The following is a 138538-nucleotide window of genomic DNA, read 5'->3' on the forward strand; positions in this document are numbered from 1 at the left end:
CGCCGCCTCCTGCCCGCCCCATCCCAGATGCCCTTCAGGTCCCGTTCTCTGAACACAGGTAAGCTCAAGTTGGCAATCGATTAAAGTAAGCCCAGCCCGTCAGAGCAAACCCAGGGGGTGACTGTGTGCTGGGGGAAGGATCCTCGCTGGAAAGGGCCGTAGGGAGTGTCCTCAAAGGTCCAGGGGAGCTGGTGTCACCCGTGCTCAGTCCCGACCGGCCCTGGCCTGGTCGTGGAGGAGGGAAGTCCTCCCCTGGTTCTCGAGTCTGCCCTGCAGCAGGCGCAGCCACGCCTCTCCCTGGCCTGGGCGGTGAGACCTTCGATAATCTGGGTGGAATTCTGTACCCCAAACACAACCCCACCAAAACCAGATGGCAAACAGGAAATCAGATCTGGAAGTGAGCCTCTTCATCTAAACCGAGAAGTGAGACACATTCCACGTTAAGTTTAGACAGCGGATGGTCACCACGCAGAGGAGCCCGCCTGGCCTCGGCTCTCGCCGGCCGCTGGTGGGTTTCCGAGTTCTTTTCTTCCTCCCGTCCCGGCCCTGGCTCTCCGAAGGCTGACCACGCTGCCCTGGCCGCTCCGCCACGCAGCCTCACGGGGCGGCCAGCGCGTAGCTCCCGCCACGCCGCCCTCGGCCAAACGTCCCCAGCACCAGATGCGGCGACCTTTGCTCGGTGCTCAGGCCCCGAGCGCTGGTGAAGCCACAGACGCTCGCTGGGAACCACACGTCTGCAAACTTCTAGTCACCCGGCCACGCGGCCGTCGCCATGTCTCCAGCCCTCACCCCGTGTGTATCTCCCTGTCCTCAGTTTCACTTCCTCCTTCCCTCGCCAGACCGAGGAAAAGCCACGCTCCGGCCTCAGCCGCCTGCTCCTGCCCCAGGATCGCGGACTCTCTGCCTCTCAATGCTTTGAACATCCGTCTCCTAAAGGTGTGGCTACTGGTCCCGCCATCTGTCCCGTGTGCAGTCCCGCCGTCTGTCCTGTGTGCAGTCCTGCCAGTTGAATACCTCTACATGAAAGCCCCCTCGGCCCCCAGGACCTCGACCTCAGCACCCTCAAAACCAGACGCGTCGCATGAATTCTCACGCCGCCGACCTCACGAGTTAACAGACTCAACAGAACCAACATTAAATCTTTCGCCGTCCTCCGTAACTGGCTGTCCACATGACTTGCCTCTCTTCTGCGCAAGGCTTGGTCTAAGTAACGATCTCAGCCTAGGCAGCGACGCCGCGCTCCGTCTGTCTTCTCGGCAGAAGCTGTTCTTTTGAGAGCAGGAAGTATCTCTGAAGGGCTGAGGGGAAAAGCGCAAGCCCCTGGGTGAGGCTTCTTTAACTTCAGCCGCGTCTGTCTCCATCTGGACTTGGAGCAGGGGCTCTAGGCCCCATCCAGATCGCTGGATCCGGCAGCCAACGAGAGCTATAGCATTTAAAAGGACGATGACTGTTTTGTTACTAAGAAAGGAAAGGAGGAAGGAGGAAGGAAGGGAGGGAGGGAGGGAGGGAGGGAATGAAGGAAAGAAGAGGAGGGAAGAAGGAGAGGAGGGAGGGAAAGAAGGAAGAGAAGGAAAGAAGAGGCCTCTACAGCTGTGGAGCTGGGCGTGGTGACACATCTCTGTAATCTCATCGGTTAGAAATGAGGTAGGAAGATCATGTGTTGGGGGCTAGCCTGGGCTAAATAAACAAAAACGAAGAAAAAAAGTATGGACAAACAGCGTGATTTTTCCCATCTCTTAGGAAGAATGGTATTACATCATTTGCAAAGAAATGGGTGGGCCTGGAAACAGCTACGTTAAAGGGAAGTCGGTCAGAGCCAGGCAAAGGGGGCGTTTTTCTTATATGTAGAGCTAGCAATGACTTATAAATATGCAAATAAAAAGGTACACGGGTTTGTATGGAAGTGCACACAAGGGTATTAACCAAAGTATGGTGTCTGCAGGGGAGAATTCAAATGGTCTAATTCCTTTGAAAAACTCACAGTCCAATCACATGGATACCAGTGAGCGGACACTTGGAAAGTATAGGGTGGTTAAACAAAGACGGTATTTGAAAGAAGCAGGAAGGAGTGGGAAGAATCATAATATCCAATGCACACCCTACTCAAGTAAGAAAACTGAAGGGAAGGGGTAGGAAATGGGGAGAAGGTACTGTACTCTTCAACGGATTTGTGAATGGTAGCTCCTTCCTACAGCTGCTTAAATAACTGAAGGAAGAGTCAGTCCAATCATAAAAGAGCAAAAGAGAAGAATCAGATCCAAGCATTAAGGGAAGCCTAACTTAAAGTGCTATCATGTCAAATCAATGACAAATAAAACGACAGTGTTGTTTTGTTATATGTTTTGAAAATATTTAAGGTTACAACTTATCTCTCATTGTTATAGATTTCTAAAGACATTGTGGAGTTAAAACAGGAAAAATTATATTCAAACAGAAAGCACAGAAGAAACTATACATAGAGAATGAAACGAATCTCAGAATGAGAAGAGAGTCTAAGGAAAGAATAGATCTGTTTAAAAAAATTCAGCTTGGAAGTGGCGCTGTGGCTCAAGTGGTAGAGTGCTCGCCTTGAGCTGAAGAGCTGAGGGACAGCGCCCAGGCCCAGAGTTCAGGCCTCATGACCAACAAAAAAAAAAATTTTTTTTAAAGAAAAAAAATTCAGCTTGTCTGAATGGAAAAAGTTGACACACTAGAAGGAAACATTTGCCCCATGCATGTAACTAACAAAGAATTACATTAATACCATATAAAGAGCTCCCATAAACCACGAAAAAGGAAAACAGCTTCATTTTTAGAAAGAACATATTCTCTCAGACATTCACAGAAGAATGGCCAGTGGAAAAAAATAAAATTAATATTAAATGAACATTTAAACTTCTCCACTATTTTAAAGTGCAATAAGAGAGGAAGAAAGAGATTATTCTTGCCTGCTGGGGTTATAAGAAAAACTTTATAACTGATAGTACTGAATAGTGTTTACAGTTTAGAAAAAAATACTCTCATATGGTGTGGGGGGTAAACTGGTCCCCAGGTTTTCAGGAAGCCATTAGACAAAACACAAGAACAGCCATAATGAACTGCTCATGGCTTGTCTTCCAATTATATATATATATATATTTTGGGGGGGTCAGTTGTGGGGCCTGAACTCTGGGCCTGGGCGCTGTCCCTCAGCTCTTCAGCTCAAGGTTAGCACTTTACCACTTGAGCCACAGCGCCACTTCCGGCTTTTTCTGCTTATGTGGTGCTGAAGAATCGAACCCAGGGCCTCATGCATGTGAGGCAAGCACTCTACCACTGAGCCACCTTCCCAGCCCCCAATTATACTTTTTGATCCTAGAGAAATACTGGCAGAAATACAGATCAGACATGTATATAAACATAATCACTGAAGCATTCTGAGGGCAAAAATGTAAGAATGACAATAATATCTTTTAGAAGAGAAATGACTATCTGGCCCCAGAGCCATTGAAAAGAATAGGCTCAGAGCTCTCACTCGCATTTACTGAATGGGAGGCAGAAAGTGTTCCTCCTTTTTCTCATCCTTCCATACTTTATTTGATGATGCTAAAATACATCCTTATTAAAACTTGACTCTCAAAGAGAATGAGGTGTTTTTCCATGTACAAAGCAAGAGATACCCATTGTGTTCTGTACAATTATCCGTTCAATATATTTAATGTGAGCACTAAAAGTAGAGATGGATCTCACTGGAAAAACAGACAATTTTTTTAAAAAAGAAGTCTAGGAAATAATTATGGTATGTGCGGTAAAGGAAACAGAGAGATAGTGGGCGTAATTCTTGATTCATCTCTTTCTCATGTAACCAAAATCCAATCAGCAACCCTGAAAACTCTTCTACCAAAATGTGTATCAAATTTTTCCACTTCCCTTCAGTTTCCCTTCTATGATGCATTCCAGCGGCTTCCCTGAATAGTAGCGATAAGACCTAAACGCACCCCAGCTTCCCGAGTCCCAGCAGTGGGACGCAGCTTGCTTTCCCACCATTGTCTCTCATCCCCAGACCAGCCGCATACCTCTTTGTTCTAATCCTGCCCTGCTTTGGAATCACTATCTCTTGGTTTTCAACCAAAAGGGAAGAGATGCTCTCTCTGGAGGAGAGTCTGGAAATGACTGGGGAGAAGCTGGTATCATTCAGGCCTTCCGAAGACTCAGAGTACTGCCCAGAGTCCTCTATGGTAACACAGTAGCCCAAAGCAGCTGTTTCTTCTGTCTAGAATGTTCTTTTGCCTAAGAATTACATCACCATTTTTAATTTACTTAATCACCACTGTTTAGTTAATCATCATTGCCTGTTGGTTGATTAATTGGACTGGGGATGAACCCAGGGCTGCTTGACTGCTCATGTTTACAAGTGATCTACCACCAAGCTAACTCCTCCGTTCCTATTACTTTATTTTATTGTATTTTTATTTAGAGAATATTTTATTAGTTTCTGTATTCAAGCCCATGCCTTCCTATTAGTTTAAAAGGCAAAAGATGGATATGATCTGAGGAAAAACCAGAGTATGCTGTTAATTCAAACGAGAAGTTCTCAGAGAGGCCTCCCTCTAACCTCTCCCTTTAACCTTTTTTCAACTCTCTAAAAAGCATATTCATCACTATCTCATAATTTCCTGATTGTTTCTTCGTCCCACCCATCTCCCCATCCTCAACTAGGATTACATTCAAAAGGACTAATGTACATGACCTGGTTTGTACACCATTTAAACAATGTGTGGCTCCTGGTACGTGATTAATAAATGTTTATTGAATGCTAGTGTTATTATGGTCTGCATCACGGGTGATAGTCAGCTAACATTCCTCAGATCAGATAAGCCTGGTCTAAATTCGCTCTGCTACACTGGGGCCCTGAGAGTGTTCCTTTAACCCCTCTAAATCCCCATCATCTTTTTCACGTATGAAGTTAAGAGTCTATAACAGGTCGCTTAGGGGATGAGAAAATTAGTAGACATAAATGTGGGACAGTTTGCATAATGTGTACCCAACAAAATGAATCAATCAGTTGACTCCTATTGCTAATACATGCCTGATAACTGGGCTGGGAACAGGAAATGTGGACTGCTCCTCATTGCCAAACGCTCAGGAGTTTTTGCCCACCTAGTGTGCCACCATGCAAGCTTGCAGCAGGGCAGAAAAAGCACACACTACTAAACACGGGGCCCACCGCACAGCGCCGCACCCCACAACAGAACCACGAGTCTGTTCTTTTGGAAAGCCAGGGAGGAAGTCACCAACATCGCGGACCCCAAAACCAGCACCGAAGGAGGTCGGAACCGTCTGCAGCTTCTGCCGGCTTCCTTTCTTCTCCTTCCCTCCCAGACCCCCGGCGAGGCTGGCACCGTTTCTTAGAAACCAGAGCACAATTCGCCCAAACACCGTGGAAGGATGCTGAGGTTGTGGTAGACCTTCCAGCAGCTCACACTTCAGAGGGCTGTTTGACACCTTGCGTCTCTTTCCCACAGTTGAGTCAATGAAGCTGAGGGGAAGGGGTAAACACACTGCTACCAACATCTCCAGCCTCCAGCCTCTTCAATATAGACTTTATTCTTTTTTGTATTTAGAATTTTTTTTGTCAGTCATGGGGCTTGAGCTCAGGGCCAGGGCTCTGTCTCTGAGTTTTGTCCTCAAGGCAAGCTCTCTTCCACTCTGAGCCACAACTCCACGTCTGGTTTTCTGGTGGTTCATTGGTCTCATTGACTCTCCTGCCCGGGCTGGCTTTGAACCTCAATCCTAAGATCTCCGCCTCCTGAGCAGTGAGGATGACAGCCGTGAGCCACCTTGCCCACCCTCCCAATTCATTTCTTTAAGGTCAGAACCTTTCATCTATCTTCTTTCTACTCAGAAGCAACTTCTGGAATTCTCCCTTCCAGAAAATAGGCACCAGGTTCCTTTGCACAGACTAGAAGTGGCTCAGCACCGGTGTTAGGATAGAACAGATAGAACATGAGCTCTAGAACAAAGGAACCTAAACTATCGTGGTCCAGAAGACCACGCGCAATACCAAGCGATGCCTTTCTCATGCGCTATCCCCCTGCCTTGCCTCTGACGTCTTCTTACATGTGTGGTCACCTTTAAGAGCCGAGAGCATCAGGGGTGTCTCCTCCCTGAACGCGCCCTGTGTTTGAAGTGGTTCACCCACAGAAAGCTGACTCCTGAGAGCACAGAAGTTCCATCCGTCAGGCCCGCTGGGCTGGAGGAGGGGGACTTCCTCGGCACTTGGGTTCAGTGATGGTTTGCTACAAATAAGAATAACCGGCGTTTAAGTTGGTGTGTGTGTCAGGAAGGGCGCCTGGACTCCCTCTGCCGCGTGGCTCCTCGCTGGAGGCTTGAGGCGCGTGAGTGTCAGCAAGCCTGCTGGCACTCATGCCAAGAGCGCGCGCCCTCGAACCCCCTCCCAAAAAACCCTCAGGGGGAGGAGTGACTTCGCAGGGGAAGGCAGGTGGAGGCTGGCCGGAGAACCCGAGAACGGAAGGCAGCCTGGAGGAGGCGCCCCGTGGCGGTGCGCGGCTCTGCTCGGCTCCTGTGCTGCAGAACCGTCTCCCAGGAGCCGAGCAGGCTGCCCGGCACGGAGGGTCCTTCCCACCTTGATGGAGAAAAACACCCACCCAGCTCCCTAGTGCGCCCAGGCCATTGGCTTACAAGCGGACCCCAAAGTCTCCCTGGCATGAGCAGGGGCTGTATCGTTTCTAGGTAAGGTTCACTTCTGAGACCCGGAGGACCGAAGTCCTGGCCTGCTTTTCTCTAGACTGCCTCTGGATGACCCAGCGTAGTGTGCCAAAGAAGGAGGAACTGGAACTCCATCTATGCTAATAGCAGATCGTCCCCAAACCTCCTGAAAACCGTCACTTAACCGATGCCCCACGTCCTTAGACAAGACCTGGGGGATGCCTGGAGCTCAGTCCACGAAGGAGAACTTAGACCCTGGCTTTAGGGGCTAGGTTTCGTGCACGGTTTGCTCTCTGTTTCCCAATGGTAGCCGCAGCAGCGTCTTTCCGGTTAAGCTGTGGTAGGTCAAACCAACTTCAGTGAATACAGAGTTACCACCCCAGGGGCTTAAAAATATACACGAGTGTGGTGTGCTTTTAGGCATCTGAAAGGAAAGAAGGTAAACCTCAAGTGACTGAACTAGAAGCAATCTTTTATGTGGGTCTGTGTTCTGCTTTCCACAAAGGAACAATGGAAGAGCCCATTTTCACATTTTGGGTTTTTGATATTCCTTTTGCTCTAAAGGAAAAATAACTCATGAGTTTTAGAGGAATCGTGAATCTCTCTTCTCTGGAACTATTAAAGCACAAATAAGCTATCACTCCGTCTTCAGAAAATCCGAGTGCAGCTCAGAGTTGGACTGAAAGAAATAGAAATACAATTATGAGAAAAGAGGAAGCTTTTGGTAGGTTAGTATGAAGAGATGCCACGTGAACTCCGCATGCTGACTACAGGGAGGAGAGTCCTAGTAAAAATAAAATGGAGCCTTGTGGGGAGAGGCTCAGGCTTTGCCTCTGTCCGGGAAGTGCACTGCAGCTGGAACTGAAGAAGGCGAAGGGAAGGAAAGTCTTGTGTGGGGGAAGGGTTGGTGTGGCGTGGGTTGGGTTCGGTTTTTTTCTTGAAAGGGGTCCTTGTTGGAAATAAGTTTATAGATGAGAATAGTTTGCCGATAGAACAGGGGAGGGAAGATGTTCAGAAGGAAAACGTTGCTTAGATGGAACGTGGGTCTCTAGGACGGACGGGACTGCTCTTCCTCCACTGAGCCGCACTGAAGGAAGAGCCGGTACTGTCTTTTTCTGTGGAAGGAAGGTTACGTGGTAGAAGGAAGAATGTGACTTGTTTTCAAAAGGGAAAACTATGATACACGTGGCTGAGGGAAAAAGCATGCTAACTCAGGAGCTGAGGTAAGAGGCTGGGCAGTGTTGGGTGCCATTTGGGATCTGTGATTATTAGTGGAAGCCGTAGCTTTGTCTTACTCCCCGCCCCCAGGGAGATCTGACTGTGCCTGAAGCTAATGTTTGTTTGTCACGAGTGTCTGGGGAGAGGGGGAGATACTACTGGTGTCTAGAGGGCAGAAATACTTTGAACTACAAGATCACACACAGGACAGCCCTTAGGGCAGAGATACCTGGCTCAGAATAAGGACAACAGTAACCCCTTTTGAGCTGGACGCCGGTGGCTCACACCTGTCATCTTAGCTACTCAGGAGGCTGAGATCTGAGGATCACAGTTCAAAGCCAGCCCGGGCAGGAAAGTCTGTGAGACTCTTATCTCCATTAAAACACTAGAAAACCGGAAGTGGTGCTGTGGCTCAAGCAGTAGAGCACTTGCCTTGAGCTGAAGAGCATAGGGACAGCGCCCAGGCCCAGAGTTCAAGGCCCACGACTGACCAAAAAAAAAAAAAAAAAAAGAACGAAGTAACCCCTTTGCACATCATCAGCTTTATAACAATAAAAAATTAAAAAATTGCTAGCATGATCAGACAAAAAATGAACTCATTCCATCATTTATGTATGCTCAGCATGCCAAAGAAGTGTCATCGAGAAGCCCTCTAGTTTGCAAGGAAAAATGGGAAATGGGAGCATATCTGAGTAATGACAGTGGAGAAATCCAGATGTCAGATAACGGCATACGTGTGTGTAAGAACATCTCTGAAGGCTAAGAAGGCAGTGGTTCCTTGAAACTAGACTGGGAAGCACGGGACAGGTGGGGAGAGGACTTATTTCCATTCTTGTGTGTTAAATTTGTATGTATCTTACCCATCCACATCAATGAAAAGATAGAAATAGCCCACCAATCCATCAATCATTGACTTGCTGAATTCCATACATGCTAGACAAAAATAGATCTTTCTGTAATTTTCCTCCAGCCACACCTGGGTGTGGAAATGCCAGTCTCAAATGTCAAATGTCGTGCTGCAGTCTCGGGTGATATCGAACTCCCGGGAGCTGGCCGTGAACGCAAGTAGTTGAAGAGAACAAGAAGAGGTCATAGTGAGTGACAGGGTAAGGAGGCTGTCTGGGGCTGGGTGCTGGAGGGGTTCCACGTACCACAGCGTGCTCTGCAGAGTGAAGTGCTGGCTAATATGATGCTAGGCATGTGTCCGTTCTCTTTTTCATTTTTATTTTTTGTGCCAGTCCTGGGGCTTGAAGTCCGGGCCTGGGTGCTGTCATTGAGCTGCTTCTGCTCAAGGCTAACACTCAACCATTTTGAGCCACAGTTCCATTTCTAGCTCTTTTAGTAGTTTATTGGAGATAAATGTCTCACAGGCTTTCTTGTCTGGACTGGCTTCAAAGTCCAATCCTCAGCTCTCAGCCTCCTGACTAGCTGGGAATACAAGTGTGAACAACCAGCTCCTGGTCATGTCAGTTCTTTTTGCCCAAGAAAGTGCAAGTATCTGCCTAGAAACTGCAAAGTTAGTAAGTAGAAGAAAAGAGATTCTGATTCAGGTGCTTCAGTCCCAAATCTGTGCATCGGCCCCGGGGAGGAGACAGCTGCTGTCAAAGACAGGGGAAATTGGGTTGGCGGCCACATGACAGAGGAGTAAGAATAGGAAAACAGAAAGAAAAGCCCAGGATAGACAGAATAACTGACTACATAGACCTCAACTCATGTTAAAGTGGTCTGAAGTCATTATGAATGAAAAACCGGGACAAAAGAAATAATGAGCAAAACAAATCAAATCTAAAGATTACACTCAGAATATTTTTATATTCTGAAAATTACAGCTTTTATTACATGTCTTCTCTTCCTTAAAATGCACAAAATTGATATAAATATCTCTAAAGCTATGGTCACTGACCAGTCAAAGAGGTCTGAGGACTAGCAGAGCTGATGATAAAGAAGAATTCAAAATCTACCCTACCTACTGTGTGCGTCACAAAAATAATCCGCATTCTCTCCACTTCTGTTACCAGGATCTCTGTCTCCCTCTTTGCTTCTCTCTCACACTCAAAAATTGCTCTGGCAGTACACACTATAGGTGGAAAATGGGCTTGAATTCCCCCAAAGGTCCTTCCCGCTGCTCGCGCTCTATCATTAGCAGCCCGGGATGGTCTACGTAGAAGCAAAGACGCTGCCAAAGGACAGCCACCTCTTTAGCTTATCACTGAAGACGCGCCTTCCTTTCCCCTGCTTAGACTTCCGCGCGTCACCCAAGCCTCTGAAGGCCAGCCCCCCGAGGTAGCGGGGACACCCACCCTGGCCGGCGGGTTACGACCCCTGCGGCGTGTGCCAGTGCCCTGGGGCGTTCGTGCTGTGTCTACTCCTGCGGCGTGTGCCAGTGCCCTGGGGCGTTCGTGCTGTGTCTACACTGCCGGAGGCCTCCCACTCCCGGGAGTATTCCTCCTCGTTTGGCCCATCAACCTCGGGCGGCATGGTGCGCCCCAGACCTGCTGGGTCTTGTGGTCTCAAGGTCTTTGTGGTTCGTATTCTTCTCACCTGACCTCAATCAGGTTCAAGAAGACCCTCACGACACTATTCCCAGTACCTGTAACAAGGAGTCACAATGGAGACCATCCTAAAGGGCTTTCCTTAGAGCTTATATAAGCCAAAGTATGTCTTAGATTCCTCAAAGTTGACCAGGGAGAGTTCCGACACATTGACGTATAGGTGGTCTGCGGCGGTGAGGCTGAACACGGCCCCCAGGTAGCTGCTGCGCGCCCACATCTGGCCACTGGTGCAGTAGTTCATCATCTTCCCCTCCATCAGTACCAGATCCTGGAGGTAGTTAGAGTTCCTTGTGTAGACCTTGTGGCTCAGTGGCTGATTAGTACAGGATTGGCCCCGGAAGTATACTTTGGAATAGACAAAGTATAGCCCGGTATCATTGATTACAAGGCTGCCCTTCATGTACTTCATTCCAGAAACCAAGGAAACGCCATAGGTATCTTCCCATTCCAGGGGGGTGGATTTGGAGTTGGGATTGCCTGAAACAAATCAAGAGAGAATGCTCACCAGGAGTGCATCAGTACCTAGCCGGCTAAGCGTCCTTTTGATCCAGAGCAACATAGACGGCAAAGTACTGTTTGAGGGCTTGGAACTGTATCTGTCATTGAGTTCAATATCTTTGTCAAATTGCCGGCATCAGCTTTATCATCTTCACTAGGGAAACAAGTAACTCACAATGAAAATTAATAGGATCATTTCAGCTCTCTGGAACAAAGATTTGATGATCTTCAGGACCAGTGCCCAGATTGCTAGGCTTTGAGATCCCTTTATAAAGGGAAAGGGAAATCCAAGGACGTAAAGGTTGGAAGGGATATCACAGGCCACTGGCTTCAGCCTCTCACTGAAGTGAGTCTTTGGCTCCTCAACTTAAAAGAAAATCCACATCCCTTTCCCCCGTGGCTTGATATGCAGAACTTAAAGAATTATCCCCGTTAGGGACACTGTTGCCATGGACCTCTCTTGATCTACTAGATTTCAAGGTTCTGAGAGGCAGGGACCATGCTTTATACAAAACCTCACAAACAGCAGATGCCCAATTAGTGTTGACTGACTAAACTGGATTTTCCCTTCCTTCCCTCCTTCCTCTTTCTTTCTTTCTTTCTGCCTGCCTCCTTCCCTCCCTCTCTCCCTTCCTTCCTTCCTTCTTTCCTTCCATTTTCCCTCCTTCCATCCCCTCCCCTTTCCTCCTCTTTGGAAGGATTAGAGCTTGAACTCAGGGCAGGTATGTCAGCAAGTCCTTCTGCTCTTAGTTTATCTTTCAGTTAGGGTCTCATGATTCTGCCTGGGAGAGTCGTGGACCATGATGAACTTCCTGCTTCATCTCCGGAGCAGCCGTGAATACAGGCATCACCACAGACCAGGCTTGACTGGATTTTTCTCTCGTCTCTGCCCAGGTAATTATTACAGGAGCAGAAGTCGTGATATACCAATTTTTGTAATATTTATCTACTTTTCAGGTTTTGGTGGTAGACAGTAGGAGAGCCATACTCGAGTCCCACCACACCGTTTCTCTTCATCCTCACAGGTTGAAAGACAAGAGCGGGAACTGCATGTCTCCTCCTCAGCTTACCATTCACCCTCTCCCCACTCCTCTTGGGCCTGAGCACCTTTGTAATGGCAGACAGGGGGAGCTCAGCGTGGAGAGGGAGACACAGCTCTGCGGCTCCGCTTGCGCACTTGCCCACACGAGGGGCTGACGTCCACCTGACTAGCAGGTCTCGGTGGTCTCGGGTTCTGAGGGCTGTCCCCTCAGAGAGCAGCGACCTCCCCAGCCGTGATGGGAAGAAGCCAAGCGGCCCTTCGCCTTTTGCCCGAGGTTTTCCCAACTCCCCCCGTACCTTCTAGACACAGACCTGTTAGATGGGCAGCTTTCCTTGGTTCCTTCTTCTCGGAAGGTGGGCTGGGGTGGCCTGTATCACCGGGAGAAAGAACACAGGGAAAAATGAGGTGCTCGTGTCCTTGAAAGTTTATTTTGAAAGCATGCGCACATGTGAATCTACACGCCAACTCTAGTACTCGGAGGCAGCTGAACTTCAGGAGCAGAGAGCGTTTAAAAAAATAAGCCCAAGTGAGGCTGATCGTTGCACACATTATACTGTCACAAGATAACGCGATGAACGCAAGCACGGACGCCTGCAGAGCTGTCACATCCGCGACGCTGGGTGGAACCCGCTGTGGCCCTTTGGGGCAGGAATTGCTGGCACCTTCGGGTTCCAAGCTGATCTTGGGAGGTGGGTGGCCAGTGGCAGAGATGGCGGGCACCCACCTCCCAGCCTTAGATCTGGACGGCCAGTGACTGTGAACTCGGCTCAGAGCCACACGCGTCTTCCCCTGACGCTCTACTCATCTCACTGAGACCAGAGACTCTGGCCGGCGCCTCACTGAGCGTGCCAACTGACCCCACCACGTGACCCGGCTTATTTTCTCTCCCACACTCGCACTGTACACTCGTACACTCCAGGAATCCTAGGCCCTGGACACACCCCTTCCCCCGTGCCTCCTGGCCTTGGCTCATGCTCTGGCTTTTGCCTGGGAAGAAGTCTCTCACAGAGAGATCTCTGTGTCAAACTTCAATCAGTAAGGACCATCCAAAATTCCTTCATTTTTTTAGCCTAATATTATCTTTCTTATAAACCTAACGCTCCTCTGCGATCGCCCATTATGTCACTCCTAACTCCCTTTTTGTGTGTCATTTTTGTAAAAAACGGTCAGACTCCTGCTCTCCTAAATGACATGTATGTTCCTTACCATGTGTAGAATTTTCTAGAGTATTTGGCCCTAGGTTGTGCACAGAGCATGCCTTTAGTAAAGGTGCTTATCAAATGAAACAGAAAGAGTGAATGTCCACAGGGCTTTTCTTCCTTCAAAACAGACACTATTTCTCTGACTTCCAATATTTCATCCCAGGTAGAAAACTTACGACTTAGCCATGAATTTAACGAAGACTTTCTAGACTGATCCTAGGAAGGTGCCTGTTGCTCTCAGGGCTGTGGTTGGACTTATCAACTCACAGCAGGTCTGCAAGCTGTCTGGTCTCCCGCCAACATCACCCCAAGCAGAGCCATGCTGGACTCGAGCCACAGAACCGGCATCTGTTCCCAGGCACGGTCCCTGGCAAGCTAAGCTTTCTTCTGGACAAGGATGGCAGGCTGAGTCTCCTTCAGATTCCCGTACTGCAAACCACAGCTGCCCATCAGCCACACACAAGCAGGAGATGGATCTCAGCCCCGAGGGTACCTTCACAGCCCACACCGAGCCCACGGTAACATGATTCGGATAAAAGACACCCTTATCAATATCGGCCGCATATACAGCAGAAATGTACTCTAGACTTTGGTTTCCTGACCCAACATTACCCCAGTGTGGAAGGTTCTCTCTCCATTTCACGGCACACACAAAGCTTTCATTTGGGGGGACTCCCATCCCTGGGAGGAGAATTTCTGGACTATTCTGCTTTGCCGCCCCCCTGCTAGGATAATTTGAAATTCTATTGGCTTGCTTCACTTTCGTTTCCCCACTCCCCTGAAAGGTTCACGAGAAGGGGTCAGAGGTCTCCTCCTCTTCCTGTCACTCTCAACACCCAGCCTGACCGATGGAAAGCATTCTAAGAACACCTAAGAAACATTCAGTTAACTAACTGTGGAAAAAAAGAAATGAAGAAAGTCAATCACCCATCACAGCATTTTCCAAGATAAATTCACTGTGTAAACTGTGATAGTTCTTGTCTAAGAACATAGGATCAGAACACACAGTCAATTCTGGGCCAAGCAGAGCCTTCGGTAAAAGGCACAGCCCTCGTGGCGTTCCGTGTCCATCTGCTGTGTGGGTTCCAGTTGGCAAAAGCTGTGTTTGTCTGAACACACCCTCATGTATTTAATGAGCTCCTGTTCTCAGACCATGGGGGTTCTTCTGAATTATTATGAAGGACCGATGGAAATACTTATATTCAATCCTTGGCCATGTCTCTCCTTCTTTTACAAGGTAAATTTATGGTGATAGGGTTATAAAATAAACCAACAGTTTCAAGCCTTTAGTACATGCTTTTTCTTTTTCTTTCTTTCTTTTTTCTTTTTAGTGGCTATATTAGCTGTTGGGGAGGGAACTGCACTGTTACATCTGCAAACACATTACCTGCACTCCAGCCACCCAGCCCAACAGCCTTCCTTCTAAGAAGTGCACTCACAAATTGACATGTTGAATTAAAACCTCCTTTGTACAACTACTTAAAGATAACCTCTAACATTCTTTTAAAAAATTAGTAAGTGAAGTGGGAGGGTGGCCAGAGGCTCCCCCCTGTCATCCCAGCCCCTCAGGAGGCTGAGATCTGAGGATCGCAGCTCGAAGCCAGCCAGGGCAGGAAAGTCCTTAAGAGTCTTATCTCCACTAAACTGCAGAAAGAAAGAAAGAAAGAAAGAAAGAAAGAAAGAAAGAAAGAAAGGAAGGAAGGAAGGAAGGAAGGAAGGAAGGAAGGAAGGAAGGAAGGAAGGAAGGAAGGAAGGGCGAGTGAGAGAGAGAGGGGAAGGAAGGAAGGAAGGAAGGAAGGAAAAGAAAAAGAAAGAGGGAGGGAGGGAGGAAGGAAGGAAAGAAAGAAGGGAAGAAAGGAAGGAAGGGAGAGAGAGAGAGAGAGAGAGAGAAAGAAAGAAAGAAAGAAAGAAAGAAAGAAAGAAAGAAAGAAAGGAAGGAAGGAAGGAAGGAAGGAAGGAAGGAAGGAAGGGCGAGTGAGAGAGAGAGGGGAAGGAAGGAAGGAAGGAAGGAAGGAAAAGAAAAAGAAAGAGGGAGGGAGGAAGGAAGGAAAGAAAGAAGGGAAGAAAGGAAGGAAGGGAGAGAGAGAGAGAGAGAGAGAAAGAAAGAAAGAAAGAAAGAAAGAAAGAAAGAAAGAAAGAAAGAAAGAAAGGAAGGAAGGAAGGAAGGAAGCAAGCAAGCAAGCAAGCAAGCAAGCAAGCAAGCTGTGGCTCAAGTGGTAGAGCACTTGCCTTGAGCACCAAAAGCTCAAGGACAGTGTCCAGGCCCAGAGTTCAAGCTCCAGGATTGGAAAAAATAATAAGTGATCAACTAGTGTGGAAAAAAGGTGAAAGAAATGAAATAGCATCCCCTTGATCTGTGTTTTCAAACGGGTCTTTGGAAAAGTAATAGCCCTCTTCACACCTACTGGCTGAGACACAGTTTGAGGAGACTTTCTCTGACGTCCCTGGCAGTCTCTTCTTGTTGTAAATCTGATGGTTTTTTTCTGTTGTTTGTGAACGTGTGAATTTGAAAAGCCACTGGCTTGGCTTGGGTGGGGTAACTCATCGGACTGTGGTCCGTCCAGGGCGGCTGGGGGGGACCTGACTCATCCGTTCGCCGCCTCTTATCACCAGATGCTCAGAGTGGGTGAAGGGTGAGTAATTAGGCACTGGCTTCACCAACCTCCCTCCTCCACAGACTTCCTTTTCTAGCAAATAGTTCCACTCTCCCCGGGCTCATGCCGTCCACGTGGCTTGGAGCCAGCACTAGGCTCAGGGAGCCCCGTGGTACCTCTTCTAGGCGCCCACACTCCTGGGCAGGAGCGGACAGGGAACGGCAGCAGGCCTTTCTGAGCCTAGAACCCGCTCTACTGGTAGACAGCCAACGGTGTCCATGGTCTTTTGATGCCTTGCGGGTTTACAAGCGTACGACCTATTTCCCCTGTAGAGGGATCTTGCATCTATTTCTCTTTGCACAGCTGTTGTAGAGAAGCAGGAAGTCCTCTCGTTCAAGAGGCAGCCGGTGGCCTGTGTGTGGGCAAGCCCCACAGGTAACAAAGGATCGGGGACTGTCTTCTAACCCCCCTGCGATGCCAGATCTCGGGCTGTCCCCAAATTTGCCTCATCGACAAATGAGATGGTTAGACCAGATATGCTTTACGCTCCCATCTCAAACCAAACCCGTCAGTTCAGTGAATCTGAGTTAAAAGCAATGAGGAATACACTAAAATATATCTGCCCATGGCTTCCCAAAGAACACCCTGAAATTCTGTAAAGTCAGCTGTCCACACCTGTGCCGGCATCTCCATTATCACCCAAGAAAGCCTGAGCCTCTGCAACAGAAGCCGGGCAGAGCGCCGGAGGACGGCGAGGACTCCCCAGCCGCGCTCTCCTTGCAGAAGTCTGATACTAAGGTGGGCAACTGATGGCTTGCTTTAAGAAAAAGTAACAGTCCTATCAGATAAAATGTTTCTAAATAAAGGTTAATCATTGGTTTCAAAACAGAGAAGCATTTCTCAGAAACTCCCTACGAGTTTACAGCCATCGCCACGGGTTCCGGCACTCAGATGCCCTAGGAAGGCCGGGCTGGTGCCAGGTAGCCCACATCCAGGTTGGAGTGTGACCCTCACGCAAGCCACAGGAGCGTCTCTGAATGTATGTGCAGCGCTCGGTGACACCAATTTCACGGAAATGTTAAAGCAGTTTCAGGAACTGAGCCAGCGGTCACACTTCGCACCGTTTCCAAGTAAGCCTGGGCCCAACCCTGGGAACGCACTCAAAATGTTCCATGGCTCAGTGCTGAGGACTGGCTCTGGGAACTCAATGCTCACGCATAAAAGGACTCACCTATTTGCTTCTCCAAAGGTGATTCTGTGTGCCTTTGGCTGACAGACTAGCAAAAGAGAAAAAGTTGTGTCACAAATTGGAAGATACTCAAGCAAAGGAGGCAGAAATGCCGCATCACCCAGCCCCAGCAATTCAAATGTCCCAAATTCTCGCCTCCCTGGACCTCTTCCTCGCCGACCCTCAGCACTGTGACTGGAGCAGCACCCGCTTTTGCGGCTTTTCAAGGAGAGCCAATAGGGTCACGAGCAAACTGACTGCTAAGCAACCCTCCACACGCCTTTCCTTCCTGTCTCTAGATGGAATGGCTGAGCAGGGAGACCTGACAACTGCAGGAGGAAGAGATGTTGCTCTGGGTTCCTGACAAGGCAGAAAGCACCTCACTACTCAGGACCATTTCTCCACCTATAAAACAGAGTGACCAGAACAATCCATTCCTAATACAGCAGGTGTGTGTGTGGGGGGGAGGGGGGGTGCTGAAACCTCTCTGCAACAGTCCTGCCCAGCTCCCACTGCAGCGAAGCCGTCGGATGCCACAGCGCCAGCCGGCTGCCCGCTTACCTCACGCAGGTCTGCCAGCTCCTTCTGGAGATAGAAGAGCTGGTACAAGCCCATCCCCAATCCAACCAGGGCCACCAGGATCATGAAAAACATCATCAGGAGCCATAGGCCGGAGTTGCTGTCTCTCCCCTTCTGCAGCGGTGGCGGTGGTGGCGGCGGTGGCGGTGGTGGCGGCAGCGGCGGTGGTGGCGGTGGCAGCGGCGGCGGCGGCAGTAGCCGCGGTGGCTGCGGGAGTGGTCTCCTCTGGCCAGTCCTTGAAGCCACAGAAGACGGAGAAGGGAAAACGGCCCCCGGCGGGCCCCAGGGAGAGCTTGCAGCGCTGTCCACCCAGTAGATCTGGGGGTGTGGGTAATTCAAGGGCTGCTGCATGGCTCCGGCGGCAGGGACAGCCCCAGCACCAACGCGCCCTCTTTGCTAGGCCACGGAGGCCCGAGTGCTGGGGACGGGACTCGGGCTGCTGACTGCTGGGGAGAAGGGAAGCCGACTTTCTCTTTATAGAGTTTCCACAGTCACGGGAAACACCACCCGAAGCGGAGCCTCTCTCTGCTTCTCGAGAGAGAGATGCCCCACCCCCGCTGAAGCTGAGAAGCCTCAAGAAGCAACGCGCGAACCCCAGGTTTCCACCCACAACTTTCTGATGCAAGCCTTCAAAGCTCCCACTGCCGTGGCCTAGGCCAGCCTCCCTTCCTGCCCTCCGCCCCAGGGCGGCCTGGGGCCAGCGGCTGCTGCCCGCCTGTGAGGGCTGAGGACAGGGCCCGCAGGGCTCGTGCAAGGGTCCTGCAGCCCCAGCTACTCCCGGTCACCTCCCCCTCCCCCCGGGTGAGGACATCACCCCCCTTCCTGCTCATTTACAGATACGATGCCCATCCTTTCGCTGGGCTGCTGATCTCCTCTATCCCGATTTGTTGGAGATCCTTGAGCCTCATACCACAGGGCTGCTCCCAGACACGGGAAGTATCATCTACACCAGAGTGGGGTTCATACGAGGCTTTCATTTACCTGGAGTTCCATCATGCTTCTGATTTGAGATACAAGCCTATTTCCCCCCGATGTTTTGGTTAGTCCTCTTGGTGTCCCTGTGACAAAATACCTGAGAGAAATCAATCTAAAGTAGGAAGGGCTGCCTTTGGCACGTGGATTCACAGGTTTTGTTTCGGTGAATTTGCTCAGCGCTGTGCTGTCACCTTGGGCCTGTAGCGAGACAGAACACCGCAGCCCGGCATGTGGAGCAAGCAACAGCCACTCACCACAGTGATCAGCCAGCAGGAAGAGAGGCCTCCCTTGCCTGACTCGGCGATGAATCCATGGAAGTGGATCAATGTATTCACAGGGACACAGCCCTCCAGATCCCATCACAGACCAGTCTCCATCCCTGAGTGCTGCTACACACGGACCACGCCTTCCAACAGGAGCTTCTGTGGGCAGAAAACATTTAATCATATTCCTAAAATGTTCTACTGGCCTGTAATTATAGTAATGCAGGGGAGCTGTCATCTTTAGTGTCATCATCATTAGTAGTAATAAGTATAACGATCCCGTGGAAATGAGCTGATTGTCTTTGTGAATGAGTAATCGGGTGGGGGTGGGGGTGGGGGAGGGAATAACCCTGGCTATAACAGAGGAGAGGGAGTAACCCCGGTAATGGACTTATTCACGCCCAGTGCATCACCTCAACAGGCTGGGCTCTTCTGAGTATCTCTCTCTCTCTCCTCCAACCCCCCCCCCCCCCACAGTCCCAATCGGCTCAAGAAAGCTTGTGAGACACTGAAAGCTGTTTGTTGCGCTTTCTGTGCACTTCAGCAGACAGAGGTCCACAACCTGCTTCTATCTTCAGTTTGGTTAAGTCCAGTCTCCAAGAGAAAGGAAGCTTCCGCATGTTCTTCTACTGCAAAAGGACACGTTGGAGGAGCGGAACTCTCGCCTCTGGTCGTGCCCAGCGGGAGGAGGCAGGTGGGGAGGCTGGAAGGGCGGCCGCCGCCAGGCCGCCGGCAGCGAGGCCCGCATGCTCCGGTCCTGACGCCCCACACATCACTACGACACCGGAGTCCTGTGACGACTATTCTTTCCTAAAGCTGCGCGGGCGCTGGTCGTGAAAACAATGCCATTCTAAATGTACAGAGCAGGAGGAGGCTTACTCTGGGCAAGCAAACGGCATGAAGGCTCTCTGAGAAAATTCCAGGTAGCAATAGCAATGGAATGGATGACTCTCAGGAGACCTCTCGACTGTACACAAGTTGCAGCTGGGCCCGCCTGCCCCCCAGGAAGAATGGCTCTCTCTCCTCCACCCTCTCAGTCTCAGGAAGTTGCCTCTTGAAGGTGGAATCGAACTGGGGAACTACATACCTGGGAAAATTATGACGATTTCTGGGCTCCTAGGTAGAAGGACAAGATGGTACTGAGTACTAAGAAATCATCTTTGTGTCTAATTTTTTGCCCCCATGGGATGGAAAACTCATAAATTCAGACTGATGAGCGCAGAAGGTCTCAGGCCAGAGGCAGGACTTCTGGTTGAGAATCGAGATTCTTCTGCAGGCTCACTGTGGGGAGGAAGGAGGCCAATGTTCTAACCCCAAGAGGGCCTCAAAAGAGAGCGATGAGGGGACAACGCTGGAGACCAGCCATCCGGAGCGGGGTGGAGCGGGGTGTCAGAGGGCATGAGGAGCTGGAACAGCATCTCTTCAGACTGGAGGCGCCGGGTCTTGTGGGCTTTTTTATGAGGCCCCTTTTGAAGTCTGAACTGCTTCACTGCACAATCACATGTCATGGTGGGTTTGTGGGAAATCAGATACACCAAAGGCTGACTTCAATGTCAAAGCGCTTGCTTTTGTCACCCACTGATTCGAGTGACAGGCCGAGGGTGTCAGGGCAGGCAGCTGGAGGCCTGCAGAGCTTTCCTATCTTGTTGGGACCTGGGGGGTGCGGGGAGGAGGGCGGTCATGAGAAGTCACTGTCAAGCAAGCTGTCTCAGAGACTGGGCTGTGGTTTGCTGTCTGTCAAGGGCCTGGAGTAATAACAGAAGGCTAGGCTCAGCCAGGGGGTAGAGAGCCATAGCTCTTTATTTTTTTTTTTGGTTGTTCGTGGGGCTTGAAATCTGGGCCTCAGCGCTGTCCCTCAGCTCGTCAGCTCGAGGCTAGCACTCTACTGCTTGAGCCATGGTGCCACTTCCAGTGTTCTGGTGGTTAATTGGAGATAAGAGTCAGCTCCCAGTCAGCCATCCAGCACAGCTCCCAGTCAGTCAGTCATCCAGCACAGCTCCCAGTTAACATCCAGCACAGCTCCCAGTTAACATCCAGCACGGCTCTGCGCCATCCCTATCTGTGCCAGCAGTGCCTCTGTCCAGCTGCGTGCTGACCTGTGCAAGGCACGGGTGTCCAGCCCAGACCCCACGCCTCCCCGAGCTGTTCACCAGCATCACAGCCAGCACAGTGGAAGGACCCGGAGGAGAGCAGACACACAGAGGAAGAGCCAGCTTACTTCCCCAACACTGGGTTCTAGAGTGAAGCAGGGGCGGTGGGGTGAGGAAGTGGGTGGAGGGGGTGGGAGGCACTTCCTGTAGCAGGAAGGCAGAAGCTAGGAAGTGTCATGACCTCTCCTCTCCTACGCCACAGAGTCCTTCGCTAGTTCACAGGCACCCATTTCTGTTACCACCTTCTACCTGTGCACACTCTTCTCCATCTTTGTTCAGCCAGGGCAGGAAGCACTGGAAGGAATCTCCGCGTTCAGTCGCTGGAATGAGCACTAACCTGCTGGCTTACCACGCATGTCACGGCCATTCTGAGTGGAGGTGTGAGGTAGGGCCTTCTCAAACTGCAGGAAGCAGCACGAAGGGCAGCCTGTCAGGCCCCAGCACCAGCTGTGTCAGAGGACACGGGAACAGACTCAGGGTTAAACGCAGTAGGTTTAGGTTAGAGGTCTGGGTGTGGATCTCTCTCCGGCCCTACTTCCTGCTCTCCATGCTTCCCTAATGTATACAGCACTGGATCATGGCTGGAGATTGGTTGCCACCAATTCCCAGGAGAGCTCAAACAAACACCAATGGTTAATTAGTTCCTACCAATGGTAAGTACCAACAGTTAATAGCGATGTGGAGGTCTCCAGCACGCTCTGTTCACACCTCCCGTCCTGCAGAAGGGCTGAATGTGTTCTCACTCCTCTCCTTCTTGAATCAACAATCCTTTTCCTTTTGAATTTTTTTTTTTTTTTACTTAATTCTTAACAGCTTCCAAGTGCTCTCATCTGTGAACACAGGGGAGGGGAGTGGGATTTTAGCCAGATTATTATGGGTTGGAATGTCAGCTTAAAAATCAAGCGAGAGAGACGCATTGAGCCCACAACTTCATGCTGAAAACAAGAAAGCCAATCCCCAGGAAACCTGAGTTCATGCGCCTCATGGGGACTGTGAGAGGCAAGCTGGTCACCCACGATGCTCCCTGCCCCGAGCTCCACTGACAAAACTGTCCTGCTGGCCCCTGAGAAGAGGAACGTTCAACGTTGCCTCAGTGGGGGTCCTGGCTCCGGGCATGAGGGCTCATGCCAGCCTACCATCTAGCCCCCCACCGGACACTCCCCCGAGCTTCAGTGTGGACAGTGAGCCTGCCTGGGTGAGGAGACACCTCCCTACTCCTACAGTGCTTCCCAGCCCCAGAACACAGCTTTTCTTTAGGTACGTCCCCAAGTGCCTCAAGTTGTAGTTGATCACCAGCTACATTTTCCAGACTGCTAAACCCTCGGTTAGCAACGGACATCCCCGCCCCAAACCCCCTTCCCCCTCGCCGCCTCCCTGCCGTGTTCCCCACTCACAGGCAGGATGGGCGGCTGCAGTCTTAGACCTTCCTGACGCACCCCAAGTCGTCTTCTTTTCTGGGTAGGGGGCCTTCATTTCTTAGTCCTCTCCTGGGTGACTTCTCGCCATTAGTCCTTTCTCCCCAACTGCAGCTGATGCGCGACACAAATTGTAGACTGCTGAGACAAATCAGGAGGCCTAGCTGCCCATCCCAACTACACCTGCTCACCAGGCACGGGGGGGGGGGGTGTGTGGGAAGACAATGGAATCAAGATGTCCCCATATTGAAGGAATCTGCACAGCGTATCACCGTGGGGAACCTCAGGTAGCGCTCAGATAACAACCCAGCCATGAGGATGGTGAGCAGCGAAGAAGGGATACGGAAGGTTACACCACACCGTACATTCCATCCACCTGCCCCAAGGTGTCTGAAGTGATCCCATCGGCCTGGAATGCTCATTCTGGATAGGACCAATACAGGATACCAGTTACCAGGTGGGGGTGAGAAGAGGGCCGTAGGCAAAGAGTGTTCTGGTTCTACCATCAATCACTCACCTCCTCTGAGAAAAGCTCCTCAGCACCGTCTGCGGGAGATAAAGTGGACCGGCTCTGTGAACTCTGGCGCCCACAGTTGGAAAATAAGCATCGACGCTGAGAGGCGCTGATGGAACTCTTAGATTGTGAAAAACTCTGAAATGCCCCCAGATGTGTGCTAAATTAGAGGACACAAAGCACACGCGCACTGAGGCTGAGGAATGGACAGAATTCTTTTCTTTTTCTGGAACTCAGGGGCCCAAGCTCTTGCTTAAGTTTTTTGTTTGTTTGTTCAAGGCTGGTACTCTATCACTTGAGCCACACCTCCACTGCCAGCTTTTTGGTGGTTCACAGCAGCTAAGTCTCTCAGATTTGTCCATCGGAGCTGGCTTCATACCTCAATCCTCAGATCTCAGCCTCTGAGTGGCTAGGATTACAGGCATGAGCCCCCAAACCCAGCAATCAACAAGCTGATTTCTGCAGAGACAAGATTCAGCTAAACTTGATTTAGAAAGGCAAAAGTACTAGAATAGCTCAAACACTTGAAAAACATGTACAAGACCCACATCAGTAACTACAATCAAAGTTCTTAGACTTAACAGCAAAAGCAGAATCCATCAAATGAAAAACAATGATGGACTGGACCGATCAAATGGGAAACTTCCTCTATGTGGAAAAAAAGCAAGCATTGGAAACTGTGGAAAAATTTAATGGTGGTTGCATTTGCAAGAGGGCTTAAAGAGTCATATCCATTTAACTTTACGTCCAAACAAAAGCCTTGCCCAGTCCATCCAAATAATCATAGGCAGCCAATAACCAGTTGAAGATAAAGAGCAGATCTTGTAAGTTGCTCAATTTGCTCAGAACCTCTGGCCACTCCTGCTGAGTTAACAGCCCCTCTCCCCACCTGTCCCTCCTCTGACAAGGCTAGACAGTGACACCTGCTCAGGTAGTCAATCATTCTTCCAGGACACAAGCCACGGGGCAGTCACCTGTTACCAGAGGCGGTATTTTCCCTGCGTAGGGGTCAGTCCTGGTTGCTGTGGTTGGGGGAGGGCTCTGACACAGCTTGAAAGTCAAGGTTTCCAGAGGTGAGACAGATCAGAGGCTGATCTGCCCACAGCATCCTGTGGTTTGGCTCTAGAGCTCAGGCATTTCCAGCATGCAGTGGAACATGTGTGTGCTCCAGAGCGGCAGAAAGAAAGATGGCCTCATCTTGTTCCACGCATCTCAGAAGACTGACTAGACGAGGAGACTTCAACCGCTGGGAAGTTAGGCAGAGAAGTTAGTCAGACAGAACCACAGCACACAGAAAGGCAGATATTAGAGATCGAGCTGTGGTAGGGGAACTTGTATGTTTGGTGCCTGCCAATGATAAATATGCATCCTGTTTATGTAAGTTGCTGGGGGTAAGCGCACAAAGCCCTACGTGTCGATGCAAGGGACAATGCCTCATGTGTGCATGTGCATGATGGGGAATATGCTTCTGGAATGAGATGCCTCACAACCAGATTTCTGCAGTGCCCTAGAAACGTAAGGCAGTATTACACTCCTATGAAGAACTCCCCTCTAAAATGAAGCACATGCATTTATGTATGCCACCTTACTTGGTTTACTGCTAAGTAAACTTACAAAACAGTCAAACAAAGAGGTGGTACTAAGGGTAGGCCCAGCGCCTGGGAAGCAAGGAGGTTACCACCACCACCACCACCCCCCTCCTCCCCGGCCCCAGCAGAATGGGGAGGGCAGGAGACCATAGGACAAGCACCGTGGTGGTTGCGATACTCAAGCTGAATCCCAAGTGACCAGTCAGCCGAGTGGGGGGCCCTTGGCATGACAGGACCGCAGGGAAGCCGTGGCCTGCATCCCTGCGGCTCGCCTTCTCTCACTGTTGTTCATGGTATCTGGTGCTGTTGGGCATTTTTATTGATTTTTATATCTGAAAACCCTTGTTTCTCTTTAAGTAGCTGTGCAAAGGAGCCACCATTCAACCAAGTAGTGTATGAACACGGTGAGTCTCGATCCCGCCATCCCTGCCATCAGCTGACATTTTGTATGTTCACTCGTTTGCTGACTCTTCCCAGAGAGCAAGGACTTGGTTTTATTCTATTTCCAGCCGCGAGTGCGTGCGGGGGAAGGGACGGGACATGTGGTCATGGTAAGGGTCCCCCCACCCCAGACCAGGAAGACCTGGCACTTTGTGCCAAGGCGTGTGGCTATGACCCTCGGGCTCCGGAGCAGCAGCCCCAGCTGCAGCCCGAGAGCTAGACCACTACCATCATCTTCCAATTCAGGGGTTTTTGTTTTTGGGTTTTTTTCTTTTTTGCAAAAATAAGGGAACTAGATTCCCTCGAAAGTTCAGAGGATACAGCACAGGGGGCCTGTAGTCTTTTTTTTTTTTGGGGGGGGGGTCTGGTCGTGGGGCCTGAACTCTGGGCCTGGGTGCTGTCCCTCAGCTCTTCAGCTCAAGGCTAGCGTTCTACCACTTGAGCCAAAGCACCACTTCCGGCTTTTTTTTTCCTGCTATGTGGTGCTGAGGAATCGAACCCAGGGCCTCATGCATACAAGGCAAGCGCTCTACCACTGAGCCACCTTCTCAGCCCCGGGGCCTGTAGTCTTGGAAGGCAAAGTCAGCTGGCATTGAGTGGCAAGTAACCTTTGAATAGGGCCAGGGCTCTCCGGGTCACCAGTCTCTCCCCGTCGGGATGCTTTGCGCATACATCACCTGCCAGCTCAGCCAGGGTTCATGATGTCTGGCTTGAAAACAGGACTTCTGGTGAGCCTGCTTTTCACATGTATTTATGTTCTCCCATAGACTTTGAGTGTTTCCCTGTACCCAGCAGACTTCCAGGGGGACTGACGGAGCGAGCACCCACAGCCAGTCACACAGACACATCTGCTGACCCACAGCTCTGTCCTGAGGTCATGCTAACTACGTGCAAAGGTCACATGGAGACAGAGACAGACAGTTGAAAGTCTAGCCAATCCACTTGATGCAAGGCTTGGGAGCCATCTGGGACTCTCAGATCAGTTCCGTCTCACTGCACCTATGTATAATCATATGAGAGGTCCACAAGAGAGAACGCTCAGCCGAGTCCCTTTCACTCACTAAACCAAGATAAGTAACAATGGATTGTTTTAAACCATTGCATTTCGGGTGGTTTGTTACATAGCAGTAGGTAAACCAAATACATATATACTGCATTACCACTTACTAGCTATATGAGTCTCTTAGCACCTTTAAGCCTCAACTTCCCCATATTTCAAATAAGGATAATAGTAACACTGACCACAGAGATGTACTCAGCCTTGAAGCTAGAGTAAGTATTATCAATAATCTTCAGTGCCCAGTAATTCCTTATTATTCTTTCTTATTCTAATTCTTGCAGTCAAAGTTTGTCTAATGGGTGGGCATCCCTCCCCCCTCCCCATGCAGAAAAGGAAGAAAGATTCAGGGTCTGATGGATAGACAACAGTACTCAGTGTGGGCTATTGAAAAGCTAAACCTCAGGCTGACAGGCAATTTCCTCCTCGGGGCATTCGGTAATTAGGATCCTGGAAGCCTTTTATCAATTCATTAATTTACAATGGATTCAAAAGTAAGTATGGAGCACAGAGTCTACAGCAGGCATTGTTCTGGCAGTGAACAAGATCTCCATTTTCCTGAGACTTCCAATCTAATGTTGGAGATAAGCATCAAAGAAGTTAAGGAGTAACATATGGTAGGAAGCTAGAGAAGGCTATAAGGGGAATAAATAAGGGGGACCCCGAGTGCCTGTTACACTCATGCTGTCCTCTCCCCGAGACTCTATAAAGCAAGTGCTATTTTTAGACAGTAACGTTTTAGGGCAACTGTTATTATCTATTAGCCTTAACTCAATCAGGTTTTTATCTTATTGAACCATATTTTTCCTTAAGCTACTTTGAGTTACTTTTGAAACAAGGTGAGACAGCATATTCATCAGGCCAAAATCTAATAAGCTTAACACAGCCAAGAGGGTATTTTTGTTAAAAAAATAAGTGGGCTTCATGGGATCTTAAGAGTCCCGGAGCAGTTGACGTGACCACCCACGCGGCCAGTCATCTCGGCAGGGCAAAGGACAAGGGGCACTGGTGTGCAAATCGTCGTCTCTCCTTGTTACTGGATAGTAACATTTCTCCTTATTTTATTAGAAGATAAGGCATTGGGAATGCTGTAAAAGGTCTGACCGGTCTGTGTCTTGAGCTTCTTGGTAAGTCTCGGTAGGTCTCGGTATGTGTCTTGAGCTTCTGGGCAAGGTAAATTCAGGTCATTCAAGAGCCAGGCAACAGCTGGAGGGGTGAATTGTCAGTCCTCTCATGACCCCAACTCCAGTTGTGAAAAGCTGTTTGCTGTGGCTTTTAATCAGGATTTGTCCTTTTACATGAAAGTAAGTACATTTGGCTCCATGGACTTGAATCAGAAATCATGACTACCTATCATCATCTTTCCTGCTGATAAAATGGTGCAGATATTTAGTCCACCAAGATAGTTCAAAGCCATTATCCTACACCTTCTCAAGCCTAGAAAGAAAAGGGTTCTCCTTCCTTCTCTCCGTCATCAGTGGAGTGTCATCGCAGCATATGCTTTTAAGACAATTAATGTATTTTAATTGCATAAATGGCATTAACTGTGACATTTTCAGGTATGCCTATTTACTGTACTGACCCTGCCCACCTACCCTCCTTCCTTTCCCTTCCCCCTCCCTTCTCCTTCTCCCTTCCCACAGTCCCTGCTTCCCAGCTGCTAACACTCCTGCTTCCAGGTCATCTTTTCTAGTGTCCACATAGGAGAGAAAGCATGCAATACTTGCTTTTCTCTGTGTAACTTACGTTCTCCAATTCCACCCATTTTCCTGTAAATGACGGTGTGTTAGTCAGGTTTTCCATGACGAGGACATACACGCATCTAAAGGAGCAATAACCTGTTTTTGTTGGGAGACGGGGCCGTGACGATGAGAACAGTAGCTGGGAAGCAGAGAGAAGGCCTGTACTAGCTGGCGGCCTCCTCCCCCGCTTTGATTTCACCTGTGCTCCCAGTCTATATGGGCCTTCCCCACTTGATCCTCCCTGGAAATGCCCCCAAAGGGACACACCAGAGGTGTGCTTCATTAATTCCTCAGGCTCCTGCCAATCAAAAGAAGTTCAATCAAGATTGGCCATAATATATAGGCCAGTTATAAATTGGACACTGAAACACACCCTGAAAGCATGACGTTCCACGCCGTGCCTCAAAAGGTTCAAGACCATCACACAATGTAAAATGCATTCAGTCCATCCCCAAGAGTCCCCAAATCCCAACACTGTTCAAAAGCCCAAGGTCACAGTCTCCTCTGAGTCTCAAGGAGTTTACTGTGAATTGCTCTAAAAATCAAAAGGAACATGACATATTCCCCAGATACAATGGCAGTTACTACATATGCCAGATGGGAGGACAGGAGCCTAGCAAGAAAGGATCAGACCTTGGCAAGGCCAGCAGACAATGAATACTCTACTGCTCTGTGTCTGCACCTGGGGTTCACGGAGGCTCATGAGCTCTGCCTGAGAACGCAGTTACCAAGCCCTGAGGTGCTCCAGTCAGGCTTCAAAGGAGGGTCTGGGAGCCTCTGCAAACATGGGGAGGGGGACAAAGATGGTATGTTCCCCGGATGTAAGGGCACTACCAACCTGTCAGGGCCAGGGAGTAGAAGTTGCTGCTCACATCTTTTCAGAGTCCTCCAGCTTGCTGTACACTCTCTGGTGATCCTGTGCTTAATCTACTCGTTCTAATTCAATAGTACAGCTTTAGTCTTTTCTTACCAAGCATTTGTTCCATAGACGTCATTTCTTTCAAAAAATAAAGTCATCTCTCCCACTTGTCACATGTTTAGCATGTATGACCCATATAACATGCAAAATGCGTTAAACGGCTGTTGGCTAGTAGAAAGGCTTCCAGTCAAAGGCAACTTACTGGCTGGTAGGTTTGAGGGAATCAACATTACAGGTGGATTTCCCACTCTGAGTGGTGTTAACAGTCTTAACCTCAGCCTTGTTCAAAGGTCAACTGTACTGCAATGAGAGACTTACCAGCTGAAGGAGATGTGGCAGGTGGGCCAAGTTGACAACTGAGAACCACTCACTCATTTATTATGCAACATGAAATTACGGATGCAGAGTTGTCAGGACAGGAGGTGAATGAAGGGCACACCTGCAGTCTCAGACCCTTCGAGGCTGAGGCAGGAGGAGCATTCATTCCATCAGAAGTTCAAAGCCAGGCTGGCCAACACACTGAAATGTCTTGTCGTTATTGGAGGGTTGTGGGGCTTGAACTCAGGGCGTGGATGCTGTCCCTGAGCCTCTTTGTGCTCAAAGCTAGTGCTCTACCACTTTTGAGCCACTGTGCCACTCTGTTTTTTGAGTGTTTAACTGGAAAGAGTCTCACAGAGACTTTGGCCAAGGCTGGCTTAGAACCACGATCCTCAGATCTTGGCCTCCTGAGCAGTTAGGATGATAGGTGTGAGCCACTGGTGCCCAGCTCCAAAATGTCTTAGAGTAACAAGTAGTGTTAGTAGAATGGTGACAGTAGTGAGGGAGAAGTGGGCCAACATGGTTTATAATGGAAGTAATATTAGTATGCTAACAAGAATGATCCATTTAAAAGGAGGGAAGGAAACAAACTGAAGCAATGGTCCTCGGGTTGGGAAGATAGTCTGTAAGTACAACATCGTCTTTGTGGAGAAGCAGGAGCTGCATTCAGGGCACACTTCTGATAAAGTCATGAAATGACCTGAGATCCAATAGGGACTCCACCGGGCCTGCCTCAGCTTTGCGGACACAGGTGTGCAGCAGCAGCAAGTTTGATTTAGCTAGAGTTTAGCTCTTCTGAGCACGTGTATCAAGGCAAGAGACAGGCAAGGAAGTCTGATGGTATCTGAAAGGGAACAATTGTTTCCTTTTATGAAATAGGCTCTCTCATGTTATGTCAGAAAGGCTGGCCTTGAACTTCTCATCCTCCTGCTTCCGCTTCCAAGTACACATGTGCCACACGCAGAAAAAAGGAACAATTTTCACAACTGACTATGGAATTCAGGCTAGATAAGCAAGAGGACAAAGGATTTCAAGGGAGTAAGAGGCTAAAGTGGTGTAACTAACAGACTGATAAGCCCGGATAGGACGAAGGAATTGCTGGGTTAGCATGTAAGAAGCCTGAGTTAAAAAATAAACGCCAAGGTCAGAGCTGGATGCTTGAAATTGGTATTAAGGATCATGAATACTGCAAACAACAATGTGTGATCATTAGTGTAAGCAGTCAGTTGCAGTAGAGATCATAATCATTGGAGAAAGAAAATAAACTAGGAAATTTTAGGTCATGTGTTGAAATCATCAAGAATAACTTCAGCATTGAAATGAATGATCCTAAGAATGAGATAAAATAGGTTTATTTGATTTTTTTTTTTTGGGGGGGGGGTCTGTTGTGGAGTCTGAACTCTGGGCCTGGGCGCTGTCCCTCAGCTCTAGTATTCTACCACTTGAGCCACAGGGCCACTTCCAGCTTTTTCTGCTTATGTGGTACTGAGGAATCGAACCCAGGGCCTTAGGCATGCAAAGCAAGCACTCTACCACTGAGCCACCTTCCCAGCCCCCTGGTTTATTTGAAAAGAAGAAGAGACAGTAGATAATATAATTTGTTGATACAAGATTCAAAGTGAGACATTTTAGAGAAAGGGATAGTTGTCTTATAGTGGCTGTAAGGATTAAAGAGAATATGTAAATAAAAAGAGACAGTAGATAATGTGCTGATACAAGATTCAAAATGAGAAATCTTAAGAGGAAGGGGATAGTTATTTATAGTGGCTGTAAGGATTAATTAAAGAGAACAACATAGCCTCTCTCTAGATTGAAACTCCTGAAAACTTATAACAGAAGTAGTTTCAAACAGAGAGAAAATGACAGATGGTAGGAAATTCTACTGATAATAAATTTTTGGTTCCAGAAGGCAGAGTGGAAGTAATGAAGGAAATATAAGAAAGGAATATTAGTCTTAAAAAAATGCACAGGAGTCAGGCGCAGGTGGCTCACACCTGTAATCCTACCTACTCAGGAGGCTGAGATCTGAGGATCATGGTTCAAAGCCAGCCCAGGCAAGAAAGTCTGTAAGACTCTTATCTCCAATAAACCAATAGAAAACCAGAAGTGGCGCTGTGGCTCAAGTGGTAGAGTGCTAGACTTGAACTGAAGAGCTGAGGGACAGTGCCCAGGCCCAGAGTTCAAGCCCCATGACTAACACCCCCCCCCCAAAAAAAAAGCACAGGAAACAAGTATAGCTCAGTGATAGAGGACTCACCCAGCACGTGCTACGTCTTGAGTTCAATCATCAGAATCCCCAAATAAACAACCAACAGAAATTAGATATATGATGCTAACTTAATGGTTTTGAAGCATGAGCTATGACAAGGCTTTCCACTGGAGAAAGGAGACAGTGTTTCTAGGTGTCACAGGATCCTGGTGACGGAGACACTGGGAGCACATCTGCACACAGCTCCCTGAGGACCTGTCACTGCTGGGGTAGACAGACATTCACACCATGCACACATCGCTGCTGGCAGGGACTATATCCTTGAGCATACAGACGGGAGGGGAGGGAGGAGTGTGATACTTAATTAGCACACCTGGTCCTCAGAACCCTCTGAAGGTGACAAATGTGATGCTCAGTAAGGTTTTGATTTCCCAGTGCCACGGTGAGAGATGGAAAGCAAACAGGAAAATAAGTAGCCTTAAGTTTTGTTGCTGTTTTTCTCCTTCACTAGTTATACTAAGAAGCAAAAATTCCCTGAATCAAAAAATATTTGAAAGAGGCTGTATTTTAGGAATAGAAAAGTTAAAACCAGTAGTCTTGAAGATGGTATCTAGGAAGAGAAAAGCACAGATATACACTCTACTAAATAACCAAGCTGCCATCTTAGTGTTTGAAAGGTGAAATCGTGACTGCAGAGGGAGCCACATCTTTACGTGTAAGTATAGCTTACAGCTGACTGAAATGAGATCAGTATTTACAAGGGTGCTGCTATAGTTTGCTTTGAAAGTGGCAAAAATTTACCACTTTTCTCTTTAGAAATCAGCTTAAAATGTCATTTTTTCAAAGGACAGAAAAGCCAGTAATTAATAAAGACAAGTGTTCAGATTTATTTGGAAATTCACAGTTTCTAATGGCACTACAGCTCTGTAGTTACACATTGGAAGTCTCCCCCCAACACACAGATGGTGTCTCTTCCCCCTCTCCCTCTGTTTGTATCTGGACCTCTTTTCAAGGGCCTTCTATATAATCAGGCCCTTTTGCTCTGAATGGCTAACTGTGCAGACTGGAAAGAAAAAAAAAATTAATCTTCTAAAACATACTGTTCCCCTAAAGCAGCAACTTCACACAAACAAAAAAAAGGCTTTAAATAAGTCACATTACAAACAATACCTTGAGAATGGTATTAGACAAGTTAAAAAAAGTTATTACTAAAAGTGCTCAATAAGTTATAACTTAAATCTCACATCACAAAATGTTCAATTCTCTCTCTTTCACAAAGAAACATTTTTCACTCACTGCACAATCACACATCAAGAAATCATTTTGCTCAAACATAGTCATTATCCACTATTTTTTAAAGGAAAAAACGCAAAGACAGACAGACATACTGACAGCACACACGTGTATCTCTGCACACTGTAGCCAATACAAAGCAAACATCAAGGAATAATAACGCCTTTGGACTGCCAAATAGATGAGGCTTGACAAACTCGCCACTGGTCTGTGCATCTGCACACAGGCAGTGATTCTGTCATGAGACCTGGTCTCACATTGATATAAAGGTTTAGGGACTATTTACTGTAAATGTTTACACTGTAATGCAGTTAAAGAAAACTTTGCAAATGTTTAAACTGTGTGTTTGCAAATACCAGTCATTGGCAAGAAAAGATCTTCTTGTTTTCCCCCCTCATTGTTAGTAACTAAGAAAAAAGCAATGCAGTCCAAATAAAGTTATGTGAAAATAAAATTAAGAACCTCATCATTTACCTAATAGAATGGACTTTAGGAAGTTCCAGCTAGTGTTTCTCTTCAGCGAGTTTGCTAAGCAAAGATCTAGTTGGCAAGCCTTTAGGATTTACACTGTCTGACCCACACTACTGAGTGAGCTCCAGGCACAGACCATCTTAAAGCCTTGTAGTGTTTGCAGCTTCAAAACCCTAACAAAGTTACAAAAGAAATCAAATGACAGAAAGGTTCCCCCTCCTCCTCTTCCAGTGGCATTATAAATAGACAAAAGGCACATAAATATGGGAAGGTGCAAGAAACAGGAACAAAGCTAAAGGAAGAGGTTTAGGCTTTCATTCCTATCCCACCCAAGGAACTGCGGTCCCAAATTATTTCTGTCCCAGTAATTAATCTGTGAAAAAAAATCTTTATAAAATGTCTATCATTATCCTTGTAGGAAGTGATCAGCCTTGTAAAACTGTAGCTCATTAACCAAGATTGACATGATCATGTCTACTTTTTAAAAAGGCAGAAATCATAATTTCTGAATACTTTTCCCAATAGTTTCTCCCTCCCCCAAACCCTTCAAATACCACAGAGTGTTCTTCAAAGAACAACGACGAAATGTTGCCAGTATGAAAAGTTCAATTACTTTTAGATATGTCCCGAGACTGCGGTAACACCAAATGTTCCCACGGTGATCTCTTTGTTTCCTTTGATTATGTCATGCAGGCTTGGCAATGATCCTGACTTAGTCTGTATTAGAGTTTTTATCAATTTTCCTTGGTCTTGGACTTTAGACCGCCTTCGTTTTAAAGCCCTCTTCTCAGTCTTTGTCTTTTGGGACTGTCCGTTGCACAAACTTGTACAAGCTGAAATGCCACAAAAATAGGACTCCTCTGACTGTGATGAAGTTTCTGAGCTTCCCTCAGACGGAGGGCCCTTGTAAGAAGAATGGTAAACTTCTCCTATGTTAGAAAAATCTCTCTGGTTCGTAAAAGGTTTTCTTCCTTTTATGTCTCCATTGGCTATTGGGTGCAATGGATCTGCAGGCTTAATGGTCTCAATTTTTTCAGTTTTATACTTGCAGCGTTTCTTCTTTAATATAAACAAAAGAAAGGATAGAGTTAGACCTCCACATGACCTTATTAAACAGCTGTGAGAGCTGAGCTAAGGCCAGCAAAGTGCCAACATCTGGGGAAGTAAAGTAGTGTTATATACACGGACACACAGGCACAGTGGAAGTTATTACCTACCCATTTGGGAAATTCTACTCAAGCTAAACTCTTAATTGATTACCTGCCACCTATGAATACACAGTTAGAATGGCAGCCAACATCTGAATAGCTGTTACGTAGGTACCTAGTGTTACACTGGTTACATTACACACATCTTAAGTGTTTTTAATCCTGAAAGGTCTGTCCTTGATTCCCAAATGAAAAACCAACCTTCTGTTATTTGACTCCTTACCCAACTTACACAGTAGAAAATGTCCAAGGTGAGAGTGAGTCTTAGTTCTACGTCATAGAGAGAACACCACTAAAGGCAGGCGAACACCCTAAGTACATACTGAACCTTGCACCCTAAACTGGGTCATTTAAGGGAGACACAAACGAAGTGTGTTTCCGTTTCCTCATTTAAAAAGTGGAGCCTTGCCACCTGCTGGCTGCTGCGAGGGGTGCAGTCAGGATGCAAGCAAGCACTGTGCCTGACAAGCACATTACGACTCTCGCCCAGGGAAGCCGTTGAAAGGATGTATAGGAAGGTCTCATATCCTTTAAAACTAAGATCACAAAAAATGGGCTACAGTGAACTGTGGGTCAGTTTGCTGTCCTCTGTAAGCATTACCTGCAACATTACCACCACTGGAAATGAACAGTAGGACTCCCTAAAAGTGTTACACTTTTCAATCTACCATAAACAAGAGACTCTTACCTTTTTTTCTGGTGAGAACTTAAGGGGTTCTACGATGTACAAGTCATTTGGATCTACTATAAGAAAAAAAAGGTTTAAAGTGAAAAGCAGATTATGGTATGATTTTAAAAATACTAGGAAAGATCACCTTATAGTGATTAGTCCATTAATAGATATAGAACTAATAAATTGATATTGTATATAACCTGTGCATTTATTTATAATATAAATATAGATACTGGTAATATAAATAACCATATATTTATTCATTTTAAACTAGTAAGCTGGCAGAGGTAGTACTACTCTTTTTTTTGTTTTGTTTTGGTCAGTCCTGGGACTTGAACTCAGAGCCTGGGCACTGTCCCTGAACTTCCTGTTTTCAAGGCTAGTGCTCTACCACTTGAGCTACAGAGCTACTACTGGCTTGTTCTGTGTATGTGGTACTGAGGAATCGAACCCAGGGCTTCATGCATGCTAGGCAAGCACTCTACCACTGAGCCACGTTCCCAGCCCCACAGTACTGCTCTTATTCTGAATTTGATCCAAGTTATTTGAAGACTGATTGTCAAACTTGAAAGTGAATAGTCTTCATGTCTATTTAAATACATAAACACTATATAGCTGTTATGACTTTAACAAACGGTTATCAACCTAAGAAGGATCCTTCTCTGAGCTCAGCCTTATCCTCTTATCTGATGAGAAAAATGACACACTCAATAACCAAACCTAGAGATAATTTAAGTATTTCTCTAAAAGACTAAATTCCACACAATGTAATACAGGTGGTTAAAGTATGCAACAAGCCAGATCCAGGAACACACATAGAAAGAGATCTGGTAATTTTTTTCTAATTGTTTACTATGACTAAAATTACAAACTCTGAAATCTAAAAACTGTTTGAACATGCAGTACATATATGACCAAGCAATAATAAATACTTCTAGCATGTAGAATAAATTAGAACTGTATCTATAGTTATAGCTCCGTCTAAAATTTCATTACTCACATTTAATATTCCTAACCTCATTCTCCTATAACAAGATAAACATACGTATAAATGTAGGACTATAGGTGGAGGAGGAGGAGGAAAGAATAGATTGTGACTGTATTGTAGAAGGTTCAGAAATCAGATCTTGAGGCTCACTCAAGTAGCTGTACTAAGATATACCCTCTGCACCTCACAATAATGTGGAAACTCAAAGCACTCCATCTTCTTAGGTAAAGAATGAACTTGCATTTCAAATTACCAACAGCTAGTGCCTAACAAGATTCGAATGTAAAGTGTTACATGACTATACAACAAATACAAATTCCCTCTGAAAGAGGAACCTACAATCTGCCAAGATAAACCAGTAAGACATCCTGACAAAAATACAGGAGTACTCTGCTGTGTAGACACAAAGAATATCAACTATACATATAAGATTTTCATTCATTATTAATGTTAATAAGTATGTGTGATACTGTAAGAGTAAATATCCCTACAAAAATTATTTTTCAAAGTGAAAATACCAAAGATAGCCAGCACAACACACTAAGTATCCATAGTATGACAATTATATGAACAGATTCAGTAAGAATCAATATTAGGATTATCAGAGACTGTAATGACAATTATGCTTACTATGTTTAAATAAAATACAAGTGTATACAAATGTAGTAACTAAAATTCAAGGGAGAACTCACACAGTACAGTTCCTGGGAAAGGTAAAATCAAATTCAATACAATGAACACCAAGAAATGGGTACTTGAAATTGGTAAGGTTGGGTCAAGGGGAGAAGGTAAACGAAGAAGGGGCAGAATGCATTCAAAAATTCAATGTATATCCTACAAAATTAAGAAAAGTGAGAAAGGGGGTGAGTTGGAAGGAACAGATGACAACAGTTGAGGAGTGACATTAATCAAGATGCACTGTATTCATACATTGCTTTGTTGAATCAATTCCTTGGTATAACTACTTAAATTTTAAAAGGCTTGAGAACATCCACAAAAAATTTTTAAAAGACAGATTTTTTTTTAAATAACAAAATACAGAATAACTCTGCGAAGGCTCTCTGCCACTTAACCCAGCTCCCAGCCTCCAAGAGCGAATATAACAAACTAGATACAGCTCAGACTATGTGGCCTGAAAGACAGATTAAATAAAATAGTAATCCAAAATACAGCATGAAGAGGCAAAGATTTGGCAGGTTTATAAAATGAAGAGATGGGCTAATAAATTCTGTTAAATTTGAGGATTTAAACCAGAATAGGGCACTAGTAATAACTGAGGTCCTGATAAAAAGGTAACCACACCACAGATCAAAGACCCTAACAAACTTCAAAGGACAGTAACAGTTCACTTCAGAGATTTAAGTGAGAGCTCTTAGGAGGACTTTTTTCAGGTGAAAACAAGACAGAAAAGCACCTGTGTTGCTCACTGTCTGTCCTGGAATACAGGCTATCCAGAACACCATAACTTCTTCAGAGTAGACTACGGACCTTCTTCCTACCTCCACTTCACCATAGCACTCTATACTGGCAATCATACTGTTACGTCTGGATCTTAAATGTCCAGCATAAGCTCAGTGCTGGAGGGTGGATCCATAGCATTCTATACTGGCAATGATACTGTTAAGTCTGGATCTTAAATGTCCAGCATACGCTCAGTGCTGAAGGTTGGATCCATAACATTCTATACTGGCAATCATACTGTTAAGTCTGGATCTTAAATGTCCAGCATAAGCTCAGTGCAGAAGGGTGGATCCATAACATTCTATACTGGCAATCATACTGTTAAGCCTGGATCTTCAATGTCCAGCATAAGCTCAGTGCTGAAGGGTGGATCCGAAGACGGCAGCACCGTTTGGAGGTGGGCAAGCACAGCAGGTGGGGCTCGCTGGGAGGAGAAGGAGGTCACTGAAGGCACACTCTTGAATGGGAAGTTGAATTTTGGCTCCTTTCTGTTTCTGCTCCCTGTCTGCCATGTGCTGAGCAGTTTTCCTCTACTATGTTTCCCTCAGCAGCAGGGCCTGTCTCACCACGGACCCCCAAAACGAAGCATTAAAACTGCTAAAGCCATGAAGTCTAACTAAATCTTTTTTCAGCATCAATGACAGGTGGATTAAAGATTGAAAACAAAAGAGAAGAAGTAAACATTTAGAAAAAAATACAAGAGTATTATCCACAGGTAAGGAGTAAAAAATTCTAAACAAGAGAAAAACATTTCCATAATAAAAGAAAAATTCATCAAACTGATTATATAAAAGTTGAAGACTATTCTGTCTCACTTAGAGAGTAAAAAAAAGTGAAATAAGATACCTATAACATATTTAAATGACCAACAGATATTAAGTCAAAAAAACAAGAAAAAATAACCCTATAAAAGAAGAAACAATAATTTTAAAAGGTCAGGAAAACCAAATGAGGCCTACGTAGTAGATATGGGATACGGCTCCATAGGAGAACATCTAACTGCCTCCGGACTTGGGTCTGACTTCAGCACAAACAATAAAAGGTTTAAGTAAAAATACTCAACCTCTTCAGTAATTAGGACAGTACAGGACAAATTGTAACTGCAATGGAATTAACAATTGCAAGTGTTAGCAAGAAGACAGAACAATGAAAACTCTCACAGTACTGATGGAAACATCAACTACAATATACAACAGGTCCACAAGTACACAACCTAGCACTGTTACAGCCCCAGGTAACATTCCCAAGAAAAATCACACATCTGTGTTCTAGTATACAAACAGCAGCCTTCATTCCAATAGCCTAAACCAGTGGTAGAATAAATACACTGTGATTTAATCAGTTACTGTAAGTGTTTGAAGACATAATATTAAAAATGAATGCAATCATGTAAACAGATTACAAGTATAATGTGGCATAAATGAGACAAATAGAGTGCATATGGTTTAATTCCATTTACCAAAACCTCAAAGACAGGCAAAGATCAAGTTATATAGCTGAGGAATCTAAATATTGATGGTATAGCATTATTGAGAAAAATCAAGAAAATGATTATTTCAAAGAGTCAACATAAACAGTACCTCTGGGAGAGGAATAACACTGGTAAGTGAAATTTCCTGACGGTTGCTAATTTTTACTTAGTAATTGTTTGATATGCTAAATATTTGTATAAGAAAAAATATACAGAAAATTTACCTGACTCTCAACTTGACGATGATTTCTTGGAAGTGTAGATAACAAAGGCAAAACTTGCTAGCAAATGGGGCTGCGTCAATATTAAAAACATATATTTGGGTGCTAGAGCTCACATCTGTAATCCTAGCTACTCAGGAGGCTGATATATAATGTGTGTGTGTGAGAGAGAGAGAGTGTGTGTGAATGTGTGTGTGTCTGCTGTCTTGTCTGTTCTGGGGCTAGGCAAGCACTCTAGCACTAAGCCACATTCCCAAGCCAGGAGGCTGAGATCTGAGGATCTTGGTTCAAAGCCAGCCAGTCCATGACACTCTCATCTCCAATTATTCACCAAAAAGCCCAAAGGAGAACTCTGATTCAGGCGGAAGAGTACCAGCCTTGAGTAAAAAAACTAAGGCACAACACCCAAGCATTGAGTTCAAGCCCTAGTATCAGCACCAAAAAAAGCAAAAACAAAAAATTTTCTGTAGCCAAAGAACAAATGAAAAAGAAAAGTAATAGAGCATTAGAGATGATAATACTTGTAAACCATGTATCTACTAACTTATATATATCTGTAATACTTGTAAATCATGTAGCTACTAACATATAAATATCTGTAATAAAAAATAAGAGTGCTGGTGTCTTACACTTATAATCCTAGCTACTCAGGAGGCTGGGATCTGAGGATTGCAGTTCAAAGCCAGCATAGGCAGGAAAGTCCATGAAACTCTAAATCACCAGAAAACACAGTGGCACTGTGGCTCAAGTGGCAGAATGCTAGTCCTGAGCTGAGGGACAGCATCCAGGCCCAGAGTTCAAGACCCATGACCGGCCAAAAAAATAAAATAAAAAAAAATAAAAAATTCATAAAGGACTTGAATACACATTTAAAAAATAATGTATGAATGCCAACAATCATACTGAAAAGACCTACTTGACCATCACTAATCAAGAGAAATGTAAATCAAAGGCAAAATAAGATATCACACATCCATTAGGAGGGGTACTATTTAAAAAGAAAAGGAAAAACAGAAAATGTAAGTACTCATGATGATGTGTTAAAACTCGTTATGCTGATGGTAGGACTGTAAAGTGGCATATGGAGGTTTCTCAAAAACAGATAAAACCAGATAGGATCTCCCACTTCTGGCTTTATATCCTGTAAGCAGGGACCTCTTCAAAGCACTACTCACAATAGCCAAGAGGGAAAGTGATTTAAATGTCCATCCAAAGATGAATGGTAAGGAAATGTATGCGGTGCATACATACAACCAAATATTTAAACAAAAGAAGTCCAACCACATGTTATAGCATAGCTATACCTGAAGGACAAGTTACATGAAGTAAGCCAATCACAGACAAATTCTCTACACACATGGGGTATCTAAAGTAGTCAAATTCACAGAAACAGAAAATACAATAGAAGTTACAAGAGGTTAAATGACACAAAAAGTTCTTATTTAACAGACATACGGTTTCAGGTTTGCAAGATGAACATATTACAGAGATTCATTCTTGCAGAGACCATATTTATTTAATACTGAGAACTTACTTAGCATTACTGAACTGCACACTTAAAAGCGATTAAGAGAGTAACAACTTTTTAGACTACAATTAACTGGCCTGGGTCCTTCTAACAGAGCCTAGACGTAAAAATTAGTACAAAACAGGCAAAATCAACTAGACTGTGATAAATGCTACAAGGTGTTTAAACATATGAAGAAACGAATGGCTGAATCATAATTAAAATCAAATCTCTCACTATAAAGATAAGCTATGATGACACCATTGTTTAAAACAGAAGTAAATTCTATTATTAGGAGCAAAGGCCTTAAAGAGTTATAAGAGAAATAATAGCCATAATTTCACCAACTAGAAATGAAAAAAGGAAAAAAAACATAATATCAACGTATTTCTAAACTTCAAGAATGTAGCTCAAATTAGCAATTCATATACTTCCAACACAATGGCTGTAAGACCTGAAATAGTAAATGTTTACTAGGATGTGGAACAAATAAGACAGCTAAGGGGAGGGCCAATTCATCTAGTGTTCTGGAAAACTACAAGGCTGAACACACCCACACCCTGTGACCCAAGTACTGCTTGATTTCTGGGAGAATATTCAACAGAAATGCGTAAGTATGTTGTTCTCAAAGTTATGTGACCACAATGAAAATAGTCCAAATGTAATCATGAATAAAATGCGGTATGTTTGTATAATGAAATACTGTAAGAAATCAGAACAAACAACTATATTCAAAAGGGCACAGAAATCTTACAGTAGTTACAAATCAAAATACTGACTGTACTAGGAGGGGATGGGCAATAATTAAAAGACTAGAAGTTTTCAAAGTTGGATAATGTTCTATTTAATCTGGATGTATGTAGAGGCCCGTTGAGTTTTAAAGATTTATTTACCTTTACATTTATAATTATACTTTCTTATATATAAAGTACCTCAATGGAAAATTTCACTTATAAAGATGCAACAACCACAAGGAAAACAGAGGAACAAAACAGCGGAAAGGGGGAAGAGATTTACTACCCTACGTAAATAAACATATATGTAATAAAATGAATCTGAAAGCTTTGATTATAATAAATGAGTGAAGCTCAGGAAAGATTATCTGAATGATTTAATCAACTGACACATGCTGCTTTGTTATATTGTTCTAAAATGGAGCACAGCCAGTGATTATTAAGAAAGCAATCCTAACTGAAACAGGATTAATTGATTATTCTAATATTACTATTAAGATAAATTTCTAAGTTTCTTAATAAGCATTAATTACAAAAGCACTGAAATTTCAAAGGCGTTGAAATAGGAAAATAGCAACCCAGTATATATCTATCCACTTTAAATGTAAGTATTTATTGACTGCTGGACAATGGAACCCAATTATAGACTCTGGGTTATAAAAGAGGTAAGATTTTTGTCTAGAAAGTGCCTCACAGTCCTAAACTAGAGACAAAAAAGGTCCTACCTGTAGAGGAAGAGGAGGCAGAAAAGCACAGGATGCTATGGGAGCACATTCAGGTTTTCCATATCTGCTGAACTTTGTCAACCATCCCTTTCTAAAAAGAAATACTTCTAAACAGGAGCATGTGCAAACAAAACTACCCATTGCTATTTAAATAAACTAGGTCCCCCTCCCCAACCTTTGGGTTTTTAAAGGAACAAGAGATTTAAAATGTGGAAATGATAAAGTGGCTTTGACATAGCATAAACACAAAGGTTACTTGCATTCATTTTTTTGTTGCAGAAGGTCACATACACAACACTGCCATTAAACATATGCCAGAAGTAAGCTAGTTTCATGTATATATGGGTATACAGGTTATATTTACATAAAAATCTACCTTCTTTGCCAGTTAACTGTAGAGACTTGGATCTGATGAGTGGAAATGACGTTCTTCTTTTCAAATTCATATCATCATAGGAAGAAAAACACCTAATATATCAAGAAAAATCATTACTGGGCACAATAATTTTACTGCAAATAATTTAGTACGTGGTACTAAGTTTTTTTAGTACTACTGTTATTATAGGTATAGATACTATAGTAAAATGGCAATTCTCCTCCTTTGAATATACACATTTGTATAGTTTTCTCTATCAAAACATTTCAAGAATTTTCTATCAGTGTTTCTATTCTAAGTTCACACAGCCATCCAGGTACAGAACAATCTCACTAGTCTAATGATGAATTTTGGTTTCAAAATTATGGGAAAATATGGCTAGGAAAAGTAGTTACTTCAGTGACCCTTTGCTCCAAAATTCACAAAAAATGTAAAAAGCACAGTGAAAGAAAGGAAAAATTGTGAAACAAAATGCAAATATTACCTTTTAGGACTTGGATATTGATTACTTTTAGGAAGTTTTGAAATGTAATCGCCATCAAATTGAGAATTGCTTCTGCAACGCTGCATACAAAGCATCAGTCCCAAGACAACACAGAGAACCAAAGATATGACAAGATAGCTCTGTCGATCTGAAACCTGAGATCAGAAGATAGTTCAGTAATCAGTTTAGAGTAGTCATAGTAATGAATCATGTTAGGAAACATACAGTGGGACCTAAAATTCAAAGAACAAATTGTTTTTATTGTCCTTCAATAGGCAATTGTCTACAGTGAAACAGGCAGACAATTCTCAACATGTTAAGCATTAATAAGATGATCCACATCATTTCTTTAATGTTTCAATAACTTTCAATGCTCAGAATAAAATTCAAACTCTAAATTGTGTACATGGGTCCAGGACTACTGGCCTTTGCCAGTCTTGAACCCATTTCACTTTGCTACAGCTATACCAGCTTCCTTTCTGCCCTCAAACTTAACACACGATTTCTAATCTTTTTTTCGGGGGGGGGGGGGGTCCGGTCCTGGGGCCTGAATTCTGGGCCTGGGCGCTGTCCCTCAGCTCTTCAGCTCAAGGCTAGTGCTCTACCACTTGAACCACAGCATTACTTCTGGCTTTTTGCTTTTTGCTTATGTGGTGCTGAGTAATCAAACCCAGGGCCTCATGCATGCAAGGCAAGGGCTCTACCACTGAGCCACCTTCCCAGCCCCACTGTTTCTAATCTTGAGCCTAATTCTGCTAGTTACATGTTTGTTCTCCTACAGGAATTGTGCACCTATACTAGGTACCCTTGAGTACTCAGTTCCACGGTCACTTCCTCCCATAGTTCTTCCAAGATCACTAGATACAATGGTATCTCTTCCTACTTCTACTGACCTACACACCTACATTTCATTCTCTTCACGGCACAAACTATGAGAGCAATTATCATCTCTTTATGCACTCATTACACATTGTCTATGTGGATTCCACCCTTCCTCTACAACATAACCCTGTGATCATGGCCTGGGACTGCTGAGTATAATATGCATCAATGGATGACAGCTCACGCCCCACAGTGTGTAACACTGGCTGCTGAGTATACACTTCGAAATCTCTGAAAATTGTGCCTTGCAGATAAGCAATTTTATAAGCCTTCTAAGTGAAAAACTGAAATATGTGAAACATTTTCTAAAAGGACTGTCAGAAGAGCCATTATGTAAGTATTACTGGAAAGCATTAATTATGAAAGTCAGGTTTATAGAAGATTTTATTTACAAAACTTTAAAGCATTACATTTTGCTGTTTTTGAAAAAGTGCTCTATAAATGACTTTGTATGATTAGTCCATATTTACAGGCCTGTGTTTATGACTGCTTTCACAGGTGCACTGTGTCTTACAATAGAGCAGCAGTAACAATTACCTCTCGTTTTAATTCTGCTACAGCTGTCGATAAGTTTGAAACAAGCTGTGTCATGTTGGTCAACTGTGCCTGTAGTAACTGGATAGCTTCAGTTTGCCTCTGGTCCTGTTGTGAGAAAAGATTAAGTATTATTACTTACCTTTGTGCTCCATCTATACATTTTAAATTTAAGTAAGTAATCTGAAAAAACACCAAGTCCTTACAAAATAGATACTATTAATTTTCACCAGAAAAATTAAAAACACAAAACACTTTAAAGAATTTGAGCCGGGCGCTGGTGGCTCACGCCTGTAATCCTAGCTACTCAGGAGGCTGAGATCTGAGGATCGCGGTTCAAAGCCAGCCCGGGCAGGAAAGACCTGAGGATCACGGTTCAAAGCCAGCCAGGGCAGGAAAGACCGTGAGACTCCTATCTCCAATAAACGACCAGAAAACCGGAAGTAGTGCTGTAGCTCAAGTGGTAGAGCGCTCGCCTTAAGCTGAAGAGCTGAGGGACAGCGCTCAGGCCCAGAGTTCAAGCCCCATGACCGACAAAAAAAAAAAAAAAAAAAAAAAAAGAATTTGGATTTGTGGCCAATTTTTCCCCTCAAAAACATTTTTAATCACGCATTTCTTTAATATATATTATGTAAAAGCCTGTAGATTAGTTCCATTTGTGTGAACTAGTATATAACTAGTAATACACAAAAATTGCCTGTCTATTGAATGTGTTCCTATAGCAAAGCGTAGACTTGTTGAAAGATTTTTAAAGAATGTTTCTGGATACAAAGTGGAAGCAATACCAAGATTTAAAATTTTCTCTTTCACAGTAAAAATTAACAACAGATCTTAGGGCGTAGCACAAATACCTAAAGTCATCTAACTAATGCTAAACTGTTACTAATGAAAGAAATTCAACAAAATTAAATCTACTTGTTATAGATTTAATAGATTATGTTGTTTGGAATTTGTATAATGAACAAACACATGTTTATTTAGAATACAAATATCATGCATATTTTAAGCAATTACATATCAGACTTAGTTATGAAACAATATTAGGTAGAAAACCAACATGTTAATTTTAAAATCCATTTAGGAATGAATAACAAAACAAACAAAAAACACTCTTGGAACAGCAAAGTTAACAGTACTTGACCTCAGTTACCATTAGTACAGCAATCAACACTGGGTGTAAGAATGTAGACAGATGAACTAATCAAAAGAATAAATAAGGACTGGGAAGGTGGCTCAGTGGTAGAGCGCTTGCCTTGCATGCATGAGGCCCTGGGTTCAATTCCTCAGCACCACATAAGCAGAAGAAAAAAAAAGCCGGAAGTGGCGCTGTGGCTCAAGTGGTAGAGTGCTAACCTTGAGCTGAAGAGCTGAGGGACAACGCCCAGGCCCAGAGTTCAGGCCCCAGGACCGGACCCCCCCCTCCCCCAAAAAAGAATAAATAAGAAGCCTGAAACAGACTCATATATGTACAATGAACTTTTTTTTAATGCAATGAAAATTCAGTGAGAGGTTTCTTTTCAAGAAATGACACTAGAACAAATGACCTTCATGTGACCTCCCCTTCACAGGCCCCAGGACATATAAATATACATTCATAAACTGTTCTATTAAATGGCAACTATGTAGAGATAATTTAAAAAAAAAACCCTTAAACACAGAAATACCATATGGTCCAACAATTTTAACTACTGGGTATTTACAGACAGCCAAAGGACATGAAACCATTATACCAAAAAGATACTACTAATCCCATGTTTATTGTAGTCCTATTCACAACCATTAAAATAAGCAATTAATGGCCATTCAATGATGAATGGATAAAGAAAATGTGGTATATTTAAAGAAAATGTGGTATATTTCCACAATGGAATCCTATTTAGCCATAAAAAAGAAAATCTTGTAGCAACATGGATGGAACTGGAGGTCATAATGTCAAGTTAAATAAACCAGACACAGATAAAAGACATAAATCATGTGTTCTCACTCACTATGGAAATGAGCAAGTCAGTCCTGTAGAAGAATGGGACGGTGATTACTAGTAGAGGCAGAGAAGTACACAGGGAGATCAAAGGAAGTTTAATGAGGGACAGCAAAAAACAGTAGAGGAATCACTTGGAGTCCTTCTTTAGCATAGTGGCAAACTGTTACAGTGTATATTCTAAATTACAAGAATGCTAAATTCATAGTCTATAACATGATTAAGGGTTGAAGAAAGATTATTACTGATTTAATTACTACATATATTGAAGAAGATACCCCATATAAAGATGTACAATACTATGTCTCAACAGGAAAAGAATAAATATAGGATAAAGAAACCAACCTGTTCCTCTGCTAATCGTGAGGTATTTTGAAGTTTTACTATTGTTTTATTGAAAGCTTTTTGCATTTCTTCCATTTGTTTTCGGTACCTACAGAGTAAGAATTAAATTAACTTTAATTATACATTCATTTAGTTCCAGAAATATCCTTCTGATATTGCTATATAAAAGTCAATCTTTCTTAAAATGACTCTATCCAGGCCCGTGCAAATAAAAGAACATATAGAGTTGGTCGTTGACGGATTAGCAACCTGAACACTCACTGAAATAATTTCTGTGGTTCCCAGGGGGTACATATCAGACTAAGGAAAGGCAAGATAAGGAATGAAGTAGCTAGATGGGCAAGCACACATGTACATAATTCACTGAAAAATTATATATATAAACTTGGAAATCCCCCGTGGAACATAATGACTATCTTACTGACATTCATGCATCAGTAGCATTTTAGTTTAAGAGAATAAGAAATGGTGGTGTTTTAAAAACTCTGGATGTTTAGTGCCTTGGTGTGTGCAAATGGTTTCAAAAGCCCTGACAGAAACTGGACACTTACAGGAACTAAAAAACAAAACAAAACAACAACAAAAAAAACCCAACAGCACATAGGTACCCAAGTTTCAAAGCAGGAAGACTGTCTGGAGTCCTAAAATTACTGTGTGCACCAAGCACTGCTTCTAGTACTTAGAATCACAGGACATCAATTACAATTAGAACTGAGAGTCTATGATCTCTATTAACAGAATACAATGTTACTTAATCATTTTGTTTAGTCTACTCTTGGTGGCCTTATCATGGCTCTTAAATGATTCCTGGGTTTAAATTCTACTACAAGTCTTAAGGTATCTATACTTTTCCCCATATATCCTGTGGAATCAAAGAGTATAAATGGCTAAAAACCAACTGAAAGAAAATGGAAAGACAGGTAGAATGGTACAATCTATGCTCCCAGTTACTTAAGTGGCTCAAGTGGAATATCGTTGAGCCCAGGCAGTCAAGACAAGTCTGAGCAACAATGTAAGGAAAAAAAAAAATTGAAAAAACAGAAAATTCATAGTTCAAGCTTGTTATCATACTAACAATAAAGGTACTGTGCGCCTTTAAGTACTAAGTACTTCTAAAACTTTTGTGAAAAATAAATTCATTAAGCAAATAAACAGCAATCAAGTAGCTTTCTTTCTCTAGCTTGAAAACTGCTTACTACTATTATGAGATAATTAACTCCTCTTTTTCTGTAGTCACAGATCTCCTAGTCCGTTGCTAAATTTAACAGGTGAAACAGGTTATACTAAGTCATAATAAAGCTTACCTTTGGCTAAGTTCCTCCAGATACCGACCACTAAGAGACATATTAACTTCTAAGGCTTTAATACGATTATTAAGTCTCATAAACACAGACTCCTTTTGGTTTGATCCATGTATAAGATTTCCATTAGCATATCCCAGATCTGTAGAATTTTGCAACTCAGCATAAAAATCTGTGGCTGTCCTCTGTAACCCTCTCAAAAGAGCATCTTCTGGAGACTGCTCTTCCTCTTTTGCTTCAGGTAATGATGAATCCACAGCAGAATTCAACATTTGCTTTGGGGTGTCGGCTACGTTTGTTCTGGCCTCCCGATCTTCACTCTGTGGTAGAGTGGCTGTGTTTGTCGATGGTACTATTGTTTCTGAAGGTTTCGCGATCATTTGCGTGGAGGTCATGTCTTCTTTTACAATATTATCTATTACCTCATTAACTTTATTTGTTTCAGCCGTAACAGACAGCTTCTCTAGTGTACTAAGACTCTCAGTCTTTTTTTCTGTCTCATCATCAACCACAATAGAACTCTCTTGGGGAATTACTTGAGATGGTGCAAGCCCCACTTCGTGTTTAACAGACTCAGATCCTTCTATTTTAGACAATGAATTCATTTCAGGAGTAACAGCTAAGAGAAGAGACTGAGAAAGAGTTTGAGGATGACTTGGTTCAAGTTCAATTGCATCCACAGTGTGATTCATCAGATCACCCTGATGCATACTATTTAAGTCACCACCACCAACAGGTTCAGCTTCCCTTTCCAAACTCTTACTGTCCAAGTCTGCACTGGGAGGCTGCACTACTGAAAGGTCTACAGATTCTGCAGGATGTAGTAATGGTGGTTGAACTGACAGAAAAGCATCTTTGCCTTTATTAACAGCAGTTCTGCTCCGTTGTCGATGAAGGGTAATTCTAACTGAACACCATTTATAAATGTATTCTGAAAAACTAGAAATGCAACAAATTGTGGTGAGTTCACTGCAAAGTATTTGTGACTCAGACTCAAACCAGGGTGAAGATTCATCCTCCTGTTCACCAGTTCCCAGGAGAGTCACTGTGGATGGACTTGTCTCCTCTTCTTCCTCTTGTACCAGCTGTACAATGGGACTCTCTTTTGGAGTATCTGGTATTGACGGCTCTGTGTCATGTACATGTGGTTCAGTGATTACGATCCTAGAAAAATACATGTCATAATTATAGATAACTTTAATTAGAAGTTTAAAGTTAAAATGTCTAGGATTAAAAGACTAGGATTACAGAAGAAATTCAAATATGTTAAGATCAATTTCTCCCTGTAAAACATTTTCCTTATAAAAGAAAAATCACTTAAAATTGGTAACACTCAATCTAATCGACACAATCTACCATGTTGACCATATCAAATTTGCTTTCTTTAATCTGTTTAAGCACTATTTGTATTTCCACTCCCTGACTGTGAGTGTACCTCTCTTCCCAAACACATTCACCAAATTTTTATAAGCTTCACAACTGTAACAGATTCTAGGTACTAGACTAAAATCCAGGATTCTTAATGCTTATGAATGCATTTTGTACTTGAATTGCTATCCTGAAAAGGCAGCTATAGCTCTCAAACATAATGTTTCTGTAGACAATGTGAGGGATTCCAACACAAATAAACACACAGGATTGTCAGCTTTAAGAAGAAATACATCCTTCTCAATGATCTCAGATAATTTTTTTTAAAAAGCCATATAACTATGTTAATCAAAATCCTGGCATATCATAAACTAATAGTACCAGTGTAACCATATCCCATCATTAGCTCCAGAGTGTACTTTAGAACATGGGGTAGACAGAGGCAGAATCAATGGGAACAGGATTATAAATTATAATACGTGTTTCCTTTCAAGATAAAGGTATTTTCTGAGTGAAGCCTTATAGTAGAAATGCTACCATCTGACAAATAAGGTAATATGACTATCAAAACTAATTATCTGCTGGGCGCTAGTGGCTCATGCCTGTAATCCTAGCTACCAAGGAGGCCAAGATCTGAGGATGGCAGTTCAAAGCCAGCCCAGGCAGGAAAGTCCATGAGACTCTTATCTCCTCCAATAAAACACCAGAAAACCGGAAGTGGCACTGTGGCTCAAGTGGTAGAGAGAGTGCTCGCCTTGAGCTGAAGAGCTGAGGGAACACACCCAGGCCCAGAGTTCAAGACCAACAACCAACCAAAAAAACAAAAACAAAACAAAACAAAAAAACTGTCTTCATAAACAAATTGGCCTGCTTTTAAAAATTAAAGAGAAAATGTCTCCAAATGAAAATTAATGTTACAATGGCAAAAGGAGGAAAAAGAATAAGTAATGGGCTGGGAAGGTGGCTCAGTGGTAGAGCGCTTGCCTTGCATGCCTGAGGCCCTGGGTTCAATTCCTCAGCACCACATAAGCAAAAAGAAAAAAGCCAGAAGTGGCGCTGTGGCTCAAGTGGTAGAGTGCTAACCTTGAGCTGAATTGCTGAGGGACAGCGCCCAGGCCCGGAGTTCAGGTCCCACAACCGTAGTACCCCCCCCCGCCAAAAGAGTAAGTAGTATCACAGCAAAATAAGAAAGTAAAATTAAATCATAATTAGGGAATACTTTTCTAGATAGAAAGGAATTTGTAGCCAAACAGATATTTATGTAATGACTATTGACATTTCAGATACAGTCCAGTGGCAAACTGCCTATCATCAACAAAATAAACGGTGATGGTAAAAAAAGGAACTATGTGTGAAGGGGAAGGAAAAAATTAAACTAGCCCTGGGGTAAATGTTAACTTATACGCCACTGTCTACATTTTAATCAGCGTGCACACATACATACACACACCCCAAACTTACTTAAAACTAAGATAGTAAATCAAATCAGCTTTTCCTATTAACTTTTAACAATAAATCTGTTGGGAATGCTTTCATTTTTATTTATGTTCATCAAAGGATTACACCATCATCAGGAAAAATATTTGAAACAAACACAAAGTAGTAAGTGAAAAATATGAAAGATAGCTAGTTAAAATTTTCTAACATGGAGAAAAGTTGCTTGCTCTATTAGGTTGCTAAGATTCTATCTTTCAACAAATATTTGTATTATGTGTGGATGTGTGTGTGCATATATATAATTAATTACTCTTACTTGATTTTGAAAAATAAGATATTCTATTATCTGAAGAAGCTGGCTACAAAATCAGGAATAGCAATTATATAATCCCACAGAAACAGAAACACCAAGAAACTCTCTATGCCCAATAGATTTCTTAGATCCTCCAAGAATCAGTTACATGTATGCTGTATTTTCTTTTTAATCACCTAATAAACATCTTCCATCACATTTTCAGGGTTAACAGAGAACACAAATATTTTACTATGCTTTTCAAAGCACAAAAATCTCATGATACTTAGGAATTACAGTTCAAAGCACATGTACTACAGTTATTATTATTTTATCTTCTTAAGCAGTTCCTAAAACTGTAATTACCTACAACAGTCCAATCTACAATTCTCAAATCATTATGAGCTCATTAGATAAACTAAAAATGTAATAAAAAAAATCATCGCTGGGGCTGGGAAGGTGGCTCAGTGGTAGAGCACTTGCCTTGCATGCCTAAGGCCCTGGGTTTGATTCCTCAGTACCATGTAAGCAAAAAGAAAAAAGTCAGAGGTAGTGCTGTGGCTCAAGTGGTTAAGCGCTAGCCTTGAGCTGAAGAGCTGAGGGACAGCGCCCAGGCCCAGAGTTCAGGCCCCACAACCTGATCCAAAAAAAAATCATCTCTGGAAGAAAACAACAAATAACCAGGGTACTTTATCAGTTACATAGACGCTCGCGTGTGTGCGTGCGTGCGTGCGTGAGTGCGTGCGTGCGTACGTGCCTGTGTGTGTGTGTCTCTCTGTCTGACCAAATGCCACCCCACAAAAGATCTGCACAAGTCAATTAAGAAAGAAAACACCTATGATAAGTTGACTGTGTAACAAAAACATAATGTAAGCACCACTGTTATAAATATTTCGGTATATTCACTGTGGCTTTCTAGAGATGTCACATATAAGTAATCTATATTTATAAAAGAACTTAAAAAAAGCAAACAGGCCTTCAAAATTCGTCCTCAAGTCTATATTGGCATAATTACTTCCAGGAAAAAAATAATTTAAATAAGGAAAAAAACTCAGTATTGTAAATGATGAAAGTAATATATAATATCAAAACCACAAATGTTTCATTTGGAATGAAGTGTGCTCCTAACACACCTGACACACATACTCACTCATGAGAAGCAACCCAGAGGTGTGTTAAGTGACTTCAGAATGTCAAGCTCCCTGTCAATCATCTTTTCACATATAAAACAGAGGTTCCTTTTTCTTGTTATAGGACAGCTACTCTCCATTGAAAAAGAACTCTAGTATCACATGTCACTTACTCAGGCGATGGAGCAGGAGCTGAAACAGGAGCTGACTCAGGCATTTTAGATGCAGTTGTGGCAGTGGCATTCTCAGATATACTTTTATTTCCTATTTTAAGAAAGATGCCATATTGAATTCAATTTTTAAAAGTTGTACCATGAAAATACTTTACTATCATAAAGAACTTTAGCTCCTGGGGAGAAGAAAAATCAAATCGGTATGCTACTAGAAAGAAGTGATCTTTTAGAAGAAATGATCTCACAGATTGCAACTACAAGTAATGCCTATTTCTTAATTTCTGAGATAATTAAATTATATAAGGATGACTACACATTTTATGTAATCTTACATGCCTACTAGACCTGAAAGAGTAAAGAATATCAGGAAATAAGAAGAGTCATTTTTATTAAGTTTGCATTTGGAACTTTTTTTTAAAAACAATAATTGTTTTCCTGCTAGTATCATTTTGCTGTTCCATAAATTAAAAATAGGGCTTTCTACATAGAGTAGCTATTTGGTACATAAAAAGAAAGCAATCTGAAGTGCTATTAGGGTATCAAAATCTCAGTAAGAGAATTATCAAAAAAATCAATCCATGAACTTTATGCACACTCTGTGCCCTTTCATACAAAAGAGCTTGTAAGATTCAAATAAACAGTGACTAATACAAAATCGTGAAGTTTTTCTGAATCTTTTCTCAATTTGTAAGTGAAAACTCAATTTTTTTGGTTTACTCCTTCCTTGCTTTTTTTAGCTAGAAGGAATCATGGAGTACTAGCTATTTTAAAAAAGCCATAAAATGATTAAGTACCTTCTGTTAAGTCTTCAGTTTTTGCTCCCAGTATATTAGCAGCAATATTCACCATATTTAGAATGGCATCTAAAACAAAATTCAATCAGAAAAAAATACAAATACACCTAAATATTCTCCTGTAATTATTATCAGTCAAAAAACCACTTAATGGGTTTTTTTTAAGTAATTACCTTTATTTACCTTATTATTTAAGTCCAATATAGGACAATATAGGACCAAAGGGTAAAGCATACATTTGAACTTATGTTCAGAAGGAAGTTAAATTTTTAATATAAATGTATTTTGTTGTACACATTTTACCAAACACTGCCCTTTCAATGTACTATTACAGAGAGGAAATATGACCAAAATTCATATCCCAAAACTCGTTTTTCTTCAGAAAGGTTCTACAGTTTAACTAAAACCAAAAATTGCTTAAAAAGCTAAAGTTGGGGTTTTTTTTGATTGACAGGTAAATATAAAATGGGAGATTATCCAAAGAAAATGAGAATAATTTTTATTATTTTCAACTACTAATACATAATAATCATTGGCAAGTCAAATTCCAAAGCAATATTACATAGAATCAAATTCTTGAATGACTTTTACAAACTCGTGGGCCAAGAAAATAAATGTTTTATGGATGATAAAGTATATCATTTCTTGTGTATTCTGGGTGGTGATGGAGATGGGATTGGGAAGATTAATTGTAAGTCATAGTCATAAAATAGTGTTGTAGTAGAACAATATGCTTATTTGGTAATTCTGCCCTCTCTTTTTCCAGAAAGAGTATCTGGATAATGGGTAAAAGTGGCAAAAACCTCCATATCCAGATGAACACATGTAGTTGTACATGAGGACCAAAAAAGAGTGGCACTCCATATAAAACTGGTGACCGATTGGTAATATGATGTAATTTCAGAGAAAATTAGCTTCTAAACCAATTAATCTTTGAAATTCCACTCTAACGTTCTTCAGAATTATGTGTTTCTTCTAGCCTCCCTTCTTGAAAGAGACTCAGAGTTTTCATCATACTTTCACAACGAAAACCAGAGGTATGGAAAGGAGAAAAAGATTGAAGGGAAGAAAATCTAACCAAAGATAAAAGTTGGAGGCAAACTAAACACTGTCAGGTGACCCTGACCTGTCAATATGTGCTGTGTGGAAGGAAATGTATTCTTTTAAAGGTGATGACTAGTAGATAGTTACATAACTTTGATCTCTCACAATTGTGCCCAATGATCTGAAACACAATAATACAGTGATACACTGCCATTAGAATAATAAAGGTCTGGTATTTGCCTCGTTTTAAAAACTTTTTTTGGCACTACTGGGGACTGGACTCAGAGCCTTCTGTTCAGCGGGCGGGGCTAATCTTGAGCTCTCACTGGGGAGTGGACGCAGGGCTAGCTATCACTTGAGCAGCACCTCCAATCCATAGCTGCCACTTTTAACTATCTTGCCCTTAAACATGGTATGCTGAATGGAGAAGTAGCTCCGGTTCCTACTTAGGCAAATAAGACATTTTTAGCATGAAATAAAAGAAATGGGGCTGGGAAGGTGGCTCAGTGGTAGAGCGCTTGCCTTGCATGCATGAGGCCCTGGGTTCAATTCCTCAGCACCACATAAGCAAAAAGAAAAAAGCCGGAAGTGGTGCTGTGGCTCAAGTAGTAGAGCGCTAGCCTTGAGCTGAAGAGCTGAGGGACAGCGCCCAGGCCCAGAGTTCAGGCCCCACGACCGGACCCCCTACCCGCCCCCCCCCCCCCAAAAAAAAAAAGAAAGAAAAGAAATGGAAATTCCTGTATCTTCACAGATATAAAGTCAGGAATGGAAACTAGTACTTCTCTAGAAATTAACCATCATGACACAATGAATAGTAGACTTATATTGCAACCAAAGAAGACTGCTTTACAAGTACCAAATTTCAGAATCAACAGTCTACATTTACTCTCTTATGCTTCAAAGACCTTATCTCAGATTTTAAATTTGAGGGCACCTGTTATAGAACTGAATACAAGAACACATGTTAATCGGTAAGAGCTGATTTGGGGAGTTACTACGAACATAACACAGTAGGAAGGCTGACAATGCTGCTGTGCACCATCATCTCATCTAAGAGGAGTGCTAGGCTGGGAAGTGACACAGCAAAATGTGGCACGTTTCTCTTATCAGCCCAGTAGCCTACGTAACCAGTTTCCACGTGCATGTTCGCACACACTGTTTATACTAACCTAGCCTTTTCGTTTTGTTTTATCTTCTGAGACAAAGCTGCATTGTAGATATTTAGGTGACCACTCTCAACTCTCAGTCAAATGTGTAACCGCTTGACACCATGTTAGCCACTTAAGGCTTCAAACAGTCACCAACTATGTTAATTTAATAACTTCTCTTGGAATAGTCAATTCCTCTGAGTTGGGTAAGTTAATCATCCCACATCACTCCTTTAGAAATAAAATACTGCTTTTTTGGGGGAGAGAGGGAGGACCAGTCGTGGGGCCTGAACTCTGGGCCTGGGCGCTGTCCCTCAGCTCTTCAGCCCAAGGCTAGCACTCTACCACTTGAGCCACCAACACCACTTCCAGCTTTTTTTCTTTTTGCTTATGTGGTGCTGAGGAATCAAACCCAGGGCCTCATGCATGGCAAGGCAAGTACTCTACCACTGAGCCACCTTCCCAGCCCCTAGAAATGAAATACTTCTATGGACAAAATTTCCATATAGTCATTTTGGGCTCTTATAACACAAAAACAAACTTGTCCACGGTGCTAAGGCTGAAGGGTTATACATATGCTACAACACAGCAAAAGAAACCAGTCAAAACACTGTTTCTTCTTATGTCTAGTTTTCTCTGAAGGATAACCACGTGCAGTTTCTTTCCTTTTAGAACCCATGTACACATAAGTATGTTCCAAGTATGTATGTATGTACACATACAATTTCATAAAATACCTGGACTTAAATGTGTATGTACACAGCTAACTTTAGCAGACAGGAAGATTTTAACAAACGAGGGAGAAGGCGGCTATGTGGGAGTATCACAGCAGACACTCATCTGGCAAAGGCACATGACAAAGCACAAAAAGAGCTGAGTGAATATGGTATAAAAGAATGTAAGCAAGAGAATCAGGTAGAACTGTTGCCAGATTAGCATGTACACAAGTTAAGAAGACTACTCTCTTAAAACAATGGTTTAGTAACTGTAACCCCTCTGTACAGTATCTTTACAATAAAAAATATACACAAAAAAGACAATACTTTATACTTTTTAAATCAATGATACAATATCAAGAATGTCTAAGTAGTATGTATGCTTTTTGATCATCAAGTCTCATCAGAAGCAATGCATTCTGAAAACATAAATTTCCTCTACTAACTACAGTACTAACTACAGATTGAACATCTCTAATCCAAAAATGTGAAATCCAAAATGCTCAAAAACCTGAAATTTTTTGAGTGCTAACCTCATTTCACAAGTAGAAAATTTCACCACGGTGACTAATACTCAAACCACAGGCCATTAAAAAAAACCTATAAAATTATCTTTGGGTTATAAGTATATTTTATTTTTGAAACAAGTGAACTGTGTTTACACTCAAGTCTCATCCTCAAGATATCTAATTATGTATATGCACAACAAAATACAAGTTGTGAAATATTTCTGGCTCCAAGTACTTCAAGTAAGGGGTACTAAACCTGTGCTCAACAGTAAGGAAAAATGATTTCTATTAGATTAAAATAATAAATTTTATTCTGAACATTAATAATAAAAGCTAGGTGTCATGGTGCCTACATGTGATTCCAATGCTTAGGAGGTGGAGGTAGAAGGTGTGTTTGAGGCTATCTGAGCTAAACAGAGAGTTTGGGGCTATCCTGGCATATATAAAGCAAGAATGTCTCAAACAAGAGTTAGGGATGTAGAACTTGGCTGCCAAGTGCTTGCCTAGCATTCACAAGGAAAAAAAAAAAATCAGGTTCTGAATAAGCCAATTTCAAGCTGATTTAGAAATGCCAAACCTGAATATTCTCATGACGGAGACTAGCTCTTTGACCCAATTATATTTTATTACTTGCTCCTTAAAATTATTCCTCTTTGGAAGCTGTGGCTAATGTTAGGCTTAAGAACGGTCTCAGACTCATCAGAGAAGACTATTAGGACACGAGTACAAGGAGAGTGTCAGGCCATGTCTGTACATCCTGAGACAGTAAAATCTGAAAACTCAGCTTATATTGCCTATTGTTCAGAAATCCCAAGAAATGGAAATCTTATTAAATCCCAGTTTCCACACTTCAGCTCAACTAATGTCCTCCCATTCAAACAGTCTTAGAATACAAATTCTTACCGCACCTGTAATACTGGTAGGTTAAGTGGAGACCAGTTTAAAAAGACCAGTTTACCAAGATACACACACATTAAAAGAGAAAGATCCAAAATGTATGATTGAACCAAGATTCTATGTAAATAATACAATTAAGGAAATTTCTTCACTGACACATGTTTAGGTTTTAGTGGCTTCCAGGACTTAATCCTGTTTCAAGAAGAAAAGTTAGACCTACAATATCAAAAGGGTTTTTCCCTTTATCTGACACTATGGTAAGATACTAATTTCCTTTGTTAGGTGCTCTCTCCTTTCTGATAACCACCAGAAGCCAGAGATCTTTTAGTGTGGGGTTATTTTCTAACTCCATAAAAATGGTGATTTGTCAGAGGAGTTTGGGAGCATTAAGCTACATAAGTAGCAGAATAGTGACTATCATGTAACAAATAGAAAACAAATCTATGGATTTAGAAAAATATCCAGACTTATGTCGTCCACTCCTAAATAAACCACGTAACATGGTAGTAAATACACTTAATTTTTCATATCATCAAGTAGATGATAAAGAGTCTTATTTAAAAGTAGTGGCTAAGATCTAAAGTAAGAAGGTTAGTAATAAAGTAAAACAAAATATATTGAACTGATATGGAAGTTAAAGATTTTCCTTCTTCAAGAATATTTAGGGGCTGGGAAGGTGGCTCAGTGGTAGAGCGCTTGCCTTGCATGCATGAGGCCCTGGGTTTGATTCCCCAGCACCACATAAGCAAAAAGAAAAAAAACCGGAAGTGGCGCAGTGGCTCAAGTGGTAGAGTGCTAGCCTTAAGCTGAAGAGCTGAGGGACAGCACCCAGGCCCAGAGTTCAGACCCCATGACTGGACGCAAAAAAAAAAAAAAAAAAAAAAAAGAATATTTAAACCTCTTCTTTCTATCCCAGAAAAACTCCACTTAAGTTTACAATCTTCTATGGGAGAGGAAAAGAAGGGAATGGGAACAGAGGGGAGGAAAGGAGAGGGAAAAGAGAAATGACTCAAAGCTCCATATACATGGCCTTTAAAAAAAAATCTACCTAACTATGTTCTAAAAAGCTTATAACGCCAGTGTCCATACTCAGACTGGTTCGGCAATTCAGTTCAGTAACAAGTAAAAAATACAAGCAGCTTATCATCTATTTATTATGATTTACTGTCAAGTTGTTAACCTCCATATAAAAAAAGAAAAGCTTTACGAGATAAGTTTTATCTGCAAGAATAACTAAAAATAGTTTTAAAATATAACTACCCACATTCTATGAAAAAGCAATGTGCCAGTGAGCGAAGGTCCCCCCAGCTGTCGCTAACAGCCAGCTCACTGCTGGGCTCACATGCTTCTTTGTAAGGACAATAAACTGAGCCATTAGGGATCACAAATCATTTCTTTACAAAGGGTGTATACTGTCTTTATTACTACAGTGATAGTTTTTGGTATAGATAGGAATAGTTTATATCTTGTCATTAAACAGGAAACTAACATCACTATATTACTGTTCAAATCAGTGAAAATCACTGATGCTGTACCTTTTTAAAAATCGTTTTCCCAAATTCTTCTACACTACAAGTAACATTCTCAATGATCTGCATACTTAAGAGCTGAAGTATTTTTATTACACTAGTGTTTTTTTCTCTCGTCTTCCTTTACATCTATACTTCCTATGTAATTTCCACAGAAATATTTCAAAAACCATCATCTACAGAAATATTTCAAAGCCTTTATCTATAGAAATACTTCAAAAGCCATTATCCTAGGTTCAACACTGGGAGTAGAAGAATCCTAAACTATACCAAAACAAAACAATCTATTTAGGAGTGGAATTATTGAGAAATATTTGAGTAGTAGAAATAGGAAATCCCAAAATACTCACTTGTAGCAGAACCAAGAATATTTTTTGAAGATTTATCTTCCACAGTATTATAATCCAGTGGATAATCTGTTTAAAAATGAAGTAATTATGTTATGAGCTAGTTCTAATAACATATATAAAAGCTCATACTACATTCTGTCAATTGACATTTAAAACATAAATATTGATCACATCTAAACCATGTTCACAAGAAGAAAATGAGATTTCAAAGTCATTTAACAGATGTAAACCAAGAAAAAAATTACAACACCGAAGTTTACAGGACTTTCGTTTAAAATTTCAATATACTTTATCAAACCTTAGTGAACACCTTCACTTGTTTTCTAGGAAAATGACACGAGAAAATTTAGACTGTTCAAGCTACACTGTAAGGTATTTTAAAGTAAAGACTTGACAAAGCAGAAACAGAAGGGGTCCGACTTTCTCTATGCCTCTAGGCTCACAGGAGTTCCTCCAAAGGTTCAGGCCTTAACCTGCTTAATCCTACACCCAGGAAACACAAAGTAATGAATGCTCATTTCTACTGATTCAAATCATCTGATGAATTCAACAGGTTCTTGGGTCTACAACAGAGATACATTCACAATTTGTAACATTAATGTTATAAGAGGAGCTCTAATTACAAATAACTGACTGATAAATGTGGAATATAATATTAATTTGCAAAGTGATCACATTAGGTTTAAGAACCATGTGGCTATTATAACAGAACAAAAATGACAAGTCATTGATGTAAGTAGCCTGTATTCAACAGATTACTAATAGATTATTTAAAAATATTCCCAAGAGCCCTATTTAAAACCCACTTACCATAATCTTCATCAAATAGTTCTTGACGTTCTGACTGATACTGGGAATCAGCAATTTCTTCATATTCTTCCACCATGCTTGTGCCAAATACCCTAATCATAGCAATTCCATTAAAGATTTGCATTAAAACAAAATTAATCTCCTCATAATGTATGATGAACATTAACTCTGGTAATGTTTCTAGACTCCAAAATAATAGCTATTTCTTAAATTTTAGCTTCCATTAAAATGAAAAACTAGGCTATTGAGGCATTTTGAAATATAGCTACCAAAATTTTCTATCAGTGGTTTTAGATATTATCAGCACAGCAAAACAACAAGTAAAATCAAATACGTAAGTTATTTGTTTATTTTTGTGCTGGTCCTGGGTCTTGAACTCAGGGTCTGTCTGGGCTCTCTCCCTGAGCTTTTCGCTCAAGGCAAGCAATCTACCTCATCTGAGACACACCTATACTCTAGTTTTTCAAATAAGAGTCTCATGCACTTTCCTGCTCTGGCTGACTTTGAACCATGATCCTTAGATCTCAGCACCCTGAGTTGCTAGGATTACAGGTGTGAGCCAGAATGCCCAGATTAAAGCTCATTCCTTAACAGATTATCTTGGTATTTCCCCAAACACATTCAGTAGACAAAAAAGCTTAGTAATTTATTTTTTAAAACTTTCTGCTAATGTTATGGTTGAACAAGGAACTGTGCTACGCTCTTGCTTGGTTTCCTTGCTCATGGCTAGCGGCTGACTGGCTAAGTCTGGCATTTTTCCAGGTAACTGGACAGACAGTCTCACGGACTGTCGTTAAGTCCTTTAAGCTGCCGGGACTGGCTCTCAGTCCCGATCCTTTGATCACAGCCTCTTTAGCAGCTGGAATTACCGAGGTTAGCCACTGAAATCAAGCAATCATTTCTGTAATATTAACTTCCTGTAAGAAAATTATTTCTTCACTTTCAATTTTTTAAAAAACAGTCAAACAAAAAGTAACAACTAAAAGTGTCCACTGAGCACAAAGGCTCATTCCTGTAATCCTAGGTATGCAAGGGGCAGAAATCAGGGGACCAAGGTTCTGCCACCAGCCCAAGGAAAAAGTGTGTGTGATCCCATCTCAACCCACAAGCTGAAAGTGGTGGCATGTGTCTATGACTTGGGGTCAGTGGGTAGCTGAAGATAGAAGTCAAGGCCCAAAGCTAGCTCAGACCAAAAACAAGATCCTACCTGAAAAATAACTAAAGCAAAAGATGTTGTGGGTCTGCTTCAAGTGGAAGAACACTTGCATACAAAGTATGAGGCTGGGCTGAAACTACTCGTACCGCCAAAAAGAGGAGAGAAACAAACAATAAAAAACAGTAAATGTACTCTGTGTTCCATATTACCTTATAAGGCTTAATGGACAAAAGTGCTCCGATCCAAAATGTGATACCAACTCCACCTGAATAATAAAAGACATGAAATGAAAAGCCAGCAGAACATCACTGTATTCAGTTTTTTCATTATAACAATTCTAATAATAAAGTCCTCATTTCCCCCCAAATCAATACTTATAGTTTTGCACTTTTTTTTTTATAATGAATTAATATGTCATGCCTTGTTATTCAATATTGCAAAAGAGATGGTTGCTAACCTTTATGTACTTGATGAACATCTGAAGCAAGAAAAAGGAAAAGAAAAAGAAATCAGTTCCAAAGTCTGGATAACATGCCATAAGCAACAAGTATTTAAAATCATACTGTATAGAGAAAGCAATGTATTATGATGGATAATACTGTAGTACTCTTAATTTTTTGCAGAAGCCAAAGCAACGATGTGAAATTTTTATCAAACTAGAAGGTAGAATCTAAATATCTAAAGAAATCAGCTTTAAGCTTACAAAGTTTAAGTAGCTAAAAACCATTGTTGTTATTTTATGTTATCTATTAAAGCATTCTAAAACCAATGAATAGTCTTTAGAAACCTTCAGTCTTGCATTACTGTAAACATTACAATATGCATTATGTGTATATCTACAGATGAATTTATGTATTAGTAATTATGTACACATTAGAGGTACACATTATTACTATGCACATACAGAGATACACACTGGTCACATTTACACACTGATATAGGCTGATATATATGAAATGTTATCTATTGTTCTATAATATTGTATGTAATAGCAGAATATTTATTCTGCTATTTCAAGTATAACTTGAAAATGAAAATGCATGTCAATTTGCTTTTAAAATGCAAGCTATCAAAAAGCAATCCATAGATTTGGGTTTAGTTACTCCTGGATAAAATAAACCCAAGCAAATGTATAACATTTATCACTATAAAATGAGAACCAGAAGTAAACAGTTCTTCAATTTAGACTCATTTCTTGAATCATTAATTGAAAATATAAACTGTAATTTTAAAATACAAGTTAGCACTTTCAGAGTGAAACTAAGAGTATTACAAGTTTACCCATTTATAGAAGTAAATGTAATACATGCTTTAAAGAGACAGCAAAATCACAGAAAACAAAATTAATTAGCTAGAAGTTCTTTCATTTAAAGAAGAAAGGATAGACATTAGAACTGCTGCATTCCAAAAGGTCAATTAACATACTTTAATGTGTGGCTATTGTTTTAATTTTTTTTTAAAGATAGAAAGGAGAAGACTAGAAACATTTCTATTTTGTTTAAATCCAACTGATGAGTGACAACTTAATTAATTGGTAAAAGAAATGGGAAATACTGTTTCAAAAAAATTAGGGTAAAATAGGTAACTGGAAATAGAATGTTAAGTTTGAATACGTAAAACAAAAGGCAAAAGATTTAACAATGCCAAATAAAAGGAAATTAAAACTGAAAAAATCTAAAAATAAGATTCTACTAAAAAAAAATCAAAAGATCTCAATGACCGTAATAACCACAGAAAGAAAATATACATTTTATATAATACATTTTACATTGACTCAAAAACAAGAGTTCAAATTTGGAATTTTATCAGAACCACAAATGAAAATTTGGACCAGGTGACCAGCAACACAAAAGGAATGATGAAATATTTGTCTCATAAAACAATATATTCAGCCAGGCACCAGTGGCTTATGCCTATAATTTTCACTTAAGAAGGCTGAGATCTGAGAATTTCATTTCAAAGCCAGCATGGGCAGAAAAGTCCATGAGACTCTTATCTCCAATACAGAAAAAGCTGAAAGTGGTGCTGTGGCTTATTAGGTGGTAACAGCACGAGCCTTGAACACAGAGAGGCTCAGGGACAGCTCCCAGGCTCTGAGTTCAAGCCACAGGATCAGGACGACGACGACTACTACTACTAATAATAACAATAAATTCAACTAGTAACTTTTTCAGTAAATGGTATGATATAAATTTCCAAGTGGGAATTTCTAATTGGGTAGTGTAAATAAAAGGAATGTTTCTTTATATAACAGTGCTATACATGTAAGCATTACCTTCACATATTTTGCATACATCTGTTCATCTAAAGGGAAACTCTGGACAGTTCGCTCATCTCTACCATGGAAAGTACCCAGTTTAATCCATTTACTTGTGGGATATCTAGAAAATATAAAAAATAAACATATCCTATATATGTTTATATAAAGCAGGCCTTGAGTTAAATATACTTTTTTCCAATTAACAAGTTATATGTAACTTGCAAAATTACACTATTAACAAATAGAAGACAAGGAAAACAAAAGTAGGACTAGAACAACTTGTAGGGAATTAAGAGTGCTCTCTGGAGGTTTTCAAACAGACAGTTATCAAGAGGCTACCCTGGGGAAAGAAGGTACACCATTCACATACTGCCAAGTATATGTGATGATATGAACTGCGAACATGAATACTGGCAGGAAGTGCAATAGGAAAAAGAAAATGTAGCACATCTGAATTCAACATATCTAAATAGCTGATCCCTTTAAAAAGAAATTTCATGTAATACTTCATTGTCAGAGCTGCATATGTCAATTTGACATATTAGAAATTCCAGCTTAAGGGCTGGGAAGGTGGCTCAGTGGTAGAGTGCTTGCCTTGCATGCATGAGGCCCTGGGTTCGATTCCTCAGCACCACATAAGCAAAAAGAAAAAAGCCGGAAGTGGTGCTGTGGCTCAAGTGGTAGAGCGCTAGCCTTGAGCTGAAGAGCTGAGGGACAGCGCCCAGTTCCAGAGTTCAGGCCCCACGACCGGACCCCCCAAAAAAAAAAATTCCAGCTTAAAAGAAATATCTAAGTTAATCTAAGGTTAATAGCAGAACAGGAGTCTCCAAAGGTTTTAAGAACTGATTTTTAAACTGTACACATGTAATGACAGTCAGACAGAGGAAGAAACACCACAGAGCCCTTGATGGCTGGTGGCAGAAGACAACACCACACAGCCCATCTGTCACTGCTACGCATAGGTGTGCACTGAGAAGTGAATAAACAACGCCAAGCAGGAATATTAAGCACCTAGTCAAAAGAGTGTGTTTAAAGCAAAAGACACTGTTGGTAGTTAAGAAGTAAAAAGCAATTACATATTTTAATAGGATAAATACATGCATAGGAAAGATAAAGGAATACAATGCTAAGAATGATTATCTTTGGTTTTCAAGAAGATAGTTCTTTTCCAAATTCCTCATAAAATGTTCATTTCTTTTCTAATCATACAAAGATTTTTTAAAATATATTACTAAAATATACACCAGAAAATAAAGAACTATACATGTATATTCTTAATAAATTTTAAAGAAATGTTTGGAAAGCAATACAGCATAATTAAAAGGTCTTAATGAACATAGTGCTAAATCTAAGTCTTAGTTCTCTAATAGGCCATGGGGCCCAATCAAGCTACCTAGCCTCCCTTTGTCTGCTTCCTCATCTTACAAGGGAGCATTTGTTAAAAACTAATGAAAGAAAATAGATTTAAAAGGGGCCTGCAATGCAACTGTTTACAAACTGGAAATAAAAAATAAAACGGTAGCTAAATATTCACACAGTGAGAACAATATTCTTAGGAGAGGACTGCAAGGGCTCAATAGCTTTCCTGCCCAGACTGGCTTTGAACCGTGATCCTCAGATCTCAGCCTCCTGAGTATCTAGGATAAGCAGCTTTTTTATTATACTGTTTTCAGTTCTTGTTTTTCTTCTTTCCTTTTTACTTTGGTCTATTCCCTTCTGTCATTGTGTTTGATTTCTGTACACCGTTTTTCTTGTATATAAGTTTGTTTGGTTTGTGGAAGGGGAGGAGAAGCACAGGAACTGTGGGACAAAGGGTGAACCAATGCAGCAGTGAAACCCACTACACACAACGTTGGAAATGAACTACACAACTTTGGGGGGAGAGATGTCAGTAAGGGAAAAACCAGGAGAGAATGAGGGAGAGGTGACACTTCAAAAGGAAAATATACTCATTACCTGACTAACCCCTCTGTATATCACCTTTACAATAAAACTTTTTTTAAAAACACAAAAAAATGACAGAAGGCAAAAGTGATTCACTAATTTTTAGTCTAGCTTTGACAGAAAGCAGTTTTAGAATTTACCTGTCACTGATAGAAACCAGAAAGTCTTTAGGAGTAGAAGAAAATAATTCATAATTTGCAATATCAAGCTGCTTTACTTGAATTGGTTCACACAGTTCAATAACAAACCTTCAAAAAGAACACAAACAATTATTTACATAAACCAACCACAATAAGACTTCACATTAAACATGACCTAAGTTTGCATAAACTTGATACCTATTAAGTGTTACTAAAACTTAGCAAAGACAGAGGCTTTCTAAGCCAAGTTATCAATAAGGAAATGCCTTAAAAAATTACTAAGCATCTAGCTTTTAAAATAACAAAGTATACTCTTGGAAGGAGAATGTCTTTATAAAGAAAAGCCAGTGATACTGTAAACTGACCAAAGTCTGATATTAAGCCTTCCATTTAGCAATACATTGTTTTAACATTTACCTTAAAATTATAGAGTTCCAAATACATACTCTTATAGTTGGTACCTTTCTGTATCAAAGCACAGTTTGTAAGAGAAGAGTCAAAAAAGTTAAAATATTTAGCAGACGTTTAGTAAAATTATGGTTGACGGAGACAACCAAATATCTAGTGCCCACTAAAACTAGTACTAGAATTGTACCTATACTTCATTTACATAAAGATCTAGAAAATGAAACTAATTTAAGGGACAAGCCTGTGTGCTAACATCGAAAGATGATTTGAGAACAAGAATTCACACAAAGTAGAAGGAAACCCTCAGGGTATGGTAGGTGTGTTCCTTATCCATACTGTGGTGAGGTTTTCTCAAATTTATAAAATTTTTGAAACCACACTGTATGTCAACTATACTCCAATTAAGCTGTTTATAAAAAGACATTAGAGGGATTGGAAGTACCACAACAGAGTTCATGCTTAGCATGTGTAAGGGCCTTGGTTCAATCCTCAGCACTGACAAAACAAACAAAACAAAATAAAACAAAAATAATTTTTAAAAACAAGATGCTATGAAATTATATTTGATTTGGGAAAGACACCAGAAATATTTCTTAGGAAAAATGGAAAGATTGGTTCCATGTGCCCAAAATAAAACTGCATAGATGTACCTAACATGACATCTGAGGGACAGATGTCATAACACCTAGTAATTTGAGGTAATAAACTATTACATCAAATGAGATTTTACATTGACAAATACTAAATAAACCAAAAGTATTAAAATTAACAGAGTGTTTAATGATGGAGAATAACAGAACTAAGTTCAGGAGATGGTAGGAATGACTGATTAGGTTTCTGAGAAAGGTTCTTGAAGGGAACCAAGGTAGCATTTGTTCAATGTTTCTCTCTGGACAATACTATCTTAGATAATTTCCATCCATCCTTCAACCCTTACAACAAAATTTCAAGGGATATTATTTTCACTTTCAATTTTATATAACAAAAGGAACATGGTCATAAATAAACATAGCCAATTCTGATTTCTCTGTTTTTTGTGGGGTTTTTTTGGCAATACTGAAGTTTGAACTCAGGTCCTCAAACTTGCTTGGCTTATTGCTCAGCTAGTGCTCTACCACTTAAGCCACACCCCCAGCTCTGTTTTTGTTTTTCTGATTCTGAAGATGGACTTTTGCAGACTTTTCTGCCTAGGAAAGCTTCAAACTGCAATGCTCTGTACTTAAACCTCCTGAATAGACACACAGCTTCTAACTTAATAAAAGAACCCCTCCCCATCCCTCAGACAGAGTTAAGCATATGGTCGCCCATCAAGGACTTCCTGATTGAGTGATAGGGTGTCACAAAAGTACTAAGGGAGGCTTTCGGTCATGGCATTTTTTTTAACCCTGGTAGAGCTCTGCATTAGGCTTCACCTATCACCAGGCTAGAATGAGGATGCGGTAAACCGGGTAGAGCTATTAGCTGTCCGCTATCACCAGGCTAGAATGAGGAGCTGGTGAGAATAAACCATTCGGACAATGCAGGTAGGGAAGACACCGTAGTGAATGGCAAAGAAACATGATATGTTTGAATTCATTATAATTAAATAATTGTAAATGATGTATATATCTGATAAACCTCATAACTTATATTAGTATGCCTGGTAATTTTCTTTTATCACAGTTAACTTCACTCTCATTTTCTCAGAAATAAAGAACACTATAAAAAATTAGGAGAAGCCGGGCACCCAAGGTTCACGCCTGTAATCCTAGCTACTCAGGAGGCTGAGATCTTGAGGATTGAGGCTGAAAAGCCAGCCCGGGGAAGGAAAGTCCATGAGATTCTTATCTCCAATAAACTACCAGAAAACCAGAAGTGGCCCTGTGGCTCAAGTGATAAGAGTGCTAGCCTGAGCTGAAGAGCTGAGGGACAGCACCCACCCAGGCCTAGAGTTCAGGACCCACAACTGACCAAAAAAAAAAAAAGAGAGAGAGAGAGAACTTTGCATAATAGTAAGCTAAATCCAATTTCAAAAAACTTCTCAATTATTTATCTTCTGTACCATTAGCCAAAAATTAAAAAGATAAAGTTAAATTAAGAAGGAAATGTACTGGGGCTGGGAAGGTGGCTCAGTGGTAGAGTGCTTGCCTTGCATGCATGAAGCCCTGGGTTCAATTCCTCAGTACTACATATACAGAAAAGGCCAGCACTGTTGCTCAAGTGGTAGAGTGCTAGCCTTGGAAGCTCAGGAACAGCGCCCAGGCCCTGAGTTCAAGCCTCAGGACTGGCAAAACAAAAACAAAAACACAGTAACAACCACCCAAGGATAATGTACAACCTTCTACCTATATGTTGGAACATATGGTGTATTGTGGTTTAAATTCATGGCTTTGCATTTTCTAGGCAGAGGTAACCATTTTTGCTTCATTCATTGATTGAGATAGTGTCTCAAGCTTATGTCAGGCCAGGCTGGACCTAGAATCTCCTATTCATGTATGCCATGCAACTGGAATGACAGGTACATACCCACACGGCCCACCTTTTATTGGTTGAGATAGGGTCTCAGAACTTTTTGCCTAGACTGGTTTAGAATCGGGATCCTACCAATCTCCACCTACAGAATAACTAGGTTTACAACAGGTTTATGTCTCCATCTTCACCTTCGGTTAGAAAAATTTTAAAACTTAAAGTTCAACAGAATAAACTTAAAAAGAAAACAGAAAAGTTAAAAATTTACATAGAAATTTCAGAAAGAGAAAGCATAGCTATGGAAGTAAAAATCAACAAAGCCAAAACAGACAAATTTACAAGGGTAACAAAAGATGAGAGATACGGTACCGAAAAAAATCAGTTTTTACAGGAAAATATCTCTGAAGCAGTGAAGATTTTAATCAGCAGGAACAGCATTTTAAAATACCTTAAGATTGGGTTGGGAAGGTGGCTCAGTGGTAGAGCGCTTGCCTTGCATGCATGAGGCCCTGGGTTCGATTCCTCAACACCACATAAGCAAAAAGAAAAGAGCTGGAAGTGGTGCTGTGGCTCAAGTGGTAGAGCGCTAGCCTTGAGCTGAAGAGCTGAGGGACAGCGCCCGAACCAGCGCTCAGGCCCACAACCGGACCCCCCCCAAAAAAAAACATACCCCAAGATGCATGTGTCTAATAGGCCTGGCTGTCAGCTGATAAGGTTTTAAGAGGCCATGAGGCATGAGGGCGCTAACTTCACTAGTGACTCAGTCCAGATAATTTATATAAAGGACTAGTTAAGAGACTGGGTCTAGCTAAAGAAGTAGGCCATTGGAGGTGCGCCTTTAAAGGGTACATGATATCACCAGACTCTATCTCTGCCTCTTGTCTACCATAAGGTAGACATCCTGTCACCTGCCCCAACCACCATGTTTGCATTTCCCCAGGTCCAAAGCAAGGGATCCAGGTCAGTGTGGTTTGAATGTCTGAAACTGTAGAAACAAAAATTACTTATCCTAGTTTTTTACAGATATCGTCACAATGGAAAACTACCACAAAAAAACTAACTCAATAAATACAAAATCTAGTGATAACTATTTCTTTAGAAGTAGTTTTAAAATCTCCCCAATTAGACACATAGATGGCAAGGTGGTACATGCAAAAGGTTACTAACAGTTATGTTTGCCATGGCAAAAGACCATAAACAACCCAAATACCCACCAAGACAAAACTGTGAAGGAATGCACTGGTCACAAAGAATGAAGAAACCCTCTACTACAAAGAGTGTCAAGACCCTTCTAAGACACAAGTTAATTCACCATGAAAATAGCAAGCTTAATATATTAATTTACATGAAAATTGAGAATCTCAAACACTGCTCAATCTTAACAATGAATAGAAAGATAAAAGACAGACTTTAAAGAGATTTCTCACTGTAATTCTCCTCTTTGGAAGCATTAAGAAATCTGAAGTATGTGAAATTATTACTTACTAAAGGTTATACACCTAATTTAAAGTTAATACTTCATAGGCCCACACTGTTTAACAGGAGTACCAAACTTTAAAATTTACTGGTGCAAGGTTAAAAGGATTGTCTTCAAAACAAGTAATGAGATAAGACTGTCTGCTGACACTTTCCATTCATAATTTTTTTTTTTTTTGCGGTCGTGGGGCTTGAACTCGGCCTGAGCGTTGTCCCTCAGCTCTTCAGCTCAAGGCTAGCACTCTACCACTCTTCAGCTCAAGGCTAGCACTCTACCACCTGAGCTACAACGCCACTTCGGGTTTTCTGGTGGTTTATTAGAGATAAGAGTTTCCCAGACGTCCCTACCCAGGCTGGCTTTGAACCGCGATCCTCAGAGTAGTGAGCCACTGGTGCCTGGCTTCCATTCATAATCTTCAAGGTCTCCACAGCATACTATTCCAAAAGGCACAATGTGTAACAATGGGAATATTCTTGGGAGTGTTTCTGGGTCTGAATTCAGGGTCTTGCCTCGCACTTACCAAGTAAAACTCTTCAGTGCCTGAGCCCAGCCCTCAGCCCTTTTACTTTCATTATTTTTAATACAGTCTTACACTGAATGCCTCCTAACTGCCTAGAATGACAGGCATATGCCACCACACCGACTTTTCGTTTTTAAATAAGGTGGGGGTAGGGGGAGGATGAGGGTTTCATAAATGCTTTGCTTCACCTGGCCTGAAACCACAATCTTGTTTCAGTATCAACCTACTGACTAGCTGGGATTAAAAGTATGTGTGCTTGCTAATTTGCCAAGAATTGCAAATTTTGGACCTGGGGCCTAGGTGCTGTCCCTGAGCTTCGTTTGCTTAAGGCTAGAGCTCTACTAGTACTTGAGTCATAGCTCCACTTCTGGCTTTTTTTTACTAGTTTCTTAGAGATAAGAGTCTCATGGACTTTCCTGTCCAGCAAGAACTGGAAAAAATTTAAAGACAAAATAAACTGATAGAAAAAACTGTAATTCCCTAGATAAAAAGCCGGCTTATAAATTATGAGAAATGATTCGAGAACATAAGAAGGTAGCTATACATATATAAAAATCAATTACATCTCTACACAAAATAGTGTTTTTATAATACTAACAAAAAATAGGCTGCTATGGAATAAACTTAACAAAAGACTACATTTGTATAGGTCTTTTATAAAGGCAAAAAAGAAAAATATATCCTTACTTATGGATAAGAAAACTCTGTCAAAGCGTAAACAAATGCGTAAGTGGTACTCGCTAGACACTATGTTGAAAATGAACTATACAACTTGTGGAGTGGAATAGGAGGGAAAAACAGGAAGAGTGAGAGAAGGGTGGCACTGTTCAAAAAGAAATACACTTATTACCTGACTTATGTAACTATAACACTCTGTACATCACCTTTATAATAACAATTTACAGAAAGATGAAAACTTAAACACTGAAAAAGAAATGAAAATGTCCAAAAGTCATTTGAAGACTCAATATAATTTCAAACAAAATCCTCATATAAAATTTGAAAAATTAAGGAAAAGTATAAGTGTATAAGGGCAGAGGCAGAAAAATAGCAAAGTCAGTCCTGAGTACAAAAAAAAAAAAAAATCACACTACTAGATATTAAGATTTATAAAGGCAAACCAAACTGTGGGGTTAAGGCAGGTAATGATAAATTGACCAAGAGGACAGAACAGAGAAACTTATGCACATAAGGGAATTTTATGACATTATAAGTGATAGGGAAAAGTGTGAATTACTGAATAAATAATTATCTATATGGAAAACTCAGCAGGGAGAATGAATCCCTACTATACACAATATAAGAAACAATTCTAGATGAGATAAAAACCTAAATATAAAGTGCAAAATGTTCAAAACTTAACTTCAAAGCAAGGGAGAGAGATGACATTAAAAAAAACTACTATTATAAGAGATAAATTCAACTATATTTTTTAAAGTTCCTTCATCAAAAGTCACTATAAGGATATTGAAAGGATAACCTATAGAATGGCAAAATTAGGTACAATACATATAACTTAAAATGTCTTCTAAAATACAGACTCAAGTTGTCATGTAGAAGTTAAACATCTATGAAACCACAGAAAAAATCCAAACAAACATATAGGTAGAAAAAAGACAACAAGGGCTGGGAAGGTGGCTCAGTGGTAGAGCGCTTGCCTTGCATGCTCGAGGCCCTGGGTTCGATTCCTCAACACCACACAAGCAAAAAGAAAAAAGCCGGAAGTGGCACTGTGGCTCAAGTGGTAGAGCACTAGCCTTGAGCTGAAGAGCTGAGGGACAGCACCCAGGCCCAGAGTTCAGGCCCCACGACCGGACCCCCAAAAAAAAAACAAAAAAAAAAACGAATGTCCTAATATGAAGAGCTCAATCAACAGCTGCTTAGTAAAAATAAAACCAAGAAATAGCTAGGAAGACTCAACATCCTAAACTGTCAACTATCCTGATTTTACCTAGACAGACAACTGATATAATTTCAATGAGAATGCCAACATGGTTTATAGGATTTAACCACATGAGGCTAAAAATGTAAAAGAAAAGCCAACAGGGCTAGAATGGTACAGGCACTTCTGAAGCAGATGAAGCATATAGACTCTTTACCAGATTTTTAGAACTGATAAAAATGTGGTCTTACTATACCTTGGATTGTTCAACCTACATAAACCAGGTGAAATCAGCTAAAGATGTAGTAAGGTTTTAATCACAAAATGTAGACACAAATATGCAGAAAGCAAAATCTACAGTAGAAACATGTACAATATATACCGCCTAACAGAAACATTAAAATGGGTAGCTATTATAATTTATCGGCAAACCATAAATTAAGGCAAAGTGATTGTTTCCTATGACTTTATCCCAGCATGCCTTTGCTTTAAAAAAGGGGGGGGGGGCTGGGAAGGTGGCTCAGTGGTAGAGCGTTTGTCTTGCATGCATGAGGCCCTGGGTTCGATTCCTCAGCACCACATAAGCAGAAAAAGCTGGAAGTGGCCCTGTGGCTCAAGTGGTAGAACGCTTGCCTTGAGCTGAAGAGCTGAGGCACAGCGCCCAGGCCCAAAGTTCAGGGCCCACGACTAGCAAATAAAAATAAATAAATAAATAAATACTGGAGTTATGACTCAAAGAGGTAGAGCCTCAATCATAAGCCAAAAATCTAAGTAAGACCACAAGGCCCTAAGTTCAAGCCGACTACTAGCATAAATACACACACACACACACACACACACACACACACACACACATACACACACACACATACACACGCGCGCGCGCGCGCGCGCGCGCTAATATAAAAATTTACACTGTCACTGACTACAAAGGCTTTTATAAATTAAAAAAAAATCCCCTAAGAAATTTATCTCAGATAACTACTTCCTTAAAATTCACTTACAGAACAAAGGGCCTACGAAAAATTGAAGTTTTTAAAGTGTGGTTTAACTGATAATAAACTGACTAATGACTATAGTACCCTTCAATAGTTGAGTTCATTTTCAAGTTGAACCTACAGTGCACGCTTTCAAAAGAAGTAAAACTGACAGTGGAAAAAAAATATTATCTCTAAGGTGAAGGAGGGTTTCCTTAAATGTGTGTGTGCATGTGTGTGTATACAATCATTACAGCAAATTAACGTGATAGTGGTGATTCTCCCCAAATACCTTTGAGAGAGCTGCTTCCTGAACAATGAAATCAAGTAATAAAACGCTGAGTTTCTACATGTCTTTCATAAACATTCTTCTATTCCAGGCCTGAGCCTGTGGACTTGTAAGTCCCGACTTCTCACCTAGGCTGTGACAACAGTCTCCTGACTAGTTTCAAGTAGGCCACAATGATGACAAAGCTTTAAACAGCAGGTTGATGTCACATATTAAAACAAATGCTACCCTACGCGTGTTTCAGTTAAAGATCTAACATAATTAAACTGGATATACGTAGTACTGACTAGGTGGTCAGTTCATAGCTAAATGCTCTGACTACGTCATCTGCCACTATTCTTAAGTGTTTCTTTATCCTCATCACACTTCTAAGAACCTTTTTAGGCTGCTTCTGTTGATAGTCATAGAGAAGAAACATGTTCCTTTTAAAATGCTGTGCTTCCCTCGTCTGCCATTTCCTATGATCTTTTAAGATCCCATCCATTCAAGAATTACCTCTTCCAGAAGTCCTCTTACAATTATGCATCTTCTCTCTGTCTATAAAACACTTTCAGCAGTACTTTTTAATTCCATTACATAATTGTTTAGGTTAGTGTTTCTGACACCTCAGTTTTATACAGTAACAACACTAATCAATCAAAAATGCTTGTTAAATGACCACAGGAACAAATCAATCTAACCCTATATATGTTCATATATAGAATGTACTTTTGCAAAATTTTATATTACTTACCAAATTTTAGTGCTGCAAGGATTCAACATATAAAGGTCCATATTTTCTATAAGAATAGCAGATGTACTCTATTTTTTAAAAGGCAAAAGGAGTTTATTACTGAAGGAAAAATAATGAGAAAATACTTATTTAAACCCTAATGTCTTCTGGGATTTCTAGTTTTAGATGTTAGAATATATCAAAGACTGAATGAATACCCATTTGGGGGGGGGGGAGTATATAAGTGGCTAAATTTGCTAGTAAGCCTACAGCTTTCCACTATCCTTATAAAAACCCATTTAAAACTCAAAGCTTGGACAGGTGCTGTGGCTCATGCCTATAATCCTAGCTTCTCAGTATATATAAATTGGGAGGCTAGTCTGGGCAAAAAGTTCCCAAGACCCCTGGACTCAAGAGTTGAGTATAGTAGAATACAACTAACAACCCAGCTCCACAGGAGGCTGAGATGAGAAGGATCAAAGTTCCAGACCAGCCTGGACAAAACCTACACAAGACCCCTTTCAACAGGAAAAAAATTTAGAAAATAAAAAAAGCTAGGTATATGACTTACGGCATAATGCTGTAATGCGCAGATAGGCTGGTCTAGGCCAGCCTTGGTAGAAAACAAGACCTGCTTTAAAAAAATAATCACAGCCAGAGAGCTGTGTCAGAGACATGGCTCAAATGACATAGGGCCAGCTTATCAGACTCAAAGCCCTACATTGAGATCCAGAAAAAGAAACAAGACAAAAAACCCTCAAACCTCAATGTCTGAAGCTGGGCACCTATAATTCTAACTACTCAAGAGACAGAGGCAGAACGATCACAAGTTCAAGACCAACCTGGGAAAAGTTAGCAAAGATCTATCACAAAACACAAAGGGCTGAGACACAGCTCAAAGAGTAAAGCAGCAAATATGAGGTAGGTTCAATCCCAGAAATGAACAAAAAAAACAAAACTCACTGTTTAAATGTCTATAACCATAAAGGAAAAATAATTTTTCATTAATAATTTTATTTTTAAAATTTCATACAGGTTTTAAAAGCTAACTAGAATACAAAATATCAAGTATCAACTAAAACGTCATACAATTAAATGTATGGAAAGGCATACTCCAGCATTTATTAGTGAATTAGAATAATAATATTAAAGTACAATTCCTAGGTAAATTAACATCTATAGTACAAAACCTACATATATATTATATATAGCATTTTAGGCATGTATTTATTATTATATTATATATTACATGTATGCTTATTATATGTATATTATACACAGATATACATATGTCTTCTAAATTTAAGTATTTTATATTTAAGTACCTTGGCTTCTGGATTAGCGGCCAATATTTTGGCACCACATTCTACTGAGGCATAATTATTTCGATTTTTCTGGACCTTTTTGGTGGCATGTGGACCTCCATTAGAAGAAGGGTGCAATGACTGACCTGAAGACAAACCTTATTATAAACATACAGATGATGATTATGATTGAAAATACCCCCAGTAATACAATGATCTCAAAACAAGATGCCTTCTAAAGATGCCTAAGAAAATAGTTTAAAAGTACTTAAGACATTCAAAATGGTTTGCTTCAAAAGTAACCCCAACAAATAAATGCACTTCAAAATTCTGCAGTAACTTGTGTAGACTGAAAAAGAACATGGCTAGCAGGCTAACAGGCTGTTCTACTTCTAACCCCAACACGAAGAATTCTTAATTCAGATTTATCTACAGAAGTAAAAAGAAAACGTAATACTTGGATCTAACTGTATCTACAGTCAAAGCTTTCTGACTCAGAACTCTGCATGCTTCAATTTTCTTCCTATAAATTTTTAACAAAAATCACCTCTGCTTCATCTTTCTTTAGCTTGTTAATGATATGCAAGAACAGTTTTTATTACAATTAAAGCTGCATGTAATGACACAACAGCAGATAATATGAGTAATCAGCAGCAAGTTCATAAACTTCTTTTGAAAAGCTTTCAATTTTTTTTTATTTTACCAATTAAAAAGACATACGGATATCTAAACTACCCCCTTAAATATTTTTTAAAAAACAGACTCCTAATGCCTCCTTACTTTTTTCTTTTTCTACTTCCATAACCTTCTTTTTCCACTCATCAAATGTTGGGATATCTTCTGGATCTTTGGGACCCGCTACAGATGAAGGGTCAGTTTCTCCTGGTTTTGTATAATCAGAACTCTGAATGAAATGCAAAAAAAAAAAACAAAACCTTCAAACTTCAAAGAATATAGATTAATAGTAAATATAAGTATTTCTGCCAAGGGGCTGGGAAGGTGGCTCAGTGGTAGAGCGCTTGCCTTGCATGCCTAAGCTCTGGGTTTAATTCCTCAGCACCACATAAGCAAAAAGAAAAAAAAGCCAGAAGTGGCGCTGTGGCTCAAGTGGTAGAGCGCTAGCCTTGAGCTGAAGAGCTGAGGGACAGCACCCAGGCCCAGAGTTCAAGCCCCACAACGAGACTGCCAAGTTAAATGAAAGTTGAATTGCATAATCAATTGATACTACTTTGAAAAGTTTTTATTGTTTATTTATTTACATACTTATTGCTGGTCCTGGGGCTTGAACTCAAGGCCTAGGCACTGGCTCTGAGCCTCTTTGTACTCAAGGCTACTGCTCTACCACTTGAGCCACAGCACCACTTCTGGTTCTAAGTAGTCTATTAGATATAAGAATTTCACAGGGGCTGGGAAGGTGGCTCAGTGGTAGAGTACTTGCCTTGCATGCATGAGGCCCTGGGTTTGATTCCTCAGCACCACATAAGCAAAAAGAAAAAAGCCGGAAGTGGCGCTGTGGCTCAAGTGGTAGAGCACTAGCCTTGAGCTGAAGAGATGAGGGACAGTGCCCAGGCCCAGAGTTCAGGCCTCACGACCGGACCCAAAAAAAAAAAAAAGAATTTCACATACTTTCCTGACCAGACTGGCTTCCAAAAGTGATCCTCAGATCTCAGCCTTGTGAGTAGCTAGGATTTGTTATGGGCACAAGCTACCCGCAACTGGAAATATTTGTCTTATTTAAGGGGGGGGGGGATGGTGGGGGTGTGTGTGTAACGAGGCTTGAATTTGGGGCCTGGTGTGTGTGTGTGTCACGAGGCTTGAATTTGGGGGCCTGGTGTGTGTGTGTGTGTGTGTGTGTGTGTGTGTGTGTGTGTGTGTGTGTGTGTGTGTGTGTGTGTGTGTGTGTGTGTGTGTGTGTGTGTGTGTGTGTGTGTGTGTGTGTGTGTGTGTGTGTGTGTGTCATGAGGCTTGAAGTGTGTGTGTGTGTGTGTGTGTGTGTGTGTGTGTGTGTGTGTCATGAGGCTTGAATTTGGGGCCTGGGCGCTGTCCCTGAGCTCTTCAGCTCAAGGCTAGCACTCAACTTCAGCCACAGCGCCACTTCTGGCTTTTTCTATGTATGTAGTCCAGATTTCCAGCCCCATTTAAGAACAATTTTATAATCAATTGATAGTACTTTGAAAAGTTCCACTTTATTTTTAAAAGCACAATTTGGGGGCTGGGCAGGTGGCTTAGTGGTAGAGTGCCTGCCTTGCATACATGAAGCCCCAAGTTTGATTCCTCAGTACCACATAAACAGAAAAAGCCAAAGTAGTGCTGTGGCTCAAGTGGTAGAGTGCTAGACTTGAGGCAAAAGGAGCTCAGGGACAGCGCCCAGGCCCTGAGTTCAAGCCTCAGGAAGAAAGAAAGAAAAGAAAGAAGGGAGGGAGGGAGGGAGGGAAATGTATATTCCTCAGTATCTAAATCATAAAATTTATTTTCTGAGGATCACAGTTCAGAAGCCAGCACTGGCAGGAGAGTCAGTTAAGATTCTTTTTTTTTTGGTCAGTCGTGGGGACTTGAACTCTGGGCACTGTCTCTCAGCTCTTCAGCTGAAGGCTAGCACACAACCACTTGAGCCACAGCACCACTTTCTGAGTGGTTTATTGGAGATGTGAGTCTCACAGACTTTCCTGCCTAGGCTGGCTTTGAACCTCAATCCTCAGATCTCCTGAGTAACTAGGATTACAGGCCTGAGCCAGCACATCTGGCCAGGTAAGATTCTTATCTCCAATTAAATCACAGAAAAGGCTGGAAGTGGAGCTCTGGCTCAAATGGTAGAGTGGTAGCCTTGAGCAAAGCAAACTCAGAGACAGCACCCTAAATTCAAGCCCCAGGACCAGCACATGCACACAGACACAGACTATACACATACACAAATATGGATGTGACGCCCAGAATATTGAGCTACGCTTTGACCCCATTTATTTGTTTTTAACTTCATGAAAAGATCTTCATCTCTTCTACTTAGTTCTACTTCTTGCCTGAGAGTACCCTAAGAACTGCTGTGTTCAACATTCCTTTGGGAAATTTTATACTGGCCTCCACGTGAAGTCCTGACCTCTATGTGAAGTCCAAGTAGAATTCATAAGGAAAAAAGAAAATAAAATTGATCCATTGTGGTAATAATCCTGTCTGTACTGCAAGAATAACATTCCAAAACAAGCTGATCTACCTATATTTTGCACGTAGGTAAAAGTATATGTATGTAATGTCTGTTTACTACTTCAACTTCCAAATTTTATGACAAATATGGTTAGTAAAGACACTAATAACAAAAGCATATTACATATGAAGTATAGTCCAAGTCGTATACTAACCTCATTTTTTAAATTATCTGAAGCATTCACCGCAGATTTTGGATCATCTCCATCTTGTTTACTTGCCGAAACTTTTGATTCAAATTCTGATTTTGTTATCTTTCCTTTGCCATGTGAAGATGACACATTCTCTATATGCTGGCCAACAAGGCTATTCAAAACCCAAAATACATATTAAAATACAAAATACAACTTTAGCTAGATACCAAGTTTTGTTTTACCCCTCAGGACCTCCAGCGTGCTAGACAAGTACTCACTCTATCCCCTGAGTCATGGCCCAGCCCTTTCTGCTCTAGTTTGCTTTCTTTAGATAAGGGTCTTGCTATGTTTTGGCTTGGGCTGGCCTAGAACTGCCATCCTCCTATCCCTGCTTCCCAAGTAGCTGACATTACAGATAACAAATTTTAAACACTCAAAACTATGGCAACTACCATGTACAAAAAAACCGATCAATTACTTTCAGTCATAAAGTAGAAAGTATGCACTCTATCTCTATGCACTTCAGTTATTACACACGCAATTCTAATGGTGGAAGAGCTAAGGCAGGAGACCTTCAGCTAAGGCTGAAGGTCAGGCTGGGCAACACAGACAAATCTGTCTTGAAAATATAAACACGTACCCCACACACATACATAAATCAATGAGAACTCACCTTTCCGGTGGACTTACAAATGCAGGCGGCCCGACTGAAGCGTCTGCATCAAGGGCCTCACCAACATCACAATCCGTTTCAGATTGTTCAGATTCACTTGGCTTATCTAGTGGTAGAGTACCAGATTTCTCTATTTCACTAAAGATGAAACAAACAAACAAAAAAGACCATGTGGCCATTTAGAGACCATAATGTAAGTTGGAGATGTTACTCATGATTTCAGAAACAATCTAAGCCTAAGAAAAAATAGTTCTGCAAAATGTTTTCATGGTGGTCCCTGCCTGTAATCCCAGCACTCATGAGGCTGGAGCAAGAAAGTTTGAAAGTTCAGCCGGGCACCGGTGGCTCACGCCTGTAATCCTAGCTACTCAGGAGGCTGAGATCTGAGAATCGCGGTTCAAAGCCAGCCCGGGCAGGAAAGACCGTGAGACTCCTATCTCCAATAAACCACTAGAAAACCGGAAGTGGCGCTGTAGCTCAAGTGGTAGAGCGCTCGCCTTGAGCTGAAGAGCTGAGGGACAGCGCCCAGGCCCAGAGTTCAGGCCCCATGACCGACAAAAAAAAAAAAAAAAAAAGAAAGTTTGAAAGTTCAAGACCTTGCTCAGACTACTTCTTTTAAGTCAACTGCTTTTGTTTTTTTAGAAAACTAAATTTAGTGGAAGACTGCTTTGGCTATTCAAAGGTGGTGTCTTTTATGTTTCTATTTGAGTTTTAAGATTCATTTTTCTATTCTGTGAAGGATGACGCTGGGATTTGAACCACTGCTTGAACAATTTATGCTAATAAAATTTTTAGAATTCTTTAAAGCTATTCTAAATATACCATTCCCAATATTAAATTTCTGTCAGGTAATACATTAATTCTTCCAATATACAGCAGCAAAAACCACCTATTATCTCAATACCTCTCAGTGAAGTTCTAAAGCATTTTTAGAATTCCACTTTAAATTAAGACATGGCATTTTGCTTTGTTTTTTGGAATATTGATAGAGTACATAACTCATTTTCTAAAGCAAAATAACTTAAGCTTCATTTTGAGCACTCAGTATGTTTCAAGAAGACAAAGACACACTATGAAGGGAATACCAGTAATACTTACTGGAAATACATAACTTGGAATTTGTATTTTAGATAACTATAGACTGTTTCCCTAAGTACAATCTCATGTTGCTTATACTATATAAAAAGTGTAATCCTAGCCTGTAATCCTAGCTACTCAGGAGGCTGCGATCTGAGGATTAAAGCCAACCTGGGCAGGAAAGTCCCTGTGAGATTCTGATCTCCAATGAACCACTCAAAAACTGGAAGTGGTGCTGTAGCTCCAAGTGGTAGAGCACTTGCCTTGAGCCAAAGAGTTTAGGGACAGCACCCAGGCCCTAAGTTCAAGCCCTATGACCAACAAAAAAAGATTTCATGGCTGAGATCTAACCAACTACATTAAGCAACCAAGTAAATAAATCCATTTTAAGTTAATTATATCCAAAACCTAACACATATATACACAATATACAGGCATTAAATTACCTAGTTAAGTTTATGCTATGTAGGCTAATCACATTTGAGTATTAAACTGCTTTGCAGAGAGGACTGGGTAGTAATACAGTCATAATATTGTACATACATGAAGAGAGAACAGGGTAACTTGAGGGAATGGTGTGGGATAGATGGGAGAGGAAAAGATGGGAGTGTTGACATGACATGCTGAACTGAAACGCCATGCACCACCACTTAGAGACAATTAAATTTAATTTAAAAAAAATTTTAAAAACTTCCCTACCATTTAGAAGTTCTCCCCTCCCCCTCGTACACTTTTCAGCAACTTACTCAAGCTTTGAGATCTGAGTGGTTTCTGAGGTAGATGAGCTATTTTCAGTATTTTCGTTGCTCACAACTGTACTGGAAGAATCTTCATGTAAATCAACTGTATGGAGTGTCTCAACCACAGACGGGCTTAACTTTTCTGACTCTGTATGCTGTATTAAAAACTCCAGTTACATTACAGTTAAGATTAATCAATTATCTCAACTGAACAAAAGTTTCTAGAAAGCTAAAAAGTGACCATAAAAAGAATGCTTAAGTGCTGTGGGTTTAACTCAGTAACAAAGTACTCGCCTAGCATGCACAGACCGGCCCTTGGTTTGATCCCCAATACCACAGGGAAAAAAAAAAAAAAAGAATGGTCAATATAAAACATGTATTAAAAAGAATCCTTTCTTCCGGCATTACCATCTTAACAAATACATTTCATGGTGCTGTGGCTCAGGTGGTAGAGCGCTCGCCTTGAACTGAAGAGCTCAGGGACAGCACCCAGGCCCAGAGTTCAAGCCCCACAACAAAAAAATAAATTAAAATAAATTTAAAAATACATTTCATATTAAAATACAAGCTCTGTACATTTCATTCAACACTTAACAGAGCGCTTGTCCCTGTCTCCTTCCCTAGTTCCTACTTTGTATGAGAACTTTAGATATTTCGGTGACTACAATTAATAAACACTAGTAGCAACTAAGAAATCCTATACAAATGTAAAAATACAACCCAGTCATCAACCCTAAAGAGTTTAGAAAATGGGCTGGGAAGGTGGCTCAGTGGTAGAGCGCTTGCCTTGCATGCTCAAGGCCCTGGGTTCGATTCCTCAGCACCACATAAGCAAAAAGAAAAAAGCCGGAAGTGGCACTGTGGCTCAAGTGGTAGAGCGCTAGCCTTGAGCTGAAGAGCTGAGGGACAGCGCCCAGGCCCAGAGTTCAGGCCCCACGACCGGACCCTCCCCCCCAAAAAAAAAGTTTAGAAAATATCATGTATCAATAAACAATACAAAATATGTACAAGTAGTATGCTAACAAAACACACAATTCTTGGTGCTCCCTCAGTGTCTTAATACCCTGGGGTCCATCCAGGCCTGCCCTGCCCTAAAACAGAAATCTCTATTGACCACATATTCGCATGGGAAGCCTCTATCAACGTATCTTTCCTATACCCACTCTAAATATAGTCAGTCATTTCCCTTGTGCTATCCTTCCACTGCTCACTGTACAAATGGGCTTTTTATCACAGCACTGTAACTTCTCAATTACTGGTATCAATTACTGGTATCTCATCTTTATACTACCAATACTTTAGTTAAGTAAGGACCATGAGCTTTGGACCTTCGTATTCCCGGCATCAAATGCAGTACACAAAATTTGGCATGTATTTTATACTCAACAGTAAGTCTCAATATAGACTGGGCTGTGAGGCAAGTACTCACTATCCACATGTGGGTCTTGGCTACTCTAGGAGCCAGCACAGGTATAGAAGACACACTGAATGTTTCAAAGTCCTGAGTAAGCCTCGACCAAGATACAAGTCTAGAAAATGAGTAATGGCAGGACTCTTCGGGATATTTATATGATTTTAAGGGCTATAGACATCACTTTTTCTTACTTCTATGTATGAGATAATTTGACTAGTATCTTTCAAAATCCAACAAAATGAAATTAACAAACCTGAGCTATCTGAAAATCTGAAGAGCTATTACAATGAACCAAAAGGGAACATAAGAATAAATTTGACCTCATACCTAAGAATTTACTTCAAAGAGAATTATCTCATTTATTACTATATCTGTAGCTTTATATTTTCTCAAAAGCAATACTACTGCCAAGTAAATACTTTTAAGTCCCAGGGGCATTCTATTAACTCGTGAAGGACTTTGGAACAGTCTGTTACTAAAAAGCAAAGCAACATAGCTTACTTGTACATCCACAATGTAGTCATCTCTTAATTTATTTTCTTGAAGAGTAGGTAAATGTGAACTCGATTTTCCCGATAATTCAGCATTACTAAGTCCCTCACTTTCATCCTATATTGCAACAAAGGAAAAAAACATGAAATTGTTTTACAAAAGTCTTAAAAAATATTAAAGCCCATATCTTTCTATATGTAAAATCAAACACGTGTGATATGTATTAAAATGTATAATACAGAGAGTTGAAGAACTTCATTTGATTGGTAATAAGCACGTTAGTCCTGCCATGGAGCACTATGGGTCTTCTGAGTAACTTCAGCTGGGTTTAGTGGCTCACGCCAGTAATGCTAACTACTCAAAAGGTGAGGCTCCAAAAGGGACAAAAACCTCAGCAACCCACATCTCAACCAATAAAAGCTGGGCACAATAATGCATGTTTGTCATCCCAGCTACACAGGAAATACAAATAGGCTGGCCTACACATAAAAATAACAAAAAACCTGGCTCACGTGGCAGTGTCTGCCTGGCAGGTGCAAGGCCTCTTCAAACCTATTATCACTAAAATTAAAAAAAAAGTCCTTTAATACATATTTAACAGATGAACAAAATTTCTGTTTTGACACTAATTCATTTAAGTTAGATTTCTTTGTCTTTTTAAATGTTTTCTAGAATGTAAGGTTCACAAAAGTAAAGTTAATATTTATCTAAAGCTATGTAGCACATAGAAGGTATTCAAATGTTTGTTGAAGACAGTTTTCCCCATGTAATACTTTTGTTTAAATTCATTTCTACATTTTGTCTTCAAATATCTCACCAAAGAAGTGAATAGATTTTTTAAGTTGTACAAAAATTACAATACTTTTGAGAAAAATTTAGCAATCCTTTAAAGTTTTACAAATTATATTCAATGTAAATAAAAAATGTAATCCAACCAGCACCAGTACCTAACACCTAGTTACTCAGAAAGCTGAGATCTGAGCACTGCAGCTCAAAGCTATCCTGGACAGACAATTCCCCGAGATTCTTATCATCAACCAACCTGCAAAAAAGAAGTAGTGGAATGGCTCATGCCAATGTTGAGCAGAAAAGGCTGAGTGTGAAAACAAGATCCTTAGTTTAAGTGTCAGGACCAGACTAAACATAGTAATAATAATAATCCGGTCTAGGGGGCTGGGACGGTAGCTCAGTGGTAGAGCGCTTGTCTTGCATACATGAAGCACTGGGTTCGATTCCTCAACACCACATAAGCAAAAAAAAACACCAAAAAAACAAAAAACAGCCAGAAGTGGTGCTGTGGCTAAAGTGGTAGGGCGCTAGCCTTGAGCTGAAGAGCTGAGGGACAGCGCCCAGGCCCAGAGTTCAGGCCCCACGACAACACCCCCACTCCCCCCCCTTAAAAAAATCCACTCCAAATACCATGCCAAAACATACCAAGCATGTAAATGTTTATACATCTGTGCACTGCACATATACGCACACTTCAATAGAAAAGACTGAAAAAAGTCCATCGATAAGGAAATAATAAATCATAGTGTATCTACATAATGGAACAAAAATGAAGCCAGTATGAACATATCAACATGAAAAGGAGATACTAGAAATATCACTAGAACAGTGGGATTACAAGTTTTGTGACATTTTAATGGAAATGAAATTATTAATTTATTTGTAAACATAAATGTGTATCTTTCCACAGAAAAATATCTGAATATTTTCCCCAAAATACACTAAGGTTCTTTTAGGGATGAATAACATATAAATATGAATATTTTTGTAGTCATACGTATTACTTTTATGTTTTAAAATAAATACACTGAAGTCAGACAGCAGCTAAATTTAGCCAATTTTTACCTTTCATCATTTAAAATAGTAAAATAATGATGTTGAGATTGTTAAGTTTTGGGGGGGTTCTATGTATTCACTGTACTAAATTATACAGAACAAACTACAAAGCCACCAGCTGCAAATTCTACTTATAGTAATCAATCAGTTCTAAGTGTTTAACTTGTAAGAGGAGCTTTTTTTAGCCATATTTTAAGTATTTAGAATATTAAAAAGAGCAGTATTTCTTATTTCTTTGAACATGCATTATTTTCTCTTTGCTGCAGACTAAAGATGTTTGCTAAATTCTACATACTAGCAACAAGTATGTATTTCTAAACTATCTTACTTATACAAGCAAATGCTTTGTAGTATAGCAAGGAAAAATATAAATATCTGCCAAAAGTTGTAGCATAATATATTACTTTCATTCTAAATGTTTTAAGACAGTTTTTAAAAAGCTGATACACAAATTACAATGTCTACATTAGGTACCTTTGTCAGGAATTGTACATCTTCATTTTCTAATGCACAATTATCATCTTGAGAGTAATATGATGCTGAAGCTGAAGAACTCTCTTTACAACACACGTGCCAACTGGGAAGCCTATGAACACACACCACCAGCAATGTCAACCAAACAAGAGAAAAGAATAAGCTGTTCAGTCAGCATAGTCCCAATTATGAGCAAGAACTTCAGACCATAAAAAAATACATTCCCATCCTACCATACTTATAAGAAACATAGTAAACTGGGTGCTGGTGGCTCAAACCTGTAATCCTAGCTACTCAGGAGGCTGAGATCTCATGACTGAAGTTCAAAGTCAGCTCAGGCAGAAAAGACCCTTATTTCCAATTAACCACCAGAAAACCAGAAGTGACACTGTGGCTCCAAGTGGTAGAGTGCTAGCCTTGAGTGAAAAAGCTCAGGGATAGCACCCAGGCCCTGAGTTCAAGTCCCACAACCCACAAAAAATAAAATAAGAAAAAGGAATGTAATATTCTAAGAAAATATAAAGTCTTATTAGTATTCCAAGTAAAACATTATGAATTCTAAGAAAGTATAAGAGGAAAAACCACAGCAGCAGTATCTGATAATTATCATTATTACCAAATATAGAACACAGAAAGCTTTCAAAATCTATACGAATTACAACAGAACTATATTAGCAGTACACAATAAAAAGAATCAGAATCCAATCAACTGCAGTACAGTAATAGTTAAAACTGATGTTAATACAATTATATTTGAGCCAAGTACCAATGGCTCATGTCTATGATCCTAGATACTCAGAAGGTTCAGATTTGAGGACTGGAGTCCAAAGCCAGCCTGGGAAGACAAATCTCAAACATTCTTATCTCCAATTAGTCAGAAAAAAAAAAAAAAAAGTGGAACAGATAACTCGGCTCAAGCAATAGAGTGCCTGCCATGAAGAGCAAGAGGCCTTGAGTCCGAGCTCCACTACTAGCACTACAAATAAGTAGGTATAAATAAGAAATTAACCACATAAGTAATTATCAGCTATTCTGGAGGCTGAGATCAAGAGGATCACGGGGTTTTATTTTTTTTTGGGGGGGGGGTTCCAATCGTGGGACCTGAACTCTGGGCCTGGGTGCTGTCCCTCAGCTCTTCAGCTCAAGGCTAGCACTCTACCACTTGAGCCACAGTGCCACTTCCGGCTTTGCTTATGTGGTGCTGAGGAATTGAACCCAGAGCCTCATGCATGCAAGGCAAGCGCTCTACCACTGAGCCACCTTCCCAGCCCCGAGGATCACCATTTAGGGCAAGCCCTAGCAAAAAGTTCACGAGACCTATCTCAACAAATAAAAAGTTGGGGACAGACAATGGTGTGTACCAGTCACCCCAACTACATGTGCAGTGTAAAAAGGAGGATTATGAGTAATCATGAAGTATAAATAGGATGATCAGGCCAAAAAGCAAGGTATCTGGGTAAAAGATGAAACACTAATCAAAGTGTAACAAAAAGCAAAAAGAAAACCACTTACATTTCAGTCACAGTTCTCCCACTTAGTAGTTTTATTCCTGAACAAACTTTAAAACTTGTATGCCTCAACACTAACACTGGAAAAAGAAATTATGGGGAAATGGAATAAATGCATGCCCTTACTATGTCTTGGCCTGGCACAGAATGTACACTGAAGTGTTGTCAGCCCAAAGCCTTTCAACTTTCTCATTTTCTACTTAGTATCATTCAACCTCTACAATCTACTTCCTCTGTACCAATACAGTAGGTCAACATTTAGCGCTCCGGCTTCCCACAGGAGGCTGGCCTCTGAGCATGGCTTCTTCCTGAGGGCCTCTTCTCTCTTTGGCTTGCACACTATGTGACTCCTCCTATCCCTAGGGCTCCCTTCCAAGTCTCTTTAAGACATGCTCATTTCTGCTCACTATTTAAACCCTGGTGCGCCTCATGTTCTGTTCTGAGTCTTGCCTTTATGATCTAAGTGGGAGACTTCATTTCTCATAGTTTTTAGCTGGTGGCTACAAAAACTTTTATTTTTTAGTTCTGTTTTCTCCTGACTGGTCCATTCCTTCATATACCTGAATGAAACTGTTAGTGTTTTCAATGAATAAATCTTATTTAGAGGTTTCCCTTTAAAAGCTGGATTTCTCTTCCTTCATCTTCCAAGACATCTCCCAAATTAAATCCAGAATGGAACCGTCTTTTTCCAAATCTCTTCCCCTATATCCTTGTCCCTACTGTGTACTACTGTTCTCTATGCAATCCTCAACTTAGAAACTTGAAAAATCTGTGCCTACTCCTTTGCCTTCACCCTCCCTTCACTATTTGGTGTTTATTTTACTTAAAATTCCTTCAACCCATTTTTGAAGTCCCACTATGACTTAGGGAAAACCATTACCTGTGAGCAACCAACAGTCCTCCCTACTTCCTATCTTGTTACCTCTGTAAACCAATCCTTCACAATACCGCCAAAAATCTAACACCAAATTAACAGACCCTCACTTCTTTGACAAAACTCAAGCTTATCTCCATATACTGAAAACCCACTCACATTCTGCTAGTAAGTCTTCAGCTTTGTATTTCTTGCCATTTTATCTCACTTCATGCTTCAGTGATACAGATTTCTACCCCCAGTTCTTTAGCAAATTCTGTAGTCTTGTACCCCAACAATGTTCTTTTTCTGCTCCCATTTCTTTTTATCCAAAATGTCCCTAAATTGTTATCATTCTTTTCTCTACTTGAGAATTGAGACTCTGTTCATTTCTACATGCTAGAGGTTGGTGGTCTGTCTCTAAATTCTCATAGCCATTTAGGAATCTCTATCTGAATATTTACTATACACTGAAATTAACTGCTTACTTTTGTTTCCCACAAAACAGTGAGCATCTCCAGGGTAAAAAACTAACTGCCCTGTCACCAGCATGTGACACACTGAGTACTTTTCCTGTGACTACGGTCTGAAACAGCTTTTGGTAAGTGAGAGCTCAGTGAGAAGATTTCATGGTCAAAGAATTGAACTGGGCAGTGCAGGTTTGCTTCTTAAAACCAAACTCAGATCATATTCCTACTATAGAAATATAGTGCCAGCAAGTTTTTTAAATGCCCAGACATTTGACAAAAACACAGAAGTTGGGCTGGGAAGGTGGCTCAGTGGTAGAGCGCTTGCCTTGCATGCCTGAGGCCCTGGGTTCAATTCCTCAGCACCACATAAGCAAAAAGAAAAAAGCCGGAAGTGCGCTGTGGCTCAAGTGGTAGAGCGCTAGTCTTGAGCTGAAGAGCTGAGGGACAGCGCCCAGGCCCAGAGTTCAGGCCCCACGACTGGACCTCCCCCCCCCCCCCCCGCCAAAAAAAAAAAAAACACATAGAAGTTCCACTAAGTATTGACAGACTTGTGAGAAACAGGTGAATAATATGGATGTCAAAGCCAATTTGAACAAAAATGGCAAATGAAACCAAATAATCATTGCGCTTCCAATACATTTGCTCAATGGTATACTACTTTTTTTGGCATCATAATGTTATACTAAAGAAAGGTATTTTTCTTAATCTAGGATCAGTTTGGAGCTTAAAAAAAAAAAAGTACGCAGCTACAAACTCTGGGCTCATGTTTGCTCAGCTGGCAGTTTACCACTTGGGCCAAACCTCCAGCTCTTTTTTCTATGTAATATGGTTGATCTTGAGCCCATGGAGAGCAAGCTGGCCCTAGATTTCTCCAAGTTCACATTTCTTTGCCTTTAATTCTTACAGGTCCAATGGCAGGGAACAAAAGACATGCCTTTGTAGAGGGTTCCAGCTCTACTTACAGACTTTTTCTGCTCAGGCTGACCCTGAACCACCATCCTCCCATTCCCAGCCTCCTGAGTACGTAAGATTACAATCATGAGCCACTGACATTTTTTAAGTTGATTTTTTAACTGCTTTGGCTATTACTACGCAACAGCGTATTGCCACCTTTTTTTCTTTTTTTCTTTTTTTTTGTCAGTCGTGGGGCCTTAACTCTGGGCCTGGGTGCTGTCCCGTAGCTCTTCAGATCAAGACTAGCGCTCTACCACTTGAGCCACAGCACCACTTCCGGCTTTTTTCTTTTTGCTTATGTGGTGCTGAGGAATCGAACCCAGGGCTTCATGCATGCAAGGCAAGCGCTCTACCACTGAGCCAGCTTCCCAGCCCGCACACTGCCACCCTTTTTCCTTTCTCTTTCTATTCTATTTGGTTACCTCCTCAGTTCTAAGTTGAATCACATAAAACTGTTAGCTTAGCTGAAGGCCCTATGTTCTAGTGCTTGCTTCCCATGAAACCTCTCAATTGACTAGTTATGATCTTTTATATTTACTTTGGTGTAAAATTGATCTTGGCTTCTAGTTTCTGTAGGACTGGGTTCAGCCTTGCTGAACTATCCCACATATCAAATTCTATTAGAGTACTAATCATTAAATTGGCATATAATTTCAATAATCCAATATGGGAAAGTATTTATTGACCAATTTATGTTTGTTCTGTTTTTATATCTTAACCTACAATTAAAATTATGGTTAAAAAATAATAAAATCCAAGGGACACTAAAGAAATATATGGTCTATACAAGTGACCCTAACAGATGCTGGAAATAAACAGTCTACAACGCTAACAGATGCTGGAAATACAGTCCACAACACTAACAGATGCTGGAAATAAACAGTCTACACTTACTTGATATACTAGTTTAAGAAGTAGTCTGAACTGTATTCAGTCTAAAAAACTCAAGTTGTAACACACTTTTAATACATGTACTTTCAGTTCAAAACTAGAAAGACAGTCCCCAAATAAATTAGGACCAAGTTAACAGACTAGCCAAGCTAAAAGGAAAAGTTTATATACATAACAATGGAAAGTACAGCTACAAAAAGTAGGTTTGGGGTAGACTTCAACCCTGTAACCTTTGATCTTTTAGTGGGAAAAAAAGCTTTTAAAGGAAGTGTATCAAAAAACTGAGTATGAGGCCACTAACCATTAACTAACTCTCTTTAGTAAAACTTTTTTAAATCTCTTCTAGCTATCAAACAAATGTGTGAGAATTCAGTTACCAGCTCTCCAAATGCTATTTCTACTTTCAAAGTTTATGAATCACCTCTCTTTTAAAAACAATGTCTTCTCTCAGTTTTCAAGCTCTTCAATTCAGCCTTATCTAAGCTATTTATACCACTGACTGTTTAAATAACCTCCTTAATGCTTTTTCCATCTGTTTCCAGTTTCTTCCTTCTTTCAAAGCTTTCCTTTACTGAGTACCTTTCTTTATTCTATTTATCTGAAGAATATCAATACCTTTCAAATGACAAATACTCTGCTTAAAAACTGATTGCACGTATGACAACTTCAGCCCAAATCTTGTCTGCATTCAGGTCCGCACTTAAGTGCCTGTACAATGCATCTGGCTTGGATATTCTATTCTTCTCCAACTAACAGGTCCATAAAAATACTCCGCCAACTCTTCCATTTCTTTTTTGAATACTATTATTCTTCTTACTCTTGTGCGCACATGCACACACACCCACGCACACCCACACTTCTCTCTCTGACCTTATTTCACAAACTGACCATTGTAAACAAAATTTATTCTCTCAACTATAAGATACTCCAAGAAATCACTACTTTTTTGGGGGGGGTGGGGGAGGGTGTCTATCAGCTGTGGGGTTTGAACTCTGGGCCTGGGCGCTGTCCCTGAGCTCTTCAGCTCAAGGCGAGCGCTCTACCACTTGAGCCATAGCGCCACTTACAGTTTTCTGGTGGATAATTGGAGATAAGAGTCTCATGGACTTTGCTGCCCAGGCTGGCTTTGATGCTTGATCCTCAAATCTCAGCCTTCTGAGTAGCTAGGCTTACAGGCGTGAGCCACAGGGCCTGGCTAAGAAATCTCTATTTTGTCTGCTAGAATCCTGCAAAGATGCAGCACACGGAAGTCTCAGTAAAAGTCTTGATATTGAAATGGATAGCAAAAAGCAGGTATTTAACAAGAGCTAGTTAAAAGCAAACTAAAACAGCTCTTGAATTTTACCCCAATGCTATTGCACTACTACATTGCCAATTTGCCCACCTATCACCAAACCAGATGATTTACTTCCACAAAAATTGTTCTGTTAATGTGCCCTCCTCTTCTCTGATCAAGTCTGTCTTACGACAAACCATAATTATTCTAATTTCTTTTACGTATTTGTCCCTGTAAGTGAAATTTATCTGGCACAATGATGACATATTCCCAAAGTGCCACTTCTCTTGCTGGCTCTGCAAAACATGTCTCTTGCTTCTTCCTCAGTCCTGTCTACTGGCTACCATTCGCCCACTTCAAGAACAGTGCCTCTCCTTCCTTTAACAACTGCCACCTGCCCACTGCAGGCACACACGCATGCCTGCACACGCGCGCGCACACACACACACACACACACACACACACACACACACACACACACACACACAGCCATTATTCATATTAGACGCATCAACACTCTTATTTCTTCTCGTGAAGCATACATACAGGTAATTTTCCTAAGCCAAATTAAAGCTTTCATGGCGAATCTACCCCTCGTTTCCCCTTACTGTACTAATCTTTAAAACTGTAACTCACCAGGCATTCTAATCAAACCTCATAAAACATTAGGCATAAAAAGTTGATTCACTTAATCCAGTAATATTATTTAAATTGAAACAAAAAAAAAAAACCCACCATCTTACTAAATCATAATGTAAATTCAAGTCAAGAGTCCTGAAGTGGGAAGGTGGCCCAGTGGCAGAGTGCTTGCCTAGCATGCAGGAAGCCCTGGGTTCAATTCCTCAGTACCACATACACAGAAAAAGCCAGAAGTGGCACTGTAGCTCAAGTGGTAGAGCGCTAGCCTTGTGCAAAAAGAAGCTCAGGGACAGTGCCCAGTCCCTGAGTTCAAGCCTCAGGACTGGCAAAAAAAAAAAAAAAAAAAAGAATCCTAGGCATGTATACTTCTTTTTTTTTTTTTTTGTCGGTCATGGGACTTGAACTCTGGGCCTGGGCGCTGTCCCTCAGCTCTTCAGCTCAAGGCGAGCGCTCTACCACTTGAGCCACAGCACCACTTCCGGTTTTCTGGTGGTTAATTGGAGATAGGTCTCTCCTGCCCAGGCTGGCTTTGAACCTCGATCCTCAGATCTCAGCCTCCTGAGTAGCTAGGATTACAGGCGTGAGCCACCAGCGCACGGCATGTATACTTCTTTTAAGGTCTTCATGAATATAATTTTAGTATCTATTCTCTCTAGCTCAATCCACGCTAAGAGAAAATGACACTAGCCACAAGCCATCTAGGCAGTACAGTATAGGCAGAATACTGGTTACCACAAGCTCACAAGGCAAGGCTACTTTAGGTGCTGGCTCTGTTCCTGACAAGCTGTGAGAACTTGGACAACTTAGTTAACTTCCACGCATCTCTCTTTATCACTCCAAGAAAGTGTTTATGTCAAAAAGTGTTTATGTCTGTCCCACAAGAGACACAGTGAGAACAAAATGGGGAACTGAGAGATTAGCATTCAATGAACGTTCACTTCAAGAAGCTGAGGGACGGCACTCAGGCCCAGAGTTCAAACCCCAGAACTGGCAAAAAAAAAAAAAAAAATTAAAAATACAAGTAAGAAATAAAAATTAAATAAATGTTCACTATTAGGGCAAAGAAAAGACTACTTAAGTTTTATACTCTTTCTACTACTATAGCACAGGCATCTATAATATAACAATACAATGCTTAAGTCTCATAATTCTTCTATACCTTTCACTATACCAAACAATATTTCAAATGAATTTATAGATTCTTATTTCTACACTCTGACAAACCAGGAATCTTCTCCTATTCAACAAACTACTAAAGAAATTACTGTGAATGAATAAGAACTTACAGAATAAAACCTACCAAGACATCACTCTATGCAGGTTATGTATTTTCCCAACAGATTACAAATACTGTATAATAATTAGTACAATGAGCCATATTAGTGGTATACTTTCTAATAAAATTAGATGTTACTTTTATGTAAAATGTAAATCATTTTAACTAAAAATTCATTGAAATAATCAGGTCCTGGGACTATAAGGCATAGATTAGTTGTAGAGCACTTGCTTAGCATGTGCAGGGTCTGGGTTCAATCTCCAAACACAAAAAAAGAAAGGAAAAGGGAGAAAGAGAGGAAGGGGGGAAGAAAAGGAAGAAATCAGCCATTAAAAAGACTCCTTTTAAAACCTCTTTCATATTTATGTAACAAATATATCCCAAAGGATTAGCTTACTTACACACTGAAAATTCTTATAAACAATTTCCCACTTCTTTGTGACATGTGGAACATTCATTTTGAAATTACTTCAGGGTGTTGACAAGTAAATCTATTATCATTAGACCTGAAATACTTCTTCACTCAGAAGTAACAGAATAACTTACAAAACATGACCAATCAAAAAAACAAAAACAAAAAAAAAAAAAGAAGAACACTCAAGGGTAAGTTAAGTGCTGATAATCTTTTGTCCTTTCTCATTTTCTGCCAAATACCCGTTCCATTCTGATATATTCAAATGCTTAATAACCTAAGCAGGTTGTGTTGAAGCACATCCAACAATTATAGATAACCAAGCATTTCTTTGTCACTCTTTGGGGACACAGGTTCTCAACCTTTACCCAAAGATGTCACCGTCATCCCACAGCCCTTTTTCCCAGGCAGGCAACCGTGGCTTCATCTGACACTCTTCAGAAAGACCCACTGCTTCATTCGGAATGAACTGCAAGGATAAAACACCTTCCTAATGTCTTTCATATCAAGTTCCACCAAAAAAATCATTAGAAAAAAAAAGTTAACTGATTTGGACAAGGCTTAATTTATTACTTTTCTTCCTTTGATTACTTACTGCTTTATTCAGAAAATAAGTTTAAAGACTTTAACAAGTTACGCAGACAAAAAAATTTCTTTCAGGATGACAATATAAATTTTCAATTTTTCTATTCATTACCTCAAAAATGTAACAAAGGTTCTTTCTGCTTATGCAAATTAAGAAAACACTAGAATCCAGCAAAATTATTAGAGAAAAGGCAAAAAAAAAAAAAGAGTGCAGAGATGTAATGACAAACGAGAAAATAAACCTCTTTGGTTAATGAAAACTGAGCTATTTCAAAGATAAAAATAAATGCCAACACTTTGATTTAAACACCTGTCAACTCTCTCCTCCTGTGACCACCTACAATGCCCTGCCTCCAAAGTCTGTCCCCTCCAGAAATTTTATTCTACATAGCATTCTGAATGGACTCTCTTGTTCTTTTAGTTAACCTATATCTCTTGTTCATTCTCATCCAGCTTATAAAAATCACAGTTGATTAGAAAAACCCTTAAAACTGTAGCTCTAGCCATCATCTCCCTCTCCATTATTCTATACTCTGCCAAAAATACAATTTTCCCATCTTGAACTATCCATGATAAAAACCATTTACAGATGAGAATAAATTATCCCAGGTCATGCAATGAGTGATAGGTACTGTACTGGATAGAATATTCTTTGGTTTTCTTTTATGTTTATCACATGTGCCAAATTAGTCAGAATTGGTTAATGTCAAATGCTTCCCATGAGTCTAAATTAATATTTATTAATTATTATCCAAGATGTTCCTTTGGGGTGCAAAGTGAAAATATTTGTTTAGTCTAAAAAATAAGTAAAGCTTTATTAAGATTAATATAACTTACTAGAAAGTCAGCTGTGCACACATGAACTGCAGTAACTATAGAGATAAAAATCTAAGAAAAAGGGGCTGGGAAGGTGGCTCAGTAGTAGAGTGCTTGCCTTGCATGCATGAGGCCCTGGGTTCGATTCCCCAGCACCACATAAGCAGAAAAAGCTGAAATGGCTCTGTGGCTCCAGCCTTAAACTGAAGAGCTGAGGGACAGCGCCCAGGCCCAGAGTTCAGGCCCCACGACCGACCACCAAAAAAAAAAAAAAAAAAAAAAAAACCTAAGAGAAAAGTGGAAGCTCCCCAAGCAGTAATAACTCAGTTAAATAGATTTAGGGATTAATTATCTATAACTTAACTGACGCCCATGGAGAATTAAAAGAAATTCCACAAAGACTACAAACATAAAAATACAAGCATGAGCCAATAAAAAAAAAATGACAAAACTACTTGTTAGTAGAAAGTAGTCCTCATCTACATTATGATACACAATAATCTAAGAGGTCAACTCACACTGATCCCACTAAAAATTATTGCTACTTTAAACAAAAGGTACTATTAACAAAAAAGTTTTCTTTCTTAGACATCATACTCATAATTTATTATATATTCTAATATACTAACATCGTGTTGACACATGTATATAGTCATCAACAATTATGCAAATAAAGTGCATGAGTAAAATTGTATTTATTAGGGGCCACCCTCAGAACATCCACTGTTTAAGACATGGATCAAGTCTTTTTTTTCTTTAGGGCGATGAGCAACCTTCCCAGTTCACCCGAAGCTGAACAAGAGCTGCCCGACTACCTCACCATCATTTCAATACTGTACTTTACGCAGTAAAAGAAACTGTGGATCTCAGTTAAGGCTGAGACAGGGAGGTTACCTTGAATTGTCTGAGTGAACCCCATATAAGCACCAGAGTACTTAGGGAAGGAAACCCAGAAGAGATCGGTCACTGATGAAAATGAGGACTGAAGCAAGAGACTCAAGTTATGTAAGGAAAGAGATACAGGATCAGAAAACCTCTAGAAACTGAAAAAGTAGAAATGGAATTCTCCTCTGCAAACCTCCAGAAAATCAGTCACGTTGACATCTTAATTTTGGATCTATCATAAGACTGGTTTTAGACTTCTGATCCTAAAACTTGTAATATAATAAAAGTGTATTGTAAACCATTTAATTTACAGTAATTTGTTACAGCAACCATAGAAAACACAGAGCTTCTTGAAAAAGGACAGTTTCAGTGTAAAAGGAGCTGGTCCCCCGATCACTGGGTTTTCAATGCTCATCTGAAACAAATTAAGAATGATAAAAATGTGATGATTTTACAATGAAACATAGATACTGTACTCTTATTGTCTTACAAAACTCTCATGTATTATCACTTCCTTCCCTTAACAACTCTGTAGAAAACAAATAGATCAGTTTTAGCAATCTAAGGTCATAAGAACTAAAGTTCCAAAGAGTTATAAGGAGACCTATCTAGTTAGTGATGGTATCTTGTCTATAATACAGCCTTGTAGTCTACAGTGAAAATATGACTGTAGTCAGAAGTCTGTATTATGAGTCAGACTGACGAGGTGTTCATCTCAGTTCCAAAACGAATAGCTGATTAACTGAAGTCAAGTTGCTTAACTTCTCTACTCATCTGTTGAATGCAAAATGAAGTTCGTAATATCTTCTAAAGTTGCTGTAACAATTAAAGGTCTTCAAAAGTATAAAGTACACACCGTATGTGTGACACTGCATAGATGACATTACATATTAACTCATATCTGCCTCTGCACTGCATTTTATCTAGAATGCCCTGTGTTATTTAAAAATCGCTTACCAAAAACCCCCACAAAACTATAGCAACCAGAATGAATGAGACTGACAGGAAGGATTTTCTGTGGAGGTAACCGAAGGTTAGTATTCTAGGCTGGAAAGGAAAAGGCAGAAGAAAATCAAGATCCATACAGTTACGACAGTACAAAATGGTAAATTCTGATTGCTGGAAGACTGTAGGGGGAACTTGAGAAATCAAAACTCTGTTGGACGAACACACACACAACATGCCCTGCGCAGAAGATGAAGGGGGAGCGTACGACTCACCCCAGAGCCTGGGACTTGATTTCACGTTCACTCCACCAGGCGGGAGGAGGGGGGGAGGGCGGGGCGGGGGGGGGGGGAGGACCAGGGAGGACGGGGAGGAGGGGGGGAGGACGGGGAGGAGGGGGGGAGGACGGGGCGGGGCGGGAGAACCGGGGAGGCCCCGTCGGTCGGAACCCACCACCCCCGACGGGGCGTCCCGCCCGCCGAGCCCCGCCCGGAATGGCGGCGGCCCTGCCGAAGGGAGGCGCGGGGCGGGCGGGTTGGGTCCGAGCGCCCCCCCTCCCGTGCCCCCCCCGCCCCGTCCCCCCTCCGCCCCGTCCCCCATCCGCCCCGTCCCCCCTCCCGTCCTCCCTCCGCCCCGTCCCCCTCCCGTCCGCCCCGTCCCCCTCCCGTCCCCCCTCCCGTCCCCCCTCCCGTCCTCCCTCCCGTCCTCCCTCCGCCCCGTCCCCCCTCCCGTCCGCCCCGTCCCCCTCCCGTCCCCCCTCCCGTCCCCCCTCCCGTCCTCCCTCCCGTCCTCCCTCCGCCCCGTCCCCCTCCCGTCCGCCCCGTCCCCCTCCCGTCCCCCTCCCGTCCCCCCTCCCGTCCCCCCTCCCGTCCTCCCTCCCTCCCGTCCTCCCTCCAGTCCCCCCCGCAGCCCGGGGCGCGGCGGCACTCACCAGACCAGGGAGCACAGCCAGAGGCAGGAGAGCAGGGCCGCGGCCCGCCGGTACCTCCTCATCGTCGCCGCCTTCCTCCGCCGGCCGCACGGCGGCTCATCCTCCCGGCGGCCGCCAAGATGGAGGAGCCGCGGCGGGCGCGCGAGGTCGGGCCGGGCCGCGGGGCCGCTGCTCGGCGGAGCGGGCGCGGGCGCCTCACTGGCGGGCTCCGGGGACCGCCTCCGGCCGCGGCCGCCCCATCGCGCCCCGCCGGCCCCGGCTCCCGTCCCGTGCCGCGGACGACCAACGGCCGCCCGGTACCCGCCGCGCCGCAGCCAATCGCCGGCGGGGCCGCGACACCTCACACACGCCGCGCAGCTGGAAGCGGACGCGTCACCCACGTCGCGCGGCGCCGCGCGCCACGCCCACCGCCGCCCGGGCCACGCCCCCTCGCCGTCCGCGGCCGGGAAGCTGAGGGGGGCGGGGGCGGACGCACAAAGCTGGGGCCGCGCCGCGGCCGCCGCGCTCCCCGCCCCGCCCCACCCCCGCAGGTCCCGCCTACTTACTGGCGCCCTTTCAGGAAGTCCCGTGACTCTCGGGCCTTCCGAAGGCGGAAGACCCGGCCCGTCACCCTGCGCGCGCACCTGGTCCGCGCACAGCCCCGTGGGAGTTGTAGTTTACCTCCTCGGAGCTCCGCCCCCGCCCTTCACAATCCCCACTCCTCGTAGATTCCTAGAATTTACAGGCGGGCGCGTGGCGTGGTGCTCCCGCTTTAAGTGCGGCTTAGCTCTGGAGGTGTCACGCCCGGGCCTCCCCGTGGCGGACGGAATGAAACCGGGCGGCCAAGAAGGAGAAAAGAGAACTAGTGAAATTTAAAAGGCACTTTCCCGTCGGTCCAGCCCACGGAGCGAGGCGCTGATTGGGAGATTCGAGGGGGCGTGTCCACGAATCCTCACCTGTGATTGGCTAGAGCTGCGACTCGCGCTTCTCCGCGGCGAGGGCCGCGCCGCCCGCCGGATTCCGCAGCTCCGGATTGGCTGCCTGTGGACCCGCAGCGGAGCTTCGGCGTGTAGCTGGGATCCCGCGGAATCCGAAGAGCCCGGAGGCGGCCGGGGGTGGGGGGGGGCAGAGGCTAAGCACCCCCAAAGTTGCTCCTGGAGGAGCCTCACAGAGACCCTTCCAGACTGAAATCCCACCGGGTGCGAGCACAAGGTTCCCGGGACCTCGTCCCGAATCTCTACCCGACCAGGGGCCTTGGGCCTCGAATACGCGACCGAGGCCTCCGTCCGGCCCAGCTGTGCGGCCGGGGTCCGCGGAGGCCGTGCGAGGGCCGCGGGGGGCCGTGCGGGGTCCGCGGGGGCTGCGGGGGGCCGCTCCGTGCCGCGGGGTCCGCGGAGGCCGTGCGAGGGCCGCGGGGGCCGCGGGGGGCTGTGCGGAGGCCGTGCGAGGGCCGCGGGGGCTGCGGGGGGGCTGCTCCGTGCCGCGGGGGGCCGTGCGGGGTCCGCGGAGGCCGTGCGGGGTCCGTGCGGGCCCCGGCGCCGCCTCGGACCTGACCCTGGGCGGGCGTTCCGGGCAGGACTAGCCCAGGAATGGCTTTTCCTTGTTCACCCCCACTGGGAGACGGAGCTGCCTCCGTGCCTTGACCTTGGGGGTCGGGGGACGTGCCCTGAACCGTGGCGTTCGTTTTAGTGGGAAAACGCGCTTAAGGTGAGTGCTGCTTACTGGGACGCGGAGAGACTCCGCACCGAGAGCCCGGCGCCCCTGAGCCCGGCGCCCCTGAGCCCGGCGCCCCTGAGCCCGGCGCCCCTGAGCCCGGCTCTGAGTCCAGCCCTGAGCCCGGCGCCCCTGAGCCCGGCCCTGAGTCCAGCCCTGAGCCCCTGAGCCCAGCCCTGAGCCCGGCGCCCCTGAGCCCAGCCCTGAGTCCAGCCCTGAGCCCCTGAGCCCAGCTCTGAGTCCAGCCCTGAGCCCGGCGCCCCTGAGCCCGGCGCCCCTGAGCCCGGCTCTGAGTCCAGCCCTGAGCCCCTGAGCCCAGCCCTGAGCCCGGCGCCCCTGAGCCCGGCCCTGAGCCCCTGAGCCCGGCTCTGAGTCCAGCCCTGAGCCCCTGAGCCCGGCGCCCCTGAGCCCGGCGCCCCTGAGCCCGGCTCTGAGTCCAGCCCTGAGCCCGGCGCCCCTGAGCCCGGCGCCCCTGAGCCTGGCTCTGAGTCCAGCCCTGAGCCCCTGAGCCCAGCCCTGAGCCCGGCGCCCCTGAGCCCAGCCCTGAGCCCAGCCCTGAGTCCAGCCCTGAGCCCCTGAGCCCAGCTCTGAGTCCAGCCCTGAGCCCGGCGCCCCTGAGCCCGGCGCCCCTGAGCCCGGCTCTGAGTCCAGCCCTGAGCCCCTGAGCCCGGCGCCCCTGAGCCCGGCTCTGAGTCCAGCCCTGAGCCCCTGAGCCCGGCGCCCCTGAGCCCGGCTCTGAGTCCAGCCCTGAGCCCGGCGCCCCTGAGCCCGGCGCCCCTGAGCCCGGCGCCCCTGAGCCCGGCTCTGAATCCAGCCCTGAGCCCCTGAGCCCGGCGCCCCTGAGCCCGGCGCCCCTGAGCCCGGCTCTGAGTCCAGCCCTGAGCCCGGCGCCCCTGAGCCCGGCGCCCCTGAGCCCGGCTCTGAGTCCAGCCCTGAGCCCCTGAGCCCGGCGCCCCTGAGCCCGGCGCCCCTGAGCCCGGCTCTGAGTCCAGCCCTGAGCCCGGCGCCCCTGAGCCCGGCTCTGAGCGTAGAACTAAGTAGAATGCGCTGTGAGGACACGTCGCTGCAAGTAAATCTCTGGTCCACAGTAACTGTTTGAACGGAGTTATTTTTCTAGTAGATGACAATAGAGTCCATTCGTCTCTATCCCCCTGCACGAGTCAGGTACTTACCTACCTCGAGGGCAGTGTCAAGTGACGAACTCGCAAGGAAACAAGGAGTAAGGAAAAGGAGATTATTTGGCCCTCTCTACCCTGTGGGGCACCTTCCTTACTCCAGGACCCATTCTAGTCCTAATCGTGTTTTAGCTAATCCTCAGTAGACCACTCCCCAAGAACCTGTGTTATAGTTCACATAAATTCAAACCTAGGACATTTGCCTCTTCCATCTCATGTCCCTCTCATACCATAATTGGTACCTGCCAAGTATGTCATTTCAATGTCTACACTGATATGTATGTAATGTGTAGTGATCAGATTTAGAGAATTGGCATAGTTATGACCAAATCTTTGTGTAGGGAACATTAAACATAAATTGTGAGCAGCTTAAGTTCCTGCCCTGATACACATCAGGAACTCTGATTGCTGATGGTTTAAAAAAAGAACAAGCAGATCTTAGAAAACCAGCCAACGGGCTCCAGGCCATCTCCATTGTCCTTTATCTCATATATAAATCACACTTAAAAGGAACAGGTGAAACCCGGCACTGATGGGTCAAGCCTGCAAGCCTAGCTACTCTGGAGGCTGAGAGCTGAGGAGCATGGTTTGAAGCCAGCTTATGAATAAAATAAAATCCATGAAACTCTCATCTCCAATTAACCAGTAAAAAACAAAAACAAAAAACTAGATGTAGTTCTATATCTATAATGGTTTCATGCTAGCTTTTGAGCAAAAGTAGCCTCAGGAGCAAAATTCCTTGAATTCACACCCCAGAACTGATCAAATAAAAGCACAAGGTAAAAACTGTCCAGTGTAGTGTGGTAGGTAGTATTTGATGAGCAATATTTGACTTTTTTTTTTTTTTAAGTCGGTTGTGGGCCTTGAACTCTGGGCCTGAGCACTGTCCCTCAGCTCTTTACCTCAAAGCTAGCACTCTACCACTTGAGCTACAGTGCCACTTCCAGTTTTCTGGTTGTTTACTGGAGATAAGAGTTTCATGGTCTTTCCTGCCCCGGCTGGCTTTGAATCACAATCCTCAGATCTCAGCCTCCTGAGTAGCTAGGATTACAGGTGTGAGCCACCGGCGCCCAGCTGACATATTTTGATTTATTAGAAAAACTGCTCCATTCAGTATTATAATATACTGATCGGTATATGTATTCCTTTTCTTGCCACTGTGATCAGATACCTAACAATTTAATGGAAGGAATTATTTATTTTGACTCAGTTATAGATATGTCCATCCCTATGGACAGAGTGGCAAAGCGTAGTTTATATAATGGTGGCCACAAAACAAAAGAGCAGACCTGTCCTAAGTGACTTGCTTTCTCCTGCTACATTCTATATATCCCAAAGATGTGCTTATGGGGGACATACCATTGAAAACGTAACAGTATATATCTAAGAATGATCTTAGAACAGCTGTTTCTCAATGACATTAAATGCTTCCAAAATAAAATCTGGTTATGTTAGTGAAATGAGCTCCCTTCCCATAGCTTAGCATGCATCTTCCCCTTTCCACAGCTTAGCATGCTCCTTTCCTAGACAACACTAGGCCCATGTAGTAAAGGCAGTAAATAATCAACCCCCTCTACCTTGGAATGGCAAGGGCAGCTACTACTATAGAAGGCAGCAAGAGCCCCTTAGAATGACTATCAGGTGGGCGGCTGCAGGACCCTTATCTACTACTTGGGCAGCAGCTATCAATCAATCCTAGCCTGCCATGATGAAGGCGGTGGTCCTCGCCTCCACACGGGGTCTCCGCCTCCTAACCTCTTGGTTATAAAAGGTCACCAGACACAATAGCTGGCACCACTTCTCTCTTGTGAGAAGGGGTCTTGCCTGTCCCTTTATTGTCAGTAAGCCTTTTCTTTGATCTTTGTACCCGGATGTCTACACAGTTTTCTGGCAGTCTAATTTACTCTAACAAAAGCTAGCCCAGGAAGGAACTTGTTTGTGACTCTTATCCAATTAACCACCAAAAAAGTATAGCTGTGGCTCTCATTGTAGAGTGCCAGCCTTGATCAGAAAAGCCTAGGGCTAGCACCCAGGCACTGAATTCAAGCCGCAGGCCTGGTGTGGGCACGAGTGTGTGCATGCACACACACATACGATACTATCATTTCAACATGTATCCAGAAGTTTTTAAATGAGCTACTTTACATGCTTCTTTTACCTAAGTCTTCAAAATTTGAGATGTATTTTACATTGGAGTGAAGAAATTAAAAAACAAATTCCCTGGAAGCCATTGAAAGATGTTTGAGGGAGATGAAAAGAAATTATCGGGCAAAAACATCAGTACTTAAAATCTTAAGTACATATGATTAAATGTTATTGTGGAAATACCACAATGAAACCCTTTTGTTCCGTCAGTTTATGCTAATCAAACTTTTTAAAGTCCCACATGTCAACACTGTTTCATTAAAGATTAAGTTTCCCCACATAACTTTGGGAACATGGTCAAACCATAAGACCAGGCTGCAAGAAAGATCACCTTGATGCCAGAAACACATTGAGTTCAAGTTCTGGTAGAAGTAAGCATCTAATAAAACTTTAAAAGTGTAAGGTTGAAAATCCGAAGTGCCAAGTGAAGTTAGGGTTCTAATTGCTGTGCCCTCCGTGCCTTCAAAACAATCCTCTCAGATCAACCTTTCCAAACCTTCATGGTATCCTTGCTTTGGTGCAAAAAGCTCCTATTGGTCTTAAGGCTTTAATCCTGAATCCTTAGCCTTCCACTCAAAGACTTATATAATCTAGTCGAGGTTTTAAGCTTAAGCCACCATTTCTTTCATGATTCAACCTTCTCACCAGAATACACTGAGTGCCGTGTACCCTGTGCCCTTGAGATACTAGTTTCATTTAATTTTAATTTAGTTATGTCTATCTCCAAGCAGTGTATAAATTCCTTCTGAGAGGTGTCATGTATTAATGAAATGATTTTTTAATTACAGAGACTCAATGTTTTGTCTTTATTTGTCTTTATTTGGTTTGTGTAATCATACTGAATTATAATCTGGTCAATAATTTAAATTCCTCAAAATATCAAGTCCTTAGGATGGGGAAGTTTTAGATGATTCACTGGAGCCTGGATAACCAGCTGTATCTTACTCTACCCATTGTCACATTAGCATTTTTGCATAGTGTTTCTGTTTGATTTGCAGTTGACTAATTGTTTCTGTGTTCCAGTTACCACTGCACAACCTGGAGAAATAAGGAGTTTGATAACATTGAGACAGATATTTGCCTCCTAGAAACTTAGTATTCTAGCAGGGATGTTTAACCTTTTACTAGGCTATATCCTTTTGGTAGTCTAGTGAACTTGAAGAGGTCTATCTTAGAATTTTTGTTAAATAAAATGCATAGATGATACAGGAAGCCACATATGCTGACATATAGCCATAAATATTACATCATATTGTGATATAGTAATTGTGCTTTTTATTAGTGAATGAATAATGAAATCTAGTTCCAGATTTACTAACTTCAGTAATCCCAAAATTGCACCATCCATGAAACAAAGCACTCGTGAACATCCCAATACCGTAATTCAGAGTTACAGATAATTACATTGGGGTACATAAGAACAAAGTCTTGAAAGCATCTAGAAAATGGCTTCCCAAAATGACTATAGTTTGAGCTGGCATTCCTGGTTTGCTCTATTAATAGTGTTAATAATAACATTACCGCCTTGCTTCTACATGTATTCTGGTTGTACGTAAGTAATATGGCCATCCTCAATGGTAGATGTGATGGAAAACAATCACAATTTAGCAATGGCAAAGACAAAAGTTGATCAAAGCATAACATAAAGTTCTCAGAAATCTTATTCAGGAATAAGTGGCAGTGAGATTAAACATACACGCGTGTGGTACTGTTAGTGATGAGGAGAATGAAAATGAAAATTAAATTGATATCTTACTCCATTTTGCATTGCTAGTGACTGTCAGCAAAGAACCCAAAAAGCGTTCGAGTTATTACCAGAGAAAATGGAAGGTAAGGCCTGGACTTGGATACCAAGCATAGTTCAAGACAGGAATGCCCTCCCAAACTAAGCTGTTTTTGTGTGGCCATTGGGAACATGCGGATCATTATTGCTATTTTCTTAGATGTAATAATACCATATGTGGTGAGTGACCTTAATTTGTGGCAATATATGGTGAAACATTTGAAGACATCTTTAAAAGGGTGCAGAAATAGAGGAGTAGATATGGGAAATGAACTTTTAATCCAGATAGAGAATATGCAGGCAGCCATGGCACAGTGGTGAAGGCTTGCTTCTCCTTGCTGGGACTTCACAAGTGGAGGAAGGCATCGCTCTTTGGCTTCCTTTATAACACATGAACTCCAGCTAAGAGGGCTCTGCCCATGACTTAACCACTTCCCAGTGGTCCACCTCCAAATGCCATTTTGAAAGTAGGATTTCAGTGTATATACTTGGTGTGGTGTGGGATGGGGAGAAACATTCACACTACAGCAGAAAGGACTTTACAAACAATTTAAAGAACAGGGAAGTTTCATCTGTGAGTAGCGTTTACATAATCTTGTAACATAAACACTCAAGTGTTTAACCAGAATCTTGACCTAACTACATCAGGAAAATAGGAAAATGGAAAATATTTATAGGTCTCCTGTAGGGCTTGTCAATCAGCAGGAAAGAAAACTAGAAAATCAGCTTGCATTGTAAGAAATAAAAAATGCCTACAATTTAAAAAATACAAAGAAATAATCATGAATATTACTTAGGACATTGAGGTAAATGTCAAAAAAACTGGGTATGAGAAGTGAGTTTTTTGAACAGGGAAAAAGAATGAGCTAACAGGAAACTACTAGGTTTCATAACCTCGTTAGAACTATTTCTTCTTTATGTGTTGGTACTGAGACTTGAACTCAGAACCTCAAGCTCTCCTTCAGCCTGTTCCATTCATAGCCCTCTACTACTTGAGCCACATCTCCAGTTCTACTATTTGCTTCTTACATGTACCTGTAACACTGAATGCTTGAAAGTTTAAAATGTCATAGTTATGAAGATGTTTATGAGTTGTGGTAAAATAGATTCATATTTTCAATTGCTTTTTCCTCCCATCTTATTTTATGCTTTTTGATATGGTGCAAAAGAAATCATCAGTGATGGTATATTTATCTTGTAGTTCTTCCGTTCAGTCACTACTCAAAATCTGAAAGAGAATTCGTTCAGATAATGCACAACACTTTGAGAGAGCAGTAGAGGCATGAAACAACTGAATTCTTTTCTTGCTGAGCGAAGTGTGTCGAGCTTGTAACCCTAACTACTTAGAGCAGGGAGGGCTGAAGATCAGAGCTGGAGGCCACCCTGGGCATCATCGTTCAAGAGACTCCATCTCAACAAATTGCTGTGCATGGGGACATACACCTACTACCCTGGCCGCATGGGAAGCAACAGAGTTGTGTATAGTGTCATGCACCTGTGATCCCACCTGACAGAATCACAGATGTGCACGGTGGAGGCCAGCCTGAGCATAGAAAGCAAGCCCCTACCCGGAAAATGACCAACACGAAAAGGAGCCAGAAGTGTTGCTCAACCGGAGGGCCTGCCTACCAGCCTTGAGGAAATGAGTCCAGTTGTCAGCTCAGCTGCCATTTCAGAAGGGAAAACAAAAGAGCATCCTTTCTTAAGGACGGTTCCTTCACGAATAACATAAAAGTGTTATAAGGAGCCTCACGTGTAATGTTTAAAAGGTATTTCTTCGTGCCTTCCCTGATATTTACATAGCTCTTTAGAACTACCTTTCTGATGGTCTATCAAGTTGGGCATCTCCCTGGATAATTGAGGAAGATTGGGCAATCCTCTGCCTCCGTTGTTTAGTAGTTATCCTGGCTTGAGGCCTGAATTGTGGCCATCGTTTTATGGTTCCAGTCACTTCTCTTCTTCATTTTGTGCAGGGAGATGACGTGCCATGACAGTGTACTGATCTGTAAATCCTTGGAAGAGCTCTGAGAAATGATAGCCAGGTCAACTGATATCGAAGATCTTTACATTCCCCTCTCATCACGCAACCATTCTACTGAGCTCAGTGTGAAAGTCCATTCCAGAGGCAAGCATTAAACACTGATCATCTCACATTCTACATAATTAAAGAAGTCTTACTATCTGTTCTCCTAGGAGGTTGGTGGCTGTTCAGAATAAAGCATTTCTATAGAAAGTTTCTGCAGGCCGGTTCAAAAGTGACTCTAAGTCTTTTCCTCTGGCAGAGCCTTTCTTCTAGATCCCTCCACCTTGTGAAATGTGTTATCACATGGATGGGTCATCACTATAGTGATACAGTGATTCTACCCTTCTCCCCAGCACTTAGCATCATCCCTGGCACCAACGAGCATTTGATCAAGCCCACGTGAGGAGGAAGAGGAGAAGGAGGACGAGGAAGAGGAGGACGCAGATGCCAATGGTTAAGAAAGTGGTATGTTTTAATTTCTTAGGCCTCTTCTGTATATAGAGTTAGAGCTTTAGGTATAGTTTTTCATTTAAAACCAAAAGTAAAAAGAAACTATAAGCAATATAATCTCCTGTATAGGAGCTATGAAATACAACGTTTAAAAAATGACTTTTTGGAAATATTTGGCCTATATTAGGATTATTGGTAATTTAGAGTTCAATATTCCAAGATAAAATTGGAAGGCATATTCCATTCTAAAAAGTTAGAAAGAAAAAAAAAATGCTTACTATTAAAGAATAGGGATGCAGAGGAGACCTTTGGTACTGTTAAACAGAATTTAAATTTTGTACTAAATTGCTTTTTAAGTAATTTTGGCTTGGTGGGGTTGGTGAGCAGAGCTTTTACCTATTCACTCGGTTTGACGTGCTGTGGAAGTTGAAGCTGGGCTTACCGCACTGTGTTGAAGATTTGAGAAGGCTCCAGGTGTCTGCGGCCACACATGATTATGGACGCTGAGTGGAAATATCAGCCTCTAAATACTGAACGGCTGTTGTAAGCCAAATGACCTCTTCCACGCACACTGGGAATGAGGTTCTGAGCCACGGAACACAACAGTATTTCACTGGTTTCAATGCTGCTTAGGAAAAATTCCAGATTCTTGGACTCAGTATGCCCATGGATGCTCCCCGGAAGTACCTGCTGCTGAATACTCCATGATTTCTTCTACCCGCTTGAATTTTGGCAGAGCACCTCAGTTTGAGGTGCTGAGCAATTTGAATGTACAAGCTCTTGACTGCAAGACTTCAGACCAAGATTTCAGGTTAGCTTTGCCCTATAGGACTATTGACGCTGATTGGAAACACCTGCTTCTAAATGCTTAAGGTTTTTCTTTTAGGATTTCCTTTTCTTTTCCCTTCCCCTCATCCGTGTAAATAACTGCTTCTGAGAACCACAGGCTTACACATACTAGCTTGAATTTGGGCAAAGCAACTCAGGTTGAACTGCTGAACAGTTTGACTCTGAAGAGCGCTGCAGCGGCTGCAAGCTTTCAGATAAAGCATTCAAGTTTGCTTTACCCCTAGGACAATGGACGCTCAAAAAATAAGTTAAAAATTTTGGCTTAAAAAAGTGGTTTAAATTTTCCTAGGACCTACTTGTAGGTTGAAATTTTGATTTCCATATATATTCCTATATAATTGTAAGTAACTATGTGCACTTTTCAGATGTATTTGAGGGAAATAAGTGGTAGAATATTTTTGAATTACTTTATTTAACTTATCTTCAATGTTGTTCATGTAGATTCGGTCTGAAGGACATAAAACATCTAATTAACGGTTTGCCTATTATTTTCTCACTTGTAAATGCACTTCTTTTCAATCTCACTCCTTGGTCAATTGCAGTCTCTCCTAAGAAGTCCGTCACCAAATCTTCCGTAAAATAGAATCTCCTGAAAAAGTACAGTTTCGTAGGACTACCCTATTACCATAGAACCAACATCTCCAGAAGAGCTCTGAGATCTGTGCTTAATGGTGGTTTTCATGGTTGGAATAGGTTGGAAACTATTCTAAACCATTCTTTCCCAGAGTCTTGAGCTACTATTTTGAAGCACTATTCACATATTTATTAATGTTTTTTAATCATACTTATTAATGGAATCCAGTGTCATAATGTCATACATGCATAGAGAGTTCTGAGCCATTATTTTTACAAGAGGGAAAACATTTTCATGGTACCATCTTTTAAAAACGTGGCTGCATAGAAACTTGTTCAACATTATGTTTATTATAATTTCATTTAATGCTCAAGTTCTGTTTGACAATTTGCATTTCTATTTTACAGCAAAATATATCATGTATATCATTCTGGGAACTATAACACCTGACATAATTATGTATCATGGGATATATGCCATATAGTTATGTCATCATTGTGCTGTATTTCTATCATAACAATGATAACTCCTAGTTATTCTTCCACGACTTTTTCCTCTACCAAGTAAATTCTGAGGCCAGAGTCTCATTTTCTATTTCATACATGTGTTCGCAGACCCAAACAGGTGCATACTATGTATTAAATACACATTTTTTGAGATGAGATAAATCAAGCTGTATATTTTTGACAAGAAGCTAATGATAATTGTATTACCCAACTCTTTCACTGTGCTGTTGCTTGGACAGCATTCTTTCTTCAGTCTATGAAGATCTGACTTCATGAAAGACTTTCACATAGCAAAGTAAATGGAAAAAACCAGATCTCTTTCCTCTAGTCCTCTCCTTTATGTATTCACTTTTCTTCTTTCTCGGCTTTTTTCCAGGTTCCCTCTGTTGACTCTGTTTTGTCCTTCCATGCCTAAAGTAATGGTTTTGTATCTGTATTTATAATATATAACCTACACTGTAAACTTCAGCGTGTCAGAAACTCTCAGCAGTGTTCTGGTACTGCTCAGAACATTAATAAAATAAACAGTGCACTCCAAGCTATAAATGGAGCCATTGCAAAATAAAAGTGGGACCTTTCTCTAGAGGAAAGTAATTTACAACAGATACTTGGTAGCAATGAATCAAGGAGCCTTTCTATACAGCCTAAAATAGCCCTGGATCTGAACATGCATGGACTATTGGGCCTACGGCATCAAATACATATATAGCAGATGATAATTATTAATTGATAGTTAAATGTGGAAAGAAGAAAGGGAAGGAGGAGGAGAAAGGTGAGCGAGGGGGAAGAGAGGGGAGAGATGTTTATATCAGAGTTCTTTCATCTCAAATTCCCAAGTTATCAATTGTCCTAAGTTTGACATGTGAACGACAAGGATTATATCTCAGTGCTTTTTAAGGTTTTTGTCTGGAATGGATATCGCAAAGCCTACGTTTTTTTCTATGATGACAGATACGTCTTTATTAAGAAGCAAAATTAGAAATTCCAAATGTATTTCTCATAGTCACAGTTTATTAATAGAATCTATTACGAGACTATAAACATGTGCATGAACATCATAAGAAAGTAAAGCCTAATAAATAAATTAATATACTAGGGGTTCTGTTTGCTTCTTGAAGGCTTTGGTATATTATGGACTGCAGTATGAAATTAGACTCAGTCATTGAGGTGGAGTTTAGGAAATGTTCTCCTTTCAGGAAAAGGCTAGAGAGGGAAAAGTGGAAGAGTGTAAGCTACTCAGTTATACCCTGAGCCAAAAGTAGCAGCACTTGTGAAGTTAAATGCAATCTAGTGGGTGGCTATTGTGTGGATCAAAAATCCTTCTAAGACCCATGAATTAGAGGCTGGGTCCTTAGTGTTGTTGGAAAATGGTGAAATCTTTTCAGAGATGGGACCAATCAGAGACTCTTTGGTCAGTGAAGGGGCTGTGGAACCCTGGACCCTCTTCTTTCTCCTCTCTGCCTCCAAGTCACCAGGAGATGCTCAGTGGGCTCCCAACGCACTCCTCAGGATGGGCTGCCTGCCACCGGCCCCAAACCAAAGGCGCTACCGACTGGACAGAAACCTGGGAACTCAGGAGTCACAATGAACCTTTCCACTTCTTTTTTTTTTTTTTTAATTTTTTTTGGGTCCAGTCATGGGGCCTGAACTCTGGGCCTGGGCACTGTCCCTCAGCTCTTCAGCTCAAGGCTAGCGCTCTACCACTTGAGCCACAGCGCCACTTCTGGCTTTTTTCTTTTTGCTTATGTGGTGCTGAGGAATCGAACCCAGGGCCTCAGGCATGCAAGGCAAGCGCTTTAACCACTGAGCCATCTTCCCAGCCCCCCTTTCCACTTCTTGAGTAAATTATCTGAGATATTTTGTTACAGAAATGGAAAACTGACCAATACTTTGGATATTTGGGCATTTGGGATGTACAATCTCTGTCTCTCTCTCTCTGTCTCAGTCTCTGTCTGTCTGTCTCTCTCTCTGTCTGCAGGTTTGTCTTTCTAAATAAAAAAGGAAGTGTTTATAATGCTAAATTGGACTTTGAGTGGTCTTGGTGAGTTTCTAGCATCAGCAAGACTAACAGTTGCTTATAAAACTCAGAGACATAATCAGCATGGGAGAGAATCTGAGGAAAATGGCCTTTTCTAACGTGCACAAGCAGTACGGGAAGGGGACATCTTACTTCCATCACTTATCTCTACTATTCTCTCCATTTCTTACCTCTTCCAGATGCTCTTAGCCATGCCAACCATCTGGCTTCAACTTTACCAGGACACACCCAGCCTTTTCAGAGCTCACTAAATGTTACCAAGACCATCGGTCACATTTCCATGCCCAGTGTTTTCATGATGAGGGTTGAACTGTTGCTTGACGCAGGGTAAGTGCCGCAAGTGTTCAGAGGACAAAGGGAGGATGAAGCAAAGGAGCTGCTAAAGGAAATCAGGGAAGAGGAGGCGTGGGCCTGAGCCTTGACAGGCAGGTGCATGGTCCCTTGGCAGCCGTAGCACACGTACAGATACTGAATTCAGCAGAGTAGGAAAGGTATGCCATCTGAAACAGAGGATAGCCTTATTTACTGTGGGGAAAGGAAGGAATCAATTTATCTGGAGAAATGGCTACACAGATTTTAGAGGGATGCAGTACACAAAGCTTAAAAATTAATCTGGGGCACATTTCCTGCAGTCCTTGAGAACCCTCCCCCTCTCTACCCCAGCATTACCACCCTCCTCCTTGGCCTGGAGTGACGCCTTTGTGCCCCAGCAAGAAGCCAATCTGGATTCTCAGTTTAATCTTGCAAAATACATCTAATGAATCTCTCACCTCTTGAAGCTGACAGATGATTACTGTGCTAGAGAAGAGCTAATTTGCTTGACAGATGAGCAGTTTCCCTTGCAGAAGAAATTAGTCATCAGAGAACCAGAAAACCCAAAGAAACCCCACGCCAAGCTCCTCAGAGGCCTTAGACATTATTCCTTTAATATGAATATTCTGACAACATGAGAAACCTGTGAGAGGCTAGATGTGAAACATTAGAAACCAGATGAAAAGATGTGGGAGATACGGAAGTAGGAGAACGCAAATAAGCCGTGGGGGGGGGGGACAAATAGAGAAGAGATGGAGAGAGATGAGAAATAGAGGAAAGGAAGTGCATACGGAATGTGGCAAAGGCTAGGGTTGTTCATCAGGGAAACATGAAGCCATCGTTCTGTCTTCTTGCATATTCTAAGAAAAGGAATCTGAAGAATTGACCCAGGGGACAAGGAGGCTTCATGACCAACGGAAGAGCTACAGATGCTTTGTTCCATTTTATTGATTTTTACAGGCAGCAGTAGGTGGATAGGTTTTATGGCTTTTTTTTTTGCTTGCTGTAAAGAATAGAGGAAATCATATAAAATGTAAAAGCTAGAAGCAGAATTGTGACAGGAGCAATAACCGATACAAGTAAAACATCAGCAGAAACAAAGCCTGGTCCCACACCTTGCTGTTGCAGTTGCTTAAGAAGCTGAGAATGCATAATTAGGAAGCAGTCCCTGGCCTGTTCTGTTTGCACCAGAGATGACTGGGGAGGGTCAGGGCTAGACGAAATGATTCTTCCTCAGCCCAGTTGCTCTGTTCTTGTTTTGTTTAACCACATAGACATGATCAGAGCGAGCGTAAAAGGAGAGGTAATGGAATCATGATGGACCACAGTCGTCATTATTATTATTATTATTATTATTATCGATAAGTAGTTGTGCACAGAGATCTCGCTGATGTGCTCTAAAGACAGTGATGGTCCTGGGAAGGGAATTCATGAAGAGAAATTAGTTTTAGTCTTAGAGCCATGTGTTTAGGGGCAATGGATTTTTGCTCTTTAATAATTCACTTGCTATTTCTATTTTAATTTTGGGTTAAACATAGCAGGAAGTTTCTAGTCTATGTTTCCCTTGAAGAACCTTAATATGTGCCAAAAGATACTGCCTGTGACACTAGCAAATAACATTGATTAGGACAGCTGTGCAGAAGGAATAATTATCTTCAGGCTCCACATGGCAACATGACCCTTTGATATCACTGTGTGACAACACTTCTTCAAAGACACATCTGCCTTCAAATGCAGGCCACGAGGCACTGGTGATGAGTAAATACAATTCCAGGGGCAGGGAGCTACACTGAACACTCAGAATCTTGCAGCTCAGAGCTGCCGTGTTTCACATTTCACACTTCTCTGAACCAGTGAGCTTGTTCACACACACACACACACACACACACACACAGCAGAACAAACAGAAGGTTTTTACATATGCCTCCTAACTATTCAAGTTCTTGATTATTCTATTTCTAGGCACAGCAGGTGTTGTTGTTTTTTTCTTTTTCTGTTCATAAAATTAACAAGGAAGGAATATTTTCCTTCCCACTCTCAACCTGATTCATTACCATTTACTATCAAAATGTTGCTGCTACTCATTGATGAAATCAAGACCGGAGGATCAAGCTGGGCATCGATGGCTCAAGCCTGTAATCCTAGCTACTCAGAAAGTCTGATCTCCAATCAATCACCTAAAAGATGGAAGTGGTGGTGTAGTACAAGTGGTAGAGCGCTAGCTTTGAGAAAAGAAAAACAAAAAACAAAAAACTAAGGGTACCACCCAGACCCTAAGTTCAAGCCCCAGGATTGAGGAATAAGAAAGGAGAGAGAGAGGCAGGGAGGGAGGAGGAAAGAGAGAGAAAGAAAGGAGGAGGAGGAGTATTGTGTGGAGGTGGAGGGGAGAGAGGAAGGGAGAAAAAGAGAGGGAGGGAGAGGGGGGAGGGAGAGAAAACAGGAGGATCAGAGAAAGAAAGGTGGAACGTGGTATCAGCAAAGTGTGGACTAGACTGTCAGACATTGGCTCCCTGCTGGCCTCAGGCCCACAAAATGAGAATGGTACGTCTTCTCTGGAGCTGGGATGAGAATTAGTGGGGAGGAAAACAACAACAAAAACACTTGAAAACTATCTACTAGGACTAGTTTTAGTCCCAGAAGCAGTTCTCCTGCTCTAGAACTGTCTGGTGTCTGGTACCTATTGGTGGAGGCGAAGAGAAAGCTCTTTTGAGTATTTTCAACATCTCAGGCTAAGCTCTGCACATGTAATGAATTAGACATTAGTGTTATTCTTTAAGTCTAGATTTCTTCCATTCCGTGTTTCCTTGGTTCCAAGACACCTTCCCTATGCTGATAACTCTTACAGTCTACCCCTAAGTGTTCTGTGACTGCTTGCTACACGACTAGTGCTTCAGTTGTGGGAAGTATGCCAATCCCTTTAACTCACATGAACTAAGAGAGGCAAGTTGAACATATGATGGCTATATTTTTGGAGGGTCTAAATGTCACCATTCTCCCCCGGGCTAGAGAGGAAGCAAAGCCTTCCTGTACACCAACGGTGGAAGAGGAAATGATAACGCAAAGCGTTGTGTCAGCGGGCCAGGTGGAACTGTGGTTTCCTTCCCCTCGGCCTCCCTGGAGCTGCTGCCGGTGGGACTCCCGCCGAGCTCTTCCAGAATACTCCGCAGGAAGGCGAGTCTGGAGCAAGCGGAGCCTTGCTGGCCTAAACAAACCTGTTAGGAATGCTTTCCTACTATTTTACTTAAGGAAGAGGCAAGTGTAATCTTAAAATATATACCCAGAAATACCCAGATGATCTCTTAAGGATATACCCAGAAATATAAACTAATCACATACCTATATTTGTTTACCAAGAAGGAAATGAGGAACCAGAAATAATTACAAATGCAAACAAGTTCACTATTTAACACCATAGCCAGAACATTTCAGCCTGAAATGAATGAAAGGGTCTCTTTCTATTACTAGTTGTGAGTCGTAGATGTGAGTAAAATTTCTCATGTCTCTGTGTTTCACGTTCTCAGTTTGCAAAAGAATCCATCACACTTCCACGGTAGATCTGTATTACTGGTTTCTACCATTACCAGTCCTTCCTAGGCCTGGCTGTGTTTCTGATCCTTGAAATGGAAAGATTCCAGGGTATGTGAACTAACCATTCAGAGATGACTAATTCCTCCTATGAAAGGAGCAGTATAAATATTTTACAGAACAGAGACAAATACTGTTGTATTGCTTAATCATTTTCTATAAAATAATTAGAATGACAAGTGATGCTGTTGTTAACTCTACTTGACAGGGCGTGTTACTCATGAGAAGAATAACTTAATATTTGTTAACTGCTTCCTGTGTGAAGTCTGCTTTAAGACTATTTCAAACAAAATTATATCCTAATCATTAAACCCAGTGCCCATTGTTTTTTCTTTTTTTAATGTTGCAAGTTAACTTACCCTTACTATATTTATAAACAGAGCCCTTTGTTTCTTAGGAAATTTTAACCCATGAATTGCAAGTTTCCATTGCTGTGTGTGTGTGTGTGTGTGTGTGTGTGTGTGTGTGTGTGTGTGTGTGTGTGTGTGTGTGTGTGTGTGTGTGTGTGTGTGTGTGTCTTTAACCTTAACTTCCATTTTCCACAACTGTCTTCCCCATCTGCTCACCTATAGTCTATCTGCCCTGTCTTATTAGGGGAAAAAAGTCCTTCTAGCCTCATACTTCCTCTAAAATAAAAACGAAATCCATTTCTTTCCTCTCCCTCAAACCTCTTTTACAAGATTTAGAGGCAAATAGCCCAGTAGTTAAGAGTTGAACAGACCTGATTTGTAAGCTAGTAATGTAATGTAGTAAATCAGCTTACATAAATTACTCTTCAGTCTGTGTTGCAATTTGCTCAACTGTCAAATGAAATAATATCCCTATTTCACAGGCTACCTTTAAGGAGATAATGCATGGGAAATGTTGAAACATATCCTGTCCCCGATAAACATTAGCTATCACTATTATAACCCCGTCTCCATGTCCTGACTGTCCGCATTTATGCTCAGCATTCTGCAAGCCTTTCCTCGTCCCATTCTTCCCAGATCACCATTTGTAACCACGAAACCCAGCCCTTCTCAGTGTGCCAACCCTGTCTTCACCGTTCGTCCTAATAACTCACCATCTCTCTCATTCCTTGACTTACATGATTCTCTTCTGCATTCTCTCCATTTCTCTCTCTTGTCTAGCTCTATTTTCTTGAAAGCAGCAGATTCTAGGTTCACAGGTTCTGTTCCTCAAACATACCAGTTTGAGTACAATGCACCTTGTTTTCCAGAAGTTTTACCCATTTTATTTATACATTGCACAAAGATTAACTGAAACCAAAGACTCACAGAGATAAACTACGGTTTGCACAATGAACCCCTTTCCCACAGCTGGTATGAATATCTATTTCTTTACTACTTCCTGAGTTCATCTGGATTATGCAATGTATCCCGATCATGATTACCCCAAATAGTCACTATTATCAGGCTTAGACTTGAGCCATAGAAGATGCTAGAAAGAAGACTCAAGTTTGGTAATGCACTGATCACAACTGAGCTACAGCTACATTTTACAGTCTTCTGTGTAGAATCACCACCGTGCTTAGTAGACATTGCTGCAGAGAGTACACAGCTTATTTTATATTTATTTTATTCTGTCTTCCCATGGTCCCCGGCTCTTCCATTACAAGTTGCTCTGTCACTGCCCATCCATCTCCCTTTCCCCAGAGGTCTCTTTAAATTTTTATTTCTCTTAAAAATCTCAGGGTAACCTAGATTTTTTTTTAACTTTCTCAACCCCATGGATTCAGAGCATGAAATCCAAAATGTCTCCAAAGCAGGCAAGGTTCCCTGTGATGCTGGGTGGTCTGTTGTTTAGGAAACCTGGCCCCGTGCATCTTGCCCAGGACTGCAATCATTATTCATCCTTTGTTCAAACATGTCTTTCAGGCTCCTGGATTAATTTTTATCCTGACATAACGGATGAGCAAAGAGCTCTTTCTCTCCCCCCTCCCATCTGTGTTGTGAACTCTTTCTTTCTGAAACATCTCCTACCAGGGTAGTCGTCCATCTTCTGAAATTTTCCTCATAAACCGGAACTACGCCTTTTTCATCTTTGAAGCCCATTGCCCTTCATGAGATAGACAGTTGATAAATGTTTAATGTTCTGGCAGAAGCAGAAAAATGTGCTTTAAGGTACTCCAGAACAGAGAGGTCCTGTTCCCGCTTGCGGATGCTAATGACTGCCTGAGGCCACATCCGGTCACTGAAATTGCCTCTCTCATAGAGTTTTAGTATTACTCTCCAATACATCCATGTATCGATCCACGTTTCTAGATAGATAGATAGATTTCAACATAGGAATAAGTCATTAAGATTCCAACACTGCAAACTGAACTCCTCAGGATGCCATCTTCCTGGGAAATGCATGCACGTACCTGAGGTATTCATTCTACATCTCAGTCACTGTCTTAAATTTTTCCTTAAATTTTAGATGAACTTGTTTTATTAAATTCAGGTTGTTGGATCTATTTAGAATACATACTTGGAAACCATAAACTTCTCCAGTAGTCTAGCGCAATCCCCAACACTGAAGGTAGAAAAATACCTTGATGTGAGTGTCCTTCACACTTTTCCCGGTGTAGGCCACGTCCTCAGTAACCGTTGAGGAAATGAGCACACGTTGCAGTCTTTGTGGAGATGGACTCTCCACAGACCCCCAGTGAGCTATCTAAGCAACTGTGTTTGACCTTTGCCTTATAACACTGGAACCTAAATGTAAGATAATTATAATTTTTGTTTAGAAAAACCAAGAGAGACTCAATGGTAAACTTGGGGGCATTTGATTAGAACACCAAAAAGGTTCAATCTCCAGCAAAGATCATGACTGCACATACACTTAGGCACAACTCTGACTCGAAAACCCGTATTTTGTGTTAATCCCCAGATAATTGATGGAAGTGCCTACCTATAAGGAAGTTGATGATGGCAAACTGTCATGCTTTGAGATTGCTAAGTATTTTCTTCCTGAGAAGAATTAGGCCACTTTAGTTGGTATATCACTTGCCACCTTGCCAGGAAGTGAGGGGCGTGGGGAATAGTATTTTCTTGAATTACGTTAGGGCCTATTTGCGTTTAATCTGTAATCGTCAGAGAAGTCAGTGGCGAAAAGGAGGCTTAGGTCTCAGCCCAATATAGACAATTCAAATTGCATGAAAATCAACACAGGCATGTTTGTCTTTCATAGGAAAAATGTCCCCAAGGAACAAGAAGAAGCTGTCCTGTATTTGATTTCTCAACAAGGAAGTTTAGAGAAGATTCCTTGGAGTCAAATCCTGAATAGCCGAAAACCAGCACCTGTGAGGCAAAGAGAACTCAGAGAAGTTGGCAACCTCTGGTCCCGGTCCTGCCATGGTGGGTGGAGGCCAGGGGTCGGTTAGCAGACCGGCAGGCTGGAGGCCGGGGGTGGGTTAGCAGACCGGTGGGTTGGAGGCTGGGGGCTGGAGGCCGGGAGTGGGTTAGCAGACCGGTGGGCTGGAGGCCGGGGGTCGGTTAGCAGACCGGTGGGCTGGAGGCCGGGGGTCGGTTAGCAGACCGGTGGGCTGGAGGCCGGGGGTGGGTTAGCTGACCGATGGGCTGGAGGCCGGGGGTGGGTTAGCAGACCGGTGGGCTGGAGGCCGGGGGCTGGAGGCTGGGAGTGGGTTAGCAGACCGGTGGGCTGGAGGCTGGGGGTGGGTTAGCAGACCAGTGGGCTGGAGGCCTGGGGTCGGTTAGCAGACCGGTGGGCTGGAGGCCGGGGGTGGGTTAGCTGACCGGCGGGCTGGAGGCCGGGGGCTGGAGGCCGGGGGTGGGTTAGCTGACCGGCGGGCTGGAGGCCGGGGGCTGGAGGCTGGGGGTGGGTAGCTGACCGGCGGGCTGGAGGCCAGGGGTCGGTTAGCTGACCGGCGGGCTGGAGGCTGGGGGTCGGTTAGCAGACCGGTGGGCTGGAGGCCAGGGGTCGGTTAGCAGACCACAGGCTATAAGTGTACTCAGCTCTGTCAGGTAGAAGGAGGACCTTATATCCAGGAAAAGTTAGAAGAGGAAAGAAAGTAATTATTAAGTGTTCAGTTATTTCAGAATCTTTCTATTTCAGAGTCTTTCTTAATAATGACTGGTCTAGATGCAGGTTGGAAGAATAGCTTTCAATTTGCTGCTAGATATTATGGACGACTTCCATTAAATCAAAGTTGGTAGGTGCTAACTTACCAACCACTGGAAACCCAGACCCAGAGTATACACTTTGTCTGATATTTTATAACCTCCTTTAAATGTTAAGAATCCCACTTGATTCAAATACAGCTAAGATTGACTTATCAATCATGACACCATACAACTTGTCTTAATGTGAACAAGACAGACACAATAGAGGTCTTGGTCCAATCAGTGGGAGTAATATATAGGTAGTACCGGGGTTTGAACTCATGACCCTGAGCTTGCTAAGCAGGTGGTCTATCACTTGAGCTGTGCTCCCAGCCCAGTGCTAGGAGACATCAATTGGCCTCACAAAGGGTGAAGAGGTTCAGTATGATTAGTAATTTCTTGACAAGCTCAGCTGACCATGAAGAGGTCAACAGTCGGGCTGCCTTCCAGCCCCGCTTTGGACACCTCAGGAAGAGCAGTAACTGACCCTTGCATCTGACCTTCCTGAGTAGAATGGTCTCCCAGGAACTCTAGGACAGGAGGTCCGGTGGCCCACAGGGGACTTGGAAGGAATAAAGGCAAGAGCTGGAAGTTGAAAACATTTGTGGGCCATTGAGCTGCTCCCGCTAAAGGTCATGCTCACGGTCCAGGATTCTGTATCCTGCCTTGATTATCTATCATGTCTCGGTGCTGATGGGGTAGAGGAATTGGAGACTTCAGAAGAGTAAGAGAATAAACCTGTATTACAGTAGAAAACCGCTTTAAAACCCATATATTATTTGGCTCTGCCTTACTTCTTAGGCATAATGATCTCATGTTCATCAGTGAGAAATACCTGTAAGACTAAAAGAGAGTATTTAACTGGTCCATTCCAGTCCGTATTAGGAAGGACTGAGAGTTGAAGTGGTTTTGAGTATAATCACTATTGATGGCTGTGAAGAGATAAACATCTACACCGCTTTTCTGAGTGAGAAATGGAAGCTTCCTTTTCTCCAGAAAGGACAGCAAAGCCTAAATGGAGCCACTCCACTTCAGCCCAGTACCCGCCTGGCTCGCTCGGGGATGAGTAAGGTAGCCTCGGGGTCTCGGGAACATGGAGAGGCTGCTATTTCTCTGCCTCGCAGAATTTCTGAGAAGATGAAAATGCATCAGCTTAGTGTGTCCCAAGACCTTCAAAATTCAATAAATCAGACTCCATGTAAGTGAAGGATATAAGTTCTCATCGACATCATAGTCTATATCCTATAGCATACCAGTAGATGACTAGTGCTTTCTCACCTATCACTACAGGGCTGCATACGTAAAGACACTTGCTGGTCATTTTGGTATTCACTTCTGGCCCACCTCTCGTCTGATTTCTTTCTGTGCTTATGAGGTTAAGCCAGCCTAGCATCCGCTGAACCTCCCTGACAGCCTTTCATTCTCCGCTCCCGTGGTCTCCCCTGCAGCTTCCTCCCCTGCTCCTGCCTGCAGCCCTCCAAAGTCGAACTCGGGCTTCCCACCCTTGCTCTTTTTCTGACTCAGCACACACTGTCAACAAGCGTCTGTTGAGACCATACACACAGTCCGGCAGGCTGTGAGCATCGGTGCCCTGGAAAAGGACACTGTCCCTGTTTTTAAGAAGCACACAGTCTCCTTCAGCTTCAGTGACTTTTGAGCTTTCTTCATGATGACGGTATAGTCGGAGGCATACTTCAGACCATAATCCTTAATATATACACATATAGGGTGCGCATGTTTAAAACATGTTTATATTGTTCCATAATGCAATACTGCTCGTACAGGTGCTGACTTCTGCTATTCTCCATCTCATTTTAAGGGATGCTCATTGTAACTTACTACTGTCACCTGACAGTCAGCTGACGAGTCTCCACCTGGAACTTTAAAGGCTGCTCTTGCCAAGATGCCAGCAGTGAACAACCACCTAAATATGTAACCACACTATTGTGTCAGAATCCTATGCTCTACTTCTCTTTATTGTCCACCGTTGTGTCTTTGAGACTCCTGTTACCTCGTCAGTGAAAGGCTCTCTGGTGAGAAGAACTATGATCCCTCATTTCCGATAGCCCACTCCCCACAGAGAAGGTAATGAAGATATTCTTGTTGATGATAACAATATATTGTTGTCAGTGATTATGCCAGTTCAAGTCCTCAGAGGATGAAAGAGGAGATTAGCTGTGTAAAACTGATTGTGGTCCACACCCAGGAATGATAGAAGGTAATGGGGTAGAGGAAGATGGAGACAGCTTGCAATCTGCCGTGCAGAACTGAAGACGGAAGGTTCCAGAAAAGCCGGGAGAAAGAAAGGTTAAGAAGACCACTGCATTTCAACACAGACTCGGCCAAACCGATAGGCTGTCCTCACAACAAAGTCGCCGACGGGAAGAGGCCCGTGTGTCAACGGGATGCGCCTGCATATGTCCCCTTTTTGGTCCCTCGGTGTCTGGGGGTCACCTGCAGGAAGAAGGACTCAGTGAGAGCGATGGTGGGTGCAGAGCGGGCAGCGGGGCTGGCAGGCGGGCAGCGGGGCTGGCAGGCGGGCACAGCCCTGCAGAGGTCTGAGCGGGCAGCAGGCTGGCAGGCGGGCACAGCCCTGCAGAGGTCTGAGCGGGCAGCAGGCTGTCAGGCGGGCACAGCCCCTGCAGAGGTCTGAGTGGGCAGCGGGGCTGGCAGGCGGGCGCAGCCCCTGCAGAGGTCTGAGCGGGCAGCAGGCTGTCAGGCGGGCGGGCGCAGCCCTGCAGAGGTCTGAGCGGGCAGCAGGCTGTCAGGCGGGCGGGCGCAGCCCTGCAGAGGTCTGAGTGGGCCTGCTCAGGTCACTGAAAAGATCGTAGCATTGCTCCCATGAGCGAGGCTTGCCCTAACTAGCAGCAGGTGGTAGAAACAATTCTAGGTATCTTCGGGTCACCTTCCTGCTTTTGTGTGTGTTCTTCCCCCTGGTAGCACTCTTCTGCTCAAGGATGAGGTCCTCTCTTCAGCCATCAGCCCATCATCCACTTTCTTGTTAGAGAAGATGCGTTAGCAGTTCTTTCCAGACCATTTGCTCAGCTAGTGACTATTCTTAGGGGTGAGGCAGGGAAAGGGCTGGTGCTCAAGAATGTTAGGTAAAGGGGGCTGGGAAGGTGGCTCAGTGGTGGAGTGCTCGCCTAGCACCCATGAGGCCCTGGGTTCGATTCCTCAGTCCTACATACACAGAAAAAGCCGGAAGTGGCACTTGTGGCTCAAGTGGTAGAGCGCTAGCCTTGGGCAAAAGAAGCTCAGGGACAGCACCCAGGCCCTGGGTTCGGGCCCCAGGACTGACACCTGTGAGTCTTCCGCACAGAGCACGCTACTTGGGGTCCCCAGAAGCCGTTGTGTTACAGGGAGAAGCTTTAAGAAGTCAAGCTTAATGGGCGGTCACTGGAGGACGCATCCGTGAAGAGCGCAGTGGGGGCCCATACTCCTCTTTCTCTCATTTTCTTGCTGTCAGTAAGGTGGGCAGCGAGGCTGTGACAGAGGCTGAGCAACGATGGGCAGCCCAAGAACAAGGCCAGTCAGCCGTGGACTGAAGCCGCCATGACAAAGCTGCTCTCTGTATAGGCTGACCGTCTCATAATGGTATTTGTAATAGTAATGACTAACACCGGGAGATAGGATCTTTCCAGCTCCACACCCAGCGGTGTAGAACAAGTTTACATCAGTGACTCAGTTCTCTTCCTCCACCACCTTCACAGCCACGGCAGCTCATGAGGCAGACTTGTTAACTCACTTCTTAATTCAAACACTGCAATTTGTGAGATAGAGATGGTGACGTTACTAGGGGAGATGCTCAGTTGAGTCACAAATTGAACATCTGAGGACCATCCAGGCAAAGGAGGAAGTCTCTCTCTTCCCAGCCTCCCAGTACCAAGATAGGCACGGCTTTATTCATGCTGTCAGCGCAGACTGCACACATCTGCACTGTGGGTTTGTGTTTAGGCAAAGAAGCACCTGTTGGGCGGCCCAATAACTGACCGCAAGTCCCATCTCAGGCCTGGTTCTCATGACGCCACTGCTCATGAGCAACTGTTCAAAGGTCTGTCCATCTTCTTAAATACTGGCCAGCCTCAGTGTTTGTTAACATTCTACTTAGTAGGAACTCAACGCTCAACACAAGCATAGTATCTGTAACTCTCACACCAAGCTTTGAAGAGGTTGGCAACTATATTTGCTCTGCTAGTCTGGAGAACCACATCCGCGTTATCCAGCTTTCTGTCACTGTGGCAGGAGTCCTAAGAAAATCAACTCCCAATTCCAAAATGTTCCGTGTGTGGTTGCTTGGCCTGTGGCAAGGAAGTACCTCGTGATGGAAGTGCGTGGCGGAGAAAAGCTTCTCGCCTCATGGTGGCCAGGAAGAAGAGAGACAGAAACAGAGAGAGAGAAGAGCAGGTCGTCACGAGACAAGGGAGCAGTGGGAGGGGGAGCTGGGATGAAGTCCAGTCCCTGGTCAGTGAACTACTTCCTCCAACTGAAAAGTTTCACCACTTCCAATCTATGAGGTTATGAATCCATAAGAGAGTCCTTGGATAACAGAAAGCCCTCATTCCTGCTCCGGCACCACTTCTCAAAGGCCAAGACTTTGGCACACGATCTTTTTGCGGGAGAGGATAGTGGGCAGTTAAGACCCAAGATACATCATTATATATATATAATGATGTATCTTGCAAATTAACAAGGATTCAATCTCTTGATCAAACAGTGGTGATACATTGTTAGCTCCTCAGCTCTCAGGAAGCTGGGGAGGGAGGGACCTGAGGGAGCACATCCCATTAGACTCCATTTGGTGGCCAACTGCTAGACTTTGCCTCAGGTCACTTGGAAGACCTGATGCTCTTCCATCTAACTTTTATCCAACTGATATAACCTATACATTCTTCATGTTCATTCTGATAGCAAATCCCTTCCATGGTCTTTCCCTGTTCAAGAGATGGAACTGAAATTGCGCATTCTGTGTGCTTTGCTATAATAGTAATGGGGTGGCTTTAGAGTCATCAGACTGGAGAAGAATTGGCTGATCTTTTGGATATAGGAATGGCTAAAGAGTGGAGAAGCGGCTGAAACACCTTCATCTTCATGAAGTTAGGGGATAACCTGGCTCACAGTAGGTCAAGGAGTGTGCACGGATATGCGTTAGTCAAAACTTGGATTTGAATCTCAATTTTCCAGGCAGGAAAGTCTGGGAGACTCTTATCTCCAATTGAACACCAGAAAACCGGAAGTGGCGCTGTGGCTCAAGTTGGACAGCGTCCAGGCCCAGAGTTCAAGCTCCACGACCAACAAAAAAATAAGCAAACAGAAACAAAAACCTAGACCTCTAGAAATGTATTATAATGAAAGCCTCTATTTTCTCGTGTTCAGTCACCAAAAACAGATTTGGTACCTGCATGCTGGAGATGGTTTTAACTTCTCCCTGTCCAATCCACTGAACGTACGGTTTAAAGGCCAGAGACCAGGAAGAAGATCTTTCCCGAATGGATCTGTGCCTGGAAAGACTATCTGAGGCGGAGGAGCTGTATGTTCAAGGCCATGGGAGCTTCATAAAGGGGAGGAAGAGCTACCTCCTTAGAGATAGTTCTGAGATTCACAAAGTTACAAAAGTAACCAGAGAGGGAAGGCTCGGTGGACAGACAGGCCTTTTATTTTTTGCACTTTGCTGTCCCCCAGAGCTGGCTAGCTGGCTCAGGGCAGTGTGCTCCCTGAGCCACGCACCATCCAGCTACCTTCATCAATTCTCTTGCTGCTTGCAGAGGGAGGGAGGGAGCATCCCATTACAGAAGGACTGAAGGAATTGTGGCACTCGGAGGGAAGTGATCCAGAGGATAAAACGCGATCGAGTCGTGGAGTTGGTCGGAAGCCAGATGCTGTTGGCGTAGCTCGGTCATAGCATGTGCTTCTGCCTCACCAGCAGGGTTTGTGTCCAGGGGAACGAGGGCGTGGTGGGGAGCAGGGGTCAGAAACACCAGGGCTTCATTTAACCCCACATCCAGATTCACTCCCAGACGCCCCTACCAAGCGGCGCCACATCATCCTTCTGAGCTGGAGTTTGACACACGACCGCTTCCTCACCCATCAGGTGACGGTGACACAGAGTCCTTCACCAGAGAGGTGTCAAAGTCCAGCCTTCCAGCACCAGGCCACTCCATCCTTGACCGAGACACAAGTTTCAAAAGGCAGCCAGCCTTTGCTGCACTTCCCTGGCCACAGGGACTTGGAATGGCCCTGGCTACTTCTCAGGAGGAAATAGGCGCCGAGGGGGACATCCTGGGTTGAGAGATGTCTCAGTTCCTGACCACTGCACTGCAGGACCCCTGCTGGACAGGTGGAGCCAGGCGTCCCCGCTCCCACACTCTCCCATTCCTAACTGACAGTCGTGGGCTTCCCCCCAAGACTTTCCTTGAGCACTTTACAGAGAATAAAAGAGAGACACACAGAGAAAGGATGAGAGAGAGGGGAAGAAAGAGAAGGAAGAGGAGGAAGGAGGAGGAGGAGAGGAAGGAGAGAGAGAAAGAAGGAAGGAAAGGAGGAAGGAAGGAGGAGAAGAGAGAAAATAGACCCTTCTGGTTTTCTCTGGGAGAAGGAAATGGAAAGCCAACAGGCTCCTTTCTGGAAGATGGCAGATGCCAAGGATTCCAGGAAATTCCCAGCGCACCTCTCCTACAAACCAGGCTTTCACAGGCCTTCAAAACAGGAGCGCCACTGACGAGAAGCCAGTTCCCCACACGTGCAAACTGCAGCTGGGTGGGGCCGGGTGCCCGCGTGGGCGGCGTGGTGCTAGGGGGGTGAGTCAGGGGCCTAATGCCCGTTTCACTCAAGAGCTGGTCACCTCTTCCAGCAGCCGGCTCACGCCAGGCCGGAACTCGAGTGGATGAGGACCCATGACTCACGACGGCTGTGGGCGCTTCCTTAACCTTGGGAATGCCAACCAGGGTTCAATGCCACCCCCGGGGCACCATCAGATTACAACCCCTGCTCTCTACAAGTGTGTGACTTGTGTCCTAGATTGAAACCGATTTTAAGCCTAAAGATGCAGCGCAAAGATCACGTTGTTGTTGTTCTTTTTCCTTCTTGGACAGTCTAAAACAAAATGGCAACAATACAAGGGACCTCGTCAGCTGGACCCAAGTCTGAGGAAAGTCTTCTCACCCACAGGAGGGATCTAGAATGAATGTCCCTTTGACCAGAGTGGACAGGGCTTTCGTGAGGGATCAGGGTACAGAGTATCGAAGCTGGAACCTTCTAGGAGGCAGCGGGGTTTCCAAAGCAGGACTGGGGCAGCCCAGGACTCCAGGAACCCTCTGCTGTCCAGCCCTGACACAGACGTCTTTCCAATCTCTGCCACCCAGGTGAGTAACCGATGCCTTGAAGATTGTCGTAATGTGGCACAAACAACCTGAGATCCGTATCTGTCCGCGCAGCCTAGGCCCAGAGGAGGGCTGCCGGTAATTGGCCTCCGAATCGCCTGGTGGCTTGTCAACCGCAGTGTGCTGGATGCCTCCCGGAGGCCCTGTGGTGAGGAGAGCTGGGGGGGGGGGGGGGGCTCCTGCGGCTCCTAACAAGTGCCTGGGAAATGCCAGGATGTTGCCAGGGCAGAATGTTTCCAGAACCGCCAGTTTACGTGACTCACAGGAGCCGCCCAGCCGCACGGGTCCCTCATTCAGAGGAGTAGCTGGGTGGGTCACGCCGCTTCGAGTGTGGTGAGCTCCGTGTTCAGCTGCCTAAGCGTGAATGTGGGCCCGATTCACAGCTGTGCGCCCTGAGGCAAAGGATCCCCGCTCGCTGCGCCCCGGAGTTTTGACGACAAATGTGCTCCTTTTCTGGTACTTAGGGTGCAGTAGACACAGATCCAGTGTGTTTAATTCTTTGTGGTGTCCTTGAGGACCAAGAAATAGGTGTGCTATCATCCTCAGATGAAGGAGTTAAGGGAGAGAGGGATACAATAATAGCAACTACTTCAGTAGGTTACCACATAATTGCAGTGGTATTCAGACTGGGCATTCCAGAGAATACCCCCTAAAAATCAGTTTGAGCAGCTAAGAATGTGACTTCCTCTTGCTAAGCAAACATGAAGTTCAAGGTGCCACCCTTCTATTGAGAATGAACCAGGCTTCTGATTCGCAGAGGGAGGGGTCCCCCTCAGGTCCTTCCCCCACCCTCCCACGGGGGGTGGGCTCCGCTCAGCAGCCTTTTCTGTCCAGAGCTGCTACCATTCCCAGGGCTCCAGGGCAGGCCGGGGCAGGCATGGGGAGGGCGAGGGCATGAACACAGCAGTGTGCATGCGCCTGGCTAAGCAAGAGTCCTGTGCTGGACCTGACAGGTCCACTCCAGAGAATGCAGCCACTTGGCAAACCCGCCAGCCCGAATCAGGAGAGCAAGAGCGAGCTGAAAGAATGCCGTGGGCCCAGTGCTGTGCCAGCACATTCCAGCTTGACTGACACTTGCTGGTGGCCTTTGTTTGACTCAGAGTTGGAAAACAGGAGACAGGGCCAGGATTGCTGCTTTTACTGACTGTGATTACACTGCAAGCTTTCTTTGCCCAGATCATGACACAGGACCGTCGGTAAACCTAGGATGTGAATACTCATTCCTATTCAATCGCCACCATCCACCTGAGTAAAAAGCTGGTAATTAAACCTCTAGAACTTTCTAACTGTAAGAATACAAGAATCATGGTGCAGTCCTAACCCACACTCTCGCTCTCTACCCCCTCCGAGCACCGTGGATCCTCGGGCCTGGCCCCACAGCCTGGTCCTGGCTTTGGATCAGCCAATGCCTGCCCAGGTCTTGTGGGTCCCCTCCCTGGAGTCCCTTTCCAAACTTCACTCCTCACCAAGGCTGATCATGTGTCCCGAAGTGCACCTCAGAGCCCAGATTTGTAAGAAGAAACTTGAAAGTGGCTTTGTTTTTTTTGGGTCAGGTCATGGGGCCTGAACTCTGGGCCTGGGTGCTGTCCCTCAGCTCTTCAGCTCAAGGCTAGTGCTCTACCACTTGAGCCACAGCGCCACTTCCGGCTTTTTTCTTTTTGTTTATGTGGTGCTGGGGAATCGAACCCAGGGCCTCATGCATGCAAGGCAAGCGCTCTACCACTGAGCCACCTTCCCAGCCCTTGAAAGTGGCTTTGGCTGAACCAATGAATTAACTAAAAGCTGGACATCTCCAGCCTGTCTCCTCCACCCTGACACACACACACAACTTGGCATTTGTGCCTTTTGACCTGCGTCATTCTTTCTGGAATTCACTTTGAAATCACCTGGGGCTCCAGGAAAGACAGGATTTACCACTGGCAAGATCTTGTGAGGAAAGACACACCACCCCCAGGAGAACAGCCAGCATCTCAGGACAGCCGAGCTCCAGGCCACAGCGACTGGCCTGTTCCTGCCCCTCTGAGTGGTGCACTGGTGTAGTGTAACAACTTCTTCAGACTTAGATAATGGCCAGCCCGGTCATGGGGTGAGGCAGATCTGTTTTAGCTATATGTACATTCCTTTATCACCCTGTCCCCAGCTCCCTGTCTACTTAAAGCTAAGACAAATCTTTGCACACAGGAAGACAGAAGGAACTGGCTGAAGAGGTGCTGAAGTGCCATCCCTTGCCATATTCTAACGCCCCTGTCTCTGTCCCTCATTTGTCAGCTAGGGGATCTCAATGTGGGATTCTGAGACTTGGGGCCTGGAGTCTACAAACCATGATATTAACTCTCTGCCCTCCCCTCTGTAAGAAGTTCCAGGTTTCTTTGATTTTTCCAGTGCCAATCAGAGCATGGAGCTGAGAAGACACAATCACCACACCTCTACGGTGAGTATTCGGCGTTTCTTCGCCCTGTGCCAGCCATGGTAGGGCCTGACACCTGGTGCCTTGTCTTCACGGTGGGGGAAGCTGAAGGTCTACCTCCCAGGCGAGGGGCGTGGCGGAAGCCCTGAGGCAGGGCAGGGACTTGGGTGATAGGTTGCTGAACCTGTCAGACCTGTGCCTAGGCCCCGGCCCTGCCCTGCCCCGTCTATGCCTGGACCAGCTCGGACGCCATTGCGCCCTGTAGTGTCCTGGCTTCCGACCCCTCTCCGGTCAATCACCGTGGCGTCCCAGCTCTCCACTGGCGCTGAGTTGGTTTGTTGGTATTGCTTTTGCTCTTTCTTTCTGGTCTGGCCTTCCTGGCTCAGTTTCTTGGCAGTGTGAGGTGTATTTGCGGGCTGCTGGTCTTGGAGACAGGAGTCCACCCTGCAGCAGCTGCCCTTTTAATAAAGACTCCAAGATTCGACCTCTCAAAATGTGGCTTCTCTGTATTCTCACCAGGACGTAGGAACTTTTGGAAATGGAGACCCACGAACTTGTCAATCTTTATGTTAGAGTTGGTAAATCAAGGAAGAAATGTGAAGAAATGTGATGAGATTGAATATTGATGAGCTGAGAGGAAACCCAACAACCACTCTACTGAGATCCTCCTTGGTGGTAACCCCCGCCCCAGCATATTCTATCATGAATGAGGAACTTAGGATCTACTATCACACAGGGTTACTTGGAGAATGTTTTACACAGGAATGTAGGGGAAGGAGAACCATTTCTAAGCTTTATGGATAGCTTTGTAGAAGAGAGGTTCCAGCCTTGAAGAAAAGGGAATTCCAGTCTTTATGGCTTGCCTTCAGTTCAAAGTACTCAGCATGCCAAAGTACCATGCTGTGGTGTATCGTTTTCTGAACCCCAGTACAAGACACCTGGTTCCGTGCATAGCACAATTCTGATAAGATAAGCAGGTGCGCTGGAAGATCAGCTTCCCAAGGAGCCTTTCCTGTGGGATGAGGCCGTTAGGAATGCCGCTGGCTGGCCAAGCAAAGCAGGAGACTTGCCACCTCCTAGAAGTGAGCCTTATTCTGACCTGACCTCTCTTCTGGCGGAAGACCTGTCTATATCCATTTCTCATGGCTCATAATGGCTTATTTCCCCTTTGACTCCCTCCCATCTGTAGATCTCAGAATGTATACCCTTGGTCAAAGGGAGAACAGAAGTATTTGGATAATGGGGGGGGGGCATATTGCTTTCCAGTTAGACAAATACCTCAATGGCATATCCTACTGGTCTGAGGATCCTTTTCTGTAGCAGAGGGATAACAGATAACATCCGAGATCTGAGGAGGCAGAGCAGTTTGCCCAAGACTCTGCCCCCGTGTCCCGTGTGTGCTGAGATGCCAAAGACTCTGTGGCCTTCGTGCTGCCCTGTGATGATCACTGGCTGTCCGTACGCACTCTCTTTGTTGCCTGTGTTAAAGCGGACACCATGCTTTCTGCTGGCAGGGAACATCTTCTGCTGTTTCCTCTGCCTTTTAGCATGATTATAGGAACTTGGGGCAAAGGGGAGAGGAGGCAATACTTGTTTAAACAACTTAGAAAAATGAAGAAATATGTTGAGCACAAAATTCCAGATCCGTCCCTGCCTCCTAAATGTAATCTTCTGATTTTATGAGTTTTCAAATAAAAGCAAAACCTTTTATATAAAAGTGCTGTGACAAGAAAAAAAAAGGTTGTGGCCTATTATGGAAAACCATAGGTTTTCTTCTGAGGCTCCTAGGAAGCGAAGGTGTCCACCGTCAAGGAGAATGTTCCCTTCTCCGTGAAGGCCGCAGAGCTGGGCAGGATTGCAGCTACCGCACCACTTTGAAGCGAAATTAGGAATACTAACTGAAATGAAGTAGCGCTAACCAGCACTCTCCTGCGAGCCTTGGAAGCCAGATTCCTGGAAACAGTCCTTTTGGTTGTTGTTGTTTTGTTTGTTTTGCTTATTAACAGTACAATTAGCTTTGTTTTCCTCTAACTTTTTAGCAGATAGATCTGACATAGTAAAGTGGGGGCCCTTTATGTGCTGAAGAACAACTAGAAGGAGATAGAATAGGTTGTCTTTAAATATTTTGGGGGGGGGAAATGGATGCTTTGGGAGAAAGGTAAAAGTCTGGCTGATTTCATCTCATCACAAGAAACAGCTTTCCATTCATTCATTCCAGTCACCTGCAAGGGAGTTTTCTGCTTTCTTTCTGTATGTGTGTATGGAGGACAGTACAATGACTTTCTTCATTCTGATAGCATTTTCAAATGTTTACTTTTTAAATAGGTAATCTATATCTATCTATCTAGAATGAGATGATATTCAAAAGGAACAAGGAGATACATTATTGAAAAGATTATCTTCTTCCCATATTTTCTTTTCCTGCGTGTGTGTGTGCCCGTCCTGGGGCTTGAACTTGGGGCCTGGGCACTGTCCCTAAGCTTTTTTATTCATAGCTAGTTCTACCATGGGAACCACAGCTCCACATCTGACTTTTTGGTGGTTAATTAGAGAAAATAGCCCCTCAGATTTGCCTCAGCCCCCTGAGCAGCTAGGATTACAGGTGTGATCCACTGGTAGACTGAAAGCATGTGGTTTCACCCCCTGAGCAACTACAATCTCTGTTATAATATTTGATTAAAAGCCAAAGAACTGGGCTAGGACCATTCTAAGTGGTGCTTGGCTTCTGGCATTGGACAAGATGATCTATGAGGAACTTCCATTTCAAGTCATTTCTCCCTTTAAATTTGCACAATATGAGTAGCTCACTCTTGTAAGCCTAGCTACTCAGGAGGCTGAGATCTGAGGATCACCGTTCAAAGCCAACCCTGGAAGGAGAGTCTGTGAGACTGTTATCTCTAATTAACTTTTTAAAAAAGGCCAGAAGTGGAGCTGTGGCTCAAGTGGTAGAGTGCTAGCCTTGAACACAAAAGCTCAGAGATACCACCTATGCTTTGAGTTCAAGCCCCAGCACGCACACACACACACACACACACACACACACACACACACACACACACACACACACACACACGATTCCATTCCATTAAAGATGCTCAGTGGCTGTCAGGAGTTGGGCTGAGGATATATTCGTTCACATGCTGGGATTGCCGGACCCTCTCTGAGCAGCCCATGGCAAAAAGAAGGTGGCCTCAGTCATCAGACTGAGGGGAAGAAGAGGAGTGTTCAGAGCCTGGAGGCTGTGCCTAAGGACTCTGCCCCTCCTACTCCCAGGAAGTTATTGACAGGAACAAGACTGCTGGGGGGGGGGGGGCTGAGAGTGGACTCGTGACTTGGGGGAAGGAGATAGCGACCGAAAGGGAACAGGTGGGGGAGAGTCAACTAGAATGGCCAAGGTATCCTTAGGGACTGTAGGACTCTGGAAACTAGCCTTTCTTGCCTCCAGGAAAACTCCAATTGCTCCTCTTAGTCTTTATTTTTGGCTGTCTCCTGCCTTGGCCAGATTTCTCAAACGCTTTTAAAGTCTGTTGTCAGAGAGCCTAAAGCATAGCTTTGTCCCCTGATGTTTGGAGTTCCACAGGGCTTCATAAGTCAAAGGCGTTTTGACCTTGAAGGTGAGCTCAAACTTCTGACGCTGACAGACGGATCTGGCTACCTTCTCGGGTGTCTAGACATGGCAAATTCCGGTGCCATCTGCCCTATTCCAGGAGCTTGGCTTTCCCCCAACACATGAAATGAAGTCAAAATGCAGAACAGCTTCACGCAGAACCCCACACTGATTTTTACGTTAATCACGAGAGGTGCAAGTGGCATCTTGTCAACTGTGGTTCATGTCCTTCATGGGAAGATACGCAATAGTCATTTAATTACCATCACAGTTTCAATCACCTTCATTCATTTTTGAAGGCCAAGGAGGCAATAGTCATCAAATACAAATGGAAGAAAAGGCATAAATTTTTAGGCACATTTCATGTCAGAAATACTAACAAAACATATAGGAGGCAGAATCAAAAAGTGATTGAAGTCCTACAGGCCCAGTCTGAGAGGGAAGAGTCTGTGCACTGAGATTTCTTCCTCTTGTCAGGGTAAGCCTGTGGAGGAAGGCTGTGTTTTAGTTATTTGTGTTCCTCTTGGGTTAGAGACAGAAAAGCACTTCTGCTGCGGGTAATTCTCTCAGGATATCAGCAATGTGACTTTCTGACCAGAGCACTGTGGAATCACTGCAGAATTTCACTTCCCAAGTTACTGACACGCTACTCAGGATCCCTTCTCTCCCTTTTTGAGTGCTAAATACACTGAAATTGCAACAGGCACTTAGAAGGTGCATTGGATGAAGATATCTCTTTCCCTCGGCCCATGAATTGATTAAAAACTCGGCAGCCCTGCCTCCATTTTGATTCTCTCTAGCCCATCTTCTCTACGCTAGCTTTGCAGCCAAATCTCAGAATTGTTACTTGGCAGACACCTTCAGAGAAAACTGCTTGGAGACAAATACTCTGGAGAAACGTGGCTCATCAAAGGGGTAAGTTGTCAAAATCCAAATGGGATCACTTGTGTTAGTTTTTCCAAAAGTAACACAACTGAGAAGACATGAAGAAAGGATTTCTTCTGGTGCATGACTATCTGACATTAAAACCTTCCAGGCACCTCTAACAGAAGGCAAACTCATATTTTTTGCTTATATCTTCTTTTTAGAGAAAGACAAAATTGAGTATTTCTATTGGCTCCAAACCTATCCTTTTAGTAATCAGTGTTTACGGAGTTTTGTGTTTTTTTAAAAGAGGATCCACTATATAATTTATTTACTGGATGTTTTTTGACTTTTATTCTTTCACGTACTCTGCTTTACAATGGCGTTTCAAGTTTTAGGTTTAAACAAGTAGTTCTGACTCATAGATGTCAGCTGTTTGTCCCTTTCTCCTGTATGAGATTGTCACCGCCCAGGAAACCTACAAAGCCAAACTGGCCAAGGTCCTTCTTCCCTTAAGACTGTAGGATGGACAGACAGGCGTTCAAGCTGCGTGTGCTGAAAAGCCTTTGTCACTTATGTAGGCCCATGAATTAACTAAAAGCAGAAGAGTTTGACTTTCCTGCCTCCATTTTGCGATTCTCTTTGCTCCAAGCCATTGATTCTCTGCAGTCACTTTGCAGTCAACTTGGAATCCAGGGAAGACCAGGTACATTGACAACACGTCTACCATGGAGGGAACTGCCCCAAAGGGAAAGGAGTAGTGAATTCCTTCCCCTGCAGACCACTGTCAGGCAACACGAACTCCTTTATCCTGACAGGACTGCTCTCAAACGATGACCATGACGACAATTCCAGGACACTTGTGAAAAGAAGAGCTGGGTCAATGAGCAAACGGCCCACGCTGTAACCAGCACCGTTCCCCACGCACCCCGCATCTGCTTGCCCTGCCTCATCACAAACGTAAACCCAACGTCCGTATTCCAGCACGAAAGACAGCTGGAGAGCGGCCTCAGCCACCAAGTGACTCTCTTTTCTCAGTTCTTGGCCCTTTCTGGCCTCTTTACTTGGGGTGTTGGGGCAAATGAGAGATCTCATCCTAGGAAAGACCCTGGAGTTCGTGCCTCAGGCCTAAACCTCCAGTTTCAAAAAGTCAGCACCAGGCTGCTGTGTGTACAAAGAGTTCCAGGCTCTGGTGTGCCAGCGTTGGCTTGGCCTGGTTGTGTCAGAGCTAACTTTTATACGCCTTATAAGAGTGACTGATGCATTTTTACAAGCTTTGTTTTTGCTGGTTGTTAAGCTATGGGTAGCTTAAAAATTGGCGATGCTGGAGTTTTCCGCTATAGATACTGACAAAAGCTACAAATGAGGATATTTGTAGAGACTTTGTAGGAGTCATTGATTCCTATACTGGATATGCATTTGCATTTTTTTATTCTTTTGCGTTTGCGTTTATTTTATGTGATTAGAAATTTTGTCGAGCATCTACTAGGCAACAGATTGTCTAGTAGGTATAAGAAATACAGAGAGGGATGATAGGATCTGGGGACTAGAAGCAACCTCACCGCTTTCAGAAGCTTCCTGACCATTCTTCTGCCAATTGCTGAGATGAGAAGTTATAAGCATGGGTCTCTACATAAGACCAAAGTATTCTGAAGACTTTCCCATTTGTCATGATCAAACATCCTAACAGAGCTATTTTTTTTTCTTGGAAACTTGTAATCCATTCATTTCAAAATAAGACACAACTAAATGGCAGACAAATCAAGTCCCTGACCCTTCTGAAACCTTTCTCTTCCTCTTTTTCTCCTAATCTTTCTCTGGGGTTCTTGAAGGTCATTTTGTTTTTCATATGAAAGAAAGAAAGGTGGCAATTCCCTTGGGTAATTTTTGCTTGCAACAGTTTGTCAGAAACAGGTCAATGGGCATTTGTGCTCTCCAAAAGATCCTGTTTATTTAAATATAGGATTTTCCCTTTCGCTTCTTTCTTGCTTCATGCTCTAAGCACAGCATGAAAAATTCTAAAGACGAGAAGAGCGGAGCATGTGTCTCACGATTCTGTATTTAGAGCTGGAACCTGACCTCTTGGTCTGTCCAGATCTGTGGAATGACCTTGAGCTATCACTTTCTTAATCAGTGTGCTGGGGATATTGTTTCTAGCCACAGGGGCCCTTAAAGGATTGCCCAGGACCCTCTAGGAAACCCAGGAAAGGGAAAGCCAATCCATGTTTGTCAATCCAGTGCGGCTAGTACAGTACACAGGCTCCACATTGTTTAGATTATGGAAAGCCTTGGACTTCTTACCTCTAAGGATCAGTAATCGGCTTAAAAGGACCTTAACTGTTGCTGCTCCAAATCGGCTGTCGAAGATCGGAGTCAGGGCTGTAGTGGCTCACAGGAAATAAAGCAGGATCAAGTAACAAGCGTAAAGACCTGGGTCACCGGGGAATGTGACTCCTGCCATTCCCAAATGGAAAATAGAAAAGGAACAGATGCCCAGCCTCCAGGGGGTGGGGGCAGAAGCTGTGGAAAGGTGAGGGAACGGCAGATCGGTTCCTCCTCCGTGTGGCTTCGTTCTGTACTTCCATTGATCTGTGTCGGATACTCCTCCTTCTTAAGCTTTCTTCATTTTTAAGGCCTGTCTAAGATACCAAGAAGGTTCAAGAAGGTTTCAGGAAGGTTCCCTAAGCCACGTTGGTTGTATTAGGTCAGGGCTTCCTGGGAAATGGAGTATCTGAGCTCATTCGGGGGCAAACAGGTATTAACCAGGTAAGTGGAGAAAGAACATTTCCAATAGAAAGAAGATTCCATATACAGAGATGTAGAAAAGAGCACATCTTCAAGGTCCCTACGTACAAGCCGGAGCTTAGGGTTGGATCAGGGTTGAATAAGCAGAAGCCAGCTGGCTACCTCTGTGGGATGTGCTGAAGAACCCGAAGTTTACCCAGCGGACAAGCAAGGGGCCTCTGAACACATTTCCTAATGGTGATGATGATAACGGCCAGGTGAGCTGATGTTTAGGGGCCGTACACTAGGGCTGGCCTGTGTTAAGCACTTTTCTTCATGGAGCACATTTGGTTCTCCTGGGAGCCTGCCCAGAGCCCTGTCAGGTGGCAGGGCATGGTACACGCCCCAGCACGCCCCGCACACCGCACACCGCCTCCACGGCCTTGCCCTGGCCAAGGGCTACAAACGCAACCCCCAGTGTGTGATCTCATTCAAAACAGTGCTCCAGCTTACCTCCTCCTGACCTTCAACGTCAAGCTGGCGTGCGTACGTGCAAACACGAGACTGGACTCTAGGAGGGGCCCTAGATTGCAGCAGTAGGAGCTAGGGCTTTATCGCTGGAAAGGCTGTGCAGGAAACACCATTCTGTAACCATTGCTGTATGGGGCCCTGGGTAACTTTTCTTTTGTTTCAATCCTGACCTTGGCTGGGAATCTACTGGAATCCCTAGTTTAGCCTTAGTTCTTGGTTGGCAGAAAGAGCTGTTCCTTCTTTACAGGGCTATGAGAGAAGAAAACAGTTTTATCTCACGTGAAATCAATTGTTTGAACTAAATTTCCAGTAAACAAGGCGCACACTTCAGAAAGATAAAATCTTGGTTACATGAGGTAAGATATATATTTTGGCCAGCCCTGGGGCTTGTGAACTCAGGGCCTGGGCGCTGTCCCTGAGCCTCTTGGTGCTCAAGGCTAGCGTTCTACCACTTGAGCCACAGCGCCACTTCCAGCTTTTTCTATTTATGTGGTATTGAGGAATTGAACCCAGGGCTTCATGCATGCTAGGCAAGCACTCTACCACTGAGCCACCTTCCCACCTTTATTTATTAAAAATAAAATAAAATGAAGGATTTCTTCTGTTCCTGGAGGGTAAATCTTGTATACCTTTAGAAAGTCCCAGATTCTACATGGCTCCTGAGATATGCTAAAAAGATATCGGTATTAGTTTATTCACTTAGCTAAAATACATTGATCACCTGCTATGTGCCAGGTGCTATGCAAATTAGAAATAAAGGCATGATTAAATTTCAGTTTCTCCTTTACTAAACTGAATGGAGAATCTCAAAATCACTGATACCCTTTCAGTGAAGATGTTCAGAATCTTCAGCTAGCTGAAAGCTTCCCTTTCCCCCGAGAGTATCTATTTTCACCTCGTTCTAAAATACTTTTCACCAGAAATCTGCCAGTTCTAAAAAGCCACGTTTGTTCAGGGAAAGGAGATAGCTTCTACTTGGGCTGAGTGAGTGAGTGAAATTGTCACCAGTTTATCATTTCCTTCCTCTTTTCTTTTTGACTAACAAATGACCTAGACATTCTCCAGTGTGTAGTTGTAAACCTACGGGGGGGGGGGGTCTTGAATTATGGCCATTTTTTAAGGGAAAAGTGAAGGGTTTTTATTTTAAGCCATCTAGAAGGACTCGTTATTACTTTAAACACTGAAGGCAAAAGTATCTCTAAAAGAAATGTCCCTTTTTGAAGACTCTGTGTAAAGCCTGTCGATTAGTCTACAAGCCCACCCCATTCCCGTTTCCCATCCTTGGGATAGTGTAAGTTAGAAGCATCCAAATGCGAGGTGTGAGGATCATGGTCATGGAAACAAATCTGGGGTATAAATAGCTTATTTCCTCTCACCCCATCTCCAACTAGACCTGGCTGCAGAGGGGAACAGCCATTGGCCGGAGGAAAGAGCTACACCACGCTCTGGTCAAAGGCTTCTGTCCTCCTGGTGTTGTTCAGGAGAGCCTAACGTTCTCATTTGTGAATGGCAGTAACACGGAGAATTGTAAGGATGGGACGTGTGGAGTCGTTTTACATGAATTCCACGAACTGCAGTCGCTCGTTCTGTTTCCTTTCTCCTTTCCTGTCCACCCACTACTTCATGCTGCTCATCTCCCAAAGCGGTCCGCTGACCTCTTTTCCACATTCTCAAGAGCTGGCAAACCAGAACCACTAGTATCACCTTGGCCTCCACAGGCATCCCAAACCCCGAACCCCACGCGT

The 138538-nt window shown here is 43.1% G+C and overlaps 2 protein-coding genes, 2 long non-coding RNA genes and 1 other non-coding gene across 11 annotated transcripts; 2 read left to right on the forward strand and 3 right to left on the reverse strand.

Moving 5' to 3' along the window:
• Window positions 1-9749: 9749 nt before the first annotated feature.
• On the reverse strand, window positions 9750-18601 carry LOC138819730 (tumor necrosis factor ligand superfamily member 6-like). Its single transcript, XM_070011281.1, has 5 exons — window positions 18582-18601; window positions 17583-18046; window positions 17025-17070; window positions 12309-12365; window positions 9750-10934 (listed from the first exon to the last, which is right to left on the reverse strand). The coding sequence occupies exons 2-5, from the start codon at window positions 17949-17951 to the stop codon at window positions 10540-10542; spliced, it is 867 nt and encodes a 288-aa protein (XP_069867382.1). The 5' UTR covers window positions 17952-18046; window positions 18582-18601; the 3' UTR covers window positions 9750-10539.
• Window positions 18602-32055: 13454 nt separating this feature from the next.
• LOC138819708 (SUN domain-containing ossification factor) lies at window positions 32056-98187 on the reverse strand. 7 transcript variants are annotated; one of them, XR_011369582.1, is made up of 25 exons: window positions 98047-98187; window positions 85606-85717; window positions 83296-83403; window positions 81387-81535; window positions 79564-79701; window positions 78912-79062; window positions 76339-76462; window positions 75580-75716; window positions 74276-74343; window positions 65542-65649; window positions 63473-63578; window positions 61655-61675; window positions 61407-61462; window positions 60042-60133; window positions 59232-59297; window positions 53039-53107; window positions 52245-52335; window positions 47848-49008; window positions 46544-46631; window positions 44224-44328; window positions 42805-42959; window positions 42321-42412; window positions 41945-42035; window positions 34853-34908; window positions 33984-34015 (listed from the first exon to the last, which is right to left on the reverse strand). XR_011369582.1 is itself a non-coding variant. In XM_070011234.1 (24 exons), exons 1-24 carry the CDS (start codon window positions 98106-98108, stop codon window positions 33572-33574), a joined length of 3744 nt encoding a protein of 1247 aa, XP_069867335.1. In that variant the 5' UTR covers window positions 98109-98182; the 3' UTR covers window positions 32056-33571. The 7 variants fall into 7 exon arrangements, 6 of the variants coding, with proteins under 6 accessions (XP_069867335.1, XP_069867333.1, XP_069867334.1 ...); XM_070011234.1 differs by lacking the exon at window positions 41945-42035 and having other exon boundaries at window positions 32056-34015; window positions 34853-34905; window positions 75580-75704; window positions 98047-98182; XM_070011232.1 differs by lacking the exon at window positions 41945-42035 and having other exon boundaries at window positions 32056-34015; window positions 34853-34905; window positions 98047-98182.
• LOC138819741 (small nucleolar RNA SNORA38) lies at window positions 89253-89383 on the reverse strand. The gene has a single exon (XR_011369595.1). It is a non-coding gene; the product is annotated as a small nucleolar RNA SNORA38 (small nucleolar RNA).
• Window positions 98188-99617: 1430 nt separating the features above from the next.
• LOC138819672 (uncharacterized) lies at window positions 99618-107144 on the forward strand. Its single transcript, XR_011369569.1, has 3 exons — window positions 99618-99732; window positions 106815-107037; window positions 107124-107144. It is a non-coding gene; the product is annotated as an uncharacterized lncRNA (long non-coding RNA).
• A 98-nt stretch (window positions 107145-107242) lies between these two features.
• Window positions 107243-118510, forward strand: LOC138819671 (uncharacterized). The gene is made up of 3 exons (XR_011369568.1): window positions 107243-107329; window positions 111461-111608; window positions 118353-118510. It is a non-coding gene; the product is annotated as an uncharacterized lncRNA (long non-coding RNA).
• The last annotated feature ends 20028 nt before the right edge of the window (window positions 118511-138538 follow it).

The sequence above is a fragment of the Dipodomys merriami genome, unplaced genomic scaffold, assembly GCF_024711535.1.
Source record: "Dipodomys merriami isolate MVZ:Mamm:240054 unplaced genomic scaffold, mDipMer1.0.p SCAF_81, whole genome shotgun sequence".
NCBI lineage: Eukaryota > Metazoa > Chordata > Mammalia > Rodentia > Heteromyidae > Dipodomys > Dipodomys merriami.

Coding starts and splice junctions, on each gene's coding strand:
- LOC138819730 (XM_070011281.1), bottom strand. CDS start 17,951: ATGCAGCAGCCCTTGAATTACCCACACCCCCAGATCTACTGGGTGGAC. Junction 17,071..17,582: donor AGCTGGCAGACCTGCGTGAG/GTAAGCGGGCAG, acceptor CTCTTTTGCTAG/TCTGTCAGCCAAAGGCACAC. Junction 12,366..17,024: donor ACCTTTGGAGAAGCAAATAG/GTGAGTCCTTTT, acceptor CCGGTGATACAG/GCCACCCCAGCCCACCTTCC.
- LOC138819708 (XM_070011231.1), bottom strand. CDS start 98,108: ATGAGGAGGTACCGGCGGGCCGCGGCCCTGCTCTCCTGCCTCTGGCTG. Junction 79,702..81,386: donor ACTCAGATCTCAAAGCTTGA/GTAAGTTGCTGA, acceptor TTTCATCTTTAG/TGAAATAGAGAAATCTGGTA. Junction 44,329..46,543: donor CACGATTAGCAGAGGAACAG/GTTGGTTTCTTT, acceptor TTCTCACAACAG/GACCAGAGGCAAACTGAAGC.